Source organism: Entelurus aequoreus, linkage group LG15, assembly GCF_033978785.1.
Source record: "Entelurus aequoreus isolate RoL-2023_Sb linkage group LG15, RoL_Eaeq_v1.1, whole genome shotgun sequence".
Taxonomy (NCBI): domain Eukaryota; kingdom Metazoa; phylum Chordata; class Actinopteri; order Syngnathiformes; family Syngnathidae; genus Entelurus; species Entelurus aequoreus.
The window spans coordinates 33,309,582-33,421,946 of record NC_084745.1 but is presented as its reverse complement, the minus strand read 5'-3'; the positions used below and the strand labels follow the sequence as shown (position 1 = coordinate 33,421,946).

Here is a 112,365-nt window from a genome sequence, read left to right as displayed (position 1 = left end):
CTTCCTCTAAAAGAGCCGTTAAGAATTTGCCTAATCTGGGACGTTTTTCCAACTGGTGGCGTGAGTGGATACCTCCATTTATGGTCAAGTTTTACCCGAAGAGCTTTGTCCGAGTCCACTGTTGTAGTCCAGTGTTGTAGTCAATATGTTCTTCCTTTTTCTCTATCCCCTTGCTGTGGGACAGATTGGCTCGTACATGCACATGCATCCCCAGCTGTTGCCATTTCTAATACAAAGTAGCGTATAGTTTGAATTTATATCTGTCTGTAGACAACATTCGGAAGCGCTAAAAACAGGAAGAAGACGCTGTCGAAGTGGAGGCACTTAAATAAGACCTCCCACAAAATAGTGCGTCCTCAAAAGACAGTCAGAAAGCGGCTTAAAGATGGTCTGCAAAACATAATCTATGCAACATTTCGACCAAAGAACCACCATTAAATATTATGTAGACCACAAGGAAGTGTTTCAAATATAGAAAAAAATCATAATATGACCCCTTAGGACAGAGTGTCCTAAGTGTGTCCTGCGGACCGTTTGCGACCCAATTTTCATTTTAGAAATGGGAGCCATACATCAAAAAGCCACAATGTAAAGCGAATTTGTAAAGCTTTTTCCTTAACCCATAACGGACAAATGCTTTCATTTTGTCTTTCAGTAAATTTCCATTGTATTTAAGCCATCATTTTGTTGTCACTCCATTATACATGTGGTGTTTTTCATGCAATTTTTAAAAATGTATGTCCAATTCTTTCACACGTTCTGGTCGCTATTTGACAATGCACCAAAACCAAACGGGGACATAAAAGTCCTTCATTTTTCAAAGGGCATACAAACATTTTGGATTCATATTTTTTACTTATTCTGCTTGAATCTCTAAATCATCTTAAACCAAAACAAAATTACTCAACATGTTGTGTGTTTTTATTTTAAACCTTTTAGATGCCCTTTGATCAAATGATGTCACAGTCAATTAGTATACATTTGCATAACATTGGGTATTTTTTTAACTAATTTAAATGTGTGACATCTGATCAAAAGGGTAAAAAATATATATATATGTATATATTGTGTGTATATGTATGTTTATGTATATATATGTATGTATGTATATATATATATATATATATATATATATATATATATATATATATATATATACAAACATTTTTTTACGACTTTTGAAAACTTGATGACTTTTATGTCCTGTTTGTATTTTTTTAATTAAAAAAATTGACTGCAACAGCATATGATTATTTATTCAAAAAATATATTCAAAGCCAAGCAAGACATACAAGTCCAAGTTTTTAAAGGGCAGTATTTTAGGATTAATTATTTTTGCTCAAATTTCTCAATGAATTTTACAAATTAATAAAATGGGATGTCCCCAGTGGGTTAAATACAGTTGGTACGGAAAGTATTCAGACCTTTTAAATGTTTCACTCTTTAATTTGCAATGTTTCATTACAGCTGTTTGCTAAAATCTAAACATTTCATTTTGGTTCTCATTAAGTTTGCTGTTCATTGCTCCCCTCACCTCCCAGGGGGTCATATGCAGAGGACAAATTTCACCTCACCCAGTGTGTGTGTGTGTGTGTGTGTGACAATCGTTGGGACTCAAATCATTTGGTGATTTAACCCCCAATACCAACCTTTGATGCTGAGTGCCAAACAGGGAGGCAATGGGTCCCATTTTTTGTCGTCTTTGTTATGACTCGGCCAATGTACGCTCAGGACCCCAACTTGACAGAAAAAAATGTAAACAATTTTGCAAATGTATTAATGAACAAAAACTAAAATGTCACATGTAGATAGGTATTTCGACCCTTTGCTTAATACTTTTTTGATGCACCTTCGGCAGCAATTACAGCCTCAAGTCTTTTTGAATACGATGCCACAAGCTTGACACAAATAATCTTTGGGCAGTTTAGCCCATTCCTTTTTGCAGCACCTGTCAAGCTCCATCAGGTTGGATGGAAATGATAGTTTTCATTCAGGCTGTCTCTGTACATTGCTACATTCATCTTAGTTTAGTTAGGGAAGTGACCATGAATACATGTGATTTTTGAGTTTTTCCATTTGTAATACATTTGCAAAATGTCTGCATTTGTTTGTTTTTTTTGTGCTCAGTGTACATTAATAAGAAATAAAATGACCTTTTTTGATTTTAGAAAATGGCTGCAATGAAACAAAGAGTGAAAAATGTAAAGGGGTCTGAATACTTTTCCGTACCCACTGTAGGCCTGGTCATAGTCTGGTTTATAGCCTTTTTACAAAAACAGAAAAGAAACATATCAAAGTGGCTCGTAAACATTAAACACGCCAAAGGTAAGGACTTGGTCTGGCAGTTTTCATGACATTCCACGTGAAGTAACAGCGTAACTCCAATATTCCAACTCCAAATGTATGCTTGTTTGAATACAAATACTGAACAAAAATATAAACGCAACACTTTTGTTTTTGCTCCTATTTTTCATGAGTAGAACTCAAACGATGTAAAACTTTTACTATACACCGTACACAAAAGACCTTTCCTCTCAAATATTGTTGACAAATCTGGTTAAAATCTGTATTAGTGAGCATTTTTTCTTTGCCAGGATAATCCATCCCACATCACGGGGAAAAGGCCACACTAAAAAGTTGCAGTTTTGCTTTATTGGGGTCTTTATTGGGTTTCAAAAAAGCAGTCAGTATCTGGTGTGACCACCATTTGCCTCACACAGTGCAACACATCTCCTTCGCATAGAGTTGATCAGGTTGTTGATTGTAGCCTGTGGAATGTTGGTCCACTCTTCTTCAATGGCTGTGCCAAGTTTCTGGGTATTGGCAGGAACTGGAACATGTTGTCGTATACGCCGATGCACAGCATCCCAAACATGCTTAATGGGTGAGTATGCTGGCCATGCAAGAATTGGGATGTTTTTAGCTTCCAGGAATTGTGTACAGATCCTTGCAACATGGGGCTGTGCATTTTCATGCTGCAACATGAGGTGATGGTCTGGGGTAGATGGCACAACAATGGGCTTCAGGATCTCGTCACGGTATCTCTGTGCATTCAAAATGCCATCAATAAAATGCACTTGCGTTCGTTGTCCTAACATACACTTGCCCATACCATAACCCCACATCCATCATGGGTCACTCGATTCTCAACGTTGACATCAGCAAACCGCTCTTCCACACGACGCCACGCACGCTCTCTGTCATCTGCCCTGAATAGTGAAATCAACGATTCGTCCGTAAGGACCTCTCCAACGTGCTAGACTCCCATCGAATGTGAGCATTTTCCCACTTAAGTCGATTACAAAAACGAACTGCAGTCAGGTCGAGACCCCGATGAGGGGGACGAGCATGCAGATGAGTTCCCTGAGACGGTTTCTCACAGTTTGTGCATAAATTATTTGAAAATTCAATGCAAACCACTTGCTGCAGTAGCTGTCCGGGTGGCTGGTTTCAGACAATCATGGATGTGCAGGCCCTGGACGGGTGTGGGGACACGTGGTCTGCGGTTGTGAGGCCGGTTGGATGTACTGCCAAATTCTCTGAAATGCCTTTGGAGCCGGCTTATAATAGAGAAATTTACATTCAATTCACTGTCAACAGCTCTGGTAAACATTCCTGCAGTCAGCATGCCATCTGCACACTCCCTCAAAACTTTTCACATTTCATTGTGGCCTTTTTTTGTGGGCAGCCTAAGGCACACCTGTGCAATAATCATACTGTGTAATCAGCATTTTGATATGCCACACCTGTGAGGTAGGATGGATTACCTCGGCAAAGAAGAAATGCTCACTAAATTAGATTTAGACAGATTTGTGAACAATGTTTGAGAGGAATAGGTATTTTGTGTATATAGTAAAAGTTTTAGATATTTTAGTTCAACTCATGAAAAATGGGAGCAAAAACAAAAGTGTTGCGTTTATATTTTTGTTTCAATGCAAGTTATGTTGAAAGAATATTTTCCCTCTTTTGGCAGAATAGAATGCCCTAGAATTGGCCTTCATTCTGCTAGCCATGATGAGCTCATCCTGTTTGGTTATCTATGTAGTCACACTCATATATTATTTAATTTAATTTAGTGATGTCATGAAGTACTAGCCTGAAGGGAGAGTGGAGGAGAAAATGTGTGCTCATCACACAAGTCTGGTTAACTTTCAGTTTTGTTACCTGTGAAGGCAAACCAACCTAGGTGTACAAAAGCATGAGAGACTGGCAAACATTATAGAGATTCCTTTGACCTTTAAATAGCTTGGCTCTCTCTCTTAGTGCTGGTATTACTATTAAAGTTAAAGTTAAAGTACAAATGATTGTCACACACAAACTAGGTGTGGTGAAATTTGTCCTCTGCATTTGACCCATTCCCTTGGTCACCCCCTGGGAGGTGAGGGGAGCAGTGAGCAGCAGCGGTGGCCGCGCCAGGGAATCTTTTTTGGTGATTTAACCCCCAATTCCAACCCTTGATGCTGAGTGCCAAGCAATGGGTCCCATTTTTATAGTCTTTGGTCTTTGGTTTGAACTCACAACCTACCGATCTCAGGGCGGACACTCTAACCACTAGGCCACTGAGTAGGTTTCTACTTACTCCTGTTTTGTAGAATTAATTGTTAAACTTCAATTCTAGTCACTTCATCATTTTAGACAGCCTTAGAACTAAAGTATATGGGTGAACTCTCCCCTTCTTAAAGTGGGGGTCCTAATATATAGATATTTTTATATTCGGCTGTATTTACTGTTTCAGATTTAAAAAAACTGTCCAAAATACACTTTTAAGAGCACCTTTTTGCACACACACTTCCGATGTATGGTTTTATAATATGATGATGACAGTAAAGCTTGATTAATAGCGGTATTTTGTTACGCTTTCACCCAGTTAATCATTATCAAGGACGGAAGAGTCATTCCTTTGATGTAAAGCTTTTTTATTCCAGCGCAATAGACCCTCCAAACTAGCACATCCTATGAGCAGATAATGAATCCCATCACTGGAAAAGCACAGTGATGTAGATTGTGTCATGTTTTGTATTGTACTTTCACATTTATTTGTGTTTGTATGCAGGATTGTACTAAAAGTACTCATCTGATTCCAATGGAATTTCCTGAAGCGATCAGAGATGGGCCACGGTAGAATCTATTAAATTGTCATGCTGGTCCAGATAAAGGTGCAGCAGGCAGATACATACCTTTTTGAACATATTCCCCCATGCCATGTTGAATAATGTTATGTAATGCATGAATCCACAATTGAGGTATTACATAATACTATATCTATGAGGTTATACAAATTGCTGCTGACTGATTAAAACGTGTGTCCCAGTTTTGTTTTTTACCTGTAGGTTAGCTCATATTCGTTGCCGTGAGATTTGAAACGCTGAAGTGACTTGTGTGATTTCATTGAAGTTGTTAATTACTGTAGTAGTAATTCCACCGCCTGTGAAGTTGGCGAGCAAATGTGTCTGCATAGTTCAAGTATTTTGACTTCAGGCCAACTTATTTGAATTACAAAGCAGATATGGAATGTCTCAAGGCATGTGAGTCAGCCTGGCCCGCTGGTGGTGTTGTGTTGATGCCGCCATATTGAAAACATAGTATCTGTATATCGCAACCTCTCTCAGACATCTCAATTTCTAATATTTTCATACTCTCATGTCGCAAAATATCACAATATACACTTCTCAGGATACTGCTGCGTAACTATGTACTTTTTATCCAAATTGTATGCTACACTTGGGTGAGCCGCTATTCTCCATTCTACTAATGGACCAAATGGAATTATTTTGAACTTTCTATTAGGTTGACAGCATCCTGATTGGTAATCAGTTGGATGCAATCTAAGGTGTCATGATGCAATTTAGGACCACGTATATAGAGAGAACCATTTATCAGGAGGCTTTCATCAGTTCTGGGCCTGAAATTGTAGAATATATGTGGATTCTACATCATTCAGCCGCCTCTGATCATTTGCTTGTTGTGTTTAGTGCAGTTTTTTTGTATATTCCAAAAATAAAACACCTCAGACGTCAGCAACAAAGATAATCTGTCCTTTTAGGTTGTCGGTGTTGGCTTTGGGTGAGACATGCTCGTCCTACTATGCAAATATTGGTCTACAAACACCCTGAAAGAGGCACAATCGGGTATGATATCACCAGAAGTGACATAACAAAGCATGAACATCTTTTAAAAGTGGTTTTAGTTATGCTACAACATTACACAATGTTTTCTGCCTAAACGGGCTGCAGAAGACATTGTTACAAGAAGCAATGTATATATGTTCAGAAGTTGTTCTATTATTGTTATTTCGAAATCATGTGAAAATAAGTTTGGTGCTAGACTACTTTTAACCCCTGAAAAATGCTCGCTGTATATATGTTTGCTGTCTAAACGGTCTGCAGAAACATATCAGTCAAAATAATGAGATACATTTAGGTGTTAATGCAATGTTTGCTGCCTAAAATGGCTTCAAAAAAAGAAAGTCATCACAAGGAAGTAAAAACACTCATGCTAAGGCTAATGTTAAATAACTATAGGGATGTTTGGTGATGAACTATTATTAACACCCCAATTACTATCAATTCTAATTCAAAATAATGTGAGAGAAATTTTGGGGCTGTACCCTCTTGAGCTTGCTATGTAATAATGTTTCCGAAACAGGCTGCAAAAGAAGTCATGACAGAAAGTAAAAGCACTCATTATAAGGCTAATGTTAAATAACTACAGTAATGTTTGGTGTTGAACTAATATTACCCCCCCACCCCCACACACACACACACATGCACACAATTACAAAGGTTGTGCCTAAATGGGCTGCAAAATAGGTCATAACGGGAAGTAAAAATACTAACGCTGAGGTAAATTATAAATCACTACATGGGAGGTTTGGTGTTGAACTTTCATTAACCATCCCCAAATTACAAGGATTATTAATGTATGTTGGCTGCTGATACGGGTTGAAAAAGAGGTCATGACAGTAAGTAAAAATACTATTAATAATTACAAGAGTTGGGAATGTAAAGTTTGCTGCTTAAATGGGCAGCAGAAGATGTTCTAACAGGAGGTGTAAATACCTATTCATAATTCCATCCATCTATCCATTTTCTACCGCTTGTCCCTGTCGGGGTCGCGGGGGTGCAGGAGCCTATCCCAGCTGCACTCGAGCGGAAGGCGGGGTACACCCCGGACAAGTCGCCACGTCATCGCAGGGCCAACACAGATAGACAGACAACATTCACACTCACATTCACACACTAGGGCCAATTTAGTGTTGCCAATCAACCTACCCCCAGGTGCATGTCTTTGGAGGTGGGAGGAAGCCAAGGTACCCGGAGAGAACCCACGCAGTCACGGAGAGAACATGTAGAAAGACCCCGAACCCGGGGATCGAACCCAGGACCTTCGTATTGTGAGGCACACGCACTCCCCTGGTCCACCGTTCTATTGTGATTGTGCTCAAAATATTGATTCCCCTCGGGGATTATGAAAGTATTTCTGATTCTGATTCTATTTCATCATTGGGTCTATTTTATTTCAAAAATAATGTGAGAAAAGCTTGATGTTGTACCATGCTTGTTAATTTAATTGTTGCTTAAACGGGCTGCAGAAGAAGTAATAACAGGAAATCAAACTACACGTTTCACCGAAATGGTTGCCTAAATAGACTGCAAAATAAATTGCAGACATTGAGCGACAGATGTAAGAGACTCCAGTCACGAGTACAGTCTACAATAACACCAGAAAACATGCTTGGTTTGTGGAGTCATTTTGATAAAAAAGGTAAAAAAGTCATTAAAATGATTTGGGAAGTTGCTAGAAACTTGAATAATTCTCAACAAAGGATGTTGTACAATATTGCAACTTTTAGGATGAAGAAAAATGTGCTGCATGGTCGAGTCGCCAGAAGAAAGCCATTTCTGCGCAAATGTCACAAAGTATCCCACTTACATTACGCCAAACAGCACAGAGACAAGCCTCAAAACTTCTGGAACAAAGTGATTTGGAGTGATGAGACCAAAATGGAACTTTTTGGCCACTCGACCATGCAGCCCATTTTTCTTCAAGTGCCTCCTTATTGTGCATCTTGAAACAGCCACACCACAATTTTTCAGAGAGTCCTGTATTTCAGCTAAAGTTATTCTTGGATTTTTCTTTGCATCTCAAACAATTTTCCTGGCTGTTGTGGCTGAAATCTTTGCTGGTCTACCTTAATCCCTCATTTTCCACTTCTTAATCAGCGTTTGAACACTGCTGATTGGCATTCTCAATTCCTTTGATATCTTTTTATACCCCTTTCCTATTTTATGCAGTTCAATTACCTTTTCCCGCAGATCCTTTGACAATTCTTCTGCCTTCCCCATGACTCAGAATCCAGAAACATCTGTGCAGCATTGGATGAAAGATGCAATGGTCTGTCAGAAGCCCAGAAACTCACTGACCTTTTATAAACACACATTAATAGAGGGAGGGGGGGGTTACCCACATATGCGGTCCTCTCCAAGGTTTCTCATAGTCATTCACATTGACGTCCCACTGGGGTGAGTTTTCCTTGCCCGTATGTGGGCTCTGTACCAAGGATGTCGTTGTGGCTTGTACAGCCCTTTGAGACACTTGTGATTTAGGGCTATATAAATAAACATTGATTGATTGATTGATTGATTAATTACAAACAAACACGTCACAGGTGAGGATTGGAACCTTGATTAGCCGTTCAAACCTGTTTGTGTCAACTTTTGTGCATGTTATCAGATCAAAGTCACTGGGGTATGTAAACTTTTGATCAGGGTCATTTGGGTACTTTCTTTTGTCATTTTGATTTAAAAAGAGTAAACACAGTTGTTTGCCACTAAATAGCTTCTCACAACCATTAAGCATGAGTGGAAGAAAGGTTTTTGTGTTATCATTCATATTCTCTGAAGAATGGCCAAGAAATCCTAAATTCTCCCAGGGTATGTAAACTTATGAGCACAACTGTGTGTATATATATATATATATATATATATATATATATATATATATATATATATATATATATATATATATATATATATATATATATATATATATTTATATATTTATATGAAAGACTTAAAGGTATACTAGAGGATGTTGTGGATCATGTTGACTATTGGTGATGATAGTCATACGTCAATGAGCTCAGCTCCTGTTCTCCTCCATGTGTAAAGTGAGAAACACAGCTGATGCTCCAGAAGGAAGTAACCCCAAAGATAGCAAATGGTAAAAAAGAGTGCACATTTAACTTTATAAATAACCAGGACCTTCATGATGCATTTCAGGCTAACTAGCTAACTAAGTAGCAGCATTGTTTTAGAGCGGGAATGTAACTTTTTGTCAAACACAGACCTGGTGTAAAGTGGAGCTAATACATTTTACTACAAGCAGTGATGAATACTTACTTTCTTGAAAAAGTTTCTTATGTCCATTTTGCAATCGTTCACGTTCTTGTTCTGCAGTGCTGTGTGCTAATGTGCTTCGTACACCTGCAGGACCGCAAGCAAGGTCGCAGAGAAAATGCGGACTAGATTTTGAGTGATGTGGGCATTTTCTATATGAACAAGTCCAAGGACCGCAAGAAAGGTCGCAAAGAAAATGTGGACTGGATTTTGAGTGATGTGTGCATTTTCTATATGAACAAGTGGAATGGATTGGATACCGACGCACTAAAGGGGCTCTCTACCTTACGCTATGAAGTGAGGGGAAACTGAGTGAATAATGACAGGTTATATGATTATTTATTTAAACTCATATTCGGGCCACTTTATAATGAATATGTTGGCATGTATTTGTAAAAAAAATAAAATAAAAAAAAATAAAAATAAAAATAAAAATCCCCAAATTATTTAGGGGGGCTTGAACCCCCCTAAAATAGGCCTAACAACACCAATGATGTTGACCACACCCCCATGGCCACAATTATATTGGCAATCTGGAGGAAACCGTGCACTGTTTTATCAGTGCTAAGTAAAACACAATTTCAAACATCAACAAAGGTGCACACAGAATTTCAGTAACAAAACACAAAAAAGAAAACAGGAGATGGTGCTGCATGCTTTGAATGGGAAAAAGTAAGACCATCGTGGACATGCAAATTGAAAAAAAAAAAAGAATACATTTAATGTTAAGTTGGACTGCGTTGCTTTCTGAGTAGCGTTTATCGAGGTGACTATTCTAAAATGTTTTAAAAATGATTATTCCATAGCAAATTCCATCCATACTCATTCAATACTGCCAAAAATTAGTAAATTGTTACAAACAGTTCTCAGTATTCTAAAAGGCTTTCATCTTGACAAATGTGTTTGTATCAACTGTGTTATTAGGTATTCCCTTGTTTGTCAACAAAGCCGTCATAAAGATGGAGTAACCCATACTTGCCAACCCTCCCGTTTTTAGCGGGAGAATCCCGTTATTCAGCGCCTCTCCCGAACACCTCCCGGCAGAGATTTTCTCCCGACAAACTCCCGGTATTCAGCCGGAGCTGGAGGCCACGCCCCCTCCAGCTCAATGCGGACCTGAGACTGAGTGGGGACAGCCTATTCTCACGTCCGCTTTCCCACAATATAAATACGCTTGCAAGTTCCAAAACGAATGGAAACAAGAATTTCAGTTCATCCAAGACAGTTCGAAGGGGAAAGTGTATGTTGCCTGTAAATATGTAGAACAGACTTCTCCATTGAACACGGTGGCCGAAATGATTTCTCAGTCATGAACGGAGAAGTTAAACAGGACAATACTGCCATCTAATGAAAAGATAATTCAAGTATTTCTTTTATGTAAATAAAATAAATATATATATATAGCTAGAATTCACTGAAAGTCAAGTATTTCATACATATATATATGTATATATATATATATATATATATATATATATATATATATATATATATATATATATATATATATATATATATATATATGAAATACTCGAGTTGGTGAATTCTAGCGGTAAATAACCACGCCCCCAACCACGCCCCCCGCCCCCAACCCGCCCCCCCCCCTACCCCCCACCTCCCGATATTGGAGGTCTCAAGGTTGGCAAGTATGGAGTAACCTGAATCTTTTACAGCTTATATTTTTACGCAGCTCCGACTGAGGAAAATGTGACGTCACGCCGCCGCTATAGGAAGTGGTGACTGATTGGCCACGCCCCTGCGGGCTAGGGAGGACCCAAGGAAAGCAGTCAACGTGAGAGAGACGACAGATTTGAAGCTTGGCCGCCTGGAAGAAGCGTTAGCGGAGACATTTTCTCCCTTTTATTCCCTTTAAGATGGCATATCACAGTCCGTACAGAGCCCCGCCGCATATCAACACTCCTCCGGACCAGGGTTTTCTGTGGAATATCTTCCAGCGGTAAGTACAGAGGCGCTCTGTCATTGCGGGCGGCTAGCACTCATTTAAACCTGGGTGTGTGTTTTTAAGCAGTATTGTTACGCACTATCTAAGTTTTCTAAGTTCTATATTAGCTCAAACGTTATTATAGACACCCATAAGCTACACGGAAGGTGGGTTTTTCTAGAAGTACAGTTTTGTACTGCATAGCGGGTGATACGTCACTCTCAGGTCACATTCTGCTGTAGTACAGTACGTAAATATGGTGCTAAATTCCACTATTACTGACACCCATAAGGTCACATTCTACTGTAGTACAGTACCTTAGCATGGTGCTACATTCCACTATTAGTGACACTCATAAGGTCACATTCTACTGTAGCACAGTACCTTAGTAGGGCGCTAAATTCCACTCTAACTGACACCCATAAGGTCACATTCTACTGTAGTACAGTATGTTTATACTGTAGTACAGTACGTTAATATGGTGCTGCATTCCACTATAATTAACACTCATAAGGTCAGATTCTACTGTAGTACAGTACCTTAGTATGGTGCTAATGTCCACTAGTAGTGACACTCATAAGGTCAGATTCTACTGTAGTACAGTACGTTAATATGGTGCTACATTCCACTATTAGTGACACTCATAAGGTCAGATTCTACTGTAGTACAGTACGTTAATATGGTGCTACATTCCACTATTAGTGACACTCATAATGTCACATTCTCCTGTAGTACAGTACCTTAGTATGGTGCTAATGTCCACTAGTATCAATCAATCAATATTTATTTATATAGCCCTAAATCACAAGTGTCTCAAAGGGCTGCACAAGCCACAACAACATCCTCGGTACAGAGCGCACATAATAATATGGTGCTACATTCCACTATTAATGACACTCATAAGGTCACATTCTACTGTAGTACAGTACCTTAGTATGGTGCTAATGTCCACTAGTAGTGACACTCATAAGGTCACATTCTACTGTAGTACAGTACCTTAGTAGGGCGCTAAATTCCACTATTAGTGACACTCATAAGGTCACATTCTACTGTAGTACAGTACCTTAGTATGGTGCTATATTCCACTATTACTGACACTCATAAGGTCACATTCTACTGTAATACAGTACCTTCGGAGGTAGCTAAATTCCACTATTAGTGACAATCATAAGCTCACATTCTACTGTAGTACAGTACGTTAGTATGGTGCTAAATTCCACTATTAGTGACACTCATAAGCTCACATTCTACTGTAGTACAGTATGTTAATATGGTGCTAAATTCCACTATTAGAGACACTCATAAGGTCACATTCTACTGTAGCACAGTACCTTAGTCGGGAGCTTCATCCCACTATTACTGACACTAAATGAGCCTGACAGCTTGTCAACATGGTGGCACTTTTCAAACAAACACAGGAGTCATTGGAAGGTTTTGCCAAGCTAAAGGGGGTATTTCTAAGCAGTGAATATGCTGTGAAGCTCCAAAAACACAATTCCCTGCAATTATACATTTATCAAGCTGAGGTTGTCGTATTATATAGATTTATGTAATACTGCAGATTTTATCCCACTGCTTTGTTGCATTGGAATGCTGCAGAAGGCATTACAAACCACTATTTATGTGTGGTGCAAAGACCCCATTCAACAGGCACTTTTAATGTGCTGCTGGTTGCAATATCTTTGTAGACAGGGATAGGGTCAATAAACAGCCTGTGAAGGACTTCCGAGTGCAGAGCAGAGTTCAGTTTTAAAAGTTGAGAGTAACAAATGTTTTTAAAGTTGAGTAGCTTGAGTCTTTTAGAGGATTTTTCACTCACGTTTTAGCAGTAGATTCCTATAAGCAGTAGACCACTCCTGTCATATCAAGGTATTTGACTGGCGTTTTTGCATTCGGTCCTTAAAAACAGCAGACCACTTCTGTCATATTGAGGATCTTTGACTAACATTTTTTGCAGTAGGTCCTTAAAACAGCGGAGCACTCCTGACATAGCTTTAGGGTCTGTGGCTGTTTTTCAGTAAGTCCTTAAAAAGAGCTGATCACTTTTGTCATTTAGAGGATCTTTGACTTGTGTTTTTGCAGTAGGTCCTTGGAAACAGCAGGTCACTTCTGTCGTATAGCTCTAGGGTCTGTGACTAATGTTTTTTCAGTAGGTCCTTAAAAGAGCAGATCACATTTGTCATATAGAGGATCTTTGACCAACATTTTGCAGTAGGTCCTTTGAAACAGCAGAGCACTCCTGTCACAAAGCTTTAGGTCTTTGACTAGCGTTTCTGCAGTAGGTCCTGAAAGGAGCAGACGACTCCTGCAATATAGAGCAGTGGTTCTCAAACTTTTTTCACCAAGTACCATCTCAGCAAATACAGTAGTGTAGTAGTCCTAAGTATTCATTAAAAACAAACAAGTATATTAAATATTATGGCCACTGTAACATTACACACAGTTTGAACAGTAACAATGTGTTTGAATATAGAAAAATTAAACACTCTACTTTAATTGAGTGATTCAATGATGTACCACTAGAAAGAGCCCGCGCACCACTAGTAGTACATATACCACAGTTTGAGAATTACTGATACAGAGGATCTTTGACTAGCGTTTTTGCAATAAGTCCTTAGGAACAGCAGAGCACTCCTGCCTATGATGATTCTAATCTATGTTTAAAATGAATGAAATAAAATGTGGTGGACGAATAAACACAGTAGTATTTTATTTCTATAGACATCAGACAAGGCGGGACGGCATGAGACGAGAAGGAATAACACTGGAGGCTGCAGGCAGCATTTACTAGGATGCCCCCAGAAATTCGATCGTCAATCTGTGACGTCACAAATTGCCCACTGTTAAAAAAAAGATGAGAGACTTTATACTTTGGGATTGTTTTAACATGTGTATCCATTATTGTAATAATGTTTATAAGTCAGAAAATACAAAAATCTTCATAGGTCCCCTCCCAGGGAGAGCAGACAATGTACAGCGAGTGACTGTTTTATTATATTCGTAGTTTATATATCTTGTCCAGCACACAATACTGCTGTATGACTAGTGTTTCACTAAAGCTAGATCTCTTTAGCACACAGCTGCAGGCAGCACGGTGACAGGGGTTAGTGAATGTGCCTCAGAATAAGAAGGTCCTGTGTTCGATCCCCGGGCTCGGTGTCTTTCTATGTGGAGTTTGCATGTTTTCCTCATGACTGTGTGGTTTCCCTCCGGGTACTGTGCTTTCTCCCACCTCCAAAGACATGCACCTGGGGATAGGCTGATTGGCAACACTAAATTGGCCCTAGATTGCGAATGTTGTCTATCTGTGTTGGACCTGCGATGAGGTCCAACACAGATAGACTTGTCCACGGGGTACCGCGCCTTCCGCCGGAATGCAGCTGGGATAGGCTCCAGCACCCTTGCGACCCCGAAAGGGACAAGCGGTAGAAAATGAATGGATAGAAAAAATAATTTTTAGTAACATATTTGACTTTAATCTATGTGTGGAGCAATTGCATCATTTACAGAACAATGGTGACAAGATGGGTGGTTCACACCTGAGTTAATCCAGCCATTTGACTGCCTCTTGGTGCTTCTAGTGTTAAAATTAGCAAAATACATACATTTTACATGTTGTTATAAATATGCCTGTTATTACATTGCATATATACCGGTACTTATATTCGTACGTATATAAAACAATTTAGAGTTTTTGATGTTTTTTTAGAGCGCTTCATAGGCGGAATAGAACAACTCCGATTGGCTCCATTCTTAGCTGACTTTTGCTAGTGTTTATTTACGAGTTATAATGCATAAAAAAGGAAACCATATGTGTTCTTGTCCTACACAAGGATTCTCAATGATAGACAAAATAAGTGCAGTTCCCATTTAATAAAACACATTACCATATAGAAGATCTTTGACTAGTGTAAAAGTGCTTCTGTTTTTGTATGTAGTAACTTTGTTTTTGGCCATTTGGTGAGGTCAAAATATGAAGATGTGGCAGACAGAGCTTTGCATAGACATTATATACCAAATAAGAATAATAGTGAAAGGAGGTTCTGGTTCTTACGGAAAATGTGGGCACCAGAACAATGAACTTGAATATTCCAATGTTGTTCATATGTAGACATATGAAGTCATCATGGAAACACACAGTATTAGCCATGTGGCACACAACATGACTCACACTCACAAGCACGTTGCCTCATCTGCTACTGAGGAGCTCTGCTGAGCTGTGCTGGAATTCCCTCGGTCATGTGATCAGAGTCAGTAGAGCATAGTTGAGGTGGGAGGGCTCCTGTGTCACGCATGCACACACAATGACTCACCGCGCAAACGTACATATATTTTGGTTCTAGCTCTAAGAGCGTGCACTTTGACATGTCATAATGTTTCCATGACCTGTCACTAAATGAGTCGTCATGGAACTGATTGAAAAAGTGCCTTTCACAGGTTAGTTTGGCAGCTCGTCAAGTTTCTAGGTGTGTGCTGATCAACGCAGCCAGTATGTTCCGTTCTCAGTTCCATGGTTATCATCATACTTTCACAAATCATATGTAGATGCTGGCGGTCCGGTTTTTTTTCAGTGTGAAGAAAGGAAACCCAGATGGTTGCCTGTCAATGCTTCAGGCCAGAATGGTTTTAATGATGTCCTCCATTTTGGGCTCACAGTAAAAAAAAGGCTTTAGGAAAAAATATCACGGATCGTACCACACAGACACACTTTTGAATTTGTTAGTCGCTGTTTGGTCAAAGTTGAGCAGTCGACGGTGAGCGGCAACGGCCTCACCGAGACAAACCTCTCCTTTATGGAAAGGTTCTGAAAGTTGTTTTTCTACTCAAGGACTGTGTTTGCTTTAGCTGGGCGGAGGGGATGTAAAACTGAAAGTCACACAACACAAGTGGAGCAGAGCACGTTAGAAAAAAAAGTAATGAATTTGTAGTTGCAAGCAGACATAAAGCGACACACCTACCAGTGGAAAGTCAACGATGGGCTGCTTCTGGAGGTTTCCCGGCTCCTGGTCCTCCACCAGTTTGTTTTCTGAGCGCTATGTTGACACGTTGCTACGGAACAACTGAATCACATTAGATGTAAGCTGCCTTTCATAATTGCCTGTTGTGTGTTTCTGACCTGCTAATGATTTAGTGGTCATAAGACGATGACACACTGTGAGATCTTGGTGTGCAGGTCAAGCATAACTGAAAACATCAATAAAATAAATAGTATGAAATAGTATAATTTTGTCTAATTTAAATACATTTAGAAAAATGTCTTTATTTTACGCCTTATTTCTCTTTATATTTACAGTATATCTATTGTACCTACACATGTGTCTGAATAGAAGACATTCAGACGAGTTGCAGGTATTGTTAAGGCAAAAAAAAAAAAAAGATACATTTTCAAACGAACAGGTTAAAAAAAAAATGTAATTGAATTTTTTTTAGCTGCATTTGTATTCAAGTAATTAATTTATACATTTTTTGGAAAGATAGACCTAAAACATGTCTTAATTGCTTCTATTCCGACACATTTTTAATCTAATTAATGAATTAATTTGTTTACAAATGTTTGGAAAGATTACATTGCACATTGTAAATATCAATTTGGCAGATGATAGAGCTTTTCATACTATCGTCATATCGTAATAATGCATGTATAATAATAATAATAATAATAATAATAACAATAATAGGTTGATTGGCAACACTAAATTGGCCCTAGTGTGTGAATATGAGTGTGAATGTTGTCTGTCTTGGCAACATTAAATTGGCCCTAGTGTGTGAATATGAGTGTGAATGTTGTCTGTCTATCTGTGTTGGCCCTGCGATGAGGTGGCGACTTGTCCAGGGTGTGCCCCGCCTACCACCCTTGTGCAGCTGGAATAGGATCCAGCACCTCCCGCCACCCCGAAAGGGAAAAAACGGTAGAAAATGGATGCATGGATAATGCACATCCCAGCGGTGTCCCACAAATTTGATGGCGACAAGCGAACGAAGGCCTCCTCAACGCAATGTAGCATCCTAGCTAGCAAGCTAGTGGCCAATGTCCCTACCCACTTCTGAATCACTAGTCATCGCCTCCATGGCGGCAAATACACGGTTTCTTAAAAGTCATTATTACTGGAGGACAAAGAATGGTTAAACATGTTAGATGATACAATAAGCCATGCTAACTGCTAAGATAGAGTGCTTGAATGTAAACAGGAGTGGGCGGCTCAATACAAATATTGACAGTATAGTACAGGAGTGGGCAGACTTTTCGGCTCGGGCCACATTGGCTTTTGAAATTTGACAGATGGGCCGGGCGAACACGTGATGCATTTCAAAGCATATTATATCTGTTGGAACTAAGAGTAGACTTCCCAAACATGGGCTATACATCTATTTTCAACAATATCATATCGGAACCTCAAAGAAACCCCAAAATGGGATTACCGGTACACGGTTAACACTTACTTTCTTTTTCAGTGGGAGCAATGTTGATCACCCTTTTTTGCCAATACGTGGAAGTCTAGTATCAGTTTTGTTGTGGCAATCCTCAAAACAGATCTTTGCCTAATTTTGTTCTAATATTTAGCGAGCCGGAAATAAAAAGACCAACGGGCCGGATGTGGCCCCCGCGCCGTAGTTTGCCCATCTCTGGTATAGTAGTATACATAGTATTGTATAATATTAGTATATGGCCGATACTACAGTGAATAGATCAATATTTTTTGTTATCACAAAATTGTTTTGTTGTCGTTTTTGTTTTTGTTTACAAACTCAGGAAATGCGTCCCTGGGCACAGTCTAATGGATTTAAATCAAAGCAAAGAGTAGGAAATAATTTTAATATTTAGTGATCAAAAATTGAATAATTTAATCATCTTGAATATTTGAAGTATCAGCATTAGTCATCTCAGGGCATTCAATCGATCGCCACTGTACTGCTTGGTCTGTCTTGAAAGATGTTTCGCCGTTCATCCGAGTAGGCTTCATCAGTGTGCTCGTAGACTTAGATTGGTCAGATCTAGTCCAGCGGCTGGTGCTAAAACCCCAAATATTTATACTCCAAAAAACCAGGAGTGTGTGCCTGGGCAAGGATGGTTTCGCCCTATCGTAGTGAGAAAAACAACTGTTGTAATGGGGACAGCGTGGTGCGGTTGGGAAAGTGGCCGTGCCAGCAATCTGAGGGTTCCTGGTTCAATTCCCACCTTCTACCAACCGAGTCACGTCCGTTGTGTCCTTGAGCAAGACACTTCACCCTTGCTCCTGATGGGTCGTGGTTAGGGCCTTGCATGGCAGCTCCCGCCATCAGTGTGTGAATGTGTGTGTGAATGGGTGAATGTGGAAATAGTGTCAAAGCGCTTTGAGTACCTTGAAGGTAGAAAAGCGCTATATAAGTATAACCCATTTACCATTTACCATTTGTAATGCAATGAGAAATCCTAACTGTTAAAGCCAACGACAGTCGTTGAAGTGTAATTTCCCCTCGTTAGCCTTGAGGTATTGTGTGGCTGAACGATTGTTGTGGATCGACTGCTACCAGTCCAAAATAGTCGGAATCCCCCGCGTAAGCATTCCATTCAGTTGTAAACAAATGGCGCAAATGGCATTTTGGTCACCTTCTGTGACCAGAATGTTTAACCCCTGTTATTTGTTGGAGGCTAAATTGCAGAGTCTTTTTGGAATGGTTGAAAGGACGGTGTTATATGTGAGAGACACCTCCTCTGTTCAGTGATGGTTTTTCAACCTTGACATAGATGGCTTCCCTCACTCCTCTTTCATACCATCCGTCCTCCCTGTCAAAAATCTGTACATTTTTGTTCTCAAATGAGTGCTGTTTCTCCCTGAGGTGCAGGTAGACAGCTGAGTCTTGGCCTGAAGAGTTTGCCTGTCTATGCTGTGCCATGCGTCGGCTTAGTGGTTGTTTTGTTTCCCCAATATATGAATCAGTGCAATCATCATTATACTGGATAGCATACACCAGATTGTTTTTGTGGGTGTGGGGTGTCCGGTCTTTAGGATGTACCAGTCTCTGTCTCAGGGTCTTGCCTGGTTTGAATTGTACTGGGATGTTGTGGTTAAAAATTCTTCTAAGTTTCTCAGATAGACCTAATACATATGGAATGACAATATGTTTGCATCTGTCACCTTTCCTCCTCATCCACTCTGTTCTTGTTATTTCTGGAACTGGATGTACTTTTCACAAACGACCAGCTGGGGTAACCTCAGGTTTTGAGGGCATCCCTCAAATGCCTATGCTCTTTCTCTTTGGCATGTTGGCTGTAGTGTTCTGGTAACGTCCAGTTTGTCCAGTGGGTGGTATGAATCAAAAAGTAGGTATTGATCGGTATGTGTTGATTTTCGTTAAACCCCAACATGGAAGCCCCTGTTTTCTCCAATGTGGACATCACAGTCCAAAAAAGGGAACTTACTGTCTTTGACATCCTCATGTGTGAACTTGATGTTTTTGTGCTCGAAGTTAATGTGCTCGGTGAAGGCTTGTACTTCTTGGTTTCTGATTTTCACCCATGTGTCAACTGTATATCTATACCAATGACTTGGTACTGTTCCATCAAAAGAGTTCAAAGCTCTCTTTTCTATGTCCTCCATGCAAAGGTTTGCTATTGTTGAGGATACAGGTGATCCCATGGCACAGCCATGTTTTTGTCGGTAAAACGTTCCCATGAATTGAAAGTATGTAGTGTTAAGGCAAAGTTCCAGCAAAAGGCAAATCTGTTCTGGGTTTAGTGTGGATCTATCCTGTAAGGTGCGATCACCTAGTGGACGTTGCGTCACTGTTTCTACTGCATCATGGGTTAACGTCTTCCAAGACAAATCAAGCAGTCCAGATGCGATCGATGGAATGCCCTGAGATGACAATGACCTGGATGAATGAGAACCTTCATAAAAATCTATCAGCATTAGTATGAACAATACTGCTCCTGTATTTACTTGGTATTGGACCGATACCCACATTTGTAGTATCACCACAAAACTAAAGTAAAGTATTAAACAAGAGAAGAAGAAGTGCTTATTACATTTTGACAGAAGTGTAGATAGAAACATGTTACAACAGAAAGTGACCAGATAATAACAAGCAGATTAAAAATAGTTTTGAGAAAATAATAACTGGAATTGATGCAATATGTTACCGCATATGTCAGCAGCTAAATTTGGACCCTTTGTAAACTGTGTTTGAAATGTATATGCAAAATAATATATTGGGATATATATTGTTATCACAGGATGCTGCAATAGATATATATTTTGATATAGATTTTAGGCCATATCGCCCATCCCAAATTATACGTAAAACTTGTTTGAATAGAAGAAACTGAACACAAGATTTAAAAATGGTATAAAATAAAACAATATGGTGCATTGTGGTTGTCATACAGTACAAGTGTAAAAAAAAGTAAAGTGTATAATGTAAGGCTGAAACGACGCGTCGACGTAGTCGACGTCATCGGTTACGTAAATACGTCGACGCCGTTTTTGTGCGTCGACGCGTCGCATATTTACGTCACACTACCGTCATGGCGGAGCGCAAAGCAGACTGTGCGAGCGAGGGGAAAAACGCACGCCAAAAGTCGTCAAAAGTGTGGGAGTATTTCAATACACAGCCTAATAATGTTGTTGTATGCACACTGTGTCGAGCGGAAATGGCCTATCATAGCAGCACAACGGCTATGAACGAACATTTGAAAAGAAAACCATCAACCATCAACTTGTCAATCGTCCGCGTTAGCATACGTTGTCATCATTACACAAATACATGAATGTGTCATTTGTATCTGCTAGGGGTGTAACGGTATGTGTTTTGTATTGAACCGTTTCGGTACGGGGCTTTCGGTTCGGTACGGGGGTGTACCGAACGAGTTTCTAAGCTAAAGCTAACTTTATCTGCTAAAGTCTTAACAAGTTGCTTTGCTTGTCTGCCTCTGTCTCAGCACGCAGCATTGTCCCACCCATACAACCATCTGATTGGTACACACGCAGCATTGTCCCACCCACACAACCATCTGATTGGTACACACGAAGCATTATCAGCCAATCAGCAGTGCGTATTCATAGCGCATGTAGTCAGCGCTTCAGCGTCGAGCAGATAGGTGTTTAGCAGGTGAGCATCAGGCAGCGGACTCTCCCCAAATGATAATAAACACCTCCCAGTCAACTACTAGTAACATCACTATGAGCCCGTTGACCTACTAGAAACTTACACTGCAGCTCAGCTCGCTCGCAGTCCTGGTTTGAGGTGAAGGCTAATTACCTCTCAGTTCCAGCCACATCGACCCCTTCTGAGCGCCTATTTTCAGCTGCTGGGAATATTGTAAACAAGAAAAGAAGCAAAGCAAGTAGACATGCTAACCTTTCTTCATTACAACTGTTAGTCACTCACTGGAATGAGTAGAATTGGTTATTGTGTACTGTGTTGGACTGGATGTTTATTTTGCACATTTTAAAAGCAATACTTAATGTTTACAGTGCTCCAGAATATTTAGATTGGCACTTTTTTGTATTGGATGTTTATCTTTATTTTTGCACATTTTAGCAAATAAGCAATACTTTCACTTTTGTTGAAATGTTTACACTGTTGTTACAGAATATTTCGTTTTGCACTTTTTTGTATTGGATGTTTATCTTTATTTTTGCACATTTTAAAGCAAAATAAGCAATACTTTTACTTTTGAAATGCTTATACTATTGCAGAATATTAAGATTTGCACTGGATGTTTACTTTTATATTTGCACATTAAAAAGCAAATAAGCTACTTTTAATTTTGTTAAATGTTAAAAGTTTTAAATGTTTACATTGTTACAGAATATTTTGTCATGTTGTTGTCAATGTTGACTGAGTGGCCATACTTTTTTTTTTGTAAATAAAAACCATGCCTTTTGAAAAAACTGGCCTACTTTTATTTTTTCATCTTCATTTTAAATAATAAAAAAAAAAAAAATCGGTAAAAAGAAAAATAATCTATAGATGAATCGAAAAAATAATCTATAGATTAACCGATTAATCGAAAAAATAATCTATAGATCAATCAATAGAAAAATAATCGTTAGCTGCAGCCTTAGTATAATGAAATGCGATGACCCAAAAGTAAATAATATGTATAGCGCTTTTCTACCTTCAAGGTACTCAAAGCGCTTTGACAGTATTTCCACATTCACCCATTCATGGCGGGAGCTGCCATGCAAGGCGCTAACCAGCACCCATCAGGAGCAAGGGTGAAGTGTCTTGCCCAAGGACACAACGGACGTGACTAGGATGGTAGAAGGTGGGGATTGAACCCCAGTAACCAGCAACCCTCCGATTGCTGGCACGGCCACTCTACCAACTTCGCCACGCCGTCCCATAGTAGCATAGTCACCTTTAACTGCTGATGTTTTTTTTCAGTTCACTTTAAATTCTTATCAATAGATAAACACACACACACACCTAGCGTGTATTCTTTAGGTGAGTTGGTGTGCATTGTGAATAGCACTCCCTTCATCCTCTGCTGCGGACCATCAAACAGTGACACGTGCGCCCAGGAGGATAACATTTCAAGCTGTTGCCCTCTGCGATTTGTCTTGTGGAGTGTGAAGTTGTTCATGCAGGCGATATCTAATCTGTGTTCTCCCCATCTCTGCAGGGTCGACAAGGACCGCAGTGGTGTGATATCAGACTCTGAGCTCCAGCAAGCCTTATCGAATGGTATGCATGTTTTATTTCTCCCCCTCTTTCTCCCCTTCTTGGCCACTCTTACAGCAAAAATTTATTTTCACTTAAATTTTGTAGGGGGTGGAAATGTATTTAATTATCTATTCCCAAGCAACACTGGATAATGCATCACTTACTGTATCTGTGAAGCCGAAAAAAGAAAATCAATGCACTCAAGTGTCTTGCATCTTTTAATTTTCTGCATCAATAGCATTAGTTTAAGTCTCTTCTTATTACACCCACCACTGATTCATGTAAACAATATAATGACTTCAAATTGTAGGGGAAATCACCTGTACACACACTGGTCACAACATTAGGTACACGTGCACAAGCAAATATCAAAAGAGCTGCAGCTTGCTTTGTTGCCTGATGACTCCGTAATTAAAACAAGATGTCCGTCCCCATGAGAAAACTCTCCTGGCTTCTTTCCACTTCAGAGGGGGAAATAAAAGTGTAGAAGAGAGCCACAGCGGCTTTAAAAGAAGAAGCTGTTATCAGGCTGGGCTTTGGGTCCGGCTCTGCATACTGATTTTGTGCGTACACTGAGTGCATGAGGATTTTACTCATGCATTGATTCCACGGGTCATTATGTTCTATAATACATCCGCTTATGAAGTCCATATTTAAAAACAAAAATATAACACTATGACGGCAAAGTTGTAATTATATGAGGATGAATCAGTGATGACGTGGGAGGACTAAAGTCAGACGAAAGGATCAAAATGCTACTTTTCTCTCAAAAAATCAATTATATTAGTGTTTCCTACAGGACTGTTGTCTATCTGTGGCAGTCGGTTGCTGGGCAGATCACCCCCCGAATGTAATTACTTATACTATTCCATTTCTGACCTTTCCTAAAAGTTTTATCAAAATCTTATGAGTTATGTCGCTAACTAACAAACAAGCAAACACCAACAAATACATAATGTCCTGGCAGAGGTAATTAATGGAAGAAATACATTAATTTATGAAAAAATAATGTACATTACACTACAGTACAAGTATTATAGTGTATTATACTGCAGCAGTGTTAGAGGTAACAGTGTTGCTACCTAGCTAACCTTTGCTCGTAATGAGTAATCTAATCTATTAACTTTACACATGTTACAACGCCGTTACTGATACATTTGGTGTAACCTGGCATGCTACTTTTAATGTGGTTGTATGTAAGGCTGAAACGACGCGTCGACGTAGTCGACGTCATCGGTTACGTAAATACGTCGACGCCGTTTTTGTGCGTCGACGTGTCGCATATTTACGTCACGCTACCGTCATGGCGAAGCGCAAAGCAGACGATCAAAGCAGGCGAGCGGTGCGAGCGAGGGGGAAAAATCACGCCAAAAGTGTGAAAGTATTTCAATAAACGGCCTAATAATGTTGTTGTATGCACACTGTGTCGAGCGTAAATGGCCTATAATAGCAGCACAACGGCTATGAACGAACATTTGAAAAGAAAACCATCAACTAGTCAATCGTCCGCGTGAGCATACGTTGTCATCATTACACAAAAACATGAATGTGTCATTTGTATCTGCTAGGGGTGTAACAGTACGTGTTTTGTATTGAACCGTTTCGGTACGGGGCTTTCGGTTCGGTACGGGGGTGCACCGAACGAGTTTCTAAGCTAAAGCTAACTTTAGCTGCTAAAGTCTTAACAAGCTGCTTTGCTCATTCTGCCTCTGTCTCAGCACGCAGCATTGTCCCACCCACACAACCATCTGATTGGTACACACGAAGCATTATCAGCCAATCAGCAGTGCGTATTCAGAGCGTTACCAGCCAATCAGCAGTGCGTATTCAGAGCGCATGTAGTCAGCGCTTCAGCGTCGAGCAGATATGTGTTTAGCAGGTGAGCATCAGGCAGCGGACTCTCCCCAAATGATAATAAACACCTCCCAGTCAACTACTAGTAACATCACTATGAGCCCGTTGACCTTCTAGAAACTTCAACTGCAGCTCAGCTCACTCGCAGTCCTGGCTTGAGGTGAAGGCTAATTACCTCTCAGTTCCAGCCACATCGACCCATTCTGAGCACCTATTTTCAGCTGCTGGGAATATTGTAAACATGAAAAGAAGCAGAGCATGTAGACATGCTAACCTTTCTTCATTACAACTGTTAGTCACTCACTGGAATGAGTAGAATTGGTTATTGTGTACTGTGTTGGACTGGATGTTTATTTTGCACATTTTAAAAGCAATACTTAATGTTTACAGTGCTCCAGAATATTTAGATTGGCACTTTTTTGTATTGGATGTTTATCTTTATTTTTGCACATTTTAGCAAAAAAGCAATACTTTCACTTTTGTTGAAATGTTTACACTGTTGTTACAGAATATTTCGTTTTACACTTTTTTGTATTGGATGTTTATCTTTATTTTTGCACATTTTAAAGCAAAATAAGCAATACTTTTACTTTTGAAATGCTTATGCTATTGCAGAATATTAAGATTTGCACTGGATGTTGACTTTTATATTTGCACATTAAAAAGCAAATAAGCTACTTTTAATTTTGTTAAAGGTTAAAAGTTTTAAATGTTTACATTGTTACAGAATATTTAGTCATGTTGTTGTCAATGTTGACTGAGTGGCCATACTTCTTTTTTTTTGTAAATAAAAGCCATGCCTTTTGAAAAAACTGGCCTACATTTATGTTTTCATCTTCATTTTGAAGAAAAAAATAATCGGTAAAAGGAAAAATAATCTATAGATTAATCGAAAAAAAATAATCTATAGATGAACCGATTAATCGAAAAAAATAATCTATATATTAATCGATAGAAAAATAATCGTTAGCTGCAGCCTTAGTTGTATGTCAACAAGACAATGTCAGAAGCACAGCAAGTTCAATGCACAAAGTAACTTTTTACTAATGGAAGCAAAAACCAACACCACATTAAAATGAAATTGATACCAAATAGGAACAAGCAACATCACACAGCAAACACACAACATTGAAGTACACAAACACACACACACACACACTCCTACTACTACAAGGGAATAAATAACAACTAATCAAAGAAGTGACAAGCTTGCAATCCTACAATATATTGTGTGTGTACGAGACTACAGCCATGGAAGCACATTTTTTATCTTTATTAACTAGCGCAGCTAATACAATCCAGTAAAAAGATTCAACAGAGCTGCTGGTCACTGCTGGCACACTGCCACTGCTAATTTAGCAAACACAGCTGAGCTAAATGCTGCTCTGTCTGAGCGGGCCCTTGCTGATGTCAAAGGGCACCTGACAACAAGTACCGCCTTTAAAAGGCACACACACACACACACACACACACACACACACAGCTCTGATGAAACGTCTCTCAACTAACTGCTTAGGCCAGTAATTAGATTTTTTTTTAAAGTAATGCATTAATTACGGTCCCGAGTAATTAATTACATTTATTGAAGAGTAATTCCCTTAAGTAAATTACTTGTTTAGGGAAGTAATGAGTACATATAGTTGATTACTTTTTCAACATTGTACTGCAGTACATCCTTACTATGTTGCCTGTGCTTTCGTTTTCTGAACAATGCACCGCATGGTGGCACAATTGATAGATCCAATAAGTCAAACTGACTTGAAATTTCTCACACAGCTGAAGGCGCTCTACAAAACACCTACTTAAGCGCTTTTAGACAACTCTCCACACAATTTGGTATACACCTTTAGGCGACTGATTGGCATGTGTGTAAAATCTGCGCAATATTGGTGGAAAAACATGTTTAGCAGGGGCCACCCAACTAATAACCCATAGGTCATTGAGCATAAAACTTTGAGAGAATATGTATAACGTTTATGCTAGCACGTCTTCTAAATTTTTTTTTATCACAACCCACATTTACATAATCATAACATTTAATTTTGTAACAATACAACAGGTTTTTTGTTCTTTTTATGTAGCACTAATAACCTTTGAGTATGTGCCATCTTAGCTTGTGAGCAGCAGGTTGCCCAGTCCTGTTTGGACCAGTTGATTAGATTCACTGTGATATGACGCAGAGTCGGCAAGGCTGAACACACAAATGCACAAGATCCTGACGTCTGTCTGTGGCGCCGCTCGCAGTCGTCCGTCCTGTTCTTTCTTCTCACCGTCAAAACGCTCTTCTCTGAGAACAGGGTGAGATGATGCCTCTCTAGTTATTGGGACTTTGCGAGCATCATCTTGCTCCTCCATTCCTCTTTTGCATTCAGCTTTTTTTTGCGATTCTCTCATTACGGGATGTTTTCAATTGCCCTGGCCCAGTTTCTGTCTCGTCAGATATAATAATAATAATTGTCTCGTTTGGTGCCTGAAGCATTGTGCCATTTCTTATTAGAAGTGCAATGTTTCAAGCTACTTGCAAAAGGGACGACATCCTTCCTATTTTTAACACTCATTCTCAAGGGAAAATACTAAATACATTTGTTAGAGTAGTCTGTTTACAGCTTGTCGTTAAGATTTACTATGCACTGAAAATAAGTCAGCCATTATTGCCGTTCTTACGAGCTATCCATACCAGATGTCTTCAACAGGTGATTGAGTGATTGAAACTTTTATTAGTAGATTGAACAGTGCAGTACATATTCCGTACAATTGACGACCAAATGGTAACACCCGAATAAGTTTTTCAACTTGTTTAAGTCGGGATCCACTTAAATTGATTCATGATACAGATATATACTATCATCATAATATAGTCATCACACAAGATAATCATCAGAGTATATACATTGAATTATTTACATTATTTACAATCCGGGGTGTGGGATGTGGAGGGGGTGGGGGGGTTAGGTTTGGTTGATATCAACACTTCACTTCAGTCATCAACAATGGCATCATCAGAGAAATGGACATTGGAACAGTGTAGGTCTGACTTGGTAGGATATGTACAGCAAGTAGTGGTACTGCAGGGGGGTTGTGAAATTTGTAGTTATGAACTTTTAAAAACTATGTTTCTTAATCCCCCCCCCCACAGTTTTTCCACACATTTAAATGTCCTTAAATACATGTTAACTTTGATCCAACACACTGTCATGTAGTTTATAAATGGCAGCGGAATGACTGCCCTACTCACTAAACAAATAAATAATTGTATTATTACATTCATGTTAAAATTTAAGATAGCGAGAGATTAGCGCATTAGTTGCCAACTAGAAATGTGTGGCTCTAGCTGCCAGCTAGCGATTAGCGCATTAATTGCCCGCTAGCGATCAGGTCACTAGTTTTCAGTTAGCAATTAGCAAACTAGTCGCCCGCTATCTATTAGCACACTAGTTGCCAGCTAGCGGTTAGCGCACAAGTTGTCGGCTAGCGATTCACACGCTAGTTGTCACCTACCTATTGCTAGTGCTTTATTTTAGCATTTAAATATCTTAGTATTAAAGACTAACAAGGTACCTTTATGGCCAGTTTAATTTATGACACAATTTTATACAGTGAGGGGTCCCCACTCCATCTCTCCATCAGTTTGGGTGTCCCTGGCCTGGAAAACATTGAAGACCCCTGATTTAGACAATAATGACTGTGTGTTGTCATATTTTCAGTGTACAGTGGTAACTCAACTTATGAGCATTTTGAAATACGAGCTGTGTCTCTGTCGGCTTTAAGCTGCGAGCGTAAATTGAGTTACGACCGCAGCACCGTAAGTCTGCATCACATGAAGCCGCAACCAACCTCCGCAGCTAAAAATCTCCAAAGGACGGACATTTGTCCATTAAAATTATGGAGAAGGTGCCGATGCTGTGTTTGACGTGTTTTAGTTTGTTCTGTCTAATCCTTACTCTACAAATGATACGATCGAGCATTATCTTTTGTACACTACCACAGCTTGCAGTCACCTCTGACGTGCGTGTGCAACACAACTAATAATAGTTCATATCATTACATGACGGACAAGCAGCCTACAGGAGACATCTACAAAAACCTTACTTGTTTGTCATACATGTATTGTTTTTCAAACAATATTTCTTATTTAAAAGTTTGCTTTACCTTTTTAAAGTCATGTTACTTGTTAAAATTGTGCTGTCTTGAGTATTTTGAGTTACATGCTCGGTCGTGTAAGTTGAGGTTCCACTGTAAAGTAACTCTATACTTCTAGTCTGGATGTACACTGCCTACTCTAAAGTATATCCAAATTGATTTATATAATATTGTGCCTAAGATGATTAAGGCAGTGCATACAGTGCGTTGGGTGCCCACCATCTATTTATTCAATAAAGATGACCTTTTCTTTTCCGGCATCCCAAGTATAGACATCACATGAGCGAGCGGTCCTGCTCCACCGCTCGCCTGCCCTCCCAGATTAATGCTACCTTCTTGAGTTATTTATTTGAGCAGCAAAGCGGTAATAGCCATGGAAATTGCCGACATGATGGAGAGAGCTAGAAGGTGGGAGTCAAGGAGCTTGGTTTGGCCTTTTGTACCACACACTTCTAAATGTGTAGCTGAAGGGGTAGCACTGTTGTGTTGATACAATCTTGTTTTAATGAAGAAAATACTAGGACACATATAAAAGATACAAGAGGTACAAAGTCTTTTTGGCAGAGCTCCTGCTTGTAATGCATGTCATAATTGTTTGTCCGTACCTTTCACACAGAACGCAGCAAAATACCAACATCTAGCCTAAAATGTCAAATACTTGTCGAGTTGTCAGATATTAATAGCTGTTTACTTTCTGCTGTAACATGCTTCCATTTACACTTCTTACATTTTACTAACAACTTATTTCGTCTTTTGTTACACGCCAGCTTAGTGATTAGCTCAAGCATTAGCGTGCTTGCTCTAGGCTTTCTCTCCGTGTGTAACTTGTTTAGCCTTATTCTAATATTTGTTAATGACACTTGATAGTGATATTTAAAATATTAAGAAATGCAGTTTATTTGCCATGATGGTGATTATTATTAACTTAGGTAGCGGCTCCACACTGTGTATGGAGACTCATAATTAGCTGCTAGCTTGTCAACCGGCAGACTAAAAATTAATATAATTTTAGCATTGATATCGACATCGAAAGGCAATGGCGATTTAATACTTATTCGTTTGCATGTTCTCCCCGTGACTGCATGGGTTCCCTCCGGGTACTCCGGCTTCCTCCCACCTCCAAAGACATGCACCTGTGGATAGGTTGATTGGCAACACTAAATTGGCCCTAGTGTGTGAATGTGAGTGTGAGTGTTGTCTGTCTATCTGTGTTGGCCCTGCGATGAGGTGGCGACTTGTCCAGGGTGTACCCGGCTTCCGCCCGAATGCAGCTGAGATAGGCTCCAGCACCCCCCGCGGCCCCGAAAGGGACAAGCGGTAGAACATGGATGGATGGATGAACATCGATACTTAGGCCGAAAATGTTTCAACAGATTTGTGAGGTCTACAGCATCACATGTTCATATGTTTTTTTTTTGTATCTGGTGTGTTTGTATAAGAAGCTTACCTAGCACATACACATGTGTTTATATACTGTATATGTACGTATATATAAGATGTGTGTTTGTGTTCATGTGTGCGCGCCTGTGTGTGTACACTGCAGTCACTTCAGCCTGTTTTTCCTCCAGCCTTGCCTCCCTCCTCTCTCTCTCTCTCTCTCTCTCTCTCTCTCTCTCTCTCTTCCACCTGCCCCCCCATACGCAGTGAGAGAGCTCAGTGTGCACCACAGTGAGAGTATTGTGGCGCTCCAGCATCACAACTGCACAAACACGCCACCACTTTTTTTTCCTGCAGCTTGAATCAGTCATGAGAAGCATTAGTGTGGCAGCCTTGGCTCCTTGCGTTTCTGTCTGTGCTGCCGCCCTGATGGACCCTAATGAAGTAAGAAGTATGGAGCGAAGAAGTAGGACATGATCAAGTACAGGAAATGCTAACAAAAAAACAATCACAAAAAATGAAGGCTATTCTTAAACCAATGTACACAAACGGGTGAAACTTAGGCAATATGTGTTGCCTTTATTTTCCTAAAAAATAGATCTCCTGTTATTATATGTCGTATTGACCAATGGGGCATTATTTTACAAAATGGTATGCGTTTGTGTTTTTTTCAAGTCAGTGGTCAATTCATTTATTGACTGTATTCTTCTGTTTCTCAGGTACATGGACGCCGTTCAACCCAGTGACCGTACGTTCCATAATATGTAAGTTACTGCTGACGCGGCAGATCCCTTTTTACACTAACCTTGACTGTGTGACCATCTGATTGCCTTGACAACTGGATAAACATTGCGGCCCGAGCCATTGAGAGTGAATTGAATGTAATTCAACGCGAAAACACTTGAATGGATGAATTACTTATTTTCAGAAATGTTGAATTTCATACATTACTTGAATTCTACCTTCTCTGCTCGTCCTCCAGCCATGTTTGACAGGGAGAATAAGAGCGGAGTCAACTTCAACGAGTTTGCCGGCGTGTGGAAGTACATCACCGACTGGCAGAACATCTTCAGGACGTACGACCGGGACAACTCGGGCTTCATCGACAAGACAGAGCTCAGACAGGCGCTGACTGGATTTGGTGAGCAGCAAAGTATGCTTGGGTATTTTGTCTTTATTTGTGTGGTGGAGGGCTCCTGCCTTGCTGTGACACAGACTTTTCCATGAACCGAGGAGGTATTGATGATTCTGCTCAGTTTTCATTGACACTCCCTCCCCGCCCTAAATCCTGGATTTATACTACTACTTTTACTATTTAATACATTTTTATACATTATACAATTTTTTCCACCAAGGGCCAAATACAGAAAAATGTAAGGATGTGGAGACCACTTTGATATGTTTGGTACATTAAAGATGCAGACTCTTACATGCAAGCTACCTGAACAAAGCTTTGCGTTATAACTGGCAAATTTAGTGTAAAAAAACAAAACTAGTGAAGTTGGCACGTTGTGTAAATCATAAATAAAAACAGAATACAATGATTTGAAAATCCTTTTCAACTTATATTCAATTAAATACACTGCAAAGACAAGATACTTAACGTTCGTACTGGTAAACGTAGTTATTTTTTGCAAATAATAGCTCATTTGGAATTTGATGCCTACGACAAAAAAGCTGGCACAAGTGGCAAAAAAGACTGAAAAAGTTGAGGAATGCTCATCAAACACTTAATTGGAACATCCCACAGGTGAACAGGCTAATTGGGAAAAGGTGGGTGCCATAATTGGGTGTAAAAGCAGCTTCCATGAAATGCTCAGTCATTCACAAACAAGGATGGGGCGAGAGTCACCACTTTGTGAACAAATGCGTGAGCAAATTGTTGAACAGTTTAAGAACAACATTTCTCAACGAGCTATTGCAAGGAATTTAGGGATTTCACCATCTACGGTAATATCATCAAAAGGTTCAGAGAATCTGGAGAAATCACTGCACGTAAGCAGCAAGGCTGAAAACCAACATTGAATGCCCGTGATCTCCATTCCTTTAGACGGTACTGCATCAAAAAACGACATCAGTGTGTAAAGGATATCACCACATGGGCTCAGGAACACTTCACAAAACCAATGTCAGTAACTATAGTTAGTTGCTACATCTGTAAGTGCAAGTTAAAACTCTACTATGCAAAGCGAAAGCCATTTATCAACAACACCCAGAAACGCTGTCGGCTTTGCTAGGCCCGAGCTTATCTAAGATGGACTGATGCAAAGAGGAAAAGTGTTCTGTGGTCTGATGAGTCCACATTTCATATTGTTTTTAGAAACTGTGGACGTCTTGTCCTCCTGACCGAACAGGAGAAGAACCATCCGGACTGTTATAAGCACAAAGTTCAAAAGCCAGCATCTGTGATGGTATGGGCGTGTATTAGTGCCCAAGGCATGGGTAACTTACACATATGTGAAGGCACCATTAATGCTGAAAGGTACATACAGGTTTTTGAGCAACATATGTTGCCATCCAAGCAACGTCTTTTTCATGGATGCCCCTGCTTATTTCATCAAGACAATGCCAAGCCACATTCTGCACGTGTTACAACAGCGTGGCTTTGTAGTAAAAGAGTGCAGGTACTAGACTGGCCTGCCTGTAGTCCAGACAGACTGGCCTGCCTGTAGTCCAGACAGACTGGCCTGCCTGTAGTCCAGACAGACTGGCCTGCATGTAGTCCAGACCTGTCTCCCATTGAAAATGTGTAGTGCATTATGAAGCGTAAAATACGACAACAGACACATCAAGCAAGAATGGAAAATAATTCCACTTGAAAAGCTTCAAAAATTGGTCTCCTCAGTTCCCAAACGTTTACTGAGTGTTGTTAAAAGGAAAGGCCATGTAACACAGTGGTAAAAATGCCTCTGTGCCAACTTTTTTGCAATGTTTGCAGCCATTAACTTCTAAGTTAATGATTTTTTGCAAAAAAAAATGTTGTATCTTAGTTCGAACATTAAATATCTTGTCTTTGCAGTTTAATCAATTGAATATAAGTTGAAAAGGATTTGCAAATCATTGTATTCTGTTTTTTAATAGGATTTACACAACGTGCCAACTTCACTGGTTTTGGGTTTTGTATAAACTAATGATATATCTCATTAATAATTAGGGATGGTACTTTTATAAGTACCTATGAATTTCGCAGGTATTATAGGATATTGATCATGTAAAATCAAACAGTACCATATTTCGATACCTTTGTTGTGGCGCTGGTTCAAACACTTGGCTGGGAAACAATTACTTAAGCAACACTCAGAGTGTACACAGCCAAACTGCTTCTAGGTAAAGTTGCATTTTTCCATGTCCTTGCCAACAAAGCGGGTATTCCTGATAAAAAAAGCTTGAACATACATTAAGGCTCCATTTTTCCAAAATGCGCTATCTTGGAAAAATGTGCCATAAACATGCTATTGATTAGCAGTAGCGATTTTACATGGCGATTTCAACACCTCCAAAATTTGGTAATGAAAACTACAACTAAGATGCAAGTTACAATCAAACAGCTGGTGTATAATAAGTGCAATACATTCAGTATAAACACTTTGTCTGGCTCAACTTAATGGCAAAAAATACTTCCTGGTTAGGCAACACAGTGTAGCCTAAATACTACTGCCATCTAATGTGTTGGAATTGTAACTGCATGCAAAATCTACTATATAATACTTGTATATGGGACTCAGAAGTCTAAGAATTCAACATATAACAACTGGACAGCATAGTTATTGTTGTTCGCTCACTGTTGGGATTTTATTATTAAACAAATGACCTTTTTTTTTTACTCATGAACACACACAAAAGTACCGAAAATTGGTACTGGGATTTGGTACTGTATTGGTTAAATTGTGAAACTTACCCATCCTTATTAATAATTATATATATATATATATTTTTTCCCAATATGCCTAGGGCCAATAAAAAATTATATGCACTCTCTGCATTATACAATAGTTCAGTATTTATTTATATTCAAGATTTGTATTTTATTTCCTATTTATTTACATATTTTTTTATGAATCTATTTGCAGATTTATTTATTTAAATTTTTCATAATTTTTTTTTTTTAAAATTTTGTTCCCCCATTACTACACATGTTTTATTCTGTTTCTCTCCCTATGAGACAAGGGTAAGAATTTGAACAAAATTAATAAACAAGCAATCTGTAATTGCTGAGAAAGTGTAGGATTAAATAAACTCTGCTTCTTCCTACTCTTTGTTGGACTTCTTAGCTTTGTTTTGTAATGGACACAGTTAGTGTAATATCTTATACATCTCATTAATCATTGTGTTTTTTTTATTACTCCAATATTCTTAGGTCAATAAAAATGAGCTGCACTTTCTAATTTATAAAAATAATAATTGTATTGACAGATTTATTTTAATTTTTTAACACTTTTTGCTTTTATTATCCTTTTTTTCAATCACTTCATTTAATCACTTTCTTTACCCTTTAAGAAAATGCTAAAATGTTAAACACAGGAAATGAACTAACAAACTGTAATTGCTAAGACATGAAGAAAGGGTAGGATTAAATAAGATCAGCTTCTTCCCACTCCTTTTTCGCATTCCTTAGATCAGGGGTCTCAAACACGCGGCCCGCGGGCCAATTGCGGCCCGCGAGACGTTATTTTGCGGCCCCCACCTTAATAGGAAAGTTTAATGTTAGTGCGGCCCGCGAGTTTTAAATGAATGGCGCTTGACAGCGTTGTGTGCGGATTTTAAATGAATGGCGCTTGACAGCGTGTGTGCGGAGCTGAAGGAATCTACCAATCACGGTGTGGTATGAGGCTCCCCACAATGTCAATGGTGTACCGTGATGGCGCTGTCTTTAGTGTCCTCTAGAGACTGTCAGCGCATCATCTTTTTCTCCATACTAACAGTGTGCCGGCCCAGACACATGTTGTATGAAGCTTCTGCAGGCACACGCAAGTTATTGCAAGACATACTTGAGGAACAGCCATACTTGTCACACTGAGGGTGGTCATATTTTATTTTATTTATTTTTTAACACTGTTACAATGGGACGGCGTGGCGAAGTTGGGAGAGTGGCCGTGCCAGCAATCTGAGGGTTACTGGTTCAATCCCCACCTTCTACCATCCTAGTCACGTCCGTTGTGTCCTTGGGCAAGACACTTCACCCTTGCTCCTGATGGGTCCTGGTTAGCGCCTTGCATGGCAGCTCCCGCCATCAGTGTGTGAATGTGTGTGTGAATGGGTGAATGTGGAAATACTGTCAAAGCGCTTTGGGCTCCTTAAAAAGGGGTAGAAAAGCGCTATACAAGTACAACCATTTACCATTTACCATTTACAAATATGCGCCACACAGTGAACCCACACCAAACAATAATGACAAACATTTTGTGAGAACATCCGCACCGTAACACAACATAAACACAACAGAACAAATACCCAGAATCCTTTGCAGCCCTAACTCTTCCTGGCTACAAAAACACCCCCGGTACCCCCAACCCCGCCTCCTCCCAACCCCGCCCACCTTAACCCCCCCACACACACCTCAATCCCCCCCTCCATCTCCCGAATTCGGAGGTCTCAAGGTTGGCAAGTATTCATTGACGTCACTTGCGTGATGCAAGCAGAGAAACATTTTGCCGCTTTTCCACGACACCCGCACACGGTCTTCCTCCCTCCCTCCCTCCCTCCCTGCCTCCCTTGCTCGCCCGCCTGCTCGCTCCCGCCCCCGTTGTAAACAGTCCAAGCGGGGAAGACGAGCGGTCCTTCCAAAGCACTCCGCCGAAGGACCAAGCGACAATACAAAAGTGTGGTGCACTGGACCCCAGCGCTGATACTCCGGCAGAGAGTCGCTGGGCGAATCAGACGTGTAACACGTTAGTGGTGATGTTAGCCCGTTCGAGGCTAATTGTGCTACCGTAACTGTAAAGTCCACGGTGAGCCGCCAACCCCCACTACCACCCACCCTCCCCACCGTTGACTCCAGACAGAGACGATTTTTGATGCAATATTTCTTTGTTGAGCACAGGGGCACCCCGACGTGTCTTATTTCATTTAATTTCTTTTCATTTTTATTTATCTCCTTCATTGATGTGCATCTTTGATCGATAGACAATTATACCTCACTTATTCAATTATACATTTACACACCAATGCCTGAGAAGGAGCAGGATGAAGAAAAATCTTATATTTTCCTGCCCCCTTTAACATAATACGTAGTCTTACTTAATGATATCATATAAACCAACAATTACATCCAAATATAATGAAAACAAACAAAAAAACACAAGAAGAGCAAAACTTCATGATGTACAAACCGAACAAAATAAACAAAAGACGTAATATACACCTCACAGGATGATATAAAACAAATACAAAACCAGGCAAAAAATAAGTTAAATAATAAATATAAAGCAAAATGTAAACACTTATGGCTGTCCATATGATCTTATTGTTCTGTCTTTATATATTTTTTCAATTGGAATATATTTTTACAATCCTTTATCTCATTGTAAAGAGAATTCCATAGTTTAACCCCCACCACTGATATGCACATTTGTTTTAAAGTTGTCCTTGAATACTGATGTTGGAAATGACCTTTTCTTCTATGCTCTTCATTCTCAGAAGTGATGACAAACATTTTTTGTAAATTTGCTGGTAATGTTTTACTTTTAGCCTTAAACATGACACATCATGTCTGTAACTTTACTAGCTCCTGTAATTTCAATAAACCCAAATTAATAAATAATATGTTAGTGTGTTCTAAGTAATCTACTTTATGAATAATCCTTATAGCTCTTTTCTGTAGTTGATACAGAGAAAGTTGCAGTGCACAAGGAATACAATTTCAAACGTCATTATACAACTAGACATGCTGAGGAGTATGCAAAATACCAGGGAGATGAGAGAGTGAACCGGGTTGCAAATTTTAAAACCAGTCTACTGAGGCAACAAGATTTTGTCAAAAAAGCAAGCGAAAAGAGCGATGCAGCAGTCAAAGCTAGTTACATGGTGAGTGAGATGGTTGCTAGGGCGGGAAAGCCATTCAAAGAAGATGAATTCATTAAAAAGTGCATGTTAGATTTATTTTTAAGAAATCTTTTCTTGCGGCCCAGCCTCACCCAGTTTTTGCATCCAGTGGCCCCAAGGTAAATTGAGTTTGAGACCCCTGCCTTAGATGCATGTTATAATTGACAAAGTTGTTGTAATATCTATAATATATCACAATGTATTCTTTTTGCTGATGGACACTGAAAATTAGCTGCACTATTCTGCATTATACAGTGCTTCGCTATGTATTTATGTATCTTTAGTATTTTAATTTTATTCTCTATTTAAGGTTTTTAAATTATTTAGATATAGCTTTATTTAAAAATGTTTTCTCATTTTTGTTCATCACTGCATAGACCATCTAGCCATTGCTGCACATTGTTTATTTATTTTCCTTCCTATAAGAAAATGTTAAAATGTTAAACACAGGAACTATCAGTAATTGCTGACACATGTAGAAAGGGTAGGATTTAAGAAGGCTCGACTTCTTCCTACTCCTTTTTGGACATGTTAAATAGTGCAAAAGAGTAATAAAGGCGTGATGATTTTAAGCTTGTTTGAAAAATATTACTAAACATATTTTTTTGTCACGCGCAGGCTATCGTCTATCGGATCAGTTCTACGGTACACTCATTGAGAAGTTTGATCGACAGAGGAAAGGACAGGTGGCCTTCGATGACTTCATCCAATGCTGTATCGTCCTGCAGGTAACTTTTTTCCAATGCATCAAAACAGTAAAATATTCCAGCATTTACATTTAATAACTCACTTTTCTCTTCTGCAGAGGTTAACTGATGTTTTCAGGCGGTACGACACAGACCAGGATGGCTGGATCCAGGTTTCCTATGAACAGTATCTATCTATGGTCTTCAATGTAGTATAACGCACACAAGACAAGCAGCACAGAGGAGCACAACTGGACACAACTGTGCCAAAAATGGCGGCACTTCCTGGACGTCTGCCATGGTGGACACTACAAGATTTTTTTTTTTTTTTACTTCACAAAAATTTGATACAAAAGAGAAAATATACAGATTTTTTGTTTTTGTTTGTCATACATTTTTTTCTGCATGTACTTCTTTCGTTGATGTATTTAAAAAAAAAAAGTAAAGAAGAAATCTTGTAGTGTTTTATTTGATGACCAATCTGATATATGTCTGTATGGAAGTCTCCATTTTAGGGATTATTATTGACACTGTCTTATTGTCTGTTGTTGTCGTCATTTAAATGTCTTAACTTTTATTATTACGGTTTAAAAAATATAATGCATATGCATTGCATGCATTTCAGGGTTTTTTTGCCCCACATGTTCTAGCATGCTTTCTCTTCTGTTTGTTTAAAGCCATGTTTACAAATACTGTGAAAGCAGTCAGCCCTCTACTTAAAAAATAACTAACATGCCAGTTTACATGCCATATTTGTACAAAACTATTTTTTAACAGCAAACATACCGTTGTTCAAGGATGCGCATTTTAGTATTGCTTATTTTTTGTGCATGATGCCTTAATAAGACGTGTAAAAACAACACTCAAGTAAAATCTTTTATTAAAAAGGACAAAACGAATCTGTAGGTGTGTAGTTATTCCTAACAGACACAAATGAATCTCGGCTCAATGGTGCCCTCTGTTGTTTGCTTCTCTTTACCACTGCAATGCACCATTAATGTGCACCCGGAACCTTGTCTTCGGTCTTCATTATCACAGGAAGTAATATTTTACACACAGCTACAGCTTTAGTTTAATCATCGATCTGAGGGAGAGTAAGTCGACATGAATGACGTTGTTTATTTTTATTTTTTAAATGTATCGACTTTTTTCAGACGATTTCTGGATTGACAGCAAACCATACATGTGCGCTCGGAACTTTATGTTTAGTTTTCATTTCTATAGGGAAGTAATAATGTGTTGCACGCAAACAGTTGAAGATTATTTAGTTTAATCGTCCACATGTGAGACGCTTAATCAACACGAAGGACGTTTTTCTTATTTATTTAAAAATACATTTAAATTTGTGTTTGTTTTTCATGACTTCAACAACAATGTATCTTCAATTTTTTCGAATTTTTTCTGGAGTAACAGCAAAGACACATTTGGCGCCAGTAAGGTCCTTCTGCGCCTCAAAACAAGGTAACAATGATAGTATTTACTTTGATGGCTACAATACGACAAAACGTCACCGAATTGCCAACACTCAACATAGATAATTACTTGCAAATACAGTGACTATATGGTGTCAAAACACAAACAGGAACTGTAGTGACGTTGAGTTTTGGTGTAGTTCCGTTATTAATTTTCTTAGTCACTGTGGTTGAACCCGAATGGGGGTTAAAACCTCCAAAGCTAAATGAAACACAGCCATTGCTTCATTGCTGCTGTAAGTTATTTTTTGATAGGCGTGTTGCTACCCCCTGCAGTCTATTTCTTGTAAATACAATTTTGTTTAACTGTATTTACCCCAAGCAAAGCTTGCTGTAACCCAGGGGTGTCAAACTCATTTTAGATTGGGGGCCACATGGAGAAAAATCTACTCCCAAGTGGTAAAATCACGGCATGATAACTTAAAAATAAAGACAACTTCAGATTGTTTTCTTTGTTTAAAAATAGAACAAGCACATTCTGAAGTTTTTTTTACACTTACATGTTGCGGTTAATAGTATTTTATCTTTATTTGTCGTTATTTATTTTTTCTGAATACATTATGTGATAATGTTCATCAGTCAACTCATTGGTGTTAATTTTCAAACTATCGGGGGTGGGGGGTGGGCTCGTGGGGGCCCGGTTGCTGGTGGGGCGGGGGCGGTCTTCCCGTCCGGTTGCGGGGGGTCTCCGGGCCCCTCGGGCGGGGCATCCCGCCTTTCTGCCCGTGTGGGATGTGGTCTCTCGCTGGCTTGGGGTCTGGCTGTCCCCTGCTTTTCTCGTGCCTTGTCCTCTGCCGGGTGCGTCTGTCTGCGGCCTGCTGCTGGCCCTTGTGGGCGGCGCGGTGGGCCGGGCTCTGGGGTTCCTGTCACTGTCCGGCTTGGCTGCGTGGGGGCGTTGGTCCCTGGTTCCCTGGGCACCACACCTACTGTTTGTGGGTTGGGCTCTCGGGGAGGCTGGGGCCGTACTCTGGCTCCCACACACACTGGGAGTCAAATGTATTGTACATACAAATTGACATATACTCACATACATACATACATAGGTACCTACGCTCCCACATACATATACAAATACAGTACATATTTACACACTCAAAGTTTGTACATCCACACGCACATTCATTATACAAACATACACATACACATACGGTACATATACATTCACTGTACAAACATACATATACACATACTGTACATATGCACTCACTGTACAAACACATATACACATACTGTGCATATACATTCACTGTACAAACACACATACTGTATACACATACTATACATATACATTCACTGTACAAACACACATATACACATACTGTACATATACATTCACTGTACAAACACAGATATACACATACTGTACATATACAAGTACATATGCACACATACACTCATGCACATAATCACGTTTCATCAAACATATATTAACGTTGTTGCCCTAGGGTAAACTGGGTATAACACATGGCACTCTGACAAAGCTTAACCTATTGTTACTAAAACAGTCTACAAGGTTAATGTAGGTTGCTTCTCTTTCTTCCCCTCCATTTTTCTGCATTCTTTCGTATCTCAAGTTATCATTACGTATATGTATTGTTGCATTTGAACAATTGTATTGTTGATAATAAAGGTAAAGTATTGGTATTGTTCATTATCTATAGCACTATTTCTATTGGTATTTGTATTGATCCATTTTTAGTGTAATAATGCTCATTGTCATTTCTGTATTATTTTTTATTTTCGCTAACTGCTTATTTGCTATTACTTTTACTATCATATTTGTACATGTCGTATTTGCTGATGTTGCTCTATTGTTGTTGTTGTTGTTTTTGTGTTTGCTGTTGTTGTTTTTGTCTCTCTGTCTAATCCCCCTCTTGTCCCCACAATTCCCCCCTCTGTCTTCCTTTTTTTCTTTTTCTATCCCCTCCTGCACCAAATGATAATATAAATACATTTAATAAAGTCAAATACAAATAAGGCAACAAGAGAAGTATCCTACACTTCTCTTTTGTAAAGTACATCTGAACAGCCGATATGGGCATCTATATCAACTATATGATTTGCCTGAGAAGCTGGACAGGACAAAAAAAATAAAAAATAAAAAAAATATATTTTCAAACTATCAAAATAAAAAAATAAAAACAAAATCAAATTACAGTATGTTATTTATGTAGTTTGATCATTTTCCTCGACTGATGAGACATGCACCTGGGGATAGGTTGATTGGCAACACTAAATTGTCCCTAGTGTGTGAATGTGAGTGTGAATGTTGTCTATTTATGTTGGCCCTGCGCTGAGGTGGCGACTTGTCCAGGGTGTACCCCGCCTTTCGCCTGAATGCAGCTGAGACAGGCTCCAGCAACCCCCGCGACTCCGAAAAGGTCAAGCGGTAGAAAATGGATGGATGGATGATGTACGGTACTAACATCATGTGGTTTATTTTGTACATATGTAGCATCATCTACAAAGATGCAAATAATTGCTATTGTGACATCCAGTGGACACATTTACAACAGCTGTTCCTTTCATTCAAAAATTTCAGGTTAATTTTTATACTGAGCAAACTCATCTAGCGGGCCGGATAAAACCGGTTCGCGGGGCTGTTCCGGCCTTCGGGCCATACATTTGACACCCCTGCTGTAACCTCAAAATGTATCCTTGATATTGTGCACATTAAGAGGATTTACACCCGTCATTGTGTGGTTTTCATTTCCTCTCATTGCCTGTCATTAGGTGAGGGGCAGGTCGTGGTCTCGGAGCGAATGGCCTCTGTGGTAAGCGTGGCAATAAACCGCCCTGAGGTGCGTAACGCGGTCAACCAGGAGACAGCGATGCGTCTGCTGGAGGAGCTGGAGGCCTTTGAGCAAGATCCAGCCTTGAATGTGGCTGTCCTGCACGGGATAGGTAAGAGTTATGTTGGTGTTAGTGGTGTACCGATACCGCTCATCCATGAGTGAGATCGGTCGATACCGATCTCATGTATTAATTGTAATTTAAAATTATATTTATGGTGAGTGCTATTGACAGTCTAACAATATCAACACAATTTACTATGAACCTATTTCTTGTGTCGTTTGAAGCTATCTTAGCGATTAGCATGCCTTCCTGTCTGCTCTTGTTTTTACTCTGTGTACCATGTTTAGCCTTGTCCCCAGTCCTCCAGTGATAATGATACTTGTAAGTAATTTTGTTTATTTGCCGCAGCCTATGTGACAAGTATGAAGTTATAAGAGAATAGAATAGAATAGAATAGAATGTAGTGGAATGGACTTTATTGTCATTATATTTGCATATAACCAGTATAACATATAAGAGTGGCTATGCATCGTGTATGGACAAACACAGTTAGCTGCTTGCTGCCTTGTCAGTCAGGGACCAAAAATAAAATATCAGCTGGAGGGAATTGGCATTAATCGGCATTAGAAGATCACCTATAACATTCCTAATGTGTACCTTTTTAGTTTGCCCTCCTTTTTGCCAGTAGAGGCGCCAGACCTCACAGACTATCATTTATCAGAAAAAAACCCTGTAATTTATAAGAAAAGGTGTCCAATTTATTTGGCTGGTGTGTGAGTGACTGGAAGAAAAGCTTTAGTTTACTTGGGGAGGAAGTCGCTCGGTGTGTAATTATCTAGTCTCCAAATGTAGGTAAGACAATCCTTTCAGACTTTTTCAAAGGGAGACATACTGTTTTCTATTCAGGTCAATAAGCTATTTTGTAGAATAAATTATAAACTTTAATACATATTCTTATATTAAAAAAATAATTTAAACCATTTTTTGTGTCGTATTTTCCTATTAAGCATGTTAATTATTGGCTTGTGCAGCCCTTTGAGACACTTGTGATTTAGGGCTATATAAATAAACATTGATTGATTGATTAAAGATTACTAGGCTCACCGTTTACAACATTAACCTGTATTTTTTAATTAATACAAATAAAGTTCAAATTCAATACTTATTTATTATTATTTGTGACTAATACTTAAACATGTCATAATAAAAGGTCATGGTCATTAAGTACATTTGTATAAATAAGTTCAATGTAATCAAAGTTATATTTTTGACATCATACAGTTAAGTCTAAGGACTTTACAGTAGTCTTTCGCCATATTGCAATTCGAAGTTTGCGGCTTTACTGTTTTGCATATTTTTTAAAAGTATATTCTACAGATTTTTGGGCAAGTTAAGCATTAACATAAATGACTAAATGAAATACAAATATGAATATTACACGAATACTGGCCACTCGATGAGACCAAACCAATCTGAGCGCGCTGTTCAGTATGATGGCCACTGATTGGCTTAAGACAGCTTTGCTGTTTTGGATTTAACAAGTGTAAAGGTGAGTACTGTATGTGGGTGTTATTGCACGTCTCATAATGTTAAAAAACATATTTAGAAGGTCGTAAACAGGTTTTTATACTTTAGCTATACAAATATTAAATTTATACTAAATAGTTCCTACTTTGCGGAAATTAATTTGCCATGGTCAAGCCCGTAATCAATTAACTGCTCTAAACAAGAGTAAATCTACATTATTTAAATTTGTATTTATTTAAATGTGGTATCTACATAGCAAAGAAAAAGTAAAACAAATATATAACTGTAAAAAAAGTATGAATATATACTAGGGCTGTCAAAGTTAACGCGATAACGTGTTCACTATAAATTTCAATAACTGCACACATTTTTTTAATTGACCCTCGAGCCGTTCCGTAGTGATAAGTAAGTAAGATGACATAAAAGCTGAACAGAAATGAAAGACGGTCGGCAGGATGTCGAAATGTGACTTTTAAAAAAAATTGCAAACAGTTGATCCAACATCAAAACCTGTCAAATGTTCTCAAACCAATCACACACTTTTACGGCTTCAAAATAAAAGTGCTCCGCTATACACCTGGTTTAACTACTTTAAGGCTTTCTCCTTAATGTACAGGCTTCACATTAGCCTCCACACCTAAATAAAGTAATATGATTTATTGTAGCGTCATTATGATCATGCTTTGTGAAATGTTTTGTGATGTTGTTCTGTGATACTTGCACCTAAAGTAATGCTAGTACATCATACAATTATTTTACAACATGTCCTGGTCGAGTCCTCAATTACAGAATGATTAGCACACTCAACATCACATTGTATTAATAGAGAAGGTTAAAACATTGTCTTGCAGCAATATGAAGACACCCCCCGCTGAAAATGATCTATCTGGGGTACACTTATTAATGATAAAATTATACCTATCTGCGATTATCGCGATTAATTTTCAGTTAACTATGAACACAATGCGATTAATCGCAATTTAATATTTTAATCGTTTGACAGCCCTAATATATACATAACACATATTTATAAGCATTTTTTAAAGTAAATACATGTTTTTCTCTCCTATGCCATTGCTTGGTTCAGCTTATAGATGTCGCTGCAATAAAGAGTGGTGCATGAAAACACGCACACCCTTGTGAAGTGGCCTGCACTGTATCAGCTGCACAGAGCCAGGTTCATGTCACATGTCTTAATACCTCTGAAAATAATCATCACATCCACCAAACGCCTGAGTGGAAATAATGCCTTCAACCTGAATCAACTGTCTGCACCAAAGTGGCCTCTTGAGCAAGCCGAGGGAACAATTAGCTACTTTGACATGGTTCAACACTCAGCAGGATGTCAGTAAGCAGAATAAAACAGGTTTTTGGTATTGTGATGGGATTTTAATGTTCCGTATTTAAGCTGCACCACTGACTTTTGTGTTGATTAGCAGCCTGTCTGTGTTATAAGATGACAAGCACGGAGACTCCTCTGGGTTCACAACATAAGGAATCAATTTTGTTCAAATTAGCACCAATAGTTTTCTCTGCCCATTTTTTTTTAAAAGAAAGATGAATAATTGCTTTCTCCAGGTATTCCGCTACATACTTGTGGTGTTTGGGGGGGGTCTCAGATTTCTGCGGCTGTTTGCGGTCAGGTCCAATCTAGATGTTAAGGCAGCTGTGTTGCTACAGTTCAGCTCTAATCTACTTGTGATGTTTTTACACAACCTTGTACACACATCAAACATAATCACGTGCCAGAAAAAGTTCCAGCTTTTGAATCGGACAGCTATATTTAAAAAAATTAATGCATGATTCAGCAATATTTGCACAGTTAGATCGCAAGGCCATTTCTTGTGCACCCGCCCGCCATTAAGGTCACTCAGACAGAATTTCAATTGGATTTGTGTCGGACTTTGCATCTGCCATAGTTTGTAATTGTGTTGTCTCCTGCAGGAGGGAACTTCTGCGCTGGTTATGATCTAAAGGAGCTGGCTAATCACACAGCCATGCTCAAATTGGAGCAAGATGTCACCAAGGCTCCTGGGCCAATGGTGAGTGCTTGGGAGGAGGTGCTTTATAAGCACTAAATCAAGAACCCCCCCACACTTTGTGTACAGTACACTGTTTTTTATTTCCAACTTCAGACCTCCGTTTATGTCCTTCTATGTCCTGGGACACAAATGTCAGCTTCCTAAAAACGTCTGTAATAATATAAATTATTTGTTTCCACTTTAAACAAGGCAATATTTTACTTGACCTGGAATATACATATCAAATGTTAATGACATGTTTGGTATTTGTGTGTGTATATGTATATGTATATGTATGTATATATACAGTGTTTCCCCCAGAACATTTGTTAGTTAAGGTGGTGTCTCTCCAGGGGACAGGTGGACGGATGGGGTGGGTGGGTGTAAGGAACAGTGTAACTCGGCCGTTTCCACCTCATCGCTGCCACCACAGCCTGGGGGGGCAATAGACTACAGACTGTGGTGAAGTAGGCCGGCTTTTGGTTGTGTTTTCCTTTCCATTTGCTGAATGGCTATATATATCGATATTTTTTCCGTAAAATAAAAACAAAACACAAAACAGTCCTACTTACCTGAGATACTAAGTGTAGAGGCAGGGATTTGTTTCTCACTTGTCACCTGGGATTGTGTGTGTGTTGTGTGTTGTGTGTGTGTGTGTGTGTGTGTGTGTGTGTGAGGCTGAATGATTGCTGAATGAATAACACCTGCACCTGCCTGTGAATCCTTTTGTCTCGTATAGAGAGAGAGTGAGGTAGGGTGCCGTTACTTCTGTTGACCACAACAGGCTATCTTTTTCCATCATAGTCTGGTCCATACAGTCCTGCAAATCCATCTGCATGTAATGTATTGTTTTTTACTCGAGGGGAAAATAAATCACCCTCAAAAATGCAGTAATGACTTCATGTTGCATCCTTGGACCCAGCGTGTCAGACAGAGCCCTGCTTTCTACTCTCAATGACTAATTTGTTTCTGATTGTCACACAACACTAAGTATGTCATTATTATGATTAGTAAGTCAATATTTTGACTTAGTAATTTACTAAGTCAAAATAATGACAAAATAATGACTTACTAAGTCAAAATGACAAACTAATGACTTACTAAGTCAAACATTTGAAAAAAATAGTTAAAAGTGGGGCCACATGCTGACATGCTCAACTCATCATGCTTAATTTATTACAGCATTTTTTAAGCCTGTAGTTGATTTTTATTATGTAAATGTTATATTTTTATCAACATGTGATTGCAGGGACCCTGCCATTCAAAACTAGGCTGCTACATTACTAATGATTAATGTAACTATAGCTGAAAAAATAGTACAATAGCAATAGGAAAGACTATTCATTCATGAACACCATGGAGTTCATGTAGGCTTTATGATGCAGTTACATTATTATATAAACTATCAGAGACAGCTTCAGTAAACTCTTCATTTAACATAATGTGTTTTTTTTGCTGCTTCAACACAGAAAAAGGTAAAGTGAAATAACTTAGTTGTTAACTGTAGGTCAATAATGCTTGTCTTTCTCTCAGACAAACAGGGCTTGGCTGTCCGTAACACACACGCACGCACGCACGCACACACACTGCACAGTGAGCTAATGTTACGCTAAAAGCTAATTAGCCTTCACCTCAAGGACTGCGAGCGAGCTGAGCTGCCACTTATGTTTCTAGAACGTCAACAGGCTCATGGTGATGTTACTAGTAGTTGACTGGGAGGTGTTTATTATAATTGCTGCCTTATGCTTACCTGCTAAACTAGGCTGACGATATTCGGAAATCCCAAAAAGAGGACACATATATGCGTGCCAAGGCGGGCATCACGCCAAGGCCGGGACTAGGTGACAATTTGCCAATGATACTCGAGCTTGCTTTATAAATAATCTATTTATTTAAATAAAGCATTTTTTCTCCTCTGTTGACAGCAGTGTTGGCGCTAGGGATTTAAAAAAAAAACAAACCCATCAAATCATAAAAATGGGGTCCCACAGTAAATTTTTGGGGTCCCACTTTTTTGTAAGCGATTTGAAAACAAATGATAAATGAATGCATTATCCTGTTGTATCTCACATTCTATATTGTGTTTTGGAAAAAGGTTGTCATAAACGTTACTTCATTAAAAAAATAATAAAAAAAGAAAACACATTTTAAAAAGTATGTTATTGGGGTGGAGGAGTCTGGTCGGGTGCTGGTTAGCTTGAAGCTAACAGCTAGCCTGTCTCATCCTGGAACGATGTGGATACAGCAGGAGATAAAAGTGAAGTTTCCATGGACTCACAAAGACTAAAACAAGTCATTTACTGTAGACATGGCACAGCATGAAGTTAAAAAGTTGACTTTACACTCACCTTAGTGTTTACCATCAAGTCTTTCTTTTGACAGCCCCTTGCACTGAACTTGTCCCAGTGCAAACTGAGGCAGTATTTGTCTTTGATAAAACTTTCCGCAAATCAAAATTTACGACCAATAAAAACGCAATAAACGGGGACGGAAATTTGACCCGGCAAATATAAACAAAACAAAACACTGGCGGAAAGCGATAATCGAGACAATAAAAAAACAAGAAAACCGGGCGGGAAGTAAAAAAAAAAAAAAAATCTGCGTCCTTTCTCATTTCAATGCTTAAAAGACACAAAAAGTGCGTTAACGCCAACACTGGTTGACAGTACAACAAAATAAGTCACACTTATATTCTGTAACATTCACAGTTTTGGAAAAAGTGCGGAGGTAGAAGAATTTAAAATAACCTTGTATATAATGTAAACATAAATAATGCCTCAAAACAAGTTAATTAAATTTAAACAAAAAACAGCAGACGAGCTCTCGCCCTGCACAGCTGTTTTGTGCTTTGTAGTGTCGATATGGGCTTGTACATCTTTATTTGCCACAGATATATACGTTCCTGCTTTGCACACAGTGCATTCTGCTTCCCATGTGTCACGGGCAGGACGAAAACACGGATACCTTTTCCGCAAATCATCCATGAATTGCTTTTACGTTTCGGCATCTCTCTCTTGTTACGTGTCTGTCTTTCGACTCTCTCGCTCTCTGTCTCTGCCCCTCCCTCACGAATGCTGCTGCATGCGCTCGCCTCCACGATTTGTTTTGTTTTCAACCCGTTCTTAACCCTAAAAGAACATTGAAAATACACGCAACCCTAACTCAAAATGCCAGACATTTGAGGCATTTAAGAAACCCCGCCCAGACAGCCCCGCAAAAGAGGACATGTCTGGGGAAAAGAGGACATATGGTCATTGTAGCTAAACACCTTTCTGCTCACCACACCGCAGGAGCACTGACTACATGCGCTCTGAATACGCACTGCTGATTGGCTGTTACATGCGGTCTGAATACGCACTGCTGATTGGTTGTTACATGCGTTTTGAATACGCACTGCTGATTGGTTACACGCAGAGCGGTAACAGCCAATCAGATGGTTCTGTGGGTGGGACAATGCTGGGTGCTGCAGAGACGTACTGAGAGAGGCAGAACTAAGCTGAGCAGCTTGTTAAGACTTTAGTTTAGGCGGTGGCTCTTTGTTGTTAAGGCGGCCGCCTTAACAACAAAGCGCTGCGGGAAACCCTGTGTGTGTATATATATATATATATATATATATATATATATATATATATATATATATATATATATATATATATATATATATATATATATATATACATATATACACCACAGAACTTTCCTCCAGAAAGTCTTATCTTTGTCCATGTGATGTCAGATGAAACAGAAATGTAGCTGTTTGGACATGATACCCAGCAATATGTTTGGAATAGAGCAGTTGGAGTCGAGGGAAGACTGGAGGACATCCAGGAGAGACTGGTAGCAGCAGGATAGACTGCACCAGGAGAGGCGGGCTAGTAACCCTACCCTCTAGTTTTCCAAGAGGAAGACACCCAAAGCCTACTACGAAGACAAAACAGAGAAAACAACCCGAAGGCCCTCCGAGAGGCGGGATGGAAGAAGGGCCAACAAGGACGGATCACACGGTAACGACCGCAAGGATATCGGCAAAAGAGAAGATCCCAAGGAAGTGTGGGTGCGGCTGGGAGAAAACAACAACTTTAAGGGGACTTCACATCCACATGGGAAAGATGAAGTGTGGTGGTGGGAGTCTGATGCAACCTTGCACTGCCCCGGTAAGGGCAGGTCAGACAAATGGGATCCAAGGCCGGGTAGACAACGACAGTGCCAACGGGACCAATGTTGCAGAGGTAGAGCAGGAGGAAAGGAGGGAGGAAGAAGAAAGGGATGTCGACGAGCCCCAAGAAGTGAACCCAGTAGCACCCCCAAGCGACCCAAGAATAGAGTCAAGTCAAAGAGCCAGGAACCTAAAGAACCCACAACGAAAGAACAAGATCAAGTGGCCAAAGGCCAACGAGACAGAGGAGTGGAGAAAGTTGGATGAACATCTCAGCGGGCTGCTGCAAAATGCGCTGCGCGGGTCAGTGGTAGCCAAGTTAAACCTGTTCGCGGAAATCCTCTATGAAGAATGCAGCAACAGGTATGGCGAGGTGACCATCAGAGAGGCCACAATAAGACCAAAGAGCAGGAGGGAGAAAGAGATTGATGACCTGGTGGCAAACAGAAGGCAGCTCCGCAAGCGTTGGAGGAAGGCAGAAGAGTCTGAGAAGGAGGGCCGGAAAGCTCTCTGGGATGAGATCACAAGACGCCTCGCTAACCTCCGGAGGGCAGAACGTATCAGAAGACGGAGAAAAAGGAAAGAGAAAGAAAGGTCAAGTTTCTTCAGGAATCCATTCCGGCATGCACCCGGGCTCCTTGAGGAGAAGACAAGTGGAACCCTGGATATCTCCAAAGAAGAACTGGAGGAGCACATCCACACTCAGTACAGTGACCCAGCAAGGAACAACCCGCTAGGCTTCCCGGGGTATGTGCCCAGACCCTCAGAACCATCAGCCCTGTTTGATACATCACCACCCAAGCTCAGCGAGGTCAGGCAGGTGATCCAGCGGACAAGATCTGATTCAACACCAGGCCCGAACAGAATACTGTACAGGCTGTATAAGAACTGCCCAGGAGTGTTGAAGCTGTTATGGACCCTGATGAGAATTGCCTGGACTAAGCAGACCATACCATCCGAATGGCAGAGGGCAGTGGCAGTTTCTATTCCCAAACAACAGAACGCTAAGACCATCGAGCAGTTCAGGAGCATAGCCCTACTGAATGTGGAGGGGAAAGTCTTCTTTTCTGTGATGGCGAGAAGAATGACTACCTACCTCACGGAGAACAGCTACATCAGGGGTGTCAAACTCAAATACAGAGTGGACCAAAATTTAAAACTGAACAAAGCCGCGGGCCAAGGTTGAACAAATTAACCTTTTAATAGGGACCCAAACAAGTTTTGCATTGAATATTTAACAAGCAAGGCTTATATAACTTTATAGTGACATGCAAAATCGAGTTTCAAATAATAATAATAATAATTAAATATCAATGGCATCCATCCATTTTCTACCGCTTATTCCCTTCGGGGTCGCGGGTGGCGCTGGAGCCTATCTCAGCTACAATCGGGCAGAAGGCGGGGTACCAAATACAATTTAAATAAAAATGTAATGCCTCTTTTTTTTATTTGCAGCCTTCTGAGGTAAATATCAACATTAACTTTTTCCACAGGCTAATAAATTAGAAAATAAAATACCAATGAATAAACCAACCATTCAGGGCTTTAAACTGCTCAGTTTGCAACACACTGATCTAATCTGATGTGCCCAAGCCAGATACCTGCCATCCTTTCTTGGATGCTAGTTAATTAACGTCGGGGCTCAGTCTTAGAGCTGAGGCAACCTTCTTTATCGGACGAAGTTGTCCTCCACGAGCTGTCGTCACATCGGCTTTTCATCCATTCCAACAACATGCCGGCCCGATTACAAAATATGTGCGGCTTCAGCCCGCACATATATGTAAACGCAAAGCATACTTGGCCAACAGCGATACAGGTTACACTGACGGTGCCCGTATAGATATCTTTAACACTGTTAGAAATATGCGCCACACTGTGAATCCACACCAAACAAGAATGACAAACACATTTCGGGAGAACATCCGCACAATAACACAACATAAACACAACAAAACAAATACCCAGAATCCCATGCAGCCCTAACTCTTCCGGGCTACAATATACACCCCTCTACCCCCCCCCCCCCCCGCCCTCTCTCCGTGTGTCGGTTACGGTGGGTGGGGTTGGTGGTAGATGGGTGTATATTGCAGCCCGGAAGAGTTAGGGCTGCATGGGATTATGGGTATTTGTTTTGTTGTGTTTATGTTGTGTTACTGTGCGGATGTTCTCCCAAAATGTGTTTGTCATTCTTGTTTGGTGTGGATTCACAGTGTGGCGTATATTTCTAACAATGTTAAAGTTTTTTTTATACTGGCACCCTCAGTGTAACCTGTATCGCTGAAGATAAAGTATGCCTTGCATTCACTTCTGTGTGCGTGCCAGAGCCGCACATATTAAGTAACTGAGCCAGCAATCGTTGGACTGGACGAAAAGAGTACGAGAATGGGAGGGGCACTGATATTTGGGAGTCTCGCGGGAGGTTTGGCAAGTATGAGATTTAGCAAGTATGAGATTTAGCAGTGAATGCGGTGTTACCGATACGGCGGGCCAGCTCTAGTGTTAATTTGATATCACCTCACGGGCCAAGTGAAATTACACGGCGGGCCAAATTTGGACCGCGGTTCAGAGTTTGACACCCATGAGCTACATTGACACCAGCTGCCAGAAAGCCGGGATTCCAGGTTTTCCTGGTTGCGTAGAGCATGCTTCTATGATTTGGGAACAGATCCAGATCACTAAGAGGGAGAAGAAAGTTCTGCACGTCATATTGTTAGATCAAGCCAATGCCTATGGGTCAGTGGCACACCTGCTCGTAGACTTATGCCATGGAATTCTTCTACATCCCAGATAACATCAGGACCATGATCAAGATCTACTTCCAGGACACGCACATGTGCTTTACACTGAAGAAGGTGACCACTGGCTGGCAACAACTGGAGGTAGGGATCGCTAAGGGATGCTCCATTTCCCCCAACCTCTTCGTGGCAGCTTTCGAGGTCATCCTGATCGGGGAAAGGCAGGCGGTGGGTGGTGTCCGGCTGCCCGCAGGCCAGAGGCTCCCGCCCCTAAGGAGCTATATGGATGACATCACCTGCCTGCTACGAACCGCCCCATGCACATCCAGGCTACTTAAGAGGCTGGATGAGCTGATCACCTGGGCCAGGATGAAGTTCAAGCCTCAGAAGTCAAGGAGCCTCTCAATGCGAAAGGGGAAGAGAAACGACAGAGTCACCTTCACCAACAGCGGAGAAGACATCCCACACATCGTGGATCAGCCCATCCGAAGCCTGGGAAGACTCTATACATCTGATCTCTCTGACAAGGACATGGGAAAAATCATCCTCCAGCAGCTTTCAGAGGGCCTGTCCAAGATCGATGCAGGCCAGCTACCTGGGAAGTACAAGGTGTGGTGTTACCACTTCACCCTGTACCCAAGGATGATGTGGCCTCTGAAGCTGTGCGTCATCAGCCGTAAGCCGGATGGAAGCAAAAGCCAACTCTTTCATCCGAAAATGGCTTGGCCTGCCACGGTGCTTCTCAGCTGCTGGTAGGGATGATACTAGAAACCGGTTTTCCCGGTTGTTCGATAAGAAAAGAACCGAGTCCTCGGACTCAAATCCCTTTTTGAGAACCGGTACCCGTTATCGAGACCACTATAGTAAAGAAAAAGAGTTGGTTCTTTATTCGAATCCCGTCCCGACCAGAAATGCCCCGTGAGACATCACAAGAAATGACGTCACGTAGCTCAGTCATTAGGTGCAGATAGCGAAAGCAGGAAAACAATGGACCGGAATAAGCGCTCCAAGGTGTAATAAAGTTCAAAACAAAAGGTATAATCCAATGAATAACTTTACTGAGAGATTTGAGCAGGGTACAAACACATGACCAACACTTTTACGACCAACCGGAAACATAGCAACCAGGCTAGCAACGCACCTCCTTCACGGCAGCTGTCGCAACGTTCTTAAAGCAACCGCAGCACATACATATATATACAACACATCTCCCTTTTTTAACTTTTGTTTTTCTTTCCTTGTAAAAGTTACAAAATCACACTGTATATGTGTTGTCTGTCTAATTATAAATAATGCAGACAAGGCGTGTTGGCTGAGTTCTTGACGTTTACTTTCACAGCGTGCTCATAACATAACCTCATTCTTAGCTGAGACATGGAACAACACTTTTCGGGGCTACCGCGCATGCTCGTCACTCCCGCTGCATGCTGGGTAGTGTAGTTGTTATATTCCCTAGCCTAGCTCATAACATCACATCTTTCCCCCTATAAAGAAATAATGTTAACTCAATAAAGTGTATTTCTTTTTTTAGCTTGAACTTTTCATTTTTTAGCATTGTAACCACATTTGCAAACAACTTTTCTCTTCATAGAATTTTCTTTCAATAAAGAAATAAAGTGCAAAAATGTCAAAGCATCATAACAAACAGTTATGTCAAATAGCAGCAGAAGTGCACTTTTTGGAGAGCTGTATTATCTTCAGTTTTGTGCCCAAGGGACTGATTTTATTTAACACTATATTATTATTTATACACCTATAGTGATCACAGAGACAGCTTGTTTTTGTGTTACTGTATATATTTGTTTTTCTGAAAAATCCCACTTAATATACTTTGGGTAACAACAGTCAATATTTATTTATTAGATTTTATTTTTTTGTTATATAATAAAAGTGAGCTTTTGTTAAACCAAATATTGTGTGTTTTTTCCATATACAACAACCTATCTGGACTCGATAAGAGAATCGATAAGGAATCGGTTCGATAAGAGGATTCGATAATAGGCTCGAACTCGATAATTTCTTATCAAACATCATCCCTAGCTGCTGGCCTGTATGGATGGAACTCACTCCAGTTACCCCTGAAATCTATCATCCTGGGCTACAGGCAGGAGAAGGCAAGGCTGGTGATGGAGCTAAGGGACTCCTCCGACAGGGCAGTGGCGGATGCAAATGCCAGAGTCGAGACTGGAAGGAAGTGGAGGGCCAAGGAGGAGGTCCAGAAGGCGATGGGAAGACTGCAACATCAAGAAGTCGTGGGCATGGTCCAGACAGGCCGGGCAGGCCTTTGATGGAGTGATCCACCCATCCTATGGTCCAAGGCAGGCAGGAAAGAGAGGAAGGACCTTGTTGTTGCTGAGGTCACCAGGATTGAGCAGAAGGAGCTCAGAGTAAGGTCTGTGGCACAGGGGCAGCAGGGGAGGTGGACAACTTGGGAGGGTGTCTCGAACCGAGCAATCAGCTGGGCAGATTTCTGGAAACTGCCACAGGCTCGGCTCAGTTTCCTCATCAGGGCAACATATGACACCCTCCCGAGCCCTAAAAACCTCCACCAATGGCTTGGCACAGAGCAATCCTGCGACCTCTGCGGGACCATCAATGCCTCACTCCAGCACATTCTGTCAGGCTGCAAAATGGCGCTGACACAGGGTGGCGGCACGACCAAGTGCTCTGCAAGCTGGCAGAGGTGCTGGAGAAAAGTCGGCAGGAGGCAAACAACCAGAGTCCAGCAGAAAGCCAATGCAGGATCCACTTCCTAAGGCAGGGGGAACCTGCGACACATTCCAGCAAGAGACCACCCACCAAGCTATTAACACCAGGGGCGGCGTGGAAGATGGAAGTGGACCTGGGTAGGCAGCTCCAGTTCCCACAGGAGATATGCAGCACCACCTTAAGACCAGATGTGGTGCTGTGGTCTGCAGCTCTGAAGTCAGTAGTACTGATTGAGCTGACAGTGCCATGGGAGGAGGGACTGGAAGCTGCCTAAGAGAGAAAGAAGGCAAAGTATGCAGACCTGGTCGCGGAGTGCAGAGAAAGTGGATGGAAGGTGAGACTGTATCCGGTGGAGGTGGGAGCCAGAGGCTTTGTGGGCAGAACAACACCACGCCTGCTCAAGGACCTGGGACTATGTGGAGCCACCCTGAGCAGAGCCACCAAGGAGCAGAAGTAGCAGAGAAATCTAGCCACTGGCTCTGGCTCAAACGATGCGACAAGGCTTGGGGAGCAACATCCAAGTAGGTTTTGCTGCAGGGGGTGTCAGGGAGACGTCCCTGTTCACTGCCCCACCACCGGGAGATGTTCTGGGCTAAGGGGCGAAACATCAATGAGAGGTGGTCCCCAGCTGAAGACCCTGCAGCAAAACCTTTTCTAGTATGCGGTCAGGTTTAGGCCTGCCTCAGGGAAGAGGACATCCCTGCCATGCACAGTCCACCACAGGCACCGGTGGAGGTGCGGCAGGCCTAAGGCCCAGCGGCAAGACCACCTTGCTGTAATTAAAATGGAGGAGAAAAGGTAAGGCCTTTAATCCCAGGAACACCATTCCTACCGTCAAGCATGGTGGTGGTAGTAATATGCTCTGGGCCTGTTTTGCTCCCAATGGAACTGGGGCTTTACAGAGAGTAAATTGGACAATGAAAAAGGAGGATTACCTCCAAATTCTTCAGGACAACCTAAAATCATCAGCCCGGAGGTTGGGTCTTGGGCGCAGTTGGGTGTTTCAACAGGACAATGACCCCAAACACACATCAAAAGTGGTAAAGGAATGGCTAAATCAGGCTAGAATTAAGGTTTTAGAATGGCCTTCCCAAAGTGTGGACAATGCTGAAGAAACAAGTCTATGTCAGAAAACCAACAAATTTAGCTGAACTGCACCAATTTTGTCAAGAAGAGTGGTCAAAAACTCAACCAGAAGCTTGTTAGAAGCGTGTGGATGGCTACCAAAAGTGCTGTATTGCAGTGAAACTTGCCAAGGAACATGTAATCAAATATTAACATTGCTGTATGTATACTTTTGACCCAGCAGATTTGGTCACATTTTCGGTAGAACCATAGTAAATTCATAAAAGTACCAAACTTCATGAATGTTTTTTGTGACCAACAAGTATGTGCTTGAATCACTCTATCACAAAAATAAGAGTTGTAGAAATGATTGGAAACTCAAGACAGCCATGACATTGTCCTTCACAAGTGTTTGTAAACTTTTGACCACGGCTGTATAGATACATGTGTATGTATGTATGTATGCATGTATGTATATATACATGTGTCTGTATGTATGTATATATACATATGTGTGTATGTAAGGAAATATATATATGTATATATATATATATGCAGTGTTGGGTTAGTTACTGAAAACCAGTAACTAGTTACAATTACTAGTTACTTTATTTCAAAAGTAACTCAGTTACTAACTCAGTTACTTACACCAAAAAGTAATGCGTTACTGTGAAAAGTAACTATTTAGTTACTTCTTCCCCCCCCCCCCCCTTTTTTTAAGGCTCCTATTAATGCCCTTTTAGCCTTCATTTCAGTACTGTTATTGCACTGGAGAATAATACCATCTGTTGATCAACTTGACGGCGTGGCGAAGTTGGTAGAGTGGCTGTGCCAGCAATCGGAGTGTTGCTGGTTACTGGGGTTCAATTCCCACCTTCTACCTTCCTAGTCACGTCCGTTGTGTCCTTGGGCAAGACACTTCACCCTTTGCCTCTGATGGCTGCTGGTTAGCGCCTTGCATGGCAGCTCCCGCCATCAGTGTGTGAATGTGTGTGTGAATGGGTAAATGTGGAAATACTGTCAAAGCGCTTTGAGTACCTTGAAGGTAGAAAAGCGCTATACAAGTACAACCCATTTATCATTTATCATTTGACATGCATTTGCATCACTGAACTCAGAAAGCAATGTGGTCTACATACAACACACAAAGTCTGCTAAGCAATGTGGTCTACATACAACACACAAAGACAAAGGGCCAATTTATTTCAGGCCAGAAAAAATTGACAAAACTATTTTAAATAGCTGCAACATAATGGCACTTTAACTTGAACTCTAAGTAGATAGGATCTTTGATCCAAGACACAACTTACATTTAACTAAAATTTTATTTTCTTTGTGCTCGATAAAAGAAAAGTATTGAGAATGTCTCCATGTTAAAAAACTCGACTTCTGGCTACGCCATGATGTCTTGTTAGTTGTTATGAGAGTAGCGTATGTGTGTGTGTGTGTGTGGCCCTTTAAGATATGACAGCATGAGAGGTGAGTGACGTCAGTGAGTGAGTGGGCGAGAGAGGTGAGGGAGCGGCGACAGTGAGTGCGTGTAGGCAGGGTCGCCACTAGGGATTTTGGGCCCCATGAAAAGAATCTTTACAGGGCCCCAAACACAGCGGCAACATTTTTTGATGCTATTTTACATACAATTATGCATTTTAATGGTATTTTTGACTATCATTACCATATTTTTGAAAGAAGAACAGCATCACAGTTGACATGTACAGTAGGGGAAGAACTGAGCACTCTGAGTACAATGGAATTCATTTTGAGTCATTTATTTGCTGCACCACTGATTCTTAAATTGGAAATAAACTCTTCCATGACATTATTGAATAAGAACAGCTTGATAAATGTTTGACTGGATTGATTATTTAACTAATATAGCAGTAAAATGTAAAAATCCAGAGTTTTCTTGAGCTAACATGGTGAGAAAAGTGCATAACTTTCCACCACAACTAACAAACCCACCTTTTTTTGGAAATATTGGGTGACATATTGTCGACCCTTCAACTCCTTCTCCTCTCTTATTTTATTTTCCTTTCTTTTTTGGCTGCCTGATTTTTGAGGCATACTGCTGTCTCCTCCGCTTTGCCCGCTCTGGCGCTGTCTGTGACAAATCGCCGGTGCTCTACCTGCAGCTGATCCAGTCGGACTGTTTACGTAAATAGAGGGGGGAAAGGAGGGCCCTGCAGGTGTTGATGCTTCCAAAACAAATAAAGGTATTGTTACCAGGACATGGAAAATAAAACATGTGTGATTATATGTCAGTTAATAACTTAGTGTCATTATTTTTTCTGTATTATAATTTCATCATCATTAGGGGCCTCTCTGGGCCCCCCTCCATCATGGGCCCCTAGAATCCGTCTCCTTTACCCCCCCTTTTCGGCGCCCCTGCGTGTAGGTGCTCTAGCTTGCTGGATGGCTGCGTGCAATAAAGTCACAAAGTTGCAACAAACCGCCGGGATCGTCATTCACCCTCAGCTGTAAAGACCCTCTTCCGGGTAAAGTGAAGGTTGTTAGCCCCGAAGTACGGCTCTGCGGGGAGGCGTGCTTTCTATGGGTGGGGGAAAGCACGCCTCTTCTTTTCCACCGGAGCGCTCCAATAAAACACACTCAGATCTTCAGTTTCTAGCCGATACTGCGTTATTTTACGTTATTTTTATGTAGTAACGCATCATGTAGTAACGGTAACTGAGTTACTGTATATAAAAAAATAACGCGTTAGATTACTAGTTACCGCCGAAACTAACGGCGTTACAGTAACGCGTTACTTAGTAACGCGTTAGTCCCAACACTGTATATATATATATATATATATATATATATATATATATATATATATATATATATATATATACATATTTATATATATATATATATATATGTGTGTGTATGTGTATATATATATATATATATATATATATATATATATATATATATATATATATATATATATATATATATATATATATACATATATATATATATACATAGGGCTGTGAATCTTTTGGTGTCCCACGATTTGATTCAAAATCGATTCTTGGGGTCACGATTCGATTCAAAATCGATTTTTTTCCAATTCAACACGATTCTCGATTCAAAAACGATTTATTTATTTATTTATTTTAAATTAAAACAATACACAACAATACCATAATAATGCAATACAATTTCAAAACCAAACCCGACCCAGCAACATTCAGAATAGCAATAAACAGAGCAATTGAGAGCAATTGAGGACACACAAACATGACACGGAACAATCTAAAAGTAGTGAGACAAAAATGAATATTATCAACAACAGTATCAATATTAGTAACAATTTCAACATAGCAGTGATTAAAAATCCCTCATTGATATTATCATTACAAACATTTATTAAAAAACCCCCACAGTTTTAGAATGTTAAAGGTGGCTTCTATTGGGCTCTGCCTCAATTCATTAGGTTTTTTTTTAATATAATATAAACTCCCCACATCAATGTCCAAATTCATTAACATATTTTTTTCTATGTTGATCCAGTCCTTATCTGCAGAAGAATTAAATAAGTGGCTTGCTTGTTCACAACCGAAGGAGAAAAAATAATGTAAGAAGTTTGGTAATTGTAGTCCACCTTTATCTTGTGAACAAGACAACCTTAAAGGCCTACTGAAATGATTTTTTTTTTATTTAAACGGGGATAGCAGATCCATTCTATGTGTCATACTTGATCATTTGGCGATATTGCCATATTTTTGCTGAAAGGATTTAGTAGAGAACATCGACGATAAAGTTTGCAACGTTTGGTCGCTGATAAAAAAAGCCTTGCCTGTACCGGAAGTAGCGTGAAGTCGCAGGTTGAAGGGCTCCTCACATTTCCCCATTGTTTACACCAGCAGCGAGAGCGATTCGGACCGAGAAAGCGACGATTACCCCATTAATTTGAGCGAGGATGAAAGATTCGTGGATGAGGAACGTGAGAGTGAAGGACTAGAGTGCAGTGCAGGACGTATCTTTTTTCGCTCTGACCGTAACTTAGGTAAAAGGGCTCATTGGATTCCACACTTTCTCCTTTTTCTATTGTGGATCACGGATTTGTATTTTAAACCACCTCGGAAACTATATCCTCTTGAAAATGAGATTCGAGAACCCGAAATGGACATTCACAGTGACTTATATCTCCACGACAATACATCAGTGAAGCACTTTAGCTACAGAGCTAACGTGATAGCATCGTGCTTAAATGCAGATAGAAACAAAAGAAATAAGCCCCTGACTGGAAGGATAGACAGAAGATCAACAATACTACTATCAGGAGACACCGAACCAAACACTGGACCTGTAACCACACGGTTAATGCTGTGCCGCCTGTCGAAGCCTAGCAATGCTGTTGCTAACGACGCCATTGAAGCTAACTTAGCTACGGGACCTCGTCAGAGCTATGATAAAAACATTAGCGCTCCACCTACGCCAGCCCTCATCTGCTCATCAACACCCGTGCTCACCTGCGTTCCAGCGATCGACGGCGCGATGAAGGGCTTCACCCGATCATCGATGCGGTCGGCGGCTAGCGTCGGATAGCGCGTCTGCTATCCAACTCAAAGTCCTCCTGGTTGTATTGCTGCAGCCAGCCGCTAATACACCGATCCCACCTACAGCTTTCTTCTTTGCAGTCTCCATTGTTCATTTAACAAATTGCAAAAGATTCACCAACACAGATGTCCAGAATACTGTGGAATTTTGCGATGAAAACAGAGCTGTTTGTATTGTGATACAATGTGTCCGAATACTTCCGCTTCAACCATCGACGTCACTCGCAAATGTCATCATACATAGACGTTTTCAACCGGAAGTTTAGCGGGAAATTTAAAATTACACTTTATAAGTTTACCCGGCCGTATTGGCATGTGTTGCAATGTTAACATTTCATCATTGATATATAAACTATCAGACTGCGTGGTCGGTAGTAGTGGGTTTCAGTAGGCCTTTAAGTATGAACAACTGACCTTGTTTCCACACCATATAAAATGTGATATCATTGTATGTATTTTCTTAAACCAACTTTTATTAATTAGGACAGGCATCATTTTCAGTATATAATTAACTGCTGGCAGTATACTCATTTTTACTATGTTCACCCGACCCCAAAGTGATATTTGGAGACGTGACCAGTGTTCCATTATGGATTCTATCTTATTTTTTAAATGTTTAAGATTTAGATCTCTGCTTGTATAAAGGTTTGGTGTAGTGTGTAGTCCTAGATATATGATTTCTGCCTCTTTCCATTTAATTTTGGAGTTCTGAACTTGTGATTTCTTGCAGTGTTTATTAAGTGGTAATATGTCACATTTATCCCAATTGACTTTATACCGTGATAAACAGCCATATTCAGTGATGACATTATTGATATAGTGAAGAGAGGAGTTAACATGTGACAGGTAGAGAATTAGGTCGTCACAATACATTGGTAGCTTATTATACTGAGAGCCAATTTTTATACCATGAATATTATTTTCACTTCTTATTTTTGCAGCTAAGGGTTCAATAACCAAATTAAATAATAATCCAGATGCAGGACATCCCTGTTTTACTCCTCTTTTTAACGAAAAAGGTTCTGAAATATGATTGTTGGTTTTGACTGATGCCATGGGCCTTGTATAAAGCATCTTAATCCATTGAATGAAATTATCTCCAAATCCAAGTTTACGTAATGTGCAAAACATAAATGACCAGTTTATGCGGTCGAAGGCCTTCTCCGCATCAACAGTACATACTGCCGTGGGATAAGGGAGACTTCTAGCATAGTAAATAACATTAAACAATTTCCTTGTATTGTCTGAAGATTGTCGACCTTCCATGAAGCCAGTTTGGTCAGTATGAATTAATTTTCCTATTACATTTGATAATCGTGTGGCTAAGATTTTTGCCAAGATTCAAAAGGATTCTCCATTCATTCAATACATAGGATTTCAGCAGGATCTACCCCAGTCTGCTGACATGCAAGCAGAGTAGTAGATTTTTGTAAAAAGCTTTTATAATTGTAAAGGACAACGTTTTATCAACGGATTGCAATAATGTAAATTGGTTTTAACTATTAAATGAACCAAAAATATAACTTATTTTATCTTTGTGAAAATATTGGACACAGTGTGTTGTCAAGCTTATGAGATGCGATGCAAGTGTAAGCCACTGTGACACTATTGTTCTTTTTTTAATTTTTATAAATGTCTAATGATAATGTCAATGAGGGATTTTTAATCACTGCTATGTTGAAATTGTAATTAATATTGATACTGTTGTTGATAATATTCATTTTTGTTTCACTACTTTTGGTTTGTTCTGTCGTGTTTGTGTCTCCTCTCAATTGCTCTGTTTATTGCAGTTCTGAGTGTTGCTGGGTCGGATTTGGTTTTGGAATTGGATTGCATTGTTATGGTATTGCTGTGTATTGTTTTGTTGTATTTATTAATTTAAAAAAAATAATACAAATGTTTTAATAAATAATAAAAATAAAAATGAGAATCGATTCTGAATCGCACAATGTGAGAATTGCACACCCTTAATATATATATATATATATATATATATATATATATATATATATATATATATATATATATATATATATATATATATATATATATATAGTACAAACCCAAAACCAGTGAAGTTGGCACGTAGTGTAAATCGTAAATAAAAACAGAATACAATGATTTGCAAATCCTTTTCAACCTATATTCAATTGAATACACTGCAAAGACAAGATACTTAACGTTCAAACTGGAAAACTTAATTTTTTGCAAATATTAGCTCATTTGGAATTTAATGCCTGCAACATGTTTAAAAAAAGCTGTCACAAGTGGCAATAAAGACTGAGAAAGTTGAGGAATGCTTATCAAACTTTTATTTGGAACATCCCACAGGTGAACGGGCTAATTGGGAACAGGTTGGTGTCATGATTGGGTATAAAAGCAGCTTCCATGAAATGCTCAGTCATTCACAAACAAGGATGGGGCGAGGGTCACCACTTTGTGAACAAATGCGTGAGCAAATTGTCGAACAGTTTAAGAACAACACTTTTCAATAGGGATGTCCGATAATGGCTTCTTGCCGATATCCGATATTCCGATATCGTCCAACTCTTTAATTACCAATACCGATATCAACCGATACCGATATATACAGTCGTGGAATTAACACATTCTTATGCCTAATTTGCACAACCAGGTATGGTGAAGATAAGGTCCTTTTTAAAAATAAAATAAAATAAGATAAATAAATTAAAAACATTTTCTTGAATAAAAAAGAAAGTAAAACAATATAAAAACAGTTACATAGAAACTAGTAATTAATGAAAATGAGTAAAATGAACTGTTAAAGGTTAGTACAATTAGTGGACCTAGGGCCTATTTAGAAACATGGGATTGAAAATACAATTTTCAATGTGATTTATAATTTTTGTCAAAAGGAATAAGTGTCACTTTTTGTGTAGCGTTGCCAGGGAGATGACAATAGTAATCTGTTTTTAAACGGAATATATTATCTTAATTGACTTATATTCATTCAAAATAGGTTTAAAATAAACTGAATGGCATAAAACATCTCAAGCATCTTTTAAGGGTTAAACAAAGAATCACTTATTGTAAAATACACAAAACTGAATTTTGTTATGATGTACTAATCCGGTTTTTTGCTGCAGGGTCCCTCCCGTTTGGAGTTGTCTAAGCCGTTGATCGCAGCAGTCAGTGGTTTTGCCGTGGCTGGAGGACTGGAACTGTCCCTGCTGGCCGACCTCAGGGTGATGGAGGAAAACGCTGTCATGGGGGTTTTCTGCCGCAGGTTTGGTATGTCTCATTTAATTTATACTGCTCTGCCAACACACAGAAGTCTCTTTGATGTGCTCACAAATGATCAGACATCACATAAATCCTTAACTTTACCTACCATATTGCTACAATAATAACAATTTCAAAAAGTAAAATCCACTTACAGTGCATAAAAACTGATTCTGATTAACATCGTAAAAGTCGTCATTAGCTGCTCCTCACGAAGCAGACGGCGAGAGAAGGAATCAGAGGGAGCGGGAATAGGGGCTGTGTGTGTGTGCACTTGAAAGAGGCGACACTGAACGAGTCCTCTACTTCGCTGTGAAATAAGTCGGCTTTAGCATTTTTTTCCAGGAAAGTCCATTCTCATCATAATTTTTAAAAAAAAAGCCGACCGATAATGTTCATCAGTGAAACAGTTGGAATTGAGTCTGGCAGAGTTTTAAAAGGTTCAAACTATCAGAAGATGAAATAAATATCAAAATCAATTACAGGATGTTATTGATGTAATTTACTAATTTTCCTCACTGATGTACTAACGTGGTTTATTCTGTACATATAGCATTACTTACACTGAGTTTATTAATCACACATGAAGTTAGAATAGGAATACATATTATTTAAGCATATTTATGTGCGCCAGTGATACAATAAGTACAACACGAAATGTAGACATAAGCATTTTTTGAGGTAAAAATGTCATATGTTACATTACCAAAATCTTTGACGATCTAAGGCATGAACATAACAACCTACATTTTGTATACTATCACTAATAAGCAACGTATGTAGTGTCCAAACACGGAAGTGTTGGCTCTATCTTAACACGGCACATAGCTGCGCCCCCTCTGAAGTCATGCACGCTCTTGCCGGCAGGGGATACTAAGAATTGCTATTGAGACACCCAGTGAACACATTTAGAACAGCAGTTTCTTTCATTCAAAATGATATCTCGTTTTTATACTTAACAAACACATCTTGCGGGCTGGATAAAATGGTTAAAAAAGTCAGCGGGTTATACTGTACTTTTGACACCCTTGTTCTACAGTATTTCTTTCTGTTTAGAGCTTTAAACCGGAAGAACAAGTGCCGTTCCGTCTTCTAGTCGTCATAGCATTTCTACTCGTACGGTTTCTTCATTCATCACTCCAAGCAATGTTTGTAAATTTTACAATATAACTAAAACTATTCATACTTACCAGTCTCATGTGTGATGTTTGTAGGATTGTTTTCATGCATATATGTACGTGCTATCGTAATTAATCAAGCTTGTGTCATTAGCATTAGCTAATATGTTGACATGTTTACAAGTGTCTGTGTTAGTATAGTAATGGCATTCTGTTTGTACTGTTCCAGTTTCGTAAATAACACAACGTCACTGTGGACTTACTGAGTTTGTTTAGCTGATTGGAGAGCTAGCTTCCGCAGCTAGTGGGTCCATGAAGATGACTTCTGTTTTGTTTGATCAGCCGTTTTAGTGCTGTGTTACAAGCACTGTTTGGAAACAATTAAGGTATGTAAATACAAATTTACAAAAATATTTCTGTGTACATAAATCCTTTCACAACGTTTATATTTGCGACTTATAGTCCGGTGCGGCTAATATATGGGAACTTTTTTTTCCTTCTAAAATTTGGTGGGTGTGGCTTATAGCGGTGCATATGGTAGTCCGGAAAATACAATTAAAATAATCAATTTGTAAATCTGACACCAGCTATAATGAATAATTCCATCCATCCATTTTTTATCGCTTGTCCCTTTTGGGGTACGGGGCGGTGGGGGGGAGCGGGAGTCTATTTCAGCTGCACTTGGGCAGAAGGCAGGGTACACACTGGACAAGTCGCCACTTAATCGCAGGGCCAACACAAATAGACAACCATTCACATTCACACTACGCTATTTCTGATTACTATTATAATCATAGCTGAAGACTTCAAAAGCTGTGTTCTTCTTCTCACAGGCGGTGCCATTGTTGCCCTAGTATACAATTGCCAGGAAGTCCACATTGTTTGTATTTTTCAGCTGGGTTGCTTTATCACCTCTGTCCCGTCTTGTCTGTTTGCTTGTCGCCGACCGTGACCTCTTGATAAGTAGAAGAGGAAGCTGCCGAATGCCAGCATTCTACTGCAAGGCCAAACAAGAGCTTGCATCTTATTTATGTGGCCCAATTTTTTCATAAACATTTTGTAGATATTTTTATAAAATTATCTGCTGTGACTGCGTCGGCTCCTGTTAAGCTGTTACAGCATCTCTCATACGGCTGACATCTTACGAGAGTACTTAAAATATGAGCAGGGTGTGTATAAATATAACAGTTGTACTATAATTTTACTGGCAGCACTGGATTTAGAGTGTAAACATGAAGGGGTTATCGGCACCAGGCCTATAATTTGACAGGGGAGCATTCTGGCGTGCCCTCGTCTGTCCTTCTGTTAATTCCCATTCTACAGAAGCACTTGTCATTCATTTGCAACAACATCACAACCAACACTTATTGATGGGAAAGTCTTTAATTCAGCAGTTTTAATAACAAACTCATGTATTGTTAACACTACTTTATACGTACAGCTCCCACGTCTGTAGCTGACTGATATTTGGCTTTGTTTTAAGATGTGGAGCAAAGCCTGCTTTGTTTTAATGTCATCTGTTTTGGTTGAATATCTCTGGAGAACTGGTCCGGTCCGGGAGGTTGGGCAATCTCTTCACAACCTCATCCGGGGTGCCGTCAGGACCCAAAAATAGCAGAAAATTGCACTTAAACATTTTGCTGCACAGTGTCTCTGTATTTTTAAGTCGCTTAATAGGAATGGGCATTATGGTCCAAAATGTATATCGCGATATATATTGCCGCTTCCTGCGATAATGATGTACTAGATCACAATATATTATTTAGCATATAAATAATATAACCAATTCAAACAATTTTTTTACACTTTCTTTGTTCTGTGTTTCTGCAATATTTGTAGATTTTATTTCTAATTTTTAATGTATTATCATTTAAATTATCTCTGAAGTATTTAAATTACTAGTCAGTTTAACATGAATGTCACACAATTTCATATGCTTTGGGGTTTGTTTCTTACTAAAATTTGCATGTTTTCAGACTTTTAAGTACCGGATTGGGCACTGTTTAAGCACTGTCACCGTTTTTAAAGTACCACTTTGGTACTAGTATCGGTTAAAGTGTAACAATACCCATTCCTATTCATGACATGGTCACTAATTTATGGGTGTGATATTAACTCTACCGTTGTGGTGTCATATTTGGTTAGGACAAATCTATTTGTCAAATCCACCATTGTTTGACTGTTTCTTACTTCCAGGAGTGCACAAACTACAGTCACATCTACATTTGAAGAAATACATATAAATTAGTTATCGGGTATTGGTCTTGAGAAGCAGAAAGTTATTGGTATCGACTTGGGGAAACAAAATTGTGCATCCCTACTTACAAAGGCTTCCAAAGTGGCTGCTGACGTATGTGGTAACAAATTGCGTCATATCCAGTTGTATTGTTTTCTCTAAATTATTAAACTACCGGTACTTGCTAATTTACTTTTAATATCTGGTTACTTTCTGTTGTAACATGTTTCTATCTACACTTCTGTTAGAATGTAATAAACACTTATTCTTCTGTTGTTTGGATACTTTACATGCGTTTTGGGCGATACTACAAATTTGGGTATCGATCCAATACCAACTTACACTGGCAGTCTTGGTCTTTTCAATGCTGATATTGAGGCATCAAATTTTCAACATCATTGAATTATTACATTTTTGATCTTAATTATAATCAGACAGAAACACAGGATGGCCTTGTAACAATATCAATTTAAATAATTAAATTTCCTTTGATTACATACAATACAATACAATAACTATTCGTCTGTCCATCCATTTTCTACCGCTTGTCCCTCTGAGTTGCGGGGGTGGCTGCAACCTATCTCAGCTGCACTCGGGCGGAAGGCGGGGTACACCCTGGACAAGTCGCCACCTCATTGCAGTGCCAACACAGATAGACAACATTCACACTCACATTCACACTCTAGGGCCAATTTTAGTGTTGCCAATCAACTTATCCCCAGGAGCATGTCTTTTGGAGGTGGGAGGAAGCCCACGCAGACATGGGGAGAACATGCAAACTCCACACAGAAAGACCCCCAGCCCGGGGATCGAACCCAGGACCTTCCTATTGTGAAGCACACTCACTAACCCCTATTCCACCTGCACAATAACTAAACAAAAGCAAAAATTAGTTATTGGCTCAGATGAAATTCTTTGGATAAAGTCCTATGTACAGGGACATAATTCCTATGTTTATAAGCGATAATAATTTTTTTTTACTGTGATAATAAAAACATATGGATCTAATCACTGTAGTGTTGACTATATACTAATACTTGGTATCATTGACTGTTGATATTTGTATCGATCCGCCCACCCCTTTTTACGTTGAAGAGCTCTAGCTTAGCGGTTAGCATGGCTTATTGTGTCCTCTTAGGGTGTGTAGTGTAGCATGTTCAGCTATTCCTTGTCCTTCAGTGATAATGTTACTTGAAATAATGTATTTGCTGTCAAGGCGGTGACAATTTGTGACTAATTAGGAGTGACATTGCACTTAGGAGGTACATTAGCCTCTAGCTTTCAGATTTGTGGGACACAGCTAGAATGTGTCAACATACATTATCATGAAATAACGATAGTGTTAAATACTCTATCGTCGGCCAAATATATATTTTTTATTATATATCGTCTATATAGTGCAACTGTATCACACCAACTGCACTTTTCGTGTTCAGCAGGTAGAGCAAATCTCGCAAACCCTCATTGGGGGCCCCAGCAGGACCCAAAAATGTCTGAAAATTGCACTTTTTCAAACATTTTTGTTTGTAGGTCCAGACTTGTTGCGAAATGTCATTTTCATGTCCTTTCAACTGCACTTTTCAGAGAAGTCCTGTCCGAACCCAATAATGGCAGAAAACGCAACTATTTTGTGGAGTCAATTTTCAGAATGTTTTCAAGTGTGGATTTTTCAATCCGGGTGCACAGCAGTGGTTTTTTGGTAGCTGAAAAAGATCGAATACATACCTTTAAACGTGTTACCCCCTAAATGAAAGCAAACCAAACTTCTCTGCTCATTTACATCAAACATAATGCTCTGCTGTTATTTAAAGACCCAGCATTTCCTTATGATCACTCCTTTTTAATAGTTGTTACCGTTTTTGGGTCGGCCACAGATGGCAGCAGCTAGAGGGAATCCCTGATTTAAAAAAAAATAAAAATAAAAATTGTCGGCCTCACTCTGATGTGGCTTGATGGTGACCACAAGGATCCGACAGCTTTCTGGCATGTGATTGGCCGGGCCCGGCTTGCGGCTTCATCTCTTGGGGCCCCTTCGCTTCGCCGAGGAGGAAATGAGAAGGTTGCGTCACAGTAGTCTGGTGGTAGTGTCCCGCCGCTTGCTCGCTGGAATAAAAAACCACCATGCATGCTCGCCTGATTTCTGCAGCTATTTCAGTGATTCCAACCAGCGGAAAAGGAACTCAAAATGCACAATAATAGCTCAAGGCAAAAATGAGGGTGTTACTTGAGGTCTGCTGCACTGTCCTTGTCGTGTGACACTAGCTGACCTACCCGCTCATACTCTTTTTCAATGTTTGCCAGAGAAGAAGCCACGTGAAGATTCTCCATCCAAAGCTGACGTAACTTCAGGCTAGTCGGAACATGTGCTGTGTGTTTTTGAAATGACGTGACATAGTCCAGTGATCGCATGTCACTTCAAAACCAGCACTTGTTTTTGAACTTTGAAAGGACAGGAAGTGCGAGAAGCATGAAATTGATAAAAAACATTTTCCTGTTAACAAATAAATCCACTTGTCCCCATGGAAATGCAGTTGCAGGCTGTCAAGTATATTCCAAAGCAACAGGAGGCGCTATATCCTCTTACTTTGATAACATTTCTTGCTCAGGTAAAAGCGGAAAAAGAAAGTCATTCCAGAGAAAAGATAGCAAATAGGCAACTACTTGAAAAGCAGTTTGAGAGCTCACAACTGTAAAAAAATAAATAAATAAAAAGTCCTCAATCCAGATCGGCCCCAAAATGTAATCACTAGTTCCTTATCCCACTTCTGACATTTCATGAAAGTTTCATCAACATTCTTCCATAACTTTTGGAGCTACAGTAGGTAAAGTTGTATTTTTGCCTCATTCTTCAATTTAAGCGTGAGTGAAGAATGCACTACCGACCTTATAAGCCCTGATAAAGAGAAAGAGATGATACAGCATTATATGCTCTCAGATGCTACCTGGGGATTGTTTATGCACACTGCAGATAGTCCCGGGTAGTCCTACTCTTTAATGCTTCAGTCCCACGCAGGATTCTCACAGGAATGAGGCGAAAATACAACCTTACCTACTGTATCTATAGCAGAATGAAATCAACTTTTGTCTCTGAGTGGAGGCTGTGCTGCTAGCACACACACACACACACACACACACACACACACACACACACACACACACACACACGCACGCACGCACGCACGCACGCACGCACGCACGCACGCACGCACGCACGCACGCACGCACACACACACACACACACACACACACACACACACACACACACACACACACACACACACACACACACACACACACACACATATGCACACAGTTTCTCATAGTCCTCCTTTTCGGACATGCTGTAATGAAAAAACTGGAACTACATTGTAATTGTGTTGTATGCATGTTCCAAATAAACTGAGACTGACTGATAGATAAATTAAGGATTGTAACGTAAACTTAAGGTAATGTAGTAGAAATGATCTGCATTGGCCCACAGTGTACCTTATCCCATTTTGGACATTTCCTGAAAGATTTTAAAAAATCCTTCAACCTTTTGAGTTATTTTGCAAACTAACAATGACATAATCTCCTGGTGGAGGTGTCAAGTTAAGGCAAGTAGGAATCATCCATCCATCCATTTTCTACTGCTTGTCCCTATCGGGGTCACGGGCGAATGGAGCCTATAAGTTATTTTATTTAGAAAAAAAGAACACCACTAAAAATATAAATGAATAAAATAGTTGTGTTTTACATTTCGTCAAAATGATCAGGTTTAAAAAAAATAAAAAATTAGAAGCATTTATCGTCAGTACGTATATACCACACCTTCTTAAAGCCCCTCTGTCCCTTTTTTTCTAATTTGGCTATGTATTTTCTATGTATTATTTATACAGTATGTACAAGAAGAGTGTGGACGTTAATGAAGAACAACTTGCTTGATTTCAATAGTTCATGTTGGTGTGTAATTGTATATTTAAAAAAAAAACTTGCCTATCCCTGGTGTCAGCTCATCATATAGTCAACTATTGGTGAGATTATCATCTGCAGAGCAACTGACAATTCTTACTTGATTTCAAAGTCACCAGATTGAAGGCCCGTTCCTTTTTTTTTTTTTAATGAATGCTTCCGGCCATTTAGTCTGGAGTTGTCCGGAAATTGCTAATCCACATCAAACGTTAATCGCATTACCCTCATGGTAGAGGGGGATTTTGACTTTGATGTGGTTAGGGATGCCAGCAGCACCAGCAGCAATGTAGAATACCTCTGTGTGTCCGGTTTCACACCATGTACCGTACTACAGTCTGTAATTCTTAGGTGCAGTGTGGTCTCCAATGGAGGGTCCCAAAAACTACATACAGTAGCTCCAACCCACCCAGGTACTGCTACTGTAAATGATAATGACAGTAATCATTATGAACACTAGAGCCACAATACAATACTACAGTGCATGCATTGATATACTTTAGAGTGGTTATTACACAAAATTTATAGCAGTATAGATTTACTATTCACTGAAATAACTGGCAACACAAAACAGTGCAGCTCACAGTGAAACTGTGTCCTTGGTGTGAATATTTAGTGTGAGCACCGTTTTTAACGTGCACTGCTTAATCCTGGAATTCACCAGAGCTGCACAGATTGTTACTTGAATCCTCTTCCACTCGTCCATGATGATTGCGCACCTCCTTCCTTCCTTCCTTTTTAAAATGTCACATTACACGTTGAATTCATGTTTCTAATCAGTGAACCGCCGCTCACTATTGGTAGCAGCGCTTGTGCAGCCATGATGCAACAACCACCATCCTTGACTGTAGGTGGGACACAATTATCTTCACATCTGTTGACAGATATTTGGACAATATAGACCAAGTGAATTATTTTCTGTAGATAATAAATCTATTATGATGTAATATTCATAAAAATCTATTCACGCAAACTCTTTTTAAACTCTTAATCTTCTTGTTAAGCGCGGTTCCATCTAGACTTAAAGTTTACTAAGCACTTGTTTCTTGGTGTTGTTTAAAGCTATCTTAGCGGTTCGCTTAGCTATTAGCATGCCTGCTCCTTATTTGCTCTCGGTGTGTAGCATCTTCCAGTACTTAATAATGATATTTAAGATTAGGGCTTATTTTAATAATCGATTAGCCAACAATTATCTTAACGATTAGTCGACTAATTTGATAATAAAGCGTACACATTTAATGGCTATAGTTTTTCCATCGACTTCTAAATACATTTTAAGCATGTGCTGCTCATTCAGCTGTGACAAAAATTTAAAATGACTAACAAAATGTTGTCTCTTTAAAAGAAAGGAAAGGCAAAGTTTCTAAAAAAACAATAATTAAATTAAAATAGCAGCAATGAAAACAATGGTATATTGACTATTGATTAACTCTTGGCAGTTTTAACACTCTAGACCAGTGGTCTCCAACCTTTTTTGCACCACGGACCGGTTTAATATAGGCATTATTTTCAGGGACCGGCTTTCCACTTGTGTCAGATAAATACAGCAAAAATAAAGGCATGAAAAATACAACTCACTATAACGCTGAATTAGTGGGAGCAGTGGGCGTGTTTCTTTTCAATGAAATGCAGATGGAAATCAGCCTTTGGCTACAATCTGTCACATTTATATTTTATATGTTCATTGATGTGCATTGTATCATGTCACAAAGTTATGACAAATATAACAAATTACAACTTCGTATCAGTTTTATTGTACATCTGTAAAGAAGCTTGTTGGTGTGTCTAGTGGGACAGGCGAAAGTTAAGTTGCAGAAAATGCAGTCGTTTATAAATGATTTAATGTTTCCCTGCGGCCCGGTAGCAAATGCGTCACGAACCGGTACCGGTCCCCGGACCAGTGGTTGGGGACCACTGATGTAGACTATTTGTGTAGAATTCTATCCATCCATCCATTTTCTACCGCTTATGATTAATTCTTAAAATATTGGCTATTTAATCGATTGTATGTTTAATCTTAAGATACCTCCACATTGGTCTCTCTCTCTCTCTCTCTGTCTGTCTGCCTGTCTGCCTGTCTGCCTGCCTGTCTGTCTGTCTGTCTGTCTGTCTGTCTGTCTGTCTGTCTGTCTGTGTGCAGACATTTGTTACTTTAAATAGTATTTGAATTGATGTCGACGTTTTTGCTGGCTGACTTTGGCTGAAATTATAGTTAGTTGTTATTCTTCACACAACTTTGTCTCACTTGTTCGCTAGCAAACAAGGTAGAGGTTACAGTAGTCTTACTGGGGTTGAGACCGCATCCTCCCTCCAAATGTCCGACATCTTGTCTCCACTTTAAATGCTCGCGCATCACAGATGTACTGCCTTAAAAACAGGGTCCGCTTTGCAAAATGAGCAAGGTATTCATATTTTTAACAAGAATAAGAGGAAATATCCTCAAACTTGGCATGTTATCACTGCCGATGTTTTTGCAAATGAGTGGCCCGAAAAAAACGTGTGACGACGTCGCGACTATTGTGGACAAATATAATTGTCAGCGACAAAGTTTATTGTCTACTATCGTCGACAATGTTGACTAATCGTTGCAGCCCTATTTAAGATACTAAGAAATGCTGTTTATTTGCTGTAATGGAGGTGAATATTATTAGCTTAGGGGAGTGGCTCCACACTGTATGGCGACACATAATTTAATTGTATTTAATAAAAATGAATATTGTCCGCCATTTAACGACAAGGGAACGGCGTTAAATTGCGGATAAATCCCTAAAAAAATGCTTGCTGAAATGTGAGGATGGATTCTAATTCAACTATTTATAAAGCAATTTAAAACATCCACAGTGCACCAAAGTGTTGTAGTTTACCACCCTCACTGTGGTGGACAAAAGAGCACGCATTTAAGTGCATTCCTGCAAAGAGGACACATCAGAGACCAGGCCTATCAGTGAGAAAGAAAGCTGTTTTTTGAAGGACCGCGGAGGGGTGGAGGTGCCGTGGATGTTGAAGAGGGATCCTTCCGGTTGCTGATAGCGATGGTGCCAACAGCAGCACCAAAAACAGACGCACTAGAGCTGACTGCTTTATCTCTCTCACTGCTGTTTCCTTCCTGCCTGCTTGTCTCTCCTCTTTGAATCAAGGAGAAGATGGGGGATATACCCTTTGCACTCAACGCTGTCGTCTGTGAGCACAAGCAAACATTGACTCCATTTAACATGCACACAAATAATCCAACCATGTCAAATGTAAAATTATTGTGATGGACACGGTGTACTATAAAGCAATACTTAAAACTATTTTTTAAATAGCCGCTAATGACACTGCTTATGGTGTGAATAGTAGAATCGTGACAAGTCTCTTAACGTCTCCAGCAAGGATTGGCGATGCATTTTAAAACGGATGATCTCAATAGGATTAGGAGCAGGATGAAGCCTCTAAGAATGGAAAAATTTGAGTGTAACCCGTTGTAATTGTTACCTAAATGGAACATCTGAGATGGAAGCAGTAGGATTCTGAAAATGTATTCAAAATACATTGGTACCTCAGTTTTTGCTAGTAATAAGTTCCGACAGAGAACGAATCATACACAATTAGAAGCAGTTTTCCCCATTAGAAATTATGCAAATTAGGGTTGTGCTATATAGATGATATAAATAATATGAATTTGGATTTATTATATCATGATAATGCATGACACATTCTAGCTGTTTCCCGCAAATCTAACAAGGACAAGAGAACGACCTCATCCTCAAGGCACTGTAGTGTCCTCAATCGGAGCTATTGTCCCTCCACAGTGCAAAGCCACCTCCATGGTGGAAAATAAACTAAGTGTCTTACAGGTAACATTATCACTGGGGGACAAGGACTAGCTTAACATGCTACACTACACACCATAGAAGGATACAATAAGCCATGCTAACCGCTAAACTAGAGCTTTTGAATATAAACATAGGTGGGCAGATTAATACAAACCGCTACAGTAACAATACCAAGTATAGTATCCGTATTTGGTCGATGCCGCAGTGATTAGATGGATATTTGTTTATCACAAAATCTGTGATCATTTTTGTTATTGTTTACAAACTCAGGAAATAAGTTCCTGGACACAGGAGGACTTTAACTGCAAAAAACAGAGGATTCACAAATAAAGAGCCAATAGTAGGAAATTATTTTAATATTCAATTGATATTGTTACACCGTCATTCTGTAATAGCAGGATGATTTATAATGTTGATCAAAATGTAATCTTTAAATGATCTTGAAAATTGGAAGTATAAACATTGGTATGGCCGTTACTGCCTCTGAAACTACTTGGTATTGGATCCATTCACAAATGTATAGTATAATCCAAAACTAATGTAAAGTATCCAAACAGAAGAATACATGTTTTTACATTTTAATAGACGTTTACATGGAACCATATTAACAACAGAAACTAACCAGATATTAACAGTAAATTAGCAAGTAGATTCATTATAGTTTTGAGAAAATACAACTGAAAATGATGCAATATGTTGCTGCATATGTCAGCAGCTAAATTAGAAGCCTTTGTAACCTGTTTTGAAATGCTTCTATCATTTATATGCTAAGTAATACATCATGATATATCGTTATCACAGGAGGCTGCAATATATATAGCGATATAGATTTCATGCCGTATTGCCCATACCTAATGCAAATCCAATGAATCTACTCCAGATACCCCCAAATAGCACAAAACACATTGGTGTAGAACAGGGCTTACCAACCTTTTTGAAACCAAGAGCTACTTCTTGGGTACTGATTAATGCGAAGGGCTACCATTTTGATACACACTTAAATAAATTGCCAGAAATAGCCAATTTGCTAAATTTACCTTTAACTCTATATTATTATTAATAATTAATGATATTTATCTTTGTGGAAACACTGATCATCTTAATGATTTCTCACAATAAATATATATAGAAACAGATAAATATCAATATGCAACACTTTATTTTTATATTTTCTCTAAGTGCACATTTTTCAAATTGAACATTTTCAAGTGATCACTTCTAAGACAGTCTTGTGAAATCACAATATCCAATTTTAACTAGCTAGCCACTAACATTTTTTAACAAATCATGAATTACGTTGCACCATGTTTGTACAAATAATAACTCATGTAAAATACAAAAGTCAAATCTCAAATTTTTAAATAAATCCTGTCACACTTTGAACTGGACACCAAATGTGTTATCTGTTTCTTTGTCAGTTAATGAAGACCAAGTCTTTAAAATATTTTCTTGGATTTTCAAATTCTATTTGAGTTTTGTCTCTCTTACAATTAAAAATGTCAAGCAAAGCGAGACCAGCTTGCTAGTAAATAAATACAATTTAAAAAAATAGAGGCAGCTCACTGGTAAGTGCTGCTATTTGAGCTATTTTTAGAACAGGCCAGCGGGCTACTCATCTGGTCCTTACGAGCTACCTGGTGCCCGCGGGCACCGCGTTGGTGACCCCTGGTGTAGAACATAATTGTAGTTTTATATCCAGAAAACAAGGTGAAATATATACATTACTTAAATGAATAATTGTACATCACTTTTCCCTTAATTAGAGACTATTATTGGCAATGAGCTGAGATGGGAGGGGAAAGCCACATAGATGACCCCTTTGTGCTTTGCTACAAGCTTTTTTTTTTTTTAATTCAATATCGTTTCTCACCTTCTTTATTAGTGATGCAACTTGCAACTTTCTTTGGCCCAGTAGTAGCTTATTTAGCATCCATACTCAATTGAAATAGTACAGAGACTGACTGTGTGCCAAAAACACAATCAATTTAGATCTGAATCATGATTATTACGATCCTGAATCGATTCAAAATCTTCAAGAATTGATTTTTAAAAAGCCATACAGTATATGCCGGGAGCCAAGAGGAGCTTTTGTAACCTGTTTTGAAAAGGAAAGGTTTCATTATAATTGATCTCCTAAATACCATATTGCGGGAATCATTTTGAATTAATTCTTAATGGAATCGTCACCTAAAGAATCAGAATCAAAATGAATTGTGAGTTGAAAGATTCCCATCCGTAGAGACTAAAAGTCACTAGCACATGTGGTTCTTTTGTTTGGGCACTTGATTCTGCGGAATGTTTTGCAGGCCATCTGCCTAGTTTGTTACACACAATATTTGGCCGTACGAAAACCGAGATGGTAAACCAAAACTGTTAATTTTCGTTACAGTGAAGAAACATAATAAAAGTGCTTAGCTTCTATGTAAACAGCTTTAATGATTTTTCTAATGAAACACAAACTGCTGCTGGCAGGTAATTCCCCAATGAATACAGTTTTCAAGTAAACAGTAATGTGTTTTGCTTGGGAAATCGGATTGTGTCTGTACCGTATCGAAAAATGTGATGTACTAGAAGGACTTGCTTTCTGACTTGTATGAATGGGATCACAGTGTTTGGCCACAGAATGACATAGAAGGGGGAGGGCAGCGTGATGATTTGCGGTTATGAAAACACGCCTGACACATGTGCTCTCAATAAGCGGTGACTCTTAGGAACTTGGGGATTGTTGTATGAAAGTGTGTGTGTGCGTGTTCTCGTGCCACTTCCAGCTGGTGCTCTTTAGATATTGGGCTGCATGCCAAAATTGGAGCACACCTTGCAGTGCAACCCTTGTTTCAGTCTTTTTTGCAAAATGTGTCCATGGCGGAAGGAAAGCAGAGACGCAGTTAAGGAAAGGAGCGCAATCGTTCTCAAATGTTGTTCCCCCGACAGCAGTAAGCTCAATTACTAGCAGCAGTATATTATATGATTAAGTCTTTGGAAGCTGTGCCTTTTTCCCACCATTGACTGTGAACACAATGCTCTGGTGCAGCAGCCCACAATTCATTTTCACCTTCTAGTAACACTTTGTCTTCATATTGTAACCCTTTATGAGCCATTATTGGTATTTTTTCAGTGAGTTATTTTATGTTCAGGGACTTTTATAAGGTTAGGTTTAGGCATATAAGTTTTATAAAATCACATACAGTATTTGTTTACTTGCCATGGAAAAAAATGTATTCTGTATTTTTCCCCCTTAATTACATTGCGTCTTCCATTGGAGATGATAGCATGCAAACGGGCCAAATAGGACACAATCAAAAAAATATAGTTACTTAAATGGGCCATGTATTAATTATAATTGAAATTAAATAAGAGTTATTAAATGTGTCAATTTATTTAATCATTTAATTAATTATTGATTTAACTATTTGACGATTTAAATATTTCACGATTTAATTGATTATTTCAGGATTTAATGAATTAATAACACATTAGTAATTATTTTAAGATTGATTCATTGCATTTTTTCCCATTTGGCCCTTGTAAGCGCTTTATTAATTTATTTTATCTGTGTGTTTATATGTATTTATTCCAGTTATGAGTAATTCCACATTTAAATAATTATTAGAAATTGTATTTATTTATTTTTGTCCCATTTGGCCTAACATAGGATCAAAACCACAACCATAATTCCTAATTGTGCAGGTATTTTTTTGCCTAAAAACCCCCAGTTATAAAAGTGTAAAAAATAAGTCACCTTGTGATAGACTCATTGATAACGATGCAAGACGCCTCGCCTAATGAATTCATGCGGCTTGCATTTTTGCCTTTTTAGTCATTAGAATAAACCAAAGAACAATGACAAAACATTTTTCTGTGCCTCTTTTGAGGCATATGAATTCCACAAATGTGTATGACTTATGTGATATATCTTGCTTTTCCAGGAGTTCCACTGATCGACGGAGGTACCGTGAGACTCCCGCGGCTCATTGGTCTGTCCAGGGCTCTGGACCTGATTCTGACCGGGCGGCCTATCGGAGCACAGGAAGCGCTGGCGTATGGGCTGGCTAACAGGGTTGTCCCTGATGGCCAAGGTAGGCACTTTTCACTTTTTATCCTCTGTATCCAATTCTGCTGCTTTTAAGGATCTTCTGCAAAAATGTAAGTCAGAAATCCTATTATCTGTTCTTTTTAAAGACATACTGCAAAAATGCTAGTCAAAGATCCTTTACAGACAAGAGTGCTATAATCTGCTCCAAAAACGTTAGTTGCTCCAACCTCTGAAGTGAGTTTGCGTGGATGTGATGACATTCGCGGCTTGTTGAAGAGCTGGAAAGTAGTGTTTCTCATGGAGGTCATCAAAGTGGACTATGGTGGACTCCATAGTACTCAAGAGCATGTCTTTCTTGTGGCCGCAGTGGCTTGGCTTAAAGCTCACAGAGATTCTCTGGGGAATTTTATTTGATTTTTTTTTACTCCGGTGGTGGTTGGTTGGTGTCTATTTCCTGTATTATGAATGGCTACATCGGCTACACACATCCTTTACATCCTCTGCGTCGCAACCACAGGATTACAGGCGGCCCTGCAGCTTGCCGAGCAGATTAGCTCCTTCCCGCAGCAGTGCATGAGATCTGACCGCTCCTCGGCCATCTACAGCTGCTACGACGCACCCTCCTTCACGCAGGTATGCCTCATTTGCATATTTTAAACCTGCTACCTTTGTCGTCATGTGTATGCTGTATACCATCCTATATTGTCATTTATTTCACATTGGCTTAACTAAATAGGTGGCTCTGGACACAGTGAAACCATGTGACGTGTCCCGGCCAATAGCAACATAACAGAACTTCAAAAATACAAATGAAATATGTAGAATTATCTGCTTAGATTGTTTAAGAAGACATGGTAGACACTGTATAGGCACTATATGTTGGTCAAATAATATAATACAGTACAGTAGTATTAATCGTACTTGGGGCTGATAAAGAAAATGTCTAAAAGTACATATATATAAGAATTATAATGAATATATATCTAATATAGTACTATTTTGGAAAACATTTTACAATATGATTTAATGATGTTGAGTTGTTTGAGTTTATTCTTTTTGTTTGCATCCACCAAGGCCATGCAGTATGAAATGGACCACGGAGCGCCAGTCATTTTGTCTGAAGCCATCGCTGGGGCAGCTAAATTCACTACCGGAGCTGGAAGAGGAGGGACATTTTCATAATCTTATTTATTTTATTATGTGACACACAAATCACCTAATCAGTATCAGAAAGCTTACCCTTGATTTTCACAGGATTCTGCTCGGGAAATGCCTGTATATGCTTCTTAAATTTTGGACCTTCAGATTTTGCATGTTCTCCATTCGTGTCAACGTGTTGAAATTACGTCTGAAAATCTTTGACAAGTTGACTTCATGTCCGTCTCCGCCCATTAAAATGTGTTAAATAGTGTTAAATACAACCCGCATTGAAGACGGACAATTTTATATGGAAAATAAACCAAATAATTGATTTTGTTTGTGCATGACTTCCTGTCCAACACAAGCAGATTTTAGCTAAATTAAACCACCGTGTTGAAGGGTGACCGTCAAAAATAGAATCCCTGCATATATTTAGTACAGCGACATGGCAGTGACGTTCCGCAGGTGGTGGAAATGGTCACATTAGGTTTGGATGATATGGACCAAAACTAATACTGTGGTATTTTTAGTCCAAATGGTGGTATACGGTATATACCTGTACCTTAAAAAAAATTGTTTAAGGGTGCCTAAGTGTTTTACGGCTGGATGACCAGTGTTGAGAGTACTCAGATGATTTTTGTTGAAAGTAGTAATGTGTTGTTTATTCTTAGAGTAATTTGCTAGCCGTTACTATGTCCAAGCAGTTTTCGTTCATTTGGTTCATTAACGTTAGGTTTATAGCATCACGCTTGTGCGCGGGGATAGATGGAGCTTCTACTCGTTCACTGCGGTGTAAGCAGCTGGCTGTTAAGTTTGAAACTAATTTTTAGCCACCCAGCCGAGTCCGCCGCCATGGCAATGCCATTTCCCAGCCAATTCGCATCCTGTGGAAATCGGGGGTTAGTCTAGGCCAGGCTATAGTATTCATTAGAATGCCCTAATTTGTCATCATTACTGTATTGACCCAAATATAAGACAACAGTAATGGTCAATGTGAATGACTGCTCTGACTTGTTCAGGCAGAAATCTTGGTTGGTTTGCGTATGCCCTTTAAATCTCTAGACCCCGAAGATAAGACAATTTGACATCTTTCAGTTTTCTAGGGAAAATACTGTATACTGTTTTATATTTAGGTCAACAGTGACTTTCTGTACTAGTAATATGCCAATGTTAAAGGGGAACCGCACTTATTTAAATTTATTTTGCCTATCGTTCACGATCACTATGAAAGACATGACAACGGATGGATAAAAAAAAAGGATTCTAAATAATAAATAAATGTAAATAAAAGTCCGCTTACAGCCAATGGGAGCTCCACTATTCCGCCCATAAAATCTGACAAACATTCAGAAAGCGCCAACAATACTCAATTTACATTTCGTGACTTAAATATTAAAGGCCTACTGAAACCCACTACTACCGACCACGCAGTCTGATAGTTTATATATCAATGATGAAATCTTAACATTGCAACACATGCCAATACGGCCGGGTTAACTCATAAAGTGCAATTTTAAATTTCCCGCTAAACTTCCGGTTGAAAACGTCTTTGTATGATGACATATGCGAGTGACGTCACTAATTAAACAGAAGTATTGGTACACCTTAGAATCCAATACAAAAAAGCTCTGTTTTCATCTCAAAATTCCACAGTATTCTGGACATCTGTGTTGGTGAATCTTTTGCAATTTGTTTAATGAACAATGAAGACTGCAAAGAAGAAAGTTGTAGGTGGGATCGGTGTATTAGCGGCTGGCTGTAGCAACACAACCAGGAGGACTTTGAATTGGATAGCAGACGCGGTAGCCGACGCTAGCCGCCGACCGCACGGATGATCGGGTGAAGTCCTTCGTCCTTCCGTCAATCGCTGGAACGCAGGTGAGCACGGTTGTTGATGAGCAGATGAGGGGTGTCTGGCGTAGGTGGAGCGCTAATGTTTTTATCATAGCTCTGTGAGGTCCGGTTGCTAAGTTAGGCTTTAATGGCGTCGTTAGCAACAGCATTGTTAATATTCGCCAAGCTGGAAAGCATTAACCGTGTATTTACATGTCCAGGGTTTAATAGTATTGTTGATTTTTTGTCTATTTTTCCAGTCAGGGGTTTATTTCGTCTGTTCATATCTGCATTTCAGCCCGATGCTATCACGTTAGCTCTGTAGCTAAAGTGTTTCGCCGATGTATTGTCGTGGAGATAAAAGTCACTGTGAATGTCCATTTCGCGTTCTCGACTCTCATTTTCAAGAGGATATAGTATCCGAGGTGGTTTAAAATACAAATCCGTGATCCACAATAGAAAAAGGAGAAAGTGTGGAATCCAATGAACCCTTGTACCTAAGTTACGGTCAGAGCGAAAAAAGATACATCCTGCACTAGTCCTTCACTCTCACTTTCCTCATCCACGAGTCTTTCATCCTCGCTCAAATTAATGGGGTAATCGTCGCTTTCTCGGTCCGAATCTCTCTCGCTGCTGGTGGAAACAATAGGGAAATGTGAGCAGCACTCCAGCTTGTGACGTCACGCTACTTCCGGTAGGGGCAAGGCTTTTTTTTATCAGCGACCAAAAGTTGCGATCTTTATCGTCGTTGTTCTCTACTAAATCCTTTCAGCAAAAATATGGCAATATCGCGAAATGATCAAGTATGACACATAGAATGGATCTGCTATCCCCGTTTAAATAAAAAAAATTCATTTCAGTAGGCCTTTAACCAAGTATTAGTGATATTATTATTGTAAATGCTAAGGCAGACAAACTATTCAGAGCGGCGTCGTGATCACTTCCGGGTGTTTCTATGTTTACATCATCGAATCGTTTGCTGTTTCCTCGTTTCCTTGGCTCTCTGTAAGTTTATTCTAGATCATAAATCATGAAACTCACCTGGAAAGTAGATAGCTGAAGATATAAACCGACAAATTGGGACACTTTGATAGCCATTTAGGACCTGGAACTGGCGAGGACGACACGAAAAGCACTTGTTCCCCCACCCCATTTCTTCGCAAGGATTATGAGACTTTCTTTGTGAATATATGAACATCCCACCAGTCAGCATCCTAATGACGGCAGACCTTGCATGGTAAGTTATGTTTTATTACGTTTGTTGGCTCTCCTAAAGTCTGCAGGGAGCAGAAATCAGTGATGGAAAAAAAGCAAACGTCATGATGCGTTTTTGTATGCTTAAAATGATCAGAATACGTAAATATTAAATGTTATTATAAATATGCCCATTACTACATTCATACATACTTACATCATGTATACAAAACTCTAATGGAGGTGTTTGGATGTTTTTTTAGTGCTCTACGAGCAGAATTGAACAAAAAAAAAAAATAGAAGAAAAAAAGAATTGAACGGCTCCCATAGGCTCCATTGTAAGCTGACTTTTGATCGCTTTTATTTAATATTTAGAATGCATTAAAAATACATCCGTCGTCATGTCTTTCATAATGATTGTGAACGATAGGCAAAATTCCCCAAAAAGTGCAGTTCCCATTTAATGTGCCAAAGGGTGAAAAAGAAACTTTAATTTAAACTGCTGCTGTCAAACGATTCTTTCGAGTTATCAGACTTTTGAGTTTTGTTTAATCATAGAGGCTTCCCCACTAAATTGTAACTTTTTATTTTTTACTAGAGGGGGCAGAAGAGGAGGTGGGACTACATCAATTTTAATAACTCACTGACCTCAAATGACGTTTCTTTTAACAACACTTACACATCATTTGAAAAGCACGCCTTTGTTTTTAGCAGCCCCGCCATTCTGTCTTTAACTGTTTATAGACCCCCCCGACACTCAAGCTCTCTTATCAGGGAATTTTCTGAACTTTTAGGGTTTATCCACACCTCCTATAACAGGATTTTAATAAATGGTGATTTTAATTTACATGTTGATGACTCAGATCTGATATCCAGAGAGTTTTTAAACGTTCTCTTTGATTTTAAGCAGCCCGTCACACAGCCGACTCACAACAGGGGACACACCCTGGACCTGGTCATAAGCCATGGCCTGTCCATTGGCATGTCCTCTGTTGTTGACCTGGCTGTGTCAGACCACTATTGTGTGTTTTTTTTTAAATATCCCCAGTCTTAAACAGCAGGGGCCCCCGGTGAAAACAGTGAGGAAACGCTACCTAACTTCTGAAGTGGCTGCAAATTTTATTCAGATTTTACAGAGCGCTCTCGCTGAAATTTTACCTGCATCATGCGACGTATGCTTGGATGATTTTAACAGTTAACTAAAATCTACTCTGGACTCAGTAGCTCCACTTTTAAAATATCAATCAAATAGGGCTGCAACAACTAATCGATTAAATCGATTAAAATCGATTATAAAAATAGTTGGCGATTAATTTAGTCATCGATTCGTTGGATCTATGCTATGCGCATGCGCTGAGGCTACTTTTTTTATTTATTATATATATATATATATATATATATATATATATATATATATATATATATATATATATATATATATATATATATATATATATATATATATATATATATATATATATATATATATATATATATATATTTTTTTTAACCTTTATTTATAAACTGCAACATTTACAAACAGCTGAGAAACAATAATCAAAATAATAGGGATGTAACGGTACGTGTATTTGTATCGAACCGTTTCGGTACAGGGGTTTCGGTTCGGTGCGGTGCGGTGCGGAGGTGTACTGAACGAGTTTCCACACGGACATATTAAGTTGCGTACTGCACGTTGTGTAAACAATACTCAAAATGCCGGAAATTTGAGGCATTTAAGAAACTCCGTCCTGACAGCTCCGCAAAAGAGGACATGTCCAGTGAAAAGAGGACATATGGTCAGTCTGTCGTAGCCCGTTAGCATGCTAGCAAAAGAGGACATGTCTGGTGAAACCGATCGTTGCTAGCATGCTAGCAGCGACCGTTCTAGGATAGACTGACCATACGTTCTCTTTTCACCGGACATGTCCTCTTTTGCGGGGCTGTCAGGGCGGTGTTTCTTAAATGCCTCAAATTTCCGGCATTTTGAGTTATGGTTGCGTGTATTAAAAAATGTACGTTCAGGGTTAAGAAGGGGTTAAAAACTAAACAAATTGTGCGTGCAGCAGCATTCGTGAGGGAGGGTCAGAGACAGAGAGCGAGAGAGTTATGATAAACGCGCATGCGTCTCCAGGCTCTGCTTTTTATCGATAGATTTATCAGATTAAATTTTTTAAAAGTGTCAAAAGTGTGACTTTTTGTAAAATGTTCCTTGTTTTATTTGGCAAGTTGAAAGAACATGGCGCCAGTATGCTGTTTTTTTTAAATAAGATACTGGAAAGGACAGAAATATAGTTTGTCTCTTTTATCCGATTATTAATAGATTAATCGAATTAATAATCGACAGATTAATCGATTATCAAATTAATCGTTAGTTGCAGCCCTATAATCAAAACAAAACCTACACCTCTGTGGAGAAACAAGGATTTACATCAGTTGAAAAGAAATTGCAGGAGAGCAGAGGAAATCCAAATTAACAATACATTATCAGATTTTACGTCAACAACTCAAGACCTACTATAACACAGTCAAACAGGCTAGAATTCAACATTACTCACAACTCATTACATCCCCATACAAGCAACCCCCGGTTCCTCTTCTCCACTTTTTTTTTATTTTAACAAGTACAAACTTTGATAAAGCTTTTAAAACACCCTCAGATGCCCTATGCGAGAACTTTGCAGACCACTTCTGAACCAAGATCAAAGACATCAGCTCTGGTCTCCAAACCCAAAAAGTTTTATTTACTGACGCACCTGATCTGTTGTCCTTGCCTGAGGAAACACTGTAGAGTTTTGTTCTGGTAGATGCAAGGACACTCGGTCAAGTTTTCTCCCAAGTAAACCCAACAACCTGCCTTTTAGATCCAATTCTCACATAACTTTTTATATAATTTTATGGATTTTACTTGACCAACTTTTAACTATTATGAACTGCTGTCTTCAGACAGGGGACTTCCCTGGCGGTGGGGCCCCTTCTGAAGGAGAGCAGTTTTGACCCAAACATTTTAATAACTACTGACCTGTATTCAACTTACAGTTTTTAGGTAAAATTTTAGAAAAACTGGTTTTCAACCAAGTCAATGAGTTTTTAAATATAAATACCATTTTAGAAAGACATCAGTCTGGTTTTAGGATGAACCACAGTACAGAGACAGCACTTTTAAAGATTTTAAATGACATCAGGTGGAATTTAGGTAATAAAAATCTGACAGTGTTGGTTTTGCTGGATCTAAGCGCTGCTTTTGATACAGTAGACCATCACATTGTTTTATTAAATAGACCAGGAGTCACCAACCTTTTTGAAACCAAGGGCTACTTCTTGGGTACTGATTAATGCGAAGGGCTACCAGTTTGATACACACTTAAATAAATTGCCAGAAATAGCCAATTTGCTCAATTTACCTTTAACTCTATGTTATTATTAATAATTAATGATATTTATCTTTGTGGAAACACTGATCATCTTAATGATTTCTCACAATAAATATATATAGAAACAGATAAATATCAATATGCAACACTTTATTTTTATATTTTCTCTAAGTGCACATTTTTCAAATTGAACATTTTCAAATGATCACTTCTAAGACAGTCGAGTGAAATCACAATATCCCATTTTAACTAGCTAGCCACTAAAATTTTTTAACAAATCATGAATTACTTTGCACCATGTTTGTACAAATAATAACTAATGTAAAATACAAAAGTCAAATCTCAAATTTTTAAATAAATAATGTCACACTTTGAACTGGACACCAAATATGTTATCTGTTTCTTTGTCAGTTAGTGAAGACCAAGTCTTTAAAATATTTTCTTGGATTTTCAAATTCTATTTGAGTTTTGTCTCTCTTACAATTAAAAATGTCGAGCAAAGCGAGACCATCTTGCTAGTAAATAAATAAAATTTAAAAAATAGAGGCAGCTCACTGGTAAGTGCTGCTATTTGAGCTACTATTAGAACAGGCCAGCGGGCTACTCATCTGGTCCTTACACCGCGTTGGTGACCCCTGAAATAGACCAAGACACCTTGTGGGCCTCTCTGGTACTGTTTTTAACGGGTTCCGCTCCTATCTCACAAACAGATGTTTTTATATAAGTATGGATGCATGTTCTTCAAGAACCCATGAGATAAGTTGTGGGGTTCCTCAAGGCTCAATTTTAGGTCCCATCTTTTAAAATCTTTATATGCTGCCCCTCGGGGACGTCATTAGGAGACACGGCATCGGTTTCCAGTTACGCTGATGATACACAGTTGTACATTGCCTTGCCTCCTGATGAAACAGGACCAAATAGATACCCTTTTTAAATGCATTGTAGACATTAAGTAATGGATGGCAGTGAATTTCCTACAGCTCAACCAGGACAAACCAGATGTTTGTTATAAGCCCTTAAGGCCAGAGGGAGAAACTTTTACCAAAATTACAAGATTTTAAACCGACAGTCTATAAAAAATCTGGTTGTGATTTTTGACTCCCAGCTGACTTTTATCTCACATATTAAATATTTTACAAAAAACGTTTTTTATCATCTTGAGAACATAACTAGAATACGCCCGTTTCTCTCTCAGGCCAACACGGAGGTGCTAATGCGTGCTTTTATTTCCTGTCGTTTAGACTATTGTAATGCCTTGCTCTCTAGCCTTCCCAAAAATATCAGAACTCTACAATCATTACAAAACTCAGCTGCACACGTGCTGACGAGGACCAAAGGGCATGAACACATTCCACCAGTTTTAAAGTTGTTGCATTGACTCCCCGTCCGCTTTAGGGTCGATTTTAAAGTTCTATTATTAGTTCTTAAATGTCTTACTGGTCTTGCGCCTTCTTATCTATCTGACCTGCTTTTAGCGTATCAACACTCGCGGATCTGAGATCCTCTGGCACTGGCCTTTTAGCTTTACCAAATGCAGAACAAAGATACACGGTGAGGCGGCATTTAGCCACTATGGCCCCAACCCGTGGAACAGCTTGCCAGAGAGCTTCAGGACTGCAGAGGGTGTTGAAATTGTTTTTTAAAGACACACCATTTTAATCAAGCTTTTTACTAATTATGTTTTTTTATTTTATTGTTTTTGCTCTTAATCGTTAATATTTCAGCTATCATCTCAATGTTATGTTTTTATTAACTTATTAATGTCATTTTTATATTATTTAATGTTATGTTTTCTACTATATATATATATATATGTATATATATATATACCGGTATATATATATATATATATATATATATACATATATATATATATATATATATATATATATATATATATATATATATATATATATATATATATATATATATATATATATATATATATATATATATATATATATATATATATATATATATATATATATTAAATGGTGGAAATTTTAGTTATTCTCTTGTGTGGACGCCTCAAAGGTGGCGTTTTTCCTCAAATACTCAGTGCCATGCCATGTTTTGTTTTTGCTTCAATAGTGCTGTATGCGTGTGTGTATGTGTGTGCGTGTGTGTTTTCTTCCTACTTTTTTGTTTTGTTTTGTGCAGCACTTTGTGTTTGCCTTTTACCTGTGCATGAAAAGTGCTACATAAGAAAGTTTGATTAATTTGATTTGATAATTACAGTAAATTGATTGCATGATTTAAATTAGCTTTAAGAAAAGACTCCAATATTTTTGACAGAAATGCAATTTTGTCAGAATGCCACACACATTTTTTAAAAAGGTTTTACTCGAACTAATGTTATTTATTTGCCCAAAACTTGGTTACAGTTTTATCCAAAATCCTGTCAGCGTTTATATTGAAGTGAAGATTGCTAGCAGTCACATGTTTTTCTTTTCACTGAGGTATGCATTGACTTGATCACTGACCTTAACCATAGACAGGTAAGGTATAGGAAGGAGCATGTGCGGACACAATCAAATGCTTGATTCATCTGTATTATACATGATTATTATTATTGCATCAAGTGGTCCTATTGCACATTTAATTATATTCAACAATGTTATATGACTGTTGTGTTTTGTTGTGTTGGAATTTGGAATTTAAATTCCGATTTTTACAGAATCACAACTTTTACTGTCCAAAAAAAAAAAAAAGATTTCTAAGAACATCTATTTTTTAAAACTAAACTATAAGATTACTTTTTTTTTTTAATCAGAGGATTAAATAAAGGGATATGTAGTGTTTAAGGATACTAATTTGCTCAAGAATATATGGCAGGTGTGATACCAATAGTGGCTGCTAGTCTTTGCTGCATTTGGGCTAGAGTATGAAAACCCTATTGAATATGAATATGAATAAAGTAAATGTAATTACTGTTTTATTAAATTGAATTTTTGGTCTAACATTTTTTTAAAGAACATTTTTCTTCCTAATTTGACAATCTTGACTTTCCAATGTAATAACAATGGTTCTGCCTTAGTAACTTTTCATAGGATTTTATTATGTAAGGGGGACCACTGACCATTGTGAAACCCGAATGAAGAAGGGCTGCATGTTTGTGAGCGTGATCGATGAACAGTCAAAGGCATCATTAGGTCTAAAGAGGTGTCTTTTCTAGACAATGTGATGACAGGACACAGAAACTCTCTGTTTAATGTTTCCTCCTGCCTTTGGTGCACCTCAGCCTGCATCATCCTGCATCACAGGCTTCATGTCATACAAAAATGTTAAAAACACAAAGGCGTTGTTTTGTAGTTTGCCGTTTTTATGACTAAATCCATAGACAATGAGCATCATGTGAACGTATGAGAGTGTTGAGTCTGAAAGCCACCCAGTTTCTGTGTGTTGTGTATGTGCCGCTTTTATGCTATTTGTCACTCCTCACTCGCAGATAAGATAGACTGCAGCAGCAGTAGCAGCAGACGCACAGATCCGGACACCTTTGGGACGTTATCACCATGCAGGACCTCCGTAATCTGATGTGGGACCAAGAAGACATAACACAGGTACGGGTAAAAGGAATGATGATAAGGATGGTGTGGGTGTTTTTGGAAGGATGTGTTTTTCTCCCCCATAGTACTTTGCAATTGTACACTAACAACACTAAAGATGAATTATTTCATTAGCCACTGGTTATTAGTAACATTTTGAGTGTTTATATAACAGTATTCAAGATTTCAACTTGAGGCAAAAACTGTCTTTTTTTAAAATTTGACAAATTTGTGATCATTTGTGTCGTAGGTGGGGTGTAAGTGGTTTATCCATTAGGTAGAGAATAATCCATGACTGGTTAAGCTTACTTTAATTGTAGGGTTATGCAAAAACTACAAAATCAATTCCCACTTCCTGTTGAATTTTGGTTTGGATCTAGATAAATTGCATTTTCTTTTCTTTCTACCCTAGTGGAGGTCTGTGCTTAGCATGGCATTCAAATTTTGCTTTTGTTCGCTTAGAATGCATGATAAAATCCAAATGTTGTCCAGCGGTATATCATTTTGGTCCTCTACATTTTTTTTCTAATTGTTAATGGTTTGGAAGTTAGTCAGTGTGATTCCGCTATAACAGGGGCGTACAAACCTTTGACTTTAAAAGTCAAAGCAAGCTGTGGCCATTTTGACATTTCTTTTATTTTGTAGAAAAAATAAAAATCCTAAAAACAGACCATAGTTCCTTGCTACATCAAGCTTTGAAGTTTTGCTCTATGGCAGATTTTATTTTAGTACAAAACCCAAAACCAGTGAAGTTGGCTTGTTGTTTAATTCTTCAATAAAAACAGAATATAATGATTTGCAAATCATTTTCAACTTACATTCAATTGAATACACTACAAAGACAAGATATTTAGTGTTCGAACTGAGAAACTAAATTTTTTTTTGCGAATAATCATTAACTTCGAATTTAATGGTAGCAACACATTGCAAAACACTTGGCACAGGGTCATTTTTTCCACTGTGTTACATGGCCTTTCCTTTAAACAACATTCAGTAAACATTTGGGAACCGAGGAGACCAATTTTTGAAGCTTTTCAGGTGGAATTCTTTCCCATTCTTGCTTGATGTACAGCTTAAGTTGTTCTACAGTCCGGTTGTGGTATTTTAGGCTTCATATTGCGCCACACATTTTCAATGGGAGACAGGTCTGGACTACAGACAGACCTGTCTAGTACCCGCACTCTTTTACTATGAAGCCACGCTGTTATAACATGTGGCTTGGCATTGTCTTGCTGAAATAAGCAGGGGCGTCCATGATAACGTTGCTTGGATGGCAACATATGTACAGTATGTACCTTTCAGCATTAATGGTGCCTTCACAGATGTGTAAGTTACCCTTGCCTTGGGCATTAATACACTCCCATACCATCACAGATGCTGGCTTTTGAACTTTGCGCTTATAACAATCCGGATGGTTCTTCTCCTCTTTGTTCCGGAGGACACAACGTCCACAGTTTCCAAAAATAATTTGAAATGTGGACTCTTCAGACCACAGAACACTTTTCCACTTTGCATCAGTCCATCTTAGATGAGCTCGGGCCCAGCAAAGCCGGCGGCGTTTCTGGGTGTTGTTGATAAATGGCTTTCGCTTTGCATAGTAGAGTTTGTAGCGACGAACTGTAGCTACTGACAGTGGTTTTCTGAAGTGTCCCTGAGCCAATGTGGTGATATCCTTTACACACTGATGTTTCTTTTTGATGCAGTACCGCCTGAGGCATCGAAGGTCCGTAATATAATCGCTTACGTGCAGTGATTTCTCCGGATTCTCGGAACCTTTTGCCGATATTACGGACCGTAGATGGTGAAATCCCTAAATTCCTTGCAATAGCTCGTTGAGAAATGTTGTTCTTAAACTGTTTGACAATTTGCTAATGCATTTGTTCACAAAGTGGTGACGCTCGCCCCATTCTTGTTTGTGAATGACTGAGCATTTCATGGAAGCTGATTTTATACCCAATCATGGCACCCACCTGTTCTCAATTAGCCTGTTCACCTGTGGGATGTTCCAAGTAAGTGTTTGATGAGCATTACTCAACTTTTTCAGTCTTTTTTGCCACTTGTGCCAGCTTTTTTGAAACATGTTGCAGGCATCAAATTCCAAATGAGCTAATATTTGCAAAAAATAACAAAGTTTTCCAGTTCGAACATTAAGTATATCTTGTCTTTGCAGTCTATTCAATTGAATATAGGTTGAAAAGGATTTGCAAATCATTGTATTGTTTTGATTTACAATTTACACAATGTGCCAACTTCACTGGTTTTGGATTTTGTACTTTTGTAGCATATTTAATATATTTTTGGTCTAAATTAAACATTGTCAAATGTAAACATTGTCTAAACGTGCTAAAATATAAAAATTATAGTATTATTGGCCACTAGATGAAACCAATCCAATTATGGTAAAAAATTAATTTACCATGGTCAAACGTGGAACCAATAACCAAGATAAACAAGGGTTTAAGTTGTGTCAGCTTTGTGTTATAAGTGACAGCCTATTATTTGTATCAAAATTATTGCTTTTTTCTGACATTTTGACTGTTTTGATTCTTTTATTGTATTTCGACAATAGCTGTGGGCCACAAATGGCTCCGGGGCCCCATTTTGATATCCAATGTCATATCCGATATTCATGGAGTTTTGCAGTTGGTCTGCTTCATTCATCAGGGTTAAAAGGCCCTCTAATGCTGACAACATTGGCTCTTGGTTCATAGTTCTGGACCTAAAAATGTCTGCAAGTAATATTCCCTCCAAAATAGACACAGTAGTGAGTTTGGGCTTGTTTTCTAACGAGTTTCAGCATATTTTGGAAAGCCCACATTTAGCTCCAGAATGTTGGAGCCTGCTGACATCACCTACAGAAGTCTGGAGCAATACTCACATTGCTTAGTATGTTTTTTGTAGCAACTTCATTCCAAATCATGATATTTTGGCACAGAATCTGAATCTATTATCAAATATGTCTGCCAGATGTATTGTTACAGTTTGTAGCAATACAACTAAAAAAGGGGTCAGCCGGCATACATTTCGAAATGATGGCAAAATGAGGAAAGTATGGGCCGCTCCTGTCAAATTGACTTGCGCAAAATGAGACTGACTAAGTGAGAGAAGTGTAATTTGGAGCCATCATTTTAATGATTCTGACTTCAAAGAAGAAAGTCTTTGCTTCAACTTTGGTTGGATAACATTTAAGACTGAGTCGGAACCGCCAAAAAAACATGGAAAGAAATGGATAAAACAAAAAAACAACAAATGTAAGCAATTAGTATTCTATTTTCTGTCCTCTTATACTGATGTTTTTCTCATGCTGAAGAGAGGATGAGGAAACACAGGCTTGTTGTCTGTAGACGAGTGGGGAAGTCCAGAAATGTTGTTTAATGTTAACCATATCAGTTTTGAAGTAATCATAGACGACGGCAACAGAAAATGCAATCAAGTGGTCAAATTAATCATTCCACATGCATTTATCAACACTATTTATGCGGAGAAATGGGCTCCAGTTTTGTAGATGACGTCACACAAAGAGGGGTCGGCATATCGAGTCTGGAGATGGATCATTCCAACTACCCATTACTCATAAACTAATTGGTTTTATGGGAAACGACTGACAGGTTTATTTTTGGGAGTACAAAAAATACATTAAAGTTGTTAGTTAAATTTTAATCATATGGACGATTTGGTGGTTATTTAAGTTGTGCATTGAGTGGATTTTGAAGCTTGACAGCAGTCTGCTTGTGGAGCAGATACAGTCTGCTTACACTGGGGCCATGCTTTTTAGTAGTGTAGTGGAATTCTATTGCCTGGTAAGATGGGCATGCTTAGGGTGATTTTGGCCTAACTGGAAGTCTGTGGTTTCATGAGAAAATCCAGAGGAGGCCTGTTGGGTACGCTGTGGTCGTCTACAGCAATGCCTTAGTAATAAGGACTTTGCAGGTGCACCTAATGTTGTGGCTGATATTTATTTTCAAGTGCAGTAATTTCCTCTGTGAGCTGCAGTTCTCATATTTGTGGTTAGGGGTCGCACCATCACCAGATAACTGCTTGGACCCTGCGACCAGTAACACCTTGTCATACGTCCAATGCATATTTGAGGCGTTTCTGATACGTTTGACAAACTATTACTACCTTTTTTCATGATAATGTATTAAAAGAATAATTTCGAAATGAGTGGATACACATAATTATATATAGTGTGTGGGCATTTTGTTACGCGCACAAATATGGAAATGTGAGTTATCCTTTGTGGCCCAAAGAGCTCCACCTCTCAATTGCGCACGTAGTGGGCGGTTTCAGACAGCGCACACACTCACCTATAAACCAGCATGTAATTATATTCTGCAGTGCAACCTGCCAGACTCGGACAGCGTGAGGAGGAGGTGACCTGTTTCACTTTGCAACTATCTACTGGATACCTTTTGTGGAGTAAAACAGACGCCATGGCTTCTTCCCTCGGACTTTTTCTTTCACTTGTGATCTGCGTTGAAGACCTATTTGTCTTATAAATCCCTCAGAATCACTGTGGTGCACTTTGTCCCGAGGCTGCAAACATCGCTACGGGACTCCGCAATGACAATAAGAAAAGTTTTGCTGTTTTGCACGTTTTTCCTTAGGGACCACTTCAAATGGCTTGACGCAAGAAGTGCGCCAGAAGTCCGCTTCTGATCTCTGGACTCCTAACTACTTTTGGTCACCATCTTTGAAAGCTACTTTTCGGCTGCAGGCGCGCACACCATGACCCACTGTTGGATCGCCTTGGTCGGGTTGTGCTTGGCCGCCTATGACTGCTCCTCGCCGGACAGCAGCAGCCATGCGCACCCGGGCTTCCTCCAGCGGCGCCTCAGGACGCATGAGAGGAGGGAGATGCAGAAGGAGATCCTGTCCATCCTGGGCCTGCCGCACAGACCCAGACCGCATATGTCCCACGCCAAGTACAACTCTGCTCCGCTCTTCATGCTGGACCTGTACAACACCATATCCATAACCGGCGAGGACGTCGGCCAAGCGGACGCCTTGCTGGAGCGCTACGAGCCGATGTGGACCACCCGGAGCCCAGCGCTCCCCTCCTATCAAGAAACGGCCTTTCTCAACGACGCAGACATGGTGATGAGCTTCGTTAACTCGGGTGAGTCGGCTCGGATTGTGTGCAATTGCGCTTTGATGACAGGTGTTGGACACCAGCAATACACCTATTAAACATGCTTAAGGCTCTAAACTAGGGATTTCATTATGGAAAATAATAATGAGAAAGTCTGAGAAGATGTGGCGAACATTTTTCCCCAGCAACAATTTTTTATTGGCTTCTAAAAATGAAATCACCCCACTAACAAAAAGTTATGCATTTTGGGCTGAAAGGTGACATTTCAGGATGATGAAAACGTAACTTCTCTGTTCAGCAAAAACTGCGTCTAACAAGAAACTAAGGGACAAAATTCCCCAATTTTCAATTAGAATTGGTTATTTAAACCGGTGTCTAACACATTGCAATTGATCAACAGTACCTCACTATATCGCAGGATGTTCTCACAGGGAAGTGGCCATTGAGCTTAGAGTGTCATCAGCAGGTTGCAGCAGAAATATTGAGACATTTTTGCCTTTCAGCTCAGTCCAATGAAACTTTGCTTTTAAAGGTTTTAGTGCAGGTTTACATATATTATGCAGTCCTTCTCAAATAGTGGGGGTGAGCCCCCTGGGCGGGCGGGGTGCCTTGCCAGGTTGTGACATCGGGTAACATGCTTTTTTTTTTTTTTTTTTTTTAGGAATATGAGGATGCATGTATGTAGCGCTTGGCTTCTCTGTGACTATTGTGGGAGATGAGAAAGACTTGTTTTCTTTAATGAGAAGTTTTCTCCCACTGGTATGCAGAGGTGTACTTATAACAATTTTATAGACAAATTATTCTGTTTATAGTTAGGGGGGGTGGACATTTTTTTTCTGAGGGGGTGGTGGGGGAGCATAACAGAAAATAATTAAGAACTGCACTAATGAGCTTTGTCACCTGTAATGTGTTTCGATAGCTTAGTTGACTAATCCCAACCACTGTGTCATGGCGCATTATACTAAAGTGCCCTGAGATCAAGTGTGCCTCAGGTACCAATTTCACCTAATTGCTCAGAAAATTATTTATTTACTACAAATAATAGAGCTTTGTTAATTAAGTCACTATAGATGGAAGAAGGTACATAACTAACACATGTTTTTGGTGGTGTCTATTTGGTAGTGTGCCGTGAGATTGTTCTGATGTAAAAAGCTTAACAAAAGTTGGCAAACAGCAGCGTCTTTTAATGCACAAAATGTATCAAATTGCCCCACCCACATCCTTCACTTTTTCTGTATGCAGGCCCATGTGAAAAAAGTTTGGACACCCCTTCCATCATCTATAATTACGTCTGGCTTTGGGGTGCAGGCTTTGTTGTTAAAAAAAAAAAGCGTGATGGAGTTCTATCAATCAATCAATCAATGTTTATTTATATAGCCCTAAATCACAAGTGTCTCAAAGGGCTGTACAAGCCACAACGACATCCTCGGTACAGAGCCCACATAGAGTTCTAGATAATGTTTGTTTCATTGTGGTTGTCTATGGCAGGTTATGCTTTGAGTGCCAGTTGTGCAGGATTTGCCAATACGACATAACCAAGGATTTGAAATTTTGAGCTAGATACGCATTCATTTGTTTACAGAGACATATTTGTAATGCAAGTCATTGCTACTTACTTTCATATGAAAATCTCCCCCGTTTCCTAATTTCTAACCTCCATTTGTTTCTTTGGGAATTGCTTTAGTGAATCTTTGTAGCCAAATAAGATCATTCTTTAATTTGCCCAAAGGGTTGCTTTAAAGGCCTACTGAAATGATTTTTATTTATTTAAACGGGAATAGCAGATCCATTCTACGTGTCATACTTGATCATTTCGCGATATTGCCATATTTTTGCTGAAAGGATTTAGTAGAGAAAATCGACGATAAAGTTTGCAACTTTTGCTCGCTGATAAAAAAAAGCCTTGCCTGTACCGGAAGTAGCGTGACGTCACAGGAGCTAGTATTCCTCACAATTCCCCATTGTTTACAATGGAGCGAGAGAGATTCGGACTGAGAAAGTGATGATTACCCCATTAATTTGAGCGAGGATGAAAGATTCGTAGATGAGGAACGTTACAGTGAAGGACTTGAGAGGCAGTGATGGACGTATCTTTTTTCGCTCTGACCGTAACTTAGGTACAAGCTGGCTCATTGGATTCCACACTCTCTCCTTTTCCTATTGTGGATCACGGATTTGTATTTTAAACCACCTCGGATACTATATCCTCTTGAAAATGAGAGTCGAGAACGCGAAATGGACATTCAGTGCCTTTTATCTCCACGACAATACATCGGCGAAATGCTTTAGCTACGAGCTAACGTGATAGCATCGTGCTTTAACTGCATATAGAAACAAAAAAATAAACCCCTGACTGGAAGGATAGATAGAAAATCAACAATACTATTAAACCGTGGACATGTAAATACACGGTTAATGCTTTCCAGGCTGGCGAAGGTTAACAATGCTGTGCTAACGACGCCATTGAAGCTAACTTAGCAACCGGACCGCACAGAGCTATGCTAAAAACATTAGCTCTCCACCTACGCCAGCCAGCCCTCATCTGCTCATCAACACCCGTGCTCACCTGCGTTCCAGCGATCGGCAGAAGGACGAAGGACTTCACCCGATGCGTTTGGCGGCCCGGAGACGTAGGAAGTCAAGGTGAGGTCGGCTGCTAATACACCGATCCCATCTACAACTGTCTTCTTTGCAGCCTTCATTGTTCATTAAACAAATTGCAAAAGATGTCCAGAATACTGTGGAATTATGAAATGAAAACAGAGCTTTTTGTATAGGATTCTACGGGGTACCATAACTTCTGTTACTCTGACTTCGTCACGCGCATGCGTCATCATACCGCAACGTTTCAGCCGGATATTTCCCGGGAAATTTTAAATGTCACTTTATAAGTTAACCCGGCCGTATTGGCATGTGTTGCAATGTTAAGATTTCATCATTGATATATAAACTATCAGACTGCGTGGTCGGTAGTAGTGGGTTTCAGTAGGCCTTTAATCATCTGCATTTTAAGAACATAAAAGCCCAGATCCTTTCCTTCCATTAGCAGCTCCCAGTGTGTTTACTGGGAGCCTCCAAACAGAGCGTCTGAAGATAAACAGTCGTCCAGACGCTGGTGGTAGAGGAGGTTAGGCACCAGATTTATTGTCCTTCCTCCTTACAAGCAAAACTCCATTGTCATGAATAGCCCCTTTTTTTTAGCAGATTATTAGTCCTTTGAGTATGGATGTTGCAACATGATGAAATCCAGATCTTGCAACAGATGGTTGTTGTTGGATTTAAATGTGAAAAGGCTTCTGGACTGGTGATAGTTTGTTTGTCTGGGCTTTACTATTCCAGTTTAAGTTTAAGGGCTCCCGCGTTGTTGCACATCTGGGCCTTGACTTTGATAAATCTTGTCCTGTGCATCTTCTGAAGAAGGAGTTGCCATAAGTGCTCTGTGATTTCTAATTAAAGCTGCATGCAATAAATCCACTACTGCATGTCATCCACCTTCAGATCAGTTTTTAATGCGTCTCTTTCAATTTGGCCACTTTGCACATATCGGCTATCAAATGTTCTGGGTGGTCAAAAAGTCTGTGGACCCAACAAAATTAGAGGCAAGACAAATGAAAGGAAGAACGGCAAAGCAGCCTCACATCTGGAATAACTACTGAGGTGGATTAATAGATGCAGCTCACACAAGGCCCTTATTTCATCACACATGGTGCTCATCAACCGCAAAGACAAAATATAATTTATAAAAAGAAAGAATTGTTAAAAAAAAAACAGGCTTTGCTACACATCTTGAAATAATGCCTTCAGCCGTCAGTTTTATAAAACATGCGATTTGGAGAAAATTAAACAGGCTTTGCTACACATCTTGAAATAACGCCTCCAGCAGTCAGTTTAATCAAACATGAGATTTGATTGCAATAAATATAATCCGATATTTGTTTTTGCTGATATCGGACCAATATCCGATATCAATACCAATTGGGACCCCGTTTGTATCAGTGCCAAAAAAGTGCTGCTTCATAAAAAAATGCAGACAGTTGCGTAATTCGAAGGTTAGCAACATAAGTAATGGACGTATTTGGATTAAATTTTCCGAAAATGTCCAAAATAGGTCCTGAAACAAGTACTTTTGTAGTTTTTATTATTCATATATGAGCTTGTCAAAATACTTGTTGTTGACATTCATTCTGTCGCCATACAGTATAGACAAACAACCAGCCATGCATTTCAGGTTCATCAAGATTTATACCGTTTTTGTTTTGGTTTCCTGTTATGTAAAAAAAATAAATAAATAAGCTAAAAATAACCACATTATAGCAATGTTTTTTTTTTTACCGTACTTGCAAAGGTTATTTTGTTTAAGAAAACCTTAAGCGTTGATGAGCATGAGTGCGTGTGGTCAGTAGTGTTGGGCAGCACATTTAATGGGTAGCAACTTTTTCCAAAACACCGGATCAAAAACCTTGTGCGGGCAACCGCCTGATTTTATATATTTTTTTAAACTCCACAAGATGGAAGTAATTGAAGTATCGTGAGTGGTCAGCATCCAGCAGCTTTATCTAACTCGACATGCACTTTAAAATGTTGCTATGCCCAGTTATAGTGTGAAGCCATGAAGAAATGAACTATCTTCTTCCGATAAACCCATTTAAACTATTAATTTATATGCAACTACAATTTGTGATGCTTATACTTGATACTTTATATTGACAAATGTCATGACTTCAATATTGTTCAATTAAGGACACGTATTACATATGTCTAGTTGTTGTGCTAATGTGTGCTTAACTGTTGTGTAGCTGCTTGCTCTTAGTAGCCTACCATGTTAACCTTCTTGGAAATGACTTTACTGAAATACAAGATTAAGATCAACCATGTGTGATTATTGGAGGACATTCAGTGTTAAATGGCTGCCGGACTGCTTGTATTGGAGTGCTTATATCAGAGATTTGATCCAAACTGTTTTTTTGCTGCTATCAGACCAATAGTCGATATCAATTGGGACACCCTTAATCACTAGGTTAGTATTAACTTCATAGTATTATGGGGCACGGCGTGGCGCGGTTGGGAGAGTGGCCCTGTCAGGAACCTGAGGGTTCCTGGTTCAATCCCCATCTTCTACCAACTTCATCACGTCCGTTGTGTCCTTGAGCAAGACACTTCACGCTTGCTCCTGATGGGTCGCGGTTAGGGCCTTGCATGGCAGCTCCCGCCATCAGTGTGTGAATGTGTGTGTGAATGGGTGAATGTGGAAATAGTGTCAAAGCGCTTTGAGTACCTTGAAGGTAGAAAAGCACTATACAAGTATAACCCATTTACCATTTACATTATTGGAAACCTATGGCTGTAGGCAACTGCCTGTTTTTTAAATCCACAAGATGGAAGTAATTGAAGTATTTTGAACTGTCATCATCAACAGCTTTATCTACCTCTGCATGCGCTTTAAAACGTTGCTACTCTATAAGTGTGAAGTCATGAAGAAATACATGACATTATATTACCTTGCGTATACACCCACACAAAGGACAGCTTTAAAAAAGGATTCACTACACACCTTCAAACAAAGCCCTTTGCCAACTGTCAATGAGCTACAGATGTTCTGCATTGAGTTTTTCTTCGGCGATTAGGCAAACCCAGCATGGAGTGCCTGAAACTCTAAATATGTGGACGTAGTTTCCGCACAGTCCATGCAAATACATTGTTTTTTATTAAAAAAAATATTTTGTTATTAATGCACGTTAAAAGCACAATGCCATTTTTGATTGGGTAATTTGTTATAAAAAACCCAATTAGGATTATGCCAAACTGAAAAATCTTTCAACAATTTTACGTAAAATACGCATTTAAGCTGGAAAGTGTGTTTTATCCGATTACTCGATTAATTGAACAAGCTAATTGAAAGATTACACAATTACCAAAATAACCGATAGCTGCAGTCTTAAAAAACTCCCCTTAAACATACTAGCTTATGTATACAGTACACCCACAGCATTAGAGGACTCCTTTATTTTAAAGGCTTCACTACACATCTTAAAATAAAGCCTGGTGCTTTGCCAATTGTCCATGAGCTACATATGTTTTGTCATTTAGTTTTTCTTCGGCCAATGGCCTAACCCAGCTTGAATTTGCTGTTAAAATGTGTAATGTTAGCACTGTGGCTTACATAGCTATGCTAGTGTTGCTAACATTTGTGGTCAAACCCACCCACCCATCCTCAGTCAATGTTACATTGTTGCAACTTATTTGCTGTGTTCATTACTTCTGACAGCTGTAATATGCATGCCAGGCATGTAGTTGACAATTGTAGTACTACTAAAACTAGAAATATAATTGGTAATAACTAGTAAACTGATACAAACATCAATAATATTTACATGATGGAGATTATTTGACATTGTTTTAGTGAGATGTGTGTTTTAGTTCAACTTTTATTAATAATAGAATAAATTGATATTACTCCAAAGATCGCCTGTACAGTAAATAAAGGTGGATGCAGGGGCGGTTTGACTCTGAAACAGATGAATTAATGGTTATTTCATATTTGGAAATAAGTACTACTAATACTAGTAGTACTACTTTACCAACAGTTTCAAACAAAAGTGTTAACACGAGTATTAACCACAACGTTACCTGTGGATTTAGCCCTATAATAGACCAAGTTGCACCGCCCATGTGGAAGAACTGACCTTTATCCTCAGAAAATTCCCACAGATACACGCCAACATTTTGTCAAGTCTTTCCTAGAGTATTGAAAAGTTGTGTGGACATTGTATTTTCTTCCATTTCTACTATAAAGTACTTCTGTCCATAAAATGCATTAGCTCCTAAAACCTGACGCTTTGGCTCGCAGCGATGTTCTTCACAGCCAGCTGCAACAGTAGCGCGAGACAGAAAGGTCATTTTGGGAAAGCCTTAACAGCCCAACTCTTTGCGTTCCCCTCAAAACTGTACGTGAGTCATGTATGGACCTCTTGTTCAGTCACTTTCATCACTCTGTTTCAACATAAAGAGCAAGTAGTGGAAAACTCCTAATTGGGAGACCAGAAGCACATTTTCCAGGTTCTTTTTCATCTTCATTCCTAGAATAGCGCATTCATCACTGTTTGCCTTGTGGACGTCCTGCTTTTCCAGTCCACAGTGACAGTGTGTGACTCACGCTGCGTGACACACTGCAGCTCCCGACATGTCCTCAATGCACGGCGGAGCACCGCTCGATGATGACCACAGTTTAGGGCTTGCCCGGACTCTTTGGATGTCCGTTTTGCTTTCTTGTGGCTTATGCGGAAAAACGCATGGCTTTCATTTTTAGTGGAAAATGTGAGTGTCTTTCTTATCGATGGCCACACGAGTCATTGTTTGTGCGCAGGAAGTCTTTTGTTGTTAAATTTAGTGTATGATACACTCTCATATCTGTTTTGCCTGATAAAAAACAAAATACAGTCCCTCAATGCTCAATAGATTAACAGGCACTGACATATGGGGCACCACACCAGCCAGCAGAGGAAAAACGGTGCTATTCCCATCAGGTCTGTTTTTTGTGGCAGTGCCGTTACTTCCGTGGTTGCGACAAGTCAAGGATGCACAGAAACTGGCTTTGGTTTCATGGGTCAGAGAGAAGGAACTCCTAATGTTGTCCTGCTGTCATTTGCATTTAACTGTGATGTCCTTAAGTTTTTTCATGCATGAGGCAGCACTAAAGGCCCTGTATTATGCAAAGTGGATTTTTTTAATGATGTCTTAACAGCAGTGGCTCCCTAAAGCCTGTTTATGAACCCAAAACGTGAGCGAGATCAATCGTCTCTCTCATTTGTTTGCTCATTAAAGGAAATCCTTCTTCAGGCTTTGCTACACATCTTAAAATAAAGACTGAAACTCTGAAAGCTATCTGTCAGCAACAAATGTTAGCGTTTCCCAGCCATTCATTCATTTGGGGAGGCCCCTCAATGACACATTTATTTTGTGCTACCTCTTAAGAATTATCTATGCTTATTTTGAAACCTTTTTTTTGTCACTTCTGCTTACGTTATGATTGCTGTTTTATGTGCAGAAGTAATTGCTGACATGTCTTTAAGAAATATTTGAGGCATTTCCTAAGTCTGGGTGATATTTTTATTGATGTTCTAAAATCAATATAGTCATAATGACAGCTGTTTACTTTGTAAATTGTGTGCCATACACTTCAGTGAGTGTATGGCACACTCGCTACCTGTATTGACACTGCACTGATATTGTGTTAGTGTTTCATAATGGTTATATATTGGCCTGCAAATAAAATGTATAGTTTTTTGGTTTTAAACAAATAACTGTGCAAAAGGACATATGAAACGTACTGCTCTGGTCAATGAGCCAAATGGTAAACAGAAAAAGAACATTTTCCCCTTTTATTTGGAGCTGTTATCGTATTTCCCGGGATATAGAGCGCACCCACCAAATTTTAGAAGAAATAAATATTTTTACATATATTAGCCGTAGCAGACTAATATATGTAAGTGTAGAACTTTATAAAGAATATATAAAGTATGTAGAATATATAAAGTAGAACTTTCTACTTCTAATTATACCACAGATGTATACTGGTACGAAATAGTTTGTAAATATTTATTTACATACCTTAATTGTTTTCAAACAGTACCTGTTACACAGCAGTAAAACGGCTGATCAAACAAAACAGAAGTCATCCTCATGGACCCACTAGCTGCTGAAGCCAGCTCTCCAATCAGCCAAGCAGACTTAATAACTATACAGTAAAGTTTTGGTAAATTTACGAAACTGAAATGATGCAAAAAGCATGCCATTGTACGTTAATAACATTTAGATAGCTTTAAAGCAGATTAAAGAGGTCAGACAGTCTTGATCTATGTTTTCCTCGTCTTTAAACGCCTGAACTCGAGTTAAGCACTTTTCACAAGAAAACCTGACACAAGGCTTTGATGTGATCAAATAATTAGCAGGCTTCCATCCAAGAGTCAATTGTTTGATGTAGAAATATAGCTTTTGCAGTGGGAAAAGACGCTAAATCGCTTTGAAACACTTCCTAAGACCACGCGTCGCTTCACCCCGTTTTAGCGTGAACAGCATTAGCCAGGGGTTGAATGAGGAATGCTTTACATAAGATCTTCCAGCATACACACTTCCCTTTTAGACGGGTGAGAAAAACGGCATTAGTGAACAACATAGCTCATCCGTTGACATCATCAGATACCACTCTGTCCTTACAAGTTGACTCCATGTTGACGAACGGCTCCAGATAAACAAATAACTCTCCTTACTGAATTACGATTTGTTTGATTGCTTCAGATTCTTAGGATTCCTGCAAAAACACACAAGAGCTTCTAGAAACAAACTTTCAAGAGAGCGGAACGCTATCTATGCCGACCAAAAGTTTTTTTTTAGGAGCCAATTTTAAGTTAGGAGGCGTGCGTGTAGTATCACTTTAAAAAGTGACACCGCCAACTACTGGCCAGACATACATATTACAGTTTTTTAATGGCAATATACATTTCCACATCTTGTATGCATATAATGAAAGGAATATTAATACAAACAATGGCCGCAAATATACTTGCATGTATTAAGTGTCAAACTTAAATCAGCATGTGCAGACGTTTTTTGTGCCCTTTACACCCATTACTAACACTTGGTTAATATTCAAGTCACAAAATGTAAATGGAGTATTGTTGGCGGTTTTTGAGGTAGTTATTTATTGGGCTATATGGGCGGTATAGAGGATTTCCCATTGGCTCCATTGTAATCAGACTTTTACTTGCATTTATTTACCAGTTAGATTGCATCAAAAATACATCCGTCATAATGTCTTTCATAATGATTGTGAACGATAGGCAAAACTCAAAAGTGCAGTTCCCCTTTAAGTTGAAGTGGAATGGTTGTTTTTTGGCGACACCTAGTGGCCACAATAAGTAAGTTGAAGCTCACGATGCAGTAAGTCAAGTGATGCGGACACCTTTCTTACTGAATACTTACTAATGGGCTTCTGCCTTCCAGAATGTGTGTATAATATAAAACTATAATTATTAGATACTTGTTTATATTGACAAATGTGCTGTTTTAAAATGCAATATTGTTTAGCTAAGGACACTTATTGCGTTTTGTTCGCGATTGTGTGCACAGCTGTTGTGAAACTTCTTTCTCTTAGTAGCCTATAGTCGACCATGTTTACCTTTTTGTAAATGACTTCACTAAAATACAAGAAGACCAACCCCGTCTGCTTATTGACAGACATTTAGATATTAACTGGCTGTCCAAAGTTGCACAAGCAAACACGCTGCAGGACTGCTTGTATCATAGCTTATATCGGAATGCTTGCGTCGTAGATTTTAGATGCAAGCTTATTTTTCTATCTGGCTCTGTCTGCTAAAGAAAATGTTCTTAGCTGTTGGGGTAAAACTCCTGCCTTGCCAGAGATTGTGACAATGAACTCCTCAGCACTATTTCTACCAACTGAGCAGTTTGGTCCCAACAGCTATTACAACATCGGTTCTGTTGCTCCTGACATTATTCTACACGACAAAACAGATAAAAACTTGGAAAAGCACGAAGATCAACAACTTCTTCTTGTGCGGTGGGGTCAAGGAATTGGATATCAAGACTCTCCCGGATAAATATGCAACGTTTTTGCTCGGGTAAAGTTGCATGTCACGATTTAACTTTGCTTCTACAGCCATGTTACCTTTTTGTTGCACACGTCGTTTACGAGTATGCATGTTTTCCCCATCTTTATCCAAATATAACTATAGATGTCAACATTGTGTATGTGCTAAAAACTTCATTTATGATTGCTGCCTTTGGTAAAAACTTAACTGTTTTAGATTTTGCTCACATTTGTTTGCTTTTATTTAGACTCGCCGAGTTGGTGCTTTATGAAACACTTGCGTTTTAAGAACTCCGAAACAAGATAAAATACTAATAATATCAAGATAATTCTTAAATGGGAAATACTAAACGTTAAAAGTATATCAAACAAAACTTTAAGTGAAGTGATCACTGCGAACTTGTGCGCGCTTTGACTCGATCTGCTCCCTTGGTCTAGAAAGCGTGTTGCGTGCCACTTGTCGTTTTTCATAAAATCTTGCAATCTTTCGCCCGTCTTGATTACCTCTCAAGGAATTTTAAAGAAACCTTTTATTATTTTTGCGTTTTGAATGGTTCCAACAGCCTAAAACAACGCAAGCATAGGGCAATTTTCTTCCAGAAAGGCAAAATGCTGGCCAGAACGCTATGACGCTCGCTGGCACACCACTTCGAGTCTCACATCGTTACATGACGTTAGGTGTATACAACTTATATTTTTGGTCAAAGGGAGCTACTTTTTCCCTAACTTCCTCATGCACTTTAAATCATTACCAAAGTTAGAAATATATTTATCCACATTGTACGTTTTCTAACCAGTAAGTGTTAGAAATGACATTACACCTCAACACACATTTGGAGCTTTAATGTGTGTTTTCCTTTCTGCTTTGTCAAGCATGCCAAATCCCAATAAAAGCCAAAACAATTAGTTGGGCATGATGTGTGACAATTACAACCTCTCTCCAATAATTGCCTACTTCTAATTATTGTCAGTTGTAAACACTATATTAGGTGCATTTACCATAGTTTTACTTTTAGTTCAGTGATTCTCAAACTGTGGTGGGACACGGGCTCCTTCTAGTGTACTTGATTAAAGTACAGTAGGGGTGTAACGGTACGTGTATTTGTATTGAACCATTTCGGTACGGGGGTTTCGGTTCGGTGCGGAGGTGTACCGAACGAGTTTCCACATGGACATATTAAGTAGCGTACTGCACGTTGTGTAAACAATACTCAAAATGCCGGACATTTGAGGCATTTAAGAAATTCCGCCTGGACAGCTACGCAAAAGAGGACATGTCCGGTGAAAAGAGGACGTATGGTCAGTCTATACGTAGCCCGGTCGCTGCTAGCATGCTAGCAAAAGAGGACATGTCCGGGCTAGGTCGTAGATTAAGATTAAGATTAAAGTACCAATGATTGTCACACACACACTAGATGTGGTGAAATTTGTCCTCTGCATTTGTCCCATCCCCTTGGGGAGCAGTGGGCAGACTGACCATACGTCCTCTTTTCACCGGACATGTCCTCTTTTGCGGGGCTGTCCGGGCGGTGTTTCTTAAATGCCTCAAATGTCCGGCATTTTGAGTTATGGTTGCGTGTATTAACAATGTACGTTCAGGGTTAAGAAGGGTTTAAAAACAAAACAAATTGTGCGCGCAGCAGCATTCCTGAGGGAGGGGCAGAGAGAGAGCGAGAGAGTTATGATAAACGCGCATGCGTCGCCAGACTCTGCTTTTTATCCATAGATTTATCAGATTTCATTTTTTATTATCTATAGCAGGGGTGTCAAAAGTGTGCCCCGGAGGCCATTTGCAGCCCACAGCTAATGTTTTAAAGGCCCATTGCACATTCTAAAAATACTATTAAAATAAACAAAAACATAACAAAACTGAAATAAAAAAGCTTAAAGGTTAAATGTAATTTAGAAAAAGTTGCAATGTTGACTAATAAAACAAAGCTGTTTTTTTTTCTTTCAAACTGTCATTGCTCAAAACATAATATTGAATCAAAATCAATGTTATTATGAATTATTGACCTATCCAAGGTTCCGATTACTTCACATCAAATATTCCAGTAAGAAAAATATTGTTGGTGGAAGATTTTGCAAATTTGGTAAATAAATAACCCAAAAATGTATATTTTGTTGTTTTCTTACTGTACCGAAAATGAACCGAACCGTGACCTCTAAACAGAGGTACGTACCGAACGAAATCTTTGTGTACCGTTACCCCCCTAAAGAACAGTGTTTTATTTTCATGTATTCAAACATTGTGTAATGTTACCGTGGCCCAAATATTCAATATACTTGTGAAATAAAACCTCTGCCTTGTTATAAAGGAATATATAGGCCTACTTCGTTACTGTATTTTAATGTGGGCCAATATGGTGGTACTTGGAGAGACACGTTTTTTCTGAGGTGGTACTTGGTCAAAAAAGTTTGAGAACCACTTGTTTTAGTTTAACAGCATCAAGAAAAATCGCATGCTTTGCGGAATTTCCTACTAAATTGACATGCAGACACACAAAGTCATCGCAGTCGCACGCCAAACATTGGACACACACGTCTAGCGCCCGCCCAGCCTGATGCTATCTCCCCCTCTCACGCCATAACTCTCCCACTTCACAAGATGCCAGTCGCGATCTGTGCCGGAGATAATCCTTCATGCCATGTTGGCCCCCCCCCCCACTTCTTCCGTCTCTCGTCATGTCTTTTTCTTCTTTCTGACTTTCTACCTCGGAATGATAGCAGCGCGAGACGGAGGAGTTGAGACGTGACACACTCCCGGCTGCTAACGATCGATTGAGGAGAGCTGATAACCCTAGCGCAACATCTGATTAGCTGCCATTTATCACTCCTGGGTGCAGGCATGGAGGAATTTGCGGCGCTCGACCTGGCAAAGCTTCACTTTCCCCCTCGTACGTCTTCTAATTTTCTCCCCCCCCCTGCTTTTATCTACACTTATTTTCTCTGCACTACTTGATCTTCATGCAGGTTTGAGGAGCAACACCTGCTCATACATGCTGTGCAGCTTTAAACTGCTCATCGGAACATTCTGCTATAGGGGCTCATGTAAACACACAGCATAATGATCTTTTACAGAAGTGCAGTATGTGTACTGTGCAACAGTGAGTGTCATTCAATAATGCTTGTGCCTAGGGCTGGACGATATGGCCTTTTATTAATATCTCGATATTTTTAGGCCATGTCACGATACCCGATATATATCTCAATAATTTGCCTTAGCCTTGAATGAACACTTGATGCATATAATCACAGCAGTATGATTATTCTATGTGTCTACATTAAAACATTCTTGTTCATACTGCATTAATATATGCTAATTTTAAACTTTCATGCAGAGAGGGAAATCACAACTAAGTCAATTTACCAAAACTGTATTTACTAAACAGTTATTAAGCAGTGGCACAAATATTCATGTCATTTCCAAAACACAAAGTGCAAGATTGTCAGAGAGATTTTTTAACAAGCTATTAGTGCACTTTTGTGCATGATGTCTCTAAGATGACATATCAAAACAACACTAAATTAAAGTGCACTTTTTGTACAGAACGCCACTACAATAGTTTAAAACAAATAAAGTGCATTTTTGTTCATGATGTCACACAAGATATTTCAATAACTGTCAAATAAACATGAGCTGCATAAAAGGAAATCAAATAGTGTATGTCCTTCGCTATGTGGTAGGTTCCTGCGGATGTTATCTCCTTCTGTTGTGGACTATTTTTTTCATACGTTGTTGATCTGGAAATGGTTGCTTCGGCATTTTGTTGGTGTGGCACCGAACGGAGATGTTGACATGCAGAGTTTCAAGCACTCATTCTCTAGCGGGTGACTTTTCAAAAAAGCAACGCTTTTCCCACATGCTTGACATATGACGGTATTCTCCCACTTGAAGCCAAACCACCGCCAGACGATGGACCCCGTGCTGTTTTTCTTGGGAATTAATTATTCTTCCTTCATTTGTTACCAGATTCGCACCTTCTTTCTCTCGTATTACCGCTAGCACCACAGCTAACGTTACCCATACTGCTACCTCTCTGCTCCGCGAGAGCGTATGAGGTTGCACGCGCGACAGTTTGTGACGTATGTAAAGTGCGCTTGTGTTATGTCTCTGTGAGAAGGAGAGACAAGAAAGAGTGAGACAAGCCTGTAGTGTAATGCCCGCAGCTAAAGGCAACTGTGTGAGAATGTATACTCGAATATCACGATATAGCCATTTTCTATATCGCACAGAGACAAACCCGCGATATATCGCCCAGCCCTACTTGTGCCTCAAAGTGTGTGTATTTTAACACACATCTGCAGCACCATAAAGTTGTCAGACTTTTGTGTGGTGTGTCAAAAGGCATCCATCGACATTGTGCAAAACAGATCATTAACTAGGATTTTATGTGTGTGTGTGTGTGTGTGTGTGTGTGTGTGTGTGTGTGTGTGTGTCTGTGTGTGTGTATGTGTGTGTGCGTGCGTGCGTGCGTGCGTGTGTGCGTGTGTGCATGCGTGTGTACGTGTACGTGTGTGTTTCTACCCTTCTTGAGACATCAACAAGGAAAAGTACCTTCCATATGAGGACCAGTGAACAAGTTAAAACCGAAGTCATGGTCCCAATACGGAAAACCATTGCATCTGATAGAGAATGTCTCATTTGCATCCCTGGTGGTGAAATCTATCAAAATTAGGGCGGTTCCAAAAAGGAGGGATTTTTCAAATTGACTGGGTGTCTGTTTTAAAAGTGCTCCCCCTCTGGCCAACATATGAAATAACAAGTGTGTGTAAACATGTGAAGTGCTCCCCCTCTGGTCAACATATGGAATAACAAGTGTGTGTAAGAAATTGAAATACGCCCCCTTTGGCCAAAATTTATTAAAAAAATAAAATAAATATGTATATAGAGACATACTGTAATAACTTGAAGTAAATAATGAAGCTTAAAAACCAATCACAAACACAAATTTCAAAAAATAATAAACTAAAAGCAGTCTTTTTCTCACAATGTGTTGACTTTTTTCTTATAAAATTGGGAACAATTTCTCATATTTTTTCTGTTTCTGCAATATTGCAATATTTTCTCGTAAAATTATGATTTTTTTAATGTAAAATTATTACTTTTTAATACAAAATGGTGACACTTGTTTTTCTTGTAAAATAGTGAAATGTTTTGAGTAAAATTATGACCTTTGTCATAATTTTGCCAAGTAAAATCCCGATTAATATTATAATATTGCCAAAATTTACTTTTGTCAAGTAAAACTACGACTCTTTTCACAAGCTTTTCTTGTAAAATTGCGACTGTTATTGAGTAAAATTCCAACTTTTATCATAATATTGCACAAATGTTCAGTTTTTCTTGTAAAATTTTGACTTGCATAGAGTAAAATGACGACTTTTATTATAAAACTGCCAAAATTCTAAGTTTTTCTTGTGAAATTGTGACCTTTTTCTTGTGAAATTCCAACCAATTTTTCACAACAAGCTTTTTTATATTTGCATAGTATGTATATATTATTAATGTTGTAAATACAAATCTTTATATATCTAGCAATGGTGGTCCTAAAGAGGTAGGCATTATTCGGAGGTCTCAAGAAGGTAACAAATACAAGTGTGTGTGTGTGTGTGTGTGTGTGCGTGGGCGTGTGCGTCCGTGCGCACGTGCGCAAAAGACAAACATCAAAGTCGTCATTTAGATTTCCGTGTCAATGCATAGATGCCAGTGAAAGCAGAACCAAGAGCCACATTAAAAATTACCAGGAAAAATAGTCATTAGAATTAAATTTTAATATGATGAAAATAACTGTATTTCATTGGAAAAAAATATCTAACGCAACAAAACTGTAATTTTACCAAATGACAGGTGGTATTTTAACAACTTCATTAGTGAAAGATTACATCTTTTTTCTTGTTTGACTTCATTCTCATAAAAATTACTTGAAAAATTAATAATTTTCTTGTAATACCTTATTCTGGTGAGATTACAAGTTATGTTTCCCTTGAAAATCGCTACTTTATCCTTTTTAAAATTCCCATTATGCAAAACCAACTTGTTTTACCTGTTGGT

At 39.2% G+C, this 112,365-nt stretch overlaps 3 protein-coding genes across 4 annotated transcripts in view; all 3 read left to right on the top strand.

Annotated features, from left to right (window-relative positions):
* The first annotated feature begins 11,051 nt into the window (after window positions 1-11,051).
* On the top strand, window positions 11,052-38,980 carry pdcd6 (programmed cell death 6). Of its 2 annotated transcripts, none has more exons than XM_062022042.1 (6): window positions 11,052-11,355; window positions 22,949-23,010; window positions 31,080-31,124; window positions 31,343-31,513; window positions 38,020-38,129; window positions 38,207-38,980. In XM_062022042.1, the coding sequence occupies exons 1-6, from the start codon at window positions 11,273-11,275 to the stop codon at window positions 38,303-38,305; spliced, it is 570 nt and encodes a 189-aa protein (XP_061878026.1). In that variant the 5' UTR covers window positions 11,052-11,272; the 3' UTR covers window positions 38,306-38,980. The 2 variants fall into 2 exon arrangements, with proteins under 2 accessions (XP_061878026.1, XP_061878027.1); XM_062022043.1 differs by having other exon boundaries at window positions 11,067-11,355; window positions 31,343-31,501.
* A 133-nt stretch (window positions 38,981-39,113) lies between these two features.
* Window positions 39,114-84,503, top strand: zgc:101569 (uncharacterized protein LOC449822 homolog). The gene is made up of 7 exons (XM_062022041.1): window positions 39,114-39,548; window positions 42,293-42,463; window positions 45,827-45,924; window positions 64,241-64,385; window positions 79,420-79,569; window positions 80,044-80,159; window positions 80,601-84,503. Exons 1-7 carry the CDS (start codon window positions 39,446-39,448, stop codon window positions 80,706-80,708), a joined length of 891 nt encoding a protein of 296 aa, XP_061878025.1. The 5' UTR covers window positions 39,114-39,445; the 3' UTR covers window positions 80,709-84,503.
* A 10,428-nt stretch (window positions 84,504-94,931) lies between these two features.
* bmp6 (bone morphogenetic protein 6) overlaps window positions 94,932-112,365 on the top strand; it is a 97,408-nt gene continuing 79,974 nt past the window's right edge. The window contains exon 1 of the mRNA XM_062021235.1: window positions 94,932-95,731. Within this exon, the coding sequence (XP_061877219.1) occupies window positions 95,341-95,731 (391 nt within the window). The 5' untranslated portion in view covers window positions 94,932-95,340. The remainder of the gene's footprint in view (window positions 95,732-112,365) is intronic.

What these genes read in the sequence shown, in the direction of transcription:
- zgc:101569 (XM_062022041.1), top strand. Translation starts at nt 39,446, where the DNA reads ATGACTTCAACAACAATGTATCTTCAATTTTTTCGAATTTTTTCTGGA. An exon ending in GGCTGTCCTGCACGGGATAG is followed by an intron (nt 42,464 to 45,826) that starts GTAAGAGTTATG and finishes TGTCTCCTGCAG; the next exon opens with GAGGGAACTTCTGCGCTGGT. An exon ending in GGTTTTCTGCCGCAGGTTTG is followed by an intron (nt 64,386 to 79,419) that starts GTATGTCTCATT and finishes TTGCTTTTCCAG; the next exon opens with GAGTTCCACTGATCGACGGA.
- pdcd6 (XM_062022042.1), top strand. Translation starts at nt 11,273, where the DNA reads ATGGCATATCACAGTCCGTACAGAGCCCCGCCGCATATCAACACTCCT. An exon ending in CTGTGGAATATCTTCCAGCG is followed by an intron (nt 11,356 to 22,948) that starts GTAAGTACAGAG and finishes CCATCTCTGCAG; the next exon opens with GGTCGACAAGGACCGCAGTG. An exon ending in TGGATTTGGTGAGCAGCAAA is followed by an intron (nt 31,514 to 38,019) that starts GTATGCTTGGGT and finishes TGTCACGCGCAG; the next exon opens with GCTATCGTCTATCGGATCAG.